Source organism: Typha latifolia, chromosome 6, assembly GCF_019914945.1.
Source record: "Typha latifolia isolate L0001 chromosome 6, TyphaL0001v2, whole genome shotgun sequence".
NCBI lineage: Eukaryota > Viridiplantae > Streptophyta > Magnoliopsida > Poales > Typhaceae > Typha > Typha latifolia.
In genome coordinates, this window is record NC_133091.1 from 5,256,815 (window position 1) to 5,396,004 (window position 139,190).

General features: G+C 38.9%; 7 protein-coding genes and 1 pseudogene across 11 annotated transcripts; 3 read left to right on the plus strand and 5 right to left on the minus strand.

Moving 5' to 3' along the window:
* The first annotated feature begins 21,088 nt into the window (after positions 1 to 21,088).
* Positions 21,089 to 22,108, plus strand: LOC140791095 (peroxidase 2-like). Its single transcript, XM_073141489.1, has 2 exons — positions 21,089 to 21,250; positions 21,371 to 22,108. Exons 1-2 carry the CDS (start codon positions 21,089 to 21,091, stop codon positions 22,106 to 22,108), a joined length of 900 nt encoding a protein of 299 aa, XP_072997590.1.
* Positions 22,109 to 27,764: 5,656 nt separating this feature from the next.
* On the minus strand, positions 27,765 to 28,652 carry LOC140790549 (uncharacterized). Its single transcript, XM_073140673.1, has one exon. It carries the CDS (start codon positions 28,650 to 28,652, stop codon positions 27,765 to 27,767), a length of 888 nt encoding a protein of 295 aa, XP_072996774.1.
* Positions 28,653 to 49,286: 20,634 nt separating this feature from the next.
* Positions 49,287 to 50,239, minus strand: LOC140790551 (peroxidase 2-like; annotated as a pseudogene).
* Positions 50,240 to 63,654: 13,415 nt separating this feature from the next.
* Positions 63,655 to 64,700, plus strand: LOC140791081 (peroxidase 2-like). The gene is made up of 2 exons (XM_073141468.1): positions 63,655 to 63,825; positions 63,963 to 64,700. The coding sequence occupies exons 1-2, from the start codon at positions 63,664 to 63,666 to the stop codon at positions 64,698 to 64,700; spliced, it is 900 nt and encodes a 299-aa protein (XP_072997569.1). The 5' UTR covers positions 63,655 to 63,663.
* A 10,446-nt stretch (positions 64,701 to 75,146) lies between these two features.
* LOC140791082 (peroxidase 2-like) lies at positions 75,147 to 76,265 on the minus strand. Its single transcript, XM_073141469.1, has 2 exons — positions 76,104 to 76,265; positions 75,147 to 75,985 (listed from the first exon to the last, which is right to left on the minus strand). Exons 1-2 carry the CDS (start codon positions 76,263 to 76,265, stop codon positions 75,248 to 75,250), a joined length of 900 nt encoding a protein of 299 aa, XP_072997570.1. The 3' UTR covers positions 75,147 to 75,247.
* An 8,580-nt stretch (positions 76,266 to 84,845) lies between these two features.
* On the plus strand, positions 84,846 to 91,127 carry LOC140791126 (putative RNA polymerase II subunit B1 CTD phosphatase RPAP2 homolog). 4 transcript variants are annotated; one of them, XR_012109524.1, is made up of 7 exons: positions 84,846 to 85,515; positions 85,802 to 86,548; positions 86,669 to 86,862; positions 86,944 to 87,207; positions 87,815 to 87,973; positions 90,793 to 90,985; positions 91,070 to 91,127. XR_012109524.1 is itself a non-coding variant. In XM_073141531.1 (6 exons), the coding sequence occupies exons 1-6, from the start codon at positions 84,951 to 84,953 to the stop codon at positions 90,895 to 90,897; spliced, it is 2,034 nt and encodes a 677-aa protein (XP_072997632.1). In that variant the 5' UTR covers positions 84,846 to 84,950; the 3' UTR covers positions 90,898 to 91,127. The 4 variants fall into 4 exon arrangements, 1 of the variants encoding a protein (XP_072997632.1); XR_012109526.1 differs by having other exon boundaries at positions 87,849 to 87,973; XR_012109525.1 differs by having other exon boundaries at positions 87,849 to 87,973; positions 90,793 to 91,127.
* A 936-nt stretch (positions 91,128 to 92,063) lies between these two features.
* LOC140790425 (probable protein phosphatase 2C 2) lies at positions 92,064 to 95,331 on the minus strand. The gene is made up of 4 exons (XM_073140512.1): positions 94,721 to 95,331; positions 93,422 to 93,610; positions 93,087 to 93,322; positions 92,064 to 92,887 (listed from the first exon to the last, which is right to left on the minus strand). Exons 1-4 carry the CDS (start codon positions 94,916 to 94,918, stop codon positions 92,323 to 92,325), a joined length of 1,188 nt encoding a protein of 395 aa, XP_072996613.1. The 5' UTR covers positions 94,919 to 95,331; the 3' UTR covers positions 92,064 to 92,322.
* Positions 95,332 to 100,273: 4,942 nt separating this feature from the next.
* On the minus strand, positions 100,274 to 104,599 carry LOC140791224 (uncharacterized). Of its 2 annotated transcripts, none has more exons than XM_073141653.1 (6): positions 104,294 to 104,599; positions 102,869 to 103,215; positions 101,769 to 101,873; positions 101,621 to 101,668; positions 100,658 to 100,912; positions 100,274 to 100,567 (listed from the first exon to the last, which is right to left on the minus strand). In XM_073141653.1, the coding sequence occupies exons 2-5, from the start codon at positions 103,133 to 103,135 to the stop codon at positions 100,673 to 100,675; spliced, it is 660 nt and encodes a 219-aa protein (XP_072997754.1). In that variant the 5' UTR covers positions 103,136 to 103,215; positions 104,294 to 104,599; the 3' UTR covers positions 100,274 to 100,567; positions 100,658 to 100,672. The 2 variants fall into 2 exon arrangements, with proteins under 2 accessions (XP_072997754.1, XP_072997755.1); XM_073141654.1 differs by lacking the exon at positions 104,294 to 104,599 and adding an exon at positions 103,741 to 103,889.
* Positions 104,600 to 139,190: the final 34,591 nt, after the last annotated feature.

The following is a 139,190-nucleotide window of genomic DNA, read 5'->3' on the forward strand; positions in this document are numbered from 1 at the left end:
AAATCTAAGCAATTATTGACTTATGAGAGAGAGAGATGTTAGCAATTCTGCATGTAGTGACAAAGTGGAGGCCTTATTTAATTGGTAGGCGATTCATCATTCGAACTGATCAAAGGAGTTTTTCGTACTTTATGAGACAGAGTATACACATTCTAGCACAGCAGAAATAGGTCACAAAATTGCTGGGGTATGATTATGAAATCCAATACAAGAAGGGAATAGAAAATAGAGCGACGGATGCACTATCGCGCCAACCCAATACCGCTGAGCTTGCAGCCTATTCTTCTCCTACCTTTTCCTTCCTTGACGAGCTGAGGTATGCATGTACATCTGACCAAGATGTTTTGAGATTGTTGTAGGAGGTGTTGGATGATCCAAAGCGCCATCCAGAGTTAGAGAATCGAGGCGGTTTGTTGCTGGACCGTGGATGCATTAGAGTGCTCGCAAATGATGGATTGCAGCAGAAATTATTGGAGCACTTTCACCAAACTCCAGAGGCTGGTCATGAGGGTGTCTTGAGGATTTATAAGAGGATATCTCAGAGTTGCGCATGGCCAGGATTGAGGCGGGATGTGAGGAGTTTTGTCCATGCTTATAAAGTCTATCAAAGGGCTAAACAACCACATTGAAACCGACCGGATTACTACAGCCTTTGCCTATACTGGACCATGTTTGAGAAGATATTTCTATGGATTTCATAGAGGTTCTTCCGTTGGTACGTGGTTATTCTGTTATTTTTATGGTAGTTGACAGATTGAGCAAGTATCCGCACTTTTTTGCATTATCACATCTATTTTCAGATTTTTTGCATTATAACAAATTTTTGTTAGAGATGTTGCTTGGTTATATAGCATGCCACGCATGATTGTCTCTGATCGTGATAATGTATATGAGCGACTTTTGGACTGAATTTTTTAGATTGCAGGGGATTCGATTGAAATTCAGTTCGGCCTACCATCCATAAATGGACGGCCAAAACGAGGTGGTCAATCGAGGCATTGAGCAGTACTTGAGGTACTTTGTTGGAGAGATGTCGAGACGATGGTTGGAGTTCTTACCATGGGCGGAGTGGTCCTACAACATTGCCTACCATAGCAGTATTGACATAACTTCATTTGAGGTGGCGTATGGACGCACGGCTCCGACATTACGTGCTTATGCTTTAGTGGCATCTATAGATCGTATGAAGGTGGATTTAGCTTTGATGGATAGAGACGCCACATTGAGGAGGTTGCGTGCTCATCTTAAACTTGCTCAAAATCGCACAAAGCAAGTTTATGATCATAGCCATCAGGAGCAGGAGTTCGACATCAGCAGTTGGGTGTTCGTGAGAGTACAGCCGTATCGACAGGTGACCTTGCATCCGATGCGTAACCAAAAGTTAGCACATCGCTACTTTGGTCTGTTTCGGGTGTTAGAGCGTATTAGTCTAGTTGCATACCGTTTGGATCTGCCATAGGGGTCGAGAGTGCATCATGTTTTTTATGTTTCATTACTGAGGGAGCGGATTGGTGATCATGAGGTCGTTGGATTAGTTCTACCGGAGCCATTGGAGGAGACAGAGATCGTAGAGCCAGTTTGTGTACTTGCTAGGCGTCGACGATGACATGATACTAGATTAGAGATGAAGATTCTAGTCGAGTGGCTTGCCAAGCCATCTGATAAGGCGACATGGGAGTTGGAGACTGATATCTTGGAGCGTTTCCCCGACTTTTCACTTTAAGGGCAAGGTGGAGGAAGCATGGTGGGCTGATACATTTAGTTAGGATCTTTTCTTACTGAATTAGTTGTTTATTTTTATTAAAATAAAATTTCTGTAGGTCACATTCGAACGCCCTTGCGAACGCTTGCATCAGGTTCGCAAATATAGAGAACGCCTAATACGCATTTGAACAACTGTTAGGTGAGTTTGAACGCCGCGTTCGAACACCTAGATCGCATTTGGAAATACAGAGTATACTTTTTGTGCAATCGAACACGATCGGGCGCGTTCGAACGCGATCCACGAGAATCCTCTAGAATTAGTGTTATTTATTGTTTTAGGATTTGTTAGCTAGCATTTATAAATATGTGGATGGCAGTCAAATTCATTATGCTATTGGAATATTGATTTCTTGCCTCTCTATCATCTATCTACCCTAATCTCCCTCATCTCTCTTCACTATCTTCTACCGTTTGCAATGTCTCTCTTAACTTCTAATCTCGCTCGACTGTCGATTCCCTCCTTTTCTTTGGGATCTCGATCACTTCTTCCCCTTCGTCTATATCCACACATCCACCCTCCACCTTCATCTCTATACTCATCCATATCCCTAACATCCACTCCACCCGTCACTACCACCATCACCCGCGTTCTTTCGTGTGTTTGTCCTATTTGCAGTTCGAATCTACGAAGGGCTAATAAAATAATTATAGATCAGGGAGTTATGGATCTAATCCACTTAGTTTCGTAATTTCCTAACTATAAGAGAATATTTGACGAATATTTTTCCACGATTGCGCGAACTGATTCCAGTAATAAATTCAGATCTTGAAAGAATCGTTTCGTAGCCTATTTTTTGGTACAAGAACCCATCAGAGTCAAAGCTCACCAGAAGAATCGATAGAACTAACAATGAAGTTGTTACACAGTGGAAGTGAGGAGATTATGGGTGAGGCCTTTGTCCTACTACACTTTCTCTCGGCAAGAAAGGCCATGTTTGATCTTGTGCTGTGGAGGAAGTTTTTGAGATTTTGAATTGTCGAGGATTGTCCGCATCCTCCACAATTCTAGGCTAAGGTTTTCATTGTTGGCCGAGCGGCGATTCTGACCGCGTCGCTCGGGGTTGACGATCATCATCCTTGCTTCCTTGTGTGGTAGTCTGGGTGAGAATAGTTCGCTTGGCCTGTGGGGAGAGGGAGGTGGAGGCTTTCCGCTTTCCGGGGGAGAGTAGCGAAGTGGCTGCGTCCTCTCTATTGCCTGCCGCAGATTTCTGTTTCACGTACTTCCCTTCCTTTCTTTCTTTGCATGCATGGGGAGGGGAGGTGGGACCGACGTCTTTAATGTTGCCTTCCTTACTAACATTGGCCTCTCCTTTTTCAAGACCTCTTCCAGCTAGAACAGTCACCTTTGGTTAACTAGTGACAGTGATTCCCACATATGAGAGAATAAGAGCTGCTTTGGTGGGGTCAGATCAGCTTGCCTATCTTGTCAATGTCTCCATTAGCTTCACTAATACTGAAACCAGGGTTTTGATCTCCTACATTGTAATCTTGGGGAGTCTGATGACAAGCTTTCTTCCTCTCTGTAGTAGCCTTCCCAGTTGTTAAGTCGCCCACCTGTAATTTGCCGACACTAGTGCTGGGGCATGCAATTTCATTTAATGCACTTTGCGCAGCTTTGGTGGGAAACGACACATTTGCCTATTTTGATATGACTGCGATTTGCACCTTTCGAGTCTTCTAGAGGAGTGAGCGGCCTGATGAGTAACAAGTCCTTCGCCGAAGGGAGGCACCGGTGCCCTGTTCTAAACCTCCCCTCACTGTCGGTTCCGGTGGTATCCGGTGACCTTTGGCTTGCACCCAGGTTGGCAAATTGAGGCTTCAGAAGGTCCATGAGCTTAGCTTGCATGTGTTCTGGGTATTCCATTTTTATCTTTGTTTCTAGAGAGCCGTGTTGTGGATATTCCGCTTGGTCATGCCCTATGCACCCACAAAATGGACAGTATCGAGGAAGTCTCTCGTACCTGATCTTTACTTCAAGAGCGGTTCCATTCAGCAGGGAGACTGTGAGCATTCCAACCAAAGACTTCATAATATCCTGCTTGACACGCGAGCGAATAAATCTGCTCTACCGTGCTGAGTCAAGGGCTTCAGAGTTTGCCGATGTGCCTATTCTTTCCGCTAGCTACCTTGCAGTGTTTTTCGGAAAGATACTCCCTTGCTAAACCATGGAACTGGACCCAGAACTCGCTGTAGGTGAAGTTCCAACTCTCCACCGGTGTGTTGGGCTTGAAGTGACCGAGGTCGAACAGGTCCTTGTTGAAAGACCAAGGCGATCCAAGCCGAACTCGCCACTTGTCGCTTTCCTTCTCGAACACCAGAAGGAAGACATTCTTGCCGACTTCAAAGAACTCAAGGGACCCTAATGGGTTCCAAGCTTTTGAGAGGGCGCTTTTAAGCCCTAAGACACTAAATTGCCTATCAGTTACTAGTTTGCCAATGAGGCATATGTCGGGATTGCGAGTAGGAACTGTTGTCTTCTAGCAGGGGAATGGATCTCTTCCATATTTCCATTTGAGAGGAGAGCTGAGAACTGCTTTAGCAGCTCATCGTCAGCCGACATGGCGTGAGGGAGGTATTAACCTTGGAAAGTAGACGGGAGAGGGAGGAGGGAGGAAGGGAGGTACTAACCTTGGGAAGAAGAAAGGAAGGTGAGGATAAGGGGAGAAGGTGGATAACTTCGGTCGCACACAAACTCTCGGGTGAGAGGGGTAGGCTAGAGAGGGGAGCTCTCCAGGGAAAAAAACTATGTTTTCTCTCTTTCTAGACTAAGATTCCTATCTCCCTAAAAATTCAGCTATGTTTACATCTAATTGCTCAAAATGTAATCCACCAAAGCCACTAAACTCAAAACAGATGGATTTGCAGTCATTTAACAACTGGTAAAATATTTCAGTGTAATCAATACATGTCCTCTACTAAAATCTGGTTACCACCGATGTGACCTTATACCTTTGGTGCAATTATATTCCTTTATCAGCCTATGGACTCACTTATTGTGAGTAGCTTTCTTCCTTGTAGGTAGGTGTACTAGACCTCATATTTGATTCAAACCTCAAGTAATAGTCCATCTCTTTATCTATAGCTCTTCACCAATGAGTGGTACTATCAACCAGAAAAAGTTTCTTCAAAATTTTCAGGCTCACCACTATAAGTCAACAACAAATAATACAGAGAAAGAGAATGACAAGTAAGAGATTCGATAGTTCTGGTATATCCCCTAGTAGGAGCAGCAAGGTTCAAATTCTAGTTCTCGTTCTACTAATTCTAGCTCTAGCATATTTCTAGAATCATAAGGGCGTTTCTTTTGGCTATCTCCTCAAACTTAGCATATTCTTTATTGTCCTATTCTTTTTCAGATATGTTTTTGTATATTACATTTTTATTGAATAATATATCTTTACTTTTAAAAACTTCTTATTTTCTCGTCTCAGAAATGGTACCCAAGGTTATTTCCTTCAAATAGGTATCAAAATAGTAGATCGTTTTATCCATAACCTAGTGAAAATGTATATCTTAGACTTATTATGGTAAGTTTGACAATCTTAACAATGACGAATGATTTAATACCTGCCTATAATATTTTTTTCTATTCACTCAACTGTTTAAATTGTGCGATACTCCATAAAATTGTTCAAACTTATCTGTAACTACGACTTCTGACTTATGAAATTTTCTTATTCTGGTGCATAGGTATATCTCTAAGTTGATGGATATAGTCTTGTTCGTGATGTTGTGTAGTTGAAAGATCTCTATTCCCTACTCTCGTTCTAAAAAGGAGAAAATGAATTCTCGTCAATTTATAGTAAAATTTAAAGAGATGAGTAAATATTTATTATTTTGCCAATTAATTACAATACTAGTTAATAGTTGAATTGGCAAACTAGAATAAAGAGAAGATAAAAGCTATACTGTTATGAAGGGTTGCATGCACAAAATATAAGAAAGAAGAATGGTTATCGCTCAAGTAAAAATGACATCTTAGTATTACTGAGTGGAGATAGCGTCAAATTCATAAAGGCAAATAAAAGCTGGATGGCTGCTGACAAGATAATTCTTTTCTTCAAGAGATATACAACTCTTTTAAATAGGAGATAGCTTAGGGGCAAATAAAGGCTTAAAAGAATGGGCCATAAATGTTGAATTAATGGATGGATTCAATTAATTAAAGATTGTTTCATGATGTTAAGGGGTAATTTAAATTTTCAATCAGAATATTAAATAGCACGGAGCCCATTGACTAAGAAAAGTATAATAACATAACTATTATCTTATACTTGCAGACTTTCTTATTATTAATAATAAAATATTATGGTGAGATATATTCAGTAGTTCAATAAGTCTATGTATCAAAAAAAAATTCAACAGAGGTATATGAAAAAGCGCAATAGTTCATAAAGTCTAACTGTAATTAACTCTTATAATAATATTAATAATAATAATTTGAAGTCAGAATTTTTCTTTCTTGATCGATAAAATTAAGCACCAGTTCACTTCTGGAATATGAATAACCTTCTTATACAACAACCCTTATTATTTTTGTATAGTAACTAACAATAACTCAAGTTCTTTTAGTATACGAATTCATTATTTTTTCTCCTCTTATGTCATAATAGTAATTCAGCATTAACCACCGGTTGCGAGTAGAAAAGTTCTCAAAAGAAAGTAACATCAATAGAAAAGCTACCACATAAGAATTCTAAGGCTTTGTTTAGTTCGTGTGTAAAATTGTTTAAGGATAATTTTATGCCCACCTATAACTTTACTTATATTTTATTATTTATCTGTAAAATATAATTATTATTTTGAACAAATTTACATAAGAATTTGTGTTTAGTTACTAATTATAAATAAGTATATTAATTGTATTATAAATCTTGCTTGTGAAACGTGCATAATTTTATCACACCCTCTATCTGTGAAAAGATTTTGCGTATAACTTATCACGTGTTTTACCTCATACAAAATTTAACTAAAATATACCTAAATGAATGTCTGGTTGTAAAATATATTTAAAAGAGTTCTAATTTATGAATAAGTACTCCTTATGTGTGAACCAAACACCACCTAAATAAATTAGGGTTCTCAAATATTCCTAAAGTATCTAAAAGTTATTGGAACAAATTTGGCTAAGTTGAATCTGATTTAATCTCCACTTCATCATAGTAAGGGACTTTCATCCATTTATTTAAGTGCAGAATGATCTCTCCCGGCTTTTTATTTTCTTGTAGCAGTTCCCAATCTACTTTACTAAAGATTAACATCGCTTTTACACAATTTCCATTAAAAACATTTAAAAATATAATAATTTTCACTATATAATAAAAAAAATATCATTTGTTAAGAAGGGATTATTTTGTTGAATATTTACTTTATCTACAGAGAGCTACTATACGAAGATCTTGGAGGTTTTATAATTGTTCATCTGCATTAGCAATTCAATGGAATGCTGAGATGTGGGCTTTTCACCTCAGTTTCTAATGGAGTTGGTGATCTAGTGCATGTGGAGTAATTTATTAGGGGTTTAGTGAGCAAGAACAACTTCAATCATTAGACATAGGTGTCAGAATGTGCCAGGGCCTCCCTAACAATAGATGCCAAGCATCTATAGAGTACTATTTCACACAACACTTCGTCTTTGTACTTTGTACTGATGAAGAAAGGAATTAGGCAACATCTAGAGATTAAACTGTCGTTGCCCTTCTTGATCCGTAATAGCTTGTAGGGTTTTGGGATGTTACTCATTTGCTAACTCCAATTTCTAACAACCTCCCATACTACGGCCTAGCGTCGCCGCAACCACCGCCAACCCCCACCGCCTCTCTATCTTTTTCTTCTCCTCTCTCTCTCTCTCTCTCCCACTGTCGACCCGCCGCCGCTGTCGTCGTGCTACCGCAGGTGAGCCTCCTCCTTCTTCCTCTTCCTTCTTCTCTCTCTTTATCACTATCTCTCTCTCTCTCTTTCTCTATTTCTTGCCTCGGGCTCGGGCTCGCCGGAGCCGAGCCATCGATGAGAGGCTGGCCGCTGGATGGCCACCAGCAGCCAGTGCCCTCCCCGCCAGCCCAGGTCTGCAAACCCCCTCCCTCACCTTCTCTCTTTTATCTCTTCCTCTTCTCTTCTTCTTCTTCTTTCTTCTTTCTTCTTATTTCTTATTTCTTATCTATTCTTCCTTTCTCCTTTCTTTTCCCTCAGCTCCCCTCCTCTCTTCATTTTCTTCTCCTTCTTCTTCTTCTTCTTCTTCTTCTTCTTCTTCTTCTTCTCCTTGTTTCTTTCTTTTTTCTTCTTCTTCCTCAGCTTCTTCTCCTTATTTTTCTACACAGTGCTGGGCCGAGCCCAGCACTGATGGTAGTGCTTTAATTAATTAATTAATTAATTATTTATTTATTTTATTGACGTTATTTAGTTAGGTTTTCCTTCTTAATTAATGCAAATAGATTATTTATACATTAATTATTTTAATAATAATATATATTCTTCAATATGATTAGTATTAATTATAATTTGTATAATCAATGATTAATTAGGTATAAATATAGGTAATACTCATATTTATTTATTTATATCTCTATTAGATTAATATATATATTTGTAAATTATAATTATCAAATTTATATACTAATATTTTTATGAGATACATTTTAAATAATTCTAATAATTTATTATACATTATTATTTTGTAACAAATATATTTATTATTTTATAAAGTAATGACTACATAGTCCCTAATTAATCAAGGTATAATTTAATTTTAGTTAAGTTTTTATCTATATTTATATTTTTTATTTATAATTAAAAATCTAGTTAGTTATAAAAATAAGTAGAAATTCTAATCTAATAAATCATCATATTTTACTCGAACGTTATAATGGGATAAACAACTAACTTTATGTTACTTAAACATTTTCAGATCTCGAACCCCTTATTTGAGACCCCGTGGACCTTGCTAGCGATGAGTGTCACTCGGTTGGTTGGCGGATGTAAGGGATACGTGGTTTGCGTCTTTGAATCAGAGTGAGTAGTCTTATCCCCTAGACACCTTTCTCAAATTAGGTTATATTATATATTATGTATATGCATGTTTTAGCCTCCAGCATGATAATATGATTTTATCTAGAGATGATTACAGTCGAGCATATTTTATCATGCATTTAATTAGGTTGATCTAGGATATGAGTGCATTGGTGATATATAGTGTTAAGTTTTTATTTGTTGGCAATTGTGTATAAAATATTCTAAGTGTATTTTTTTATGTATATGAGCTTTACACAAGTCTAGAATATCTCTGGTTTGAAGAATTGTAAGATTATTGGAGAAAAGTCGTTGAGTTTACACCACGTTCACAAACGCGTTCGAACGCGGAATCTGCGTTCACATAGACAGAGAGCTGCGTTCACAAACGCGTTCGAACGGGGGTACTGCGTTCACACAAACAGAGAGTTGCGTTCACAAACGCGTTCAAACGCGGGTACTACATTTACATAGACCAAGAGCTGCGTTCACAAACGCATTCAAACGCAACCTAAAGAATTAAAGTTGTCGCGTTCGAATGCACTCGGGCCCGTTCGAACGCACCTGAGATCAAGTCATGCCGTTCGAACGCACCCGGCTGCGTTCGAACGCACCAATGAAGTTTGATAAAATTAGACTTTCGTGAGTATGGATAAGACTTGGATTTGGCTCTATCTTGGATATCATATATAAGGATTGTGATGCCCTATCTCTAGGGAGGTTGAAGAAGCATTATTGAAGGAGACTTCTTAAGGCTGCATCGGTTCTTCAACTAACAAGGTTCCACTCATCATTAAAAAGTTAATCTTTCATTTTAAGGATTATCTAGACGAAAGATCAATCTCGAGGGTTACCGAGGTTGGACTTCAATCACGAGAAGTAGTGAATCGTGGGTTCTAGCGAGCAAGATTGAGAAGAACAAAGTCGTTTGGATCGACGGGTTGTTTTGTGAGTCAATCTTATAATTGCTACTATTCTAGTGATTGATTTTGGTCCAAGTTTGGATTCGTGGTTTTTTCCCGTTTGGGTTTTTCCACGTTAAAATCTTGGCGTTCCTAATATTTCTATGAACTTTTACTTAAGCGAACGAGTGATATCATTGCCTAGTATTTAGATACATACTTGTGTCTAGGGATTTTTCATATAGAGATGATGAAAGATGATTATATTGTTATAATGTTATATCCAATTGATCTGTAGCATGAGTATGCATATGTTGACTATATGGTTGAAGACTACATTGCATCATTTTTCTCTTGATTTCTGTTCCACTTAAATTCTTAGTATGCATTGACTTGTTATCGTACTGGATATATACATATGATCTGTCATTTAGAATGAAAGCATGAAATGTGATTGATAGGATAGTTGATAAAAAGCGTGAGGATACCCGAGTGGGCGCGAGGGTTAGAACGCGTTTGGTGGATGATTGATCACTCGACATAGTCGCGATCCTGTTAGTCTTATGTCCGAGGTCGTTAGTTTATGTGCGTAGTAGACGTTCGCTAGGGCATATGTGGCGAGTTATCCTCACGAGATTTCTATCAGCTAGAAGGGTGCCCGGTCTGAATGGATGTTAATACCCTTAGCGAATGATAGGGTATGATTATATTTGAGATACTTTTTGCGGATGACAGATTATGCTTTGAGCCTTCGGGCATGATGTTGAGATTGGGTACCGAGTGTTGACTATGCACAGTGGTCTGGTATGATGATGACATATAGAGCTGACATTGATGAGTGAGATGTTGAGAAATGCATATGATTTCATTATCATTTGATTACCTGATTATAGGGGTGAAAACGGATCGGATTTTATTCGATCCGACCCGCTAACCGACCCGAGTCGGATCGGATATGGGTCCAAATATTTTACCCGGTCCGGATTCGAATACGGATACGGATAGCAATTTATTAAAATATCTGAATCCGGATCCGGATACGGGTATATCATATATGTTCGGATACGGATTCGGATATCGGATATCCGAATACCCGTATACTATATAATACTAACAAATATCCTACCCTTAAAAACTAACCCGACCCGTTAATATAAAACCCACATCCAACCCACTAACTTACCCTAACTCCTCAACAATCAACCCTCATCTCTTCACCACATCGCCCGCCGCACTCTCACCATCTCTTCACCACATCAACCCCATCCCCATCTCTCCCTCACTCTCAACATCGACTCCCGCCGTTCCGCAGCCCCGTCTCGGTCTCTCTGACCGACAACAGCGGTGTCGTCGCCAAGTACCTTCGCCTCCAATCATCACCATCATCGCCGGGTACCTTCGCCTCCGATCATCACCATCGCGGGTACCTTCGCCTCCGATTATGTAAGTTTTCTTTGCCCATTGTAGAACGATAATAAGTTTTGGCATGAAAGTCTAGAAAATTGCTTGTGTGTGCATAGCTCTATAAACATGGATCATCACCATCGTTCCCGAATTTAATGCTATTCTCTGTGTGCATAGCTCTCTAAATCTTTAGCCCGAATGTGTAGAATTGGAGCCCCTATACTCTTATTTGTTTTGAGTTTTTGACCTTATAAATTTGGAGCCCTATAAATTTTTGACCTTATTTGTTTTGAGTTAGGATGTCTTCGGAACCAATTCAGAGACCTTTAACATGATTAAGAGATTCTTAATATAGTTCAGTAATTAAATATTTTTTAAAATTTAATTAAGTTTATTTTAAAATTTTAAAAATGAGATCAACTAATTAGATAGTTTTATTCTTTCGTAAGTTTTATAGTATCCTCTAAAGATATACAACATTTGTCTTGGACCATAGAAAGCTTAAATGTGAAGATTAAAATAATAAGAGTGTAAGAGAGTACTAAAATTGACTCAAATTGTCGTTATATATTTATATATATAAAAGATGGAATAAACACATGACTGAAATTGGTGGACGAATGGACTTTAGGGAAGTGCAGAGGGACAGCTAAAGACAGTAGAAAGTATTCGAGAGTCTAGATGTCGGCTTATTGGTGGCGTATTTGGATTGAGAGAAATACTGAACTTTTTCATAAGCTATCTCCTGAACAACTTGTTGATCTATTCCAATTCAGTTGAAACTTTGACATCCAAATTGTTGAAATTGTTGAAATTGTTGAAACTTTCTGCATTTTTTAAAGATTCTAAAACTTTTAGCATTTTTAATTAGTAACGGCACATAAATGCTACATTGTCTGTTTTCTCTTCCATGTGGGGAGTGAGAAATTTAGATTTTTAAATACTTTGAAAGCATCGTTAATTTTTTATTTTAAATGAAAAATGTTAGGTATATTACATCCAAATGAGTGTTATATCCCAATTATGGGGTCCGCTACATCGATCCTTTGTCTTCATTCTGCTCTTATCTTGGGTACTCTCATTTTCTAATGGAATGATCAACATATCATTGTGTATTATTAATATTGTCCAAGCCTTTGTTGTTCCTATCATTGTGTATAGTGAGCAAAAGTAGCAGAATAAATTATTACATTATGATTTTCTACAATATTTGGAACATGTTTTGTGAAATTTATTTCTAAGATAATGTAGTTCACAATTTTTTTAATGACATCTGTAATTTTTTAATGTAGTAGAGAAAATTGCAATGACATCTACAAGTGCGTCAGTTCAAGATGACACCAGTAATAGTGTTACTCAAGATGATAGAACAAAGAGAAAAAAATTGACATCAGATGTCTGGGATAACTTTGATAAAGCTGAAGTGATGGAAGTAATTAATGGGCAAATAGTGAGCAAGTGTAAAGCAGTATGCAAATTTTGTCATAAGCAATTTAATGGGGAAAGTTCTATGGGAACGACACACTTGAGGAACCATTACAAAAATAAGCATGGTAGAGAAAGAGGACAATTGTTACTTAATCTTACAAGAGTCGGAGAAGATGGAATTTTAGAGTCATACAAATATGAAGAGGAAGTAAGTGCAAAAAAACTTCTAACAGCAATAGTTATGCATGAATACCCTTTCTCTATTGTAGAACATGAGTATTTTCTTGAATTTATAAAATCTCTACAACCTGCTTTTCCAACAAAGTCACGGATTACTATTAGAAAAGAGATCTTAGAGTTATATGTTGAGCAAAAAAGGAACGTATATGATATGTTTGGTTCGCTTTCATGTCGTATGAGTGCTACTATGGATCTCTGGACTTCTAGACAGAATAAGGGTTATTTGTGTGTTACAGTGCATTTCATTGATGATGATTGGAGAATTCAAAAAAGAATTGTAAATTTCATGCATTTAGAAGGGAGACATACAGGATTAAATCTGTGTCAAGCATTTCTAAAGAATATGATTGAATGGAATATTGATGGAAAGCTATTTTCCTTAACTCTGGATAATGATCATGCTAATGATGTTTGTGTTAGAGATGTGGTTAGTCGGCTCAGTGATCAACAATCTCTTGTTTGTAGTGGCATATTTTTTCATGTCAGATGTGCCACGCATATTATCAATTTAGTTGTGCAAGATGGTTTGAAAAAAATAAAGGATGCAGTGGAAAATATTCGTCATATCATCTTAATTCTCAGAAATTCACCCTTGCAGTGGGAGGATTTTCAAAAGAGAGCAAAGGAATGTAATTTAGCTACAAATAAAGCTCTTTCTATTGATGTACCTACAAGATGGAATTCTATTTTTTTGATGCTTAGAGATGCTATATATTATATGAATGCATTCAAGAGGCTTCAGTGTGCTGATCCAATTAAATTTGCTGCATGTCCAACAAATGAGCAATGGGATAATGCTAGAATGTTATGCAAATGTTTAAAAACCTTCCATACAATAACTGAATTGCTTTCAGGAACTTCATATCCAACTGCTAACTTATTTTTCAAAGAATTTTGTGATATTCAATTGCAAATTAGAGAATGGTGCAGAAGTTTGGATGGATTCGTTCTTTCTATGGCAACATCAATGAAAGAGAAATTTGACAAATATTGGCAGCAATGCAATCTTATATTAGCTGTGGCTTCATTTCTAGATCCTCGATATAAAATGAGTATTATGGAATTTTACTTTCCTCAAATTTATTCTCTTGGTGGTGTTAAGGAACTTGAGGAAGTTCGTGAAATCATAAAGAAGTTGCATGATGAATATGCATCTAAATTTTCACGTCCTTTTGATCGTGATGTGAATGTAAGCACAAGTGAAGTTATCCAAAGTAGTGGAACTGTTTTTGATGAGTTTGACGAGGATAGAAATAGAAGATTTGAACAATTTTTAATTGAAAAATCTCAACATCAATCTCCTAAGACAGATTTGGATTTATATATTGAGGAGGGCTCACTTCTATGGCAGCGTAATAATACTAAATTTGATATACTATCTTGGTGGAAAACAGAAGGTGCAAAGTATCCTATATTATCACGAATTGCTCGTGATGTGTTGGCAATTCCAGTTGCCACAGTTGCTTCTGAATCTGCATTTAGCACAGGTGGTCGAGTAGTAGATGCTTATCGCAGCAGGTTGGATCCTGAAGCCGTGGAAGCTCTAGTATGCACTCAGGATTGGATAAGATCTACAAGAAAAGGTACTGATTGTTTTATTTTCTTAATTTTTATAAATTAGTATTGAATACTAATTTCAATATATTTTTTTTCTTATTAGGAGAAGTAGCATCAATTGTTAAGGATGTTGAAGAATCTGAAGTATCTGAAGTATCTGGGCACGTTTCAGTTTCTGACATACAATCAATGGCATGTTCACTAGATTAAATGTAATGCAATCTTTTATGCTTAAATTAAATTTGAATTGCATATGAAATTGTATGAACAATTAATGGTATTACTTGATATGTTTCAATTCATAGATTTTTAGTTCAACAATTAAACTAATGTCATTCATTTATTTTTGCAGATCCTCTTTAAAGTGTATCACTACTCGGTTGGCTTGATTGAAGATTAGAAAAATGTGAAATGTCACAAAATTATAGTGGAATTGGTGGTCACTTTGGAATATTGGCCTTTTTATTGTACTTGCATTATTTTTTAAGTTTTGGTGTAGTATGGTTATTATTACTATGTGAACAAGTTGGTCATCTTTTTGTTATCCTCTTTTCATTATATCTAAGCATATATGTTATGAAATATTGTGAAATTATAGTAGAATTGATGGTCTCATGTTATAGTGAATTGTAGTCGAATTGATGGTCTCATGTTCTAGTGAATTGTAGTGTTATTATTTTTTTTATAGTGAATTATAGTAGAATTGGTGGTCTCATGTTCTAAGCATGAACAGAGTAATCTTATGTTTTTGCACTAGATGTTAGTTTGTTATGTTTTTAGAATTGATGCTTTTATGTTGTAGTGAATTATAGTGTTATCATCTTTTTCTAATAAATTGTAGTGTTATATCTAAGCATGAACAGGGGTAATCTTATATTTTTGCACTAGATGCTAATTTGTCATGTTTTTAAAATTTGTGGTCTTATGTTATAGTGAATTATAGTGTTATCATCTTTTGTAGTGAATTGTAGTGTTATCCCTCTTTTTATAGTGAATTATAGTGTTATCTTCTTTTGTAGTGAATTTTAGTGTTATCCCCTTTTTGTTATATCTAAGCATAAACATAGTGAGATTCATTTTGTATTCATATCCAATTATAATTCAAATTTGTTTATCTAGTTTGTGTTCGTATTTGATTAAGATTCGATTCGTAGCCAATTAATATTCTATTCGTATCCGATTAAGATTCGATTCGTATCCAATTCGTATTCGTATCCGTTTAATATCCGACCCATATCCGAAAAATATCCGTATCCGTTTAATATCTGATCCATATTCGAAAAATATCCGTATCCGTTTAATATCCGATCCATATCCGAAAAATATCCGTATCCGTTTAATATCCGATCCATATCCGAAAAATATCCGTATCCGTTTAGTTAGGATATGGTTTTGCATTTTGCTATCCGTCCAGTATCCGTATCCGTATCCGTATCCGGAGTCAAAATATGGATCCGGATGTGGTTTGAGCACTATCCGATCCGTATCCGAACCGTTTTCACCCCTACCTGATTATCAAGTAGTCAATATACATTATAATACATCATATATGGTTGCATTTGATATTATAGCATTGTCATGGTCGGCATGCATCATGTGTCATATTTGAGAGAGAGTTATGATGATAGTATAACATGGAGATTTGTTTATTTATTATCGAGGATTATACAATTTATTAGTTATGACATGTTATCTACTTTATATTTATGTATTATTGAGGATACATTCATATATTCATTCATGACATGATGCTATTTTTGATTCATATTATCTAGTACATGATTTACTATTTGTTTGGCATCACTGATTTAGGGTAAGATCTATTAACTAAGTATTTTGCTCATGACTCTCTCTTTATTTTCTTTTCTAATCCCCTCAGATATGTGGTATGTGATAGCGACTTGAGACATCTTGAAAAGATATTTTAGAGCGATGATGAGGTAGGTGAGCTATAGATGCGAGATGGTATAGATGATAGTTTATATAGAAATTGAGTTGTACGAGTATTTAATATTTGTACTCTTTTGTATTAGACGATGATTTGTATAATACATGTCGAATCATAGTGTACTCTTATATTAGTTGTTGCGGTGATGGTTATGTGTTAGAGGTTGAATTAGGGTTTTTAACTTAGATATACTCTTAGGAAAATAAACGACTATAATTAACTTACTTCGACTCCCATATTATCTTATTCTTACTCCTAAGATAAACTCAAAATTAAAATAATTTCTCAATGCTTGAATGCTTGGATTTATAAATAAAGAAGTATAGTCCCTCTATATATAGAGGTCAGGTACAATGAGTCATGCTCGGGCTTTACCCTAAATGCTTATACGACTCGAACTAGGACTTGCCTTAAAGGCTTACATTTCTTAATTCAACTTATTTTAGTAACTTAATTAAATATTGTTCTAGTGGCTTACATGACTTAAAAAGACTTGCTTTAAGGGCTTACATAAAAGATAAATATAAATTAATTAAAAGATAAATATGTCCAATCCGTTGAGCCTAATGTCCTCATGATATAATCTGATCTAAACCGATTCACATTAGTGAATAGTAATGAGGAATAGCCTACCCTTCCGTACCTTAAACCTCGTGGCCATGATGACCTAGTTTGCATTAGATTTAGACAGATCTAGACGTAAAAAAATTATAAAAATTTAGATGGTGGTAGCCTTAGAGTTCTAATAATTTTAGTTTCACATAAATCGAAGATCGAGATGAAAAATTATAAATAAAATAATAGGGGAAGATCAGAACGAGACAGACTGATAAATATCTGATCTACAAGCGGGTGTATGGGGAGGGAGTTACAATAAATATATAAATTTCCAACAAATTTTGATACGGACTTCCCTATAAGTTTGTATAGGTATTAATGCTACCACCATCAAGTTAGTGTCGTAGTTCTCAGTTATTTATAAAGCCTAGCCGACTTGCAAAACCCTTCCTCATAAGCTATTAGAGAACAGATTTTTATGACATTATGAGTATCTAATTCTACAATTTCTCTATTTCTACTTTGTTAGTACCATCTACATCCTACTACTATATTGCTTTTGGTGTTTGAAATTTGTGCAGTGTGGCATAATCTTACTGAGCTCCATCTTCAATATCTAAGAACAAATTAGGATTGTTTTTTTTTTTGTTGCATATATCCCTTCAAAATTTTCTTATTCACTTATATGCCGGTCTAAACTTGATATTTATATATGTACCATGCATCTCAAAACACACAACTTTTAGATGTATACCCTTTAAAACACTTATTTTTTATTTTCATATATACCTTTTGGAGTTAACTAACAGTTAAACTTTAAATAATTTACTTTAGATTTCATATATTTCCCTTAGTTAAAAGTATGTATTTCTATTTTTTTATATTAAACGTCCTGATACTGCCACAACTTTGTGAACTGGAGAAGAGGTACAGATAAGTAATCTTATCAAGGCAAATAACATAATACATATTGAATGGTATACAGAGACTCACATGCAAATAAGATATTTTAAAAGAATATATACGAAAAACAAAACCCAACTAATTAGTCTCAGTTGCATATAGTTTTGTAGAATATGACATAATAATGATATTCATTTTTTATTAGTTAAAAAAATGAAATTAATGCAAGCTAGCTTTTAGGTAGTAGTAGCAATTTCCAGCTTGACATCATTGACCGGCTCCAAATTAAAATATGACCCTTGAAATTAGAAAGGCACAGTCTGGAAGTTGAATTATTGAGGATATTTAATCATCGCTTATTCTTTTTAAATATACTTATGAACATTAATAGATATAAGATCCTAGTCGGTTGCCGCTAATCTTAAAATTATAGAGCAGCTATTCTCACTTCTTATTTTTTAAATCATGTCTCTAATCTAGAGTATAAAAATATAGTATTTAATTGTAAGTTGAAATAGTGGTGTAATAATTATATTTGATGTAGCAGGGATTATTTTTAATTTGATACATAGATTTAAATTAAAGTGTAATTATTTCTTGTAGGTATGCAATGTTCACGTTCGTATAAGATGATTAGTAGGAGAGAAGAGATAGAAGTGTAAGATGATTAGTAGGAGAGGAGATAGAAGAGAAAATTGAGTATAAAGTTTTAATTTGAGCAGAAAACTAGACTAGTTAAATTTTTTATAACTTTTTTAAATTCTAATTATTAAAATAATTTTAGTCAAATTAGGGGTAAAATCTATTATGTTTATGTGCATAATAAGATTCAAATAACAGGCATAATATTTCTAATATAGAGTAAGAATAATTTTATATTTGGTTGTAAATCTAGAAAAATATTCTGTAATTTAGCATAGAGAAATCTCTAACCAGAAACATCACCATAGTTAGGAGAATGAGCAAAGATAATATTAGTTTGGTCGTCCTTCTGGGATTTATATAAAAAAGACAACCTAAACTATCACATTACGTGTGGATTCGTCGTAAATATAAAATTGGGAAGTTTGAGCACATAACGTCGAATTTGGTTTAAGTATTCGATTTATTAATTTTGTTGAGAAAATTATAAATAATATCCTCTATTTTGAGTATATTACAGAAAAGCTATCCCGTTTTATTATTTATAAGTGGAGCCTTCTACCGAACGACACTCTTATTTGAATTAATTTAATTATTTGACAAAATTAAGCAACTAAAATAACTAGGAGTGATGCTAATCAGGTCAAATTAGATCCCATTAAGGAGAGATTAGGATCAATAAATTGAGTTTAGTTATCTTATCTAACTATTTGCTTTAATTAGTGTCTTATTAGGTTAGAATTTATTAGTTAACTAATTCAGCTCTGCACAATTTTAGAACAATATTCGAAAGATATTCCACATACATCTGAATAATATTAGACTAGTTGGAGAATATTGGTGACTTCCTCATCTATAACCTTCTTATTCAAGGTTTCTCCATATTCGCATTCTATCTGTGGCAGAACGAAGAAACATTCCGAGAAGAAAAAGAAGACTGATTTAGCTAAATTATGTTTATCTTTAGGTCATGTTTATCTTTTATGTAAGTACTTAAAACAAGTCTAGTTAAGTCATGTAAGCCACTAAGGCAAGTTCAATTAAGTTATGTAAGCCTCTAAGGCAAGTCTTAATTCGTGTTGCATAAGTCTTTATGGTTAGTCTAAGACAAGTCATAATTTGAGTCATATAAATCTTTAAGGCTAGTCCGAGTAAGACACACCACCTTTATATATAAATGGGCAGGGCCTTTTTGTTAATCATCTAATAATCTAGGCATCCAAGCATTGAGAATTAATTGAGTTTAGTTATTTTCTTATTATTGCATTTATCGTTTTATCGTAGTCATTAGATCATCTTTAAGAGTAAATCATAGGCGTAGAACCTCTAAAGCTTCTAAACCCTAGCTACCACCTTACTCTAGTACTCACCCTACTATATTGCCATTCTCCATTGCCCTTGGCCGTTCGCCACTCTCCGATGATCGCTGCAACATCGAATATTTATCGTTCTGCCTTATTCTGACCTATCTCCACTGTTTTATTTTTAATTTTTTATCCCGAACTTTAATATAGGTGAAACTAGAGCAATTAAAACCTTAACTAATGAGGCTACCACTACCTAAATATTTTAATTTTCTTACGTCCGGATCAATCTAGATCTGATTTGTAACATGGAGATAAACCAAAATACTAATTTCTAACAAAATATATTCGATTTAATCCAGCCTCTAAAAGATTAAAATCACATCAACATCTAAGCACTAAATTCCACAAGATCAACGGATTCGAAACTAATATTTAATCTCAAATATCATATACAGTGAGATAAGTATAATTCAGAAAATTTAAAATATTATTTGAAATAGACACAATGTTTTACGTTTTATTTCATTTCATCGTATAGTTAGGTGTTGGTCGTTTTTTTTTTTTGCCAAATAAAAGGCCCTATTTATAAATTAAAAGATAGTGTTTTACTTATAATATAGTTAAACTGCTGGGTATTATTGTTAATTTTCTCATTCTTTTATAGGTAAAAAAGGAAATATGTCGGTTTTATAAATTCTTTTGCACATTACCCATAAAAATCTCTTATGTTTTTATATGCCTTTCTAAAATTAATATTTACATGTATATCTATGAAAACACATGATTTTTGTATATATATTATTTATATGAATACCTTTTGAGTTACCTAAGCATTAAATTCAAATAATTTAGAAACAAAAAGATAAAAATATACGTACTGTAGTTTTTATTAATTTTCTTAGTCAAAGATATTTTTGTGTTTTTTCTATTAATTATTCAAATTTAATTTGAAAAATAATCAGTTGGATATCTATGCAAATAGTATATGTTTTGAATGGTAAACATGCAAATATAAGGGCATAAAAGCAAATGAAGGATTTCTTAAGGATATACATGCAAACGAGAAAAAACGATATAAAAATTGTAACCTCAACAAACCAATGCTCTGCAAGCTCATTCATGAGAACTTAAAAGTCAAAATTCCAGCTTGTGCTGCCCACGTTCTAGCTTTACTCCACCTAATATGGCATAAAAAAGAGGAGAAGACTCTTTCATCTTATCATTGGTTAATTTATTTACTCAAATCCATCCCTTCTCAACTATAAATAGCTATCAGCATCAGCAGCTCTTCATCATCAGCTAGCTGCTCTTTCTCCGCTGCTCTCTTTCTCTCTCTCAGAGCATACATATATATAGTAAAGATGAGCAGAGGTAGAGGTCAGCTTCCTCTCTTGGCCTCATGTCTTCTCTTTGCATTGGCCATCCAAGCCATGCTTCCCACCTCTTCTGCTTCCCTACAAGTTGGATTCTACGGTTGCAAGTGCCCAAAGGCTGAGGAGATCGTGAGAAAGGTGGTGCACAAGGCTGTAGCCAAGACTCCTGGCCTTGGCGCCGCCCTTATTAGGATGTTCTTCCACGATTGCTTTGTTAGGGTAAGGAAGTTATACATTACAAATATATATATATATATATATATATATATATATATATATATATATAACTAAATTATGAATAGACTAGTTGCCATTGATTTTTCTTTTTTTTTGCACCAGGGCTGTGATGCTTCTGTACTCCTTGACCCAACACCGGCCAACCCCAACACTGAGAAAACTTCCCCTCCAAACAACCCTAGCTTGCATGGCTTCGATGTTATTGATGAAGCCAAGGCTGCTCTCGAGCACCACTGCCCAGGCATCGTCTCTTGTGCAGACATTATCGCGTTTGCTGCTCGCGATGCGGCTAAATTTCTCGGTGGTATCAAGTACGCCATCCCCTCTGGAAGGCGAGACGGAAGAGTCTCCATCGCAGCTGAGGCACTCCAAAATTTGCCCCCTCCTTTCTTCAATCTACCCCAGCTTATCGCTAGCTTTGCATCCAAAGGGTTATCCGTCGGCGATCTGGTCACCCTCTCCGGAGCACACTCCATCGGTGACTCCCACTGCTCATCGCTCTCGCTCCAGGATCCATCGATCGAACCATCCTTTATCACATTCTTGAGGAGCAAATGCCCACCAACAGCGAGCCCTACTACGGTTGTGGATCAAGATATTGTGACACCAAATAGATTGGATAATCAATACTACAAGAACGTGATAGCTCACAAAGTATTGTTCTCTTCCGACGTTGCCTTGCTAGGTAGTCCCCAGACGGCGGCCTTGGTGGAGGCCTTTGCGAGGCACCAGGGAGCTTGGAAGGCAAAGTTTGGGGCTGCCATGGTGAAGATGGGCCACATCGGGGTGCTTACTGGAAATCAAGGTGAGGTTAGAAAAATGTGCAAGGTTGTGAATTAACTAGCTAGCTAGTTTCAGTACGACTTGCCATGCATATGCGATGGCTTGCTTAGGATCTTTTATTTGTTTTCTGACGTGTATTGTTTCGTCGACGTCGTGCTCTATGACTCGTTGAGTCTGTTGATGTTGTTTATCTTGTTTTATTTCATTCTTTTGTTCTCATTTTATAATAGTGTTTGTCATCAGTATAATGCACAATAAATTACTTTGAGGTAAATCTTTGCTCTGCTTTTGAGTTCTTACAAACATGATTTGTAGTGACATGGTAAGTGATGGAGTATGTATTTGTATAGAAATTCATGATGCTTCAAGATCATCATCGGCTCACCCTTAAGGCTGAATTTAAGGGTCCTTGGATGACATTATTGAACTGGCCAAGATTATCAAAAGCAAGAAGAATGGAGAAGTATATACCAAGAGTGAATGTCTCTAACTCCGAACTTGCGAATCATGGGAATGAAAGTTTCTTTTCCAAGAGCTTTGGTAGAAACATCTACCAATTGGATTATAGAGCTCATGAATCTAATAACGGGGAACCATCAAGTATCTTGTCCCTTACATAATGACAATCCATTTCAATATGCCGAGTGTGCTCATGGAAGACCGAATTAGCTGCTATGTGTAGTGTCGCTTTATTGTCACAATAAAGTAGGGCCGGTTAGAAATGTAGCAATCCCAAATCCCAAATTTTTAAGAAGATACCGAAGCCAAGAAAGTTCACAACAAGTTTCAGTTGTGGCCCGATATTCAGCTTTAGTTGATGATAGAGAAATAGTTTTCTAGCGCTTCGACTTCCATAAAATTAATGAAGGACCAAGGAAAATATAATAGCCAGAAGTGAATCTTCTAGTAACCGGACAACCTCGCTAATCAGAATCACAAAAAGCTCCTAATTTGAGATCACTTTTACAGAAAAAGAATAACCCTTGATCGGGAATATTTTTAATATACCGAACTATACGTAAGCCAGCTTGTGACATTCTAGGTTGATGCATAAAATATATGAACTACACAAGTGATGTCTGGTCTGGAAATAGTGAGATAAATTAACTTTTCAACGAATCTTCTATAGCCGGCTGCATCTTTCAACACGTCACTTTTATCTGAGAGTTTAAGACTTTTTTCCATTAGAATATTAGTGGGAGCAGCACCAAGTAATCCTGCTTCCTTAACAATATCTAGGGCGTACATGCATTGGCAGATAAAGATACCATTGCTAGAAGTGGACACTTCAATTCCCAAAAAATATTTCAAATCTCCCAAGTCCTTAATATGAAAATGAGAATGAAGAAATTCCTAAAGTATAGCAATATTCACCGAATCATTTCCAGTAATTAGTATGTCATCAACATAGATCAACAGGGCAGTGAAAGAATTGCTATATTCTAGGTAAATAAAGAATAATCAACTTTGGATTGTACATACCCGGCTGATTGAATAGCTTCTGAAAATCTTGCAAACCACTACCGAGATGCTTATTTAGACCATATAGTGATTTGTGTAGCTTGCACACCATGTTGTCTATCCCCTAGCCACGAAACCCAGGCGGAGGAGACATATAAATCTCTTCTTCAAGCATACCATGGAGAAAGGCCTTGTTGACATCAAGTTGTTAAAGGGTCCAATCTCTTGCTGCTGTTAAAGCTAGAAGACATCTAATAGAGACTATCTTGGTAGTGGGAGAAAAGTTTCTTGATAGTTCACACCTTCTTGTTGTGTGAAGCCTTTTGCAACTAGTCATGCTTTGTATCGGTCGATTGAGCCATCAGCCTTGTGCTTGATTTTTTAGACCCAATGACAATCAATAGGTTTTTTGTCAGCTAGTAGTGGAGTCATAGTCCATGCGCCATTTTCTTCAAGAGCCCGCAATTCTTTTTGCATTGCTTCCTGCTATTCAGGTGAAGTTGCAGCCTCGGTGTAGGATTGAGGCTATATAGTGGCACTAATTTGAGCAATAAAAGCTTGATGCTGTGGTAAGTATCTGTGGTAGGAAAGATGGTTTGAAAGAGGATATCTAGTGCCTTTGGTCGGACCTGGATAAAGAAAGGATGATGGTTGGGATGGAGAGAGCAAAATCTGATTGCATTGGCAGCCTTGTAGTCGAAGTGGTAGGGCCCAAACACAAGACGAGCGGCGGAGAGTAGTGAGGTTAGTATTGATCTATGGCGGCGCCTACAGTGGGGTTGGTACTGGTCTATGGTGGCGCCTGTAGTGGAGACGACGGTGTCACGGCAGGATCGACGAAGGAGGAATCAAAGTTTGGTGGCGAGGAATTAGGGTTGGGCGATGAAAATGCAATAAGGGTTTCGGTTGAGGGTGGAGAAGAAGGGTTAGAGGAGATGGGGCTCAGGTTTGGATTGTTGGTTAATGGGTTAGGTTTGGGTTGTTTGATGATAATGGGCTCTAGCTTGGATCTGAGATTAGTAATGGAATTTAATGAGTAGAATGACCAAGAGGGTAACCAATGGAAACACATTTAATGGCGCGAGGAGAGAATTTATGTATGATACGAGGATTCATAGCATATGCCAAACAACTAATAGTCCGAAGATGGGAGAAAAAAGGAGGTTTATTATAAAGACGTTCAAATGGAGTTTGAAAGGAAAGAATGGAGATGGAAGACGATTAATGATATGAACAGCAGATAACACGCATTCGCCCAAAAAATGAGTAGGAAGATTAGCATGATAAAATAAGACGCCTGCAACTTGTAAAATATGACGGCATTTCCGTTCCACAACCCTATTTTGTTGGGGCGTGTAAAGACATGAATGTTGAAAAACAACACAATTTTTTTAAAAAAAGGTTGAAGAGAAGGAAACTCGCACCATTGTCACTATGAAATGCTTTGATGTGAGAGGAAAATTATGTGACGACAAAATTAAAAATTATTTTAAAAGTGATTGAGTTTCACCTTTTTGCCTCATTAGATAAACTCAAGTAAAATGTGTGTAGTCGTCAACAATTGTAAGAAAATAGAAAGCGCCAAAAATTGAAGAATGTTTATGAGGACCCCATATGTCACAATGAATAAGCTCAAAAGCAAATTTTGTTGAAAGTGAACTAATACCTAAAGGTAGACGGCTTTGTTTTGCCAAAAGACATATTTGACAATCTTTACTCAAATAAATGGAAATATTTAAGAAATTTTTAGCAATGAGGGCAAGACGAGATGGTGAACTATAACCAAATCTATTATGCCAAAGGTTAGTGGTAGAAGAGATGCAATTGCAGGTTACATGGTTGTCAGAGGTGGAAGTGGACTTGATTAATGGTTTCTTCATTGCTAATGCCACCAAATAGTACAGACCGTTGTGCTCCTTACCCAAACCAATCATCCTCTTTGTGTCCAGATATTGCAAAACACACCAGTAAGGAAAAAAGTCATAAAACAGTTTAATCCTCTTGTTAATCAACTAACAAACATCAAATCGACCTTGAACTTGGGCACATGAAGTACATCATGTAAATAAAAGTTAGAATTTAAAGGTCGAATATCAACCTTCTCTCCACTGGGCAATAATACAGGAGGCATTGAACAATTTTTAGCTTCATGTAATGTCAACTATGGAGATGATATTATGTGGTATGATGCACCACCGTCAATAATCCATCGAGTAAAAAAAAGTTTAGACAAAACTGGTGGTGGTCTTTTCTTTAGTGGTTGTTGTATTAACATGAGTGTGATTATCCCCATTTTGGATACTCAAAGTTGACATGATTTGTTGAAGTTGGGCTTCGGAAACTATGCTTGATAATGTAGATAGCATATTCTCCTTAGATATAGCCTCAGAGACCATGTTAGCTGTAGAGTTTTGATTGGGCTTCATATTCCTCTTGGATCAAAATTGTTTTGGGTGCCCAAGTGGATACCCTATTAATTCAAAACAGGTTTGGGCCCAATGGCCCATCTCTCCACAATGAGTGCACTCGGGCCTATTTCTCCAAGAGCCCAAACGATGCTGCCCTTGGTCATTTTGGGGAAAGGGGCGATCGGTCTGCCAACCATGATCACTTTGAGAGAGAGGTCGATTGGTTTTCCAGCCCCGACGATTGTCGTGATTATTTTGCGGAGAGGATCGATCGCCAGTCTGCCAGTTGTTGCGAGAGGAGTGATCGTGGTGCCAATATGGTTTCCCTTTGCCAGCAAATTGATTTGGTCTTCCCCATTTCTCACAGCCATAGTAGTAGAGGAGCTTGATTCTGAGATGCCGTGTGAAGTACTGAGAAGTCGCTGCTTCTCCTCTTAGCCAATGACCACATAGGCTTGGCGAATGGTAGGAAGTGGATTCATCAGCAATATTTGCCCACAGATGGCATTGTAAGTGTCGTTCAATCCCATCAAGAATTGCATTAATTTTTGTTGATCTGCTTGTGCTCCTTGGATTAAGTTAGAATAGATAGCTAACTCATCCCATAGACTTTTCAATTTCGAGTAATATGCTGAGACGGAGAGCTATTCTTGTCGAAGATTGCCTATGTCTCGTTGTATCTCAAAGATGCGGGGTGCATTGCTTTGAGAGAATCACTCACAATGGTCCTCCCATACCGCGTGAGTAGTAGAATAATAGATGACGCTATCTGTGATCTAGATTGAAGGTGTTGGCAAGCTAGGAATGGGGTCATGTCGTTGCTACGCGACCAAGTTGCATATCCTTCAAGGTCAGCTTCTTTTGAAGGAGATTTGATTGATCTGTCGACGAATCCAAGTTTGTTCTTGGAGTTCAAAGCTAGTCATAGCCCTCTTCTAACTGGAGTAGTTATCTTCGTTCAAGGACTTAAAGACCAGAACTATTCCCCAATGATCTAAATGATGGGTGAAATAGGGATTCGAGATATTAGATCTTGAAGGATCTGCCCAACTAGAAATGGTAGATGATTTGTTGACATTAGCAGGTGGTGGATTTTCTTGGTTGCTAGCCATGGAGATTGAATGACTAGGAAGATGTTACATGAGATATGAGAGCTTAGAGTGTAGCAATAGGTTGGATTTAACCTTGCTCTGATACCATGAAAAGTAAGAAGGAGAAAGGAGAAGTATATGCCAAGAGGCCAGCATTAAGTATTGGCATTGCCACTATTTATACATGTAGGAATTTCTTCTATAAGGAAAGTCTACCTATAATACATCTATTAATTATGTTATACATGGTGAAATAAATTCTGATGATTAGCATCTTCCCAATATAGCTGATAGACATTCTATCCATGGAGGATTTGTTCTCCTAGATCAATGTTCATTCCAATTGTAGAGTATTTCTTTCCTAACAGATTATACCTTCTTTTCGATGAAAATGTTTTTTTTTTTTTTTTTTTTTGAAAGCCAAAGAGCTGTGACCAGCTATATATTAATAGACGGTCGAGACGTTGCCGCGTCGATAGTTAGAAGATTACAAAGCTCAGATGGAACTTGGCTTAGCCGCTCTGCGTAGCAGTAGCCAGAGGCCACCCTCGCCTTCGCTGCTGCCCAGTCTGCCACTGCGTTGGCTTCCCTCCCTACGTGGGCAAGCCTAACTTCCAAAAATTCTTTTGCTATCTCCGCGCACTCCTGCGCCAGATTGCGGACTCGCCATGGACAGTGGTCCACCTGCTGCATGCATCTGATGGCCTCCGAGCAGTCCGTTTCTATCACCAACCTCCTTTCTTTGCTCGCCATCTACAGGGCCATTCTGATGGCCCAGAGCTCGGTTTGCAACGCCGAGTTGCCCGGGCACGGCTCCCATGCCGCCTGGACTAGCTCCCCTTCAGCATTTCGGAGAATTGTCGCTGCACCTCCTTGGTGTGCGCCGGGCTTGAACGATCCGTCGGTGTTGGCTTTAGTCCAGCCCGGGTCCGGTGGTTCCCATCTCTTCCTCCTCCTCCTTGTCTTCACAGTCTTCTCTTTTGTCTTGAGCCCATACTCCTCCGCCATCGCGACGGCAGATCGGACCACTGCTAGCTCCGCCATCCTCTTCCCTCCAAACACCACTTCGTTTCTACATTTCCATAAAGCCCACAACGTGCAGGCAATCTTCCCTTTGATCCGGCGATCATTCTCTTTGGTTGTACACCACTCTCTCGTGATCCAGTCTTGGTCTATCAACGCTGTCTCCACCCCTTCACTGGAACGCAGTATCTCCCACACCTCTCGACTGTATCTACACGTAAACATGAGATGGTCGATCGTTTCAGGAAACAACCCGCACATTGCGTAGCGTTCCTCGGCACCCACATGGATATAGTGGAGGTAAGCACTCGTTGGGAGCCTACCCCACAGAAGTTTCCAGCAGAAGACTCTGATCCGCGGGGCGACCGGGAGCCGCCAAAGGTTTCTCCACCCTTCCCAGTGGTGGTCACTCTGAGGAAGAAGAGAGTAGTATATGGCTTTAACCGTTGGGGTTCCCCTTGGGTGCGGCCACCAGATCCATCTGTCCTCACTAGTGGCGGCACCCATGGGGAACGTTGCTATTTTGTAAGCCAGCTCAACTCCGGCCTCCCTAGTTAGTCTCGCCGTAGTCCATTGCCTGCGTTTGGTGATATCTACCACGCGCAGATTTTCTTCCATGACTGCATTCGCCCATTCCCTCGGCTATCTGCACCACGGGATCTCGTGCAGCCAGGGGTCGTAAGCGGCGCTCGTGTTTCGACCGTTCCCTATCAGCACTCTACAGCCCATTCTGAGCTGCTTGGCGGTTTTTGTTAGCGCCCTCCACATCCATGATGGATTTTTGCTCTTCGTGATCACCCACGGGTGCAGCATCCCATACTTAGCCTGCATGATTCTGATCCAAGGCGCCGGCTCCCTGTTCAACATTTTGAAAACCAGCTTGCCCAGATGCACGGTTCGAGCCTCTTTTAGGCGCTGGACACCCAGTCCACCCTGCCGCTTCACCATAGTCACTTGTTCCCAGTTCATCAGGTGAAGGCCGTGGCCATCATTATTCTTCCACAGAAAGTTTCGGGCTTTTTTGGTTATCTCCTCCAGAACCCCGTCCGGCACCCACGTGCTTCCCAGCCAGTAAGCGGGGATCGCTAGCAGCGCGGCGTTGATCAGGGTTAGCTTGCCAGCTTGAGAAAGGAGCGACCCTTTCCAGCTAACTAGCCGTTTGCCGATTCGCTCCACCAGCTCCTGCTGCTCCTTCACCTTCACCTTTCGGCCCGAGATAAGCACCCCTAGGTATTTGAATGGCATGCCTGCCACCTGCAAGCCTAGTTGGACGCTAAGCTGTCTGCCTTCATCTGCCCCGATCCTGCTTGGCAGGTACAGCTCCGATTTGCTGTAGTTAACCCTCTGATTGGTGATGAGTTCATACCGGCTCAGGCTATCTAGAATGCTGCTGGCATTAGTCGCAGAAGCTTCCGCCATGAGCAGCAGGTCATCTGCATAGAGCAGGTGGGACAGGTGCACATCTCTGACCCGATAGCCGCTCAGCAGGCCTCGATCTACCTTCTCGTTAATGATCCTCGATAGAACTTGCGTGACGATGATGAAGAGGTAGGAAGATAGCGGATCTCCTTGTCTCAGGCCGCTACAGGGCATGATCCATTTAGTCGGACACACGTTGATCAGCAAGGCGAACCTTGGGGAAGCAATACACGCCTGCACCCAGTTGCACCACCGAGGGGGGAAACCTATCCGCTGAAGCACGTCGGTCACCGCCTGCCAGCTAACCTGATCATACGCCTTCTCCATATCCATTTTGATCATCATAATAGGGTTTCCTCCCTTGTCAGTCACCATTGAGTGAGCCACCTCCTGAGCTGCCAGCGTATTATCCTCGATACTTCGGCCCGCCACAAAAGCCGCTTGCTCCTGGCCGATGATGTTGGCCAGCATCTTCTTTAGGCGGCTTACCATGATCTTAGCTATTACTTTGTAGATGACATTGCACAGTGCAATGGGTCTGAAGTCCGCCACCTTCATCGGGAGCTCCTTCTTCGGGATCAGGGTTATGAAGGTGTCACCCCAAGCTTGCGGCATTCTTGCACTGCTGAAGAAATGACCTACTGCCTGGCAGAGACCACCGCCCATGGTGTCCCAGTACTGAGTATAGACTTCCGCTTGCATCCCGTCCGGGCCCGGGGCCTTTCCTCTCGGCAGGCTCCAGACCGCTTCCTTGATCTCCTCCGCCGTCACTGGCAGCTCTAGGGCCACCGCTTCCTCGCTCGAAATTTCGGGTAGGAAGGGCCATTCAGCTCTCCTACCGTCAGGCACATCAACTTCCGCCCATAGGCTTTGGTAGAATGCCGTAAAGATTTGGTTCACTTCCTCCGGTGCCTGCACCCATCTATCCTCGCCGTCTAGGATGCCAGAGATCTTGTTACGCTTTCTTCTGATTGTTGCCGAGATATGGAAGAATTTTGTGTTGCGATCCCCGTCCTCCGTCCACCTAAGCCGAGATCTTTGCAACCATTTGATATTAAGTTGTCTGTTAAGGGCTATTTTGTAGTTGTATAGGCTTCTCAGCCTCTGCATGCCCTCCTCCGGCAGCTGGCCGTTGGCATCTAGCTCTTCTAGGTCTGCCAGTTTGGTGTTTGTGTCCGAAAGCCGCCTTTCCACACTTCCGACCGCCTCACGATTCCAGGTGCTCAAGGTTTTTCTCAAAACACTCAGCCGGTGGGAGAACGCATGCATTGGATTGCCCACGGCATGCCTTGCCCAGGTTTCCTTTACAATGTTCTGGCACTCCTCATACTCCATCCAGATGCGTCGTGATCCTTGCTGGTTGTTGCACCAGGTGAAAGGGATGCCTTCAAACCCTAAGTCGCACAGCCCCGTCTCGTCCACAAACTTCGCAAAGGCCTTTGCCTTCGGCCCTAGCGTGACTTCAGCACTGCTCCGCTTCTCCTGGCGGGACAGGAAGGCGTTGAAGTCACCAATGATCGCCCACGGCTTGTTTAGACAGGCTATGTTCTTCAGCTCCTCCCAGAGTTCTTTCTGGCCTTCAAGAAGGGTGCTGGCATAAACGATGGTCCAAATCCAGGATTGTCCCGACATTAGGGTTATGGTCAGGTGAGCTGCATATCTTGATACGGTAGCCACGTCCACCCAGCCTAGCTCCTTCTTCCACAGGATCAGGATGCCGCCCGACCTGCCTTGCGAACCACGCCCATCCTCTTCCAATCTTCTTCGCCACCTGCTCCGCCTCCAACCAGCTGGTATGCGTTTCGAGCAAGGCTAGCATTTCCAGGTTATGGTCCCGGATCATGACTCTACAACGGTCTAGTGCCTCTTTCTTGCGGGCACCTCTGCAGTTCCACACTAAGGTTTTTAACATTGTTAAACCTTAAGTGATGGCTGGCCGGCAGCCTGTCAGTGCAACCGGCCTCTCTTAGAGGTGGGTATGTCATGTCCGCCTCCGTTGGTATTCTCCTCTTCTAGCTCCGTCTCCATTTCCACATCCCCGGGAGTTTCATTAACTTTGTTTGCCACCAGGGCAAGCTGCAGGTATCTGGCATCTCCTTCCTTACTGTCCGCCTCCCGGTCTTCCAATAATAGACACCTTTTAACTCTGGCCACCGTTTCACCGTGATTCCCCGGTGGTTTAGTTTGTTTCACTGCGGTCGGGGTGAAGCCCGCTGCGACCAGTCCATCTTGGACGAATTGAGCCGGATAGTCGCTGGTGTTCCACCGCTCACCTCTAGCACTTTTCGTTGTTTTGACGTAGGCAGACCGTTGTGCCCGCTGGACTCCTGAGCCCAACAAGACAGTTATCCCTTGGACCATTGCAGTTCTTCCTCTCGCCTCCCCTACACCTGTCGGGTTGTGTTCTCTGCCGTCCGGTACCCTCACGTCTGGCATTAATTGTTCACCATCGGTGTCGCCTTCTGGCTCGTCCACCCGTACTTCCTTCTGCTTCTCATCACTGGCTTTCTTACTTGACGTGGGCCCCGCCGATTGATCTTTTATTTCTACTCCACCTGACGTGCATGGCCTCTGGTACGAGGCACCCTTCCTTGCTCTTCCTTCTCCTTGCCGCGCCTCTGCCCCCGTCTTCATCTTCACTGCGTACGCATGGTCTGTATGGTACTCTTGCGGTCGACGGGGACGTCTTCCAGTGCCTAGACCAGCTTCCGGTTTTCTTCTGTTTTTGGCCTGCTGATGGACATCTCCTTGCTGGCCTGCCCTTCTTTCCTTGCCGTGGCCCATGGAACCCTGTGGGAATTGATACGGATCTCCTGGCTTTTTCTCCCCTTCTTTCTTCTTACCCATGGATTCCTGATCTTTCCCATCCCCTACCGTGGTACGGTATGCGTAACTGGGTTGTTTTCCTCTCTGGGTAGCCTGCCATCTCGGCTTCCTTTGGACGGTGCACCAAGGTCCATAATAACCGCTGTCCTCCTCCTTGCCGTCCTTTTTCCGGTTTGGGTTATTACGTCGCTGTTCACCTCCTCCCTCGCCGTCTTTAGTCACCGGCGACTCCTTCCCTTGCGCTGTAGCCGTGAAGCCGCACGCTTCAGCCTTATGCCCGATCCTCCCGCACGCGAAGCAGAATTTAGGGAGACTTTCATACTGCACTCTTTGATCAACCCTTTCTTCCTTTTGTCCGAGCCATACCGCTGTTTTCAGAGGTTTGCTGAGGTCTACCTCGATGCACACCCGAGCGAAACGGCTTCTGGAGTGGTCTAGAGTTGTTTCATCCACTCGTAATGGTCTGCCAAAGAATGCTGCTACTGGAATGAGTGCCTCCAGTTCCCAGTATTCCTGCGGTAGATTGTGCAGCTGTATCCAAACTGGAGCTGTCGTGAAAGCCTCCGGGGACGGCCGGAAGTTATTTCTCCATGGGATGAGGTTAAGAACTTGTCCTTGGACTGTCCATGGTCCATTTATCAGCACATGATCCAAGTCCTCAGCTTTCTCGAATCTGAATACATAATATCCCTCCTCCATGTCTGAGACTGAGAAACCTTCTATCCCTGTCCAAAGCTTTGCTAGCATAGATTTCATCCAAGCCAGCGGTAGGCCCTTGCCTAGGAATCTACCGAAGAGTGCTAGTTTCCATCTGTTCCGGCATTTCTCCAGCACCTCAGGGTCGATCACCACACTGTCCTCCAGCTGGTCGCGTAGTTTTGCCAGGATCTCTGCCGGTATTGCTCCCGGTTTCCCGCGGGCTGACCTGCTCCCCGCCGCTACTGAAGCCCAGGTTCTGGTGGCCTCCCTAGGGTTTCTTTGGCCCGCTGCGGACTGATTTACTTCCTCCGGCTCCGACAACTTCGACGATGATGCCCTCCGCTGATGCACATCTTCTCCTCCCGTTGTTGCTGGTGGCGCCTCCATCGGAAGGCAGCGATGCCGTGTCGTTCTCAAAACTTCCTTTTTGGATGAAAATGTTGTTCTGAGCAAAATTTGATAACATTGAGCCCTATGATCTTTTAGCCAAATTTCCTGGTTTAGGACTCCAAAATTGAACATTTTCTAAGATTTTGTTAGCATAAATAATTTTTCATAGACATGTCAGAAGTGAATGAATTTCTTAGATTTTGGATCTCTATAATTAGATTTTTTCTGGCAAAATTACTAATTTTGCCCTTATATGTTATTGAAAGGTTGTAATATGGGGAGATCATTGGAGATTGGATAAAGCCATTAGAGTTTCATTTTCCATTGTTTTTAATATTCTCTCTTGAATCAACAAGACTTTGATGCTCACTTCTTAGTATTTCATTAAAAAATAAAAAAATTGAAATAAATGGCCTATGAGATGGGATCTATCACATGATATAAATAATAAATTGCGGAAAAATAAAGCGTGAAAAAACAATCGCAAACATAACCTTTTACATGAAAAATCGTAAATTGGATAAAAAAATTACGAATCCAAACTCGGATCGAAACCAATTACTAAAACCTATAGCAGTTAATACGAAGCTTATAGATCACCGGCCAATTCCCACGACTCAATCTATATCAACCTTGCTCGCTACGCCCTAGGACACACTACTTCCCGTGATAGGTTTTAATACCTCAATGCTGCTCGAGGTTGATCCTTTCGTCTTAGTGACCGTCGAGATGTAGTACTTCTAGATCTGATGTAGATGCGTTGGATTGAGAATGCTCCTCACGTGGGTTCTACTCACGTGATTAACACGTGACCTGCTGGTCAATGTTTCAACATAATATATAAATGAAAGCTCACATTTTCACAAATAGAACATACAAAAAGCCCATAACACCAAGGTCACAACAAGCCCAAAATACATATCCATAATAAAAGTAAGACAAAGCCCACACAGGAGCTACAAGCTATTTAGCTTAATTTACATGAATGAATAAATAAGGGAAAATAATGATATTTCCTCGTCAGCTCTACCACAAACTCTAACTCATCTACTAATCTGAAAATATTTCCACCAGATAGTGGTGAGCATAAAGCTCAGCAAGTTTCTATTTTCACAGCCTAAAAGTAGTGCGATGAATGCTGCAACAATAAAAAAATATGAATATGTGCATCATGATTAAATCAATGCATCAGTAATCAATAACCTACAACGCAATGAATCCGGACTATCAAGCCTTTAAACTCGAGCACATACTGAGCTCCGCCCATAGGTCATGTCAACACCACACCACATAATATGCATCATCTCAGATTACCAAGTCTGCAATATAGGCTCATGCAGACCACACATGTACCCTAAGGGAGGGTAGACCCTAGCAGTAGAATCGCCAGCCCATCACCCGGCGAATACCATGACCAATTGTTTGCCACCGTAGACTAAGAGCCTCAGTCGTAAGCCCATCACAAAGGTTAGTATCGCACATCGATACTACCATCCAAACCCTCGCCTCCACATCATTGCACCATCGTATGGAAATCATGAGCCGTCGCTCATGGACGCCCTCACCTTGCGCCATCGGGTACCGCTAGGTCTACGTCATCATACCCTTCTCTCTCTCTCTCTCTCTATCTATCTTAAATACCCTAAAGGGTATAACTCTCGTCAATCGATAGTAAATCGCCGAGCGCCCGGCGAAACGGCTGCTTGATTATCTAGGATCAACAGACTAATACCTCAAGCATGGGCCCTATTATATATAAGTATAAGAATATTCCCCGCCCCTAACCCTAGCTGGGGAGGTGTTGGGTACTGTCAAGATGTAGCAGTCATCGCCTTTATGGTCGTGCACGTGTGCAAGTGGCATGATATTATCCAACATAGCAACCATAATGTGACACCCATCATTGTCATATTTTGCATGCTAAGCACATGATCATACCCGATAAGTATATGAAGACAGCATAACATGTCAAATCTTACCGAATTGCAAAATATAATTACCATGCATTACGTATAATAATAACGGTAAGAAAAACATATGCACATGCATGATATGAATGTGATGATTTCATAAAGTACGATATTTTATTCTCTACACTATTCCTAGATAATAAAAGTTTCACTTGCCTAAACCGCTTTTCTGACACTAGCTGCAACTACGACACGAGATCATCCCCATAGGGTATAGAGTCCACCTCGATAAGAATAGTAAATAAAAAGTATGAGCACAATATTCCTACCACTAATTAGTTAAATAATCTTATGGACGTTCACTACTACCTTAGGTAGATCCATCTCGTAATCCCTATCCCTATTAATCGGGTAGAGCCGACACAGCTATACCAATGTCTGATGCGTTATTCAGCATAATAAAAATATTCTCCTCAAACTATCACCTAAATCACTATTATCAAATTTATGGGAGATAGCTTAGATCATATTTAATTAATAACCCTCGTCAAAAGAAATGCAACTTGCTTAATATCATTTTCCTACATTTATCTGTATTAATTCTCTGATAGGAACAATAAATTCAAATACACCCGGACCACCGACTCTTTTGATGAATTTGAATTAGCCCAAAATTATAATCAGCAATAGTTTATATCCAATTAGAGTTAGTTCCTGATATGTGTTATTTGTAACGACACTCTCACACCATGGTCTAGCTCATTAAGATTTATTTATAAAACAATTAATGTAGTGAATAATACCATTGGCTAAAAAAAATATTGATTAATTAAGGCTTACGATTGCTAGCATTAAAAATAATTAAATAATGACTTAACAATTTAAAGAGATAAATCAGTGGGTAAACACTCTATTTAGCCGGCACAAAGCCAAAATAAACACACCAAGAATTGACCCAAAGCCTTCCATAAACTAGAAAAACACATGGGTTGGGCTGCCTGCAGCCCCACCCACCACAAATATGGATTGGGCTGCATGCAGCCCAACAATACACTAGAGCCTCGGTTGGATCGCAACCAGCCCATCCCGACACGCGGGCCTCCAGCTGGGCCGCGCCCAGCCTAGCCCGACCCGCGGCCCAACCCGGCACGCGTCACACCTAGCTCGACCCGATACTTGGGCCTAGGCTGGGTCGCACCCAACTCGACACACGAGCCCCCGGGCTGGGGCCGCACCCAGCCCGAGCTCGAGGCACCACTACCCACTCCCTCCCTCCTCACCTAGACCAAAAGAAGGGAAGATGGGAGGATGGCTGCCGGTGGTCATCGCCATCGGCTGCCGAGGCCAATGGGCCAGCTGACGCTCCCGCCAGTGGAGAAAGGCACCTACGGCGCCTACCCCGTCGGTGGGGAAGACAGGCACCACCCACCGATGGCAAGGACCCAATCGGTGGGTGGGGGGGCTACTAGTGAACTTGACCGTTGACCAACTCAGCTGACCCCACCTACACACTCTCCTCGGCAAATCGAGGCTAGCCAAAGGGAAGCCCAACCGCCAGCGGCAGCCGATGGCGAGAAACCACCTTGCCTTGGCTGCCGGCCAAGGTGAGGGGCTGCTCGACAGCTCCGGCCCCGAAAGCCTCGAAAGAAACCACTAGGGGCATCCTCGTGGAGAGTGGGAGCTCACCGAGCCGGTGTGGCAAGGCACGAAGCCGCCCGGATCACGGCGAGGCCAAGAGGGAAATTTTTTTTTTATTGTTACAAGTATGTTATGTCTAAAGCTGAGAATTGATCTCTAATGGCCTTTAAAAGATGATCTCAAAATATAATATTCAACGGCTTCTCTAAAGATAATTTTCAATTTAATACTTGACGATTCTCCATCCTAGGGTTTGATTAAAACTCTTTTTATACTTTTTAGAGATAATGAAAAACCCCTAGACACAAGTATGTATCTAAATACTAGGCAATGATATCACTCGTTCGCTTAAGTAAAAGCCCAAAGAAATATTAAAAACGAAAGCAGAGATGAACGCCAAGATTTTAACGTAGAAAAATCCAAACGGGAAAAAACCACAGATCCAAAGTCGGATCAAAACCAATCACTAGAATAGTAGCAGTTACAAGACTGACTCACAAAATAACCCGTCGATCCAAACGACTTTGTTTCTCTTAGTCTTGCTCACCAGAACCCACGATTCACTACTTCTCGTGATTGAAGTCCAACTTCAGTAGCCCTCGAGATTGATCTTTCGTCTAGATAGCTCTTAAGATGAAATATTAACTTTTGTATACGAGTAGAACCTTGTTAGTTGTAGAACCAATGTAGCCTCAAGAAATTTCCTTCAATAATGCTTATTCAACCCCCTAGAGATAGGGCATCACAATTCTTATATATGATCTCCAAAATAGAACCAAATCCAAGTCTTATCCGTACTCACAAAAGTCCAAGATTTTCAAACTTCGATGGTGCGTTCGAATGGCCTGACTTGATCTCAGGTGCGTTCGAACGCAACAGCTTGAATTCTTCAGGTTGCGTTCGAACGCATTTAAGAACGCAGCTCTCGGTCTGTGTGAACGTAGTACCCGCGTTCGAACGCGGTGTGAATTCAACAGCTTTCCTCCAATGATCTTGACTAGAGATTTTCTAGACTTGTATAAAGCTCATATACATGTAAAAATACACTTAGAATATTTTGTACACAATTGCCAATAATTAAAAACCTAACAATCTTCCCCTTTGTCAATTTGTGACAAAACATCTAGAATTCAAAATGAGCATTCAACAAATCTAGTACATTTAGCACATCAATCCCTGCAAATAAAAATATACCAATCCAAGATCAAGTAAAAATAACTAGAAACGAATAACAATCCAAACACAAGTTATCAAGCAAGCATAAGTTCACAAGTACTCAAGCAAAGTTATTAGCTAGTAAACTCCCCCTACGCTAGTACTCCCCCTACACGAGTAAACTCCTAAACTCACACACACTCTCCCCATTTTTGACACAAATGCCAAAGACTAGGAACTCGGAGGGAACTGACGATGAAGAATCGACAACACGGAGTCGAGTACGGTCCCCTGACGAGCTTGCTCAGCTCGTAAATCATTCACAACCGAATGGAGGTCCTACACCTGAGTGCTAAGTTGATCAAAACGGTCAAAGAACTGTGGTAACTCCCCCTCAGTATGAGATGAATCATCATCAGAACTGTCATCAGAAATGTCGAGGTGTGATGAACGTCCAGCGACAGAAGAGGAGGACGACTTGAGAGGAGACGACTGATCATGAGCTTGACTTCGCTTAAGAGTTATCCGATCCAACGGTTTTTGCGAAGTAAGCGAAGCTTCCGAGGCATCCACTTGCACCCCACTCTGAGTGCACAAATTGGTAATAAAAATGCCAAACGGTAACCCTTCACGAGGCACTTCTTTCTGTGCAGCTGTCAAAATGGAATTGTATATCACCGCAGCCAAATCAATAGAAACTCCCGATAGCATCGCATGAAGGAGGAAGGCACGATCCGGACTAATACTAGAATGTCGAGTCTTGGGGGTGACTTTGTACAGACAAAGCAGGTGAAGCATGCGAAGCACTGATGTTAGTTTCGCATGAGGCATCATGTTTCCTTTCCAACGTTCCTCTTTGATTCACACAGTATCAGCATAGTCTTTGACATCAGGAAGTGGAGCAGACGATGGATACTAGAACTCGCCATCAGAAAGTTGGAGTTCAGCACGAATTACATCGGAGTCCAAGTATATCGAAACCCGACGGACAGTAGAATGTATACAGCGTTCCAAAATCGTGGCATTACTGAAAAATTTCTTGACAATTTCCACATATGTAGTCCCGCTCATCCGACACACGGATAACCATCCTCGCTCAGTAAAGATCTGTTCGATCCCTAAGGCAGAAAAATCAGAAATGACCACTGGTCGTTCATAGATAACAGGTCGAGTGCCAAAATTATGTTCATATCGCACTGCAGCCGTAGATGTAGAAAACTTGGGAGCCGAAGTAGGTGACGAAGGCGGCCTTGGTTTCTTGGAAACTGTAGCTTTTCTAGGCATTCTTGAGAAAGGAAAAAGTTGCAAGATTCAATACATGCCCAAAGCAAATAAAAAGATAACAAGAAATCCAAAAAATTCTAGAAACCATGAAGGCCCTAAATGAAATCCATCTTCCACTTGAAAACGCTAAGATATCACGTTCAATCGCACAAGAAACATCAAGATATTAACTTTAACGTGATCAAAACTTGAAAATGCACGAAATCAATCAAGATCAAGAGACTCAATTGAATAAAAAAAATAAGAAAATTGATAGATGATCATACCTCGCAAAACTGAAGAAAAACTAAAAGATTCAGCCGAAAGACGCTAGATCCGGAGGAGAACTACCCTCTAAAAGGGTTTGAAGTGAAAAATTTGATAAAAAGGACCAAGATCTTGAAGATTTGAGAGGGAGAAAATGAAGGGTTTTTAGGGTTCGGAAAATGGAAGATGAAAGCCCTTGGGTTCGAACGCACTAGTTTGCGCGTTCAAACGCGCTAGTCACCGCGTTCGAACTGAAAAATTTGCGTTCGAACGCCTTTTTTTTTAAGTAAAAAGTCTAAAAATAAAAAATAAAAAATCTTTTTGGAGATGCATTACTAGAAATTCAAAATAGATTCAAAACATAGAATATGACAATCGAATGAAATAAGTCATAGAGAGATCAATCAAATCATCAAAAGCATATTATAATCAATTCTAATGCATAACTTAAAATTAAATTAATCTTGATTGATCATAACAATATGCATATGCAAGTTGAGCATAGATAATATGAAACATTCTTCTTAATAAACTTTACTATTTAAACAATGATACAATACAGTAGTCAAACCGACTTAGTATTAAATTTGCACTTTTCGACTTATTCTCCATAATAGAACAGGAATTTTTCCTGTAATTTTTTTTATATTTAAACCATATAGGTGCAATAATGGCTTTCACACATGAGTAGGTAGCCCTTTTCTTGTAGTACATATCAATCAATTTTTTTATATTTAATTTGCAAGAAATGTACCGAGTCAAACTAGACTCTAAACAAGATGGGTTTTACACTAACTCATTGTATCCCTTTGCATTGATCTTTTATGAACACATTTGTGATGACTAAGCATGAGGTCAAACTGTGCAAATCAAAGTTAATAGTGAGCTATTTAAAAAGAAATTTTATGATGTCATGGTCACTCAAGAATATACACACGTTATGAGTGCATTAAATTTAGTTTAATTATCATAGAAATTGAGAGAGTGAATAAATCGAAATGAAAAAAATATACTACAAGATGACAAAATTGACTATAATAACTCATAATCAAGAAAAAAATCATATTTATATGTCAAGAGTATATTATTGAATTTAGGAGTGCATCAATTTTTTTATGACAAAAACTCTCGACAAATTTGAAACTAAAACCAAAGCAAGTTCAGAGTAAAGAAAACCTAAAAATAAACGAAAAAAAATAAAAAAAACACGCAAACCAAAATAAAAAAATTAATCCAAAGCACAAATCTTTAAAGAAGTACGAAGATATTCAAATCTCTATAAATCCAGAGGTTTTGTAAACAGATCACCCAACTGTTTCTCCGTCTCAACATGTTCCAATGCTATTATTTTGTCTTCAACTAACTCGTGTATAAAATAATGTCGGATATCAATATGTTTTGTACGCGAGTGTTGAACAATATTTTTTGATATATTAATAGCACTCATGTTGTCACAATAAAGCACCATAGTATCTTGCTCAATGTCGTAATCTTTGACCATCTGTTTCATCCATAGTAACTAAGAATAACAACTTCGGCCTCCGCAGTAGATAAAGTTATCGAGTTTTGTTTCTTACTATGCCAAGCAACCAAATTGTTTCTAATATAAAAACATCCACCTGAGGTACTTTTTCTATCATCACATGAACCTGCCCAATCATAATCCATGTACCCAGATATGATAGCTCCCGAGTCATAAGTAAACTAGATACCTAAATTAATTGTGCCACCGACATATTTTATGATACGTTTCACAGCAAACAAATGTGTCTCCTTAGGTTCAGACTGAAACCTAGCACACACACCGACGCTAAATGCAATGTCTGGTCTACTAGCAGTTAAGTACAAAAGACTACCAATCATGCTCCTATATAGTGTCTGATCAACACTTTTTCATGAAATATCCTTACCTAGTTTGGTAGTTGTACTCATAGGAGTTCTAGCATTTTTGCATTTTCTAAACCAAATTTAGTCACAACATCCTTAGCATACTTGGTTTTAGCGATAAATATCTCTCTTTCCAATTGAGTAATTTGAATCCCAAAAAGAACTTCAACTCACCCATCATGCTCATCTCAAAATGACTGTGCATGAGATGTGCAAACTCCTTAGCTAAAGATTGACTCGTTGCCCCGAAGACAATGCCATCCACATATATTTGTGCCACAACTAAACTCTTGTTCAACCGTCTAATGAACAATGTCTTGTCCACTCCCCCTCGAGTGAACCCCGCATCCACTAAAAAAGTAATCAACTTCTCATACCAAGCTCTTGGAGCTTGTTTTAGCCCATAGAGGGCATTTTTCAATTTAAACACATGAGAAGGAAATTTTTGATCTTCGAACCCTTTCAGTTGTTCCACATAAACATCTTCATTCAGAGTTCTATTTAAGAAATCACTTTTAACATCCATTTGAAACAATTTAAATTTTAAATGATAAGCAATAGCAAGTAGTATACGAATAGACTCTAATCTAGCAATAGGAGCAAATGTCTCATCAAAATTTATACCCTCAACCTGAGTATATTCCTATGCTACTAGTCTAGCTTTATTTCAGACTATATTGCCATGTTCATCACTTTTATTCTTGTAAATTTATTTTGTTTCAATGACGTTCACATTCTTAGGTCTATGAACTAAATATCAAACATCATTCCTAAAAAATTACTCTAATTCCTCATGCATAGCATTAACCCAAGAATCGTCTAACAATGCTTCTTTCACATTTTTAGGTTCAAAAGATGTATAACAAGTAAATGATACCTCACTTTGGATTTGTCGTCTTGTCTTAATTGGTTCATTCACGTCTTCTATCACTTGTGACAGTGGATGATTTGATTTCACTCTGGCAGATGGTTCCGGTACGTTGCAGTCATCTTTGTTCATTTCAACTTTGTCATCGTCCTGATTCTCAATTTCTAGATCAAGCTCCTTTCCTATTTCTTCGTCATATGTATCTGCAGAAACAAAAATAGGAGTAGCTTCAGTTATATCAGTCATGGATTCATCTATAATAACATTAGCAAATTCCATAACAGTAGAAGTGTCAAGATTAAATACTCTATAGGCTCTGCTATTATTAGAATACCCTAAGAAGATGCATTCGCTACTTCTAGTGTCAAATTTAGTCAAATATTCTCAATCACGCAAGATATAGCATTTACTACCAAAAACTTGAAAATATTTAACATTAGGTTTCTTACCTTTCTAGATTTCATATGTAGTCATTTTTGTACCTAGTCTTAAATAAACATGATTTATCACATGTACCGCCGTATTGACCGCCTCTGCCCAAAACCTTTGAGTAACCTTTTTAGCGTGAAGCATAACCCTAGCCATTTCCTGCACAACTCGGTTCTTTCTTACCACAATCCCGTTCTATTGTGGAGTTGTAAGAGCTAAAAATTCATGTTGAATACCAAGAGAATCGCAAAATATGGAAAAATTTTCATTTTTAAATTCTCTACCATGATCAGAATGAATCCTAACTAGGGTAGTAGATTTTTCATTCTGCAATTCTAAGCATAGTGATTTAAAAACTTCAAAGATTTTATACTTCTCACGTAGAAAGGCAACCCAAGTATATTTAGAGTAATCATCAATCATTAAGAATATATAACGTTTACCTCCAAGACTTTCTATTTTTGTTGGACCCATCAAGTCCATGTGAACTAATTGAAGCACACGGTCGGTGGTAGCTGCATTTACCTTCTTGTGTGAGATCCGAATTTATTTTTCAATTTGACATGAATCGCACACTCTTTTTGACATTTCTTTCATTTTAGGTATTCCTCTTACCACTTCTTGTTTGGACAGAGTAAATAATTCTTTGTAATTCACATATCTAAGACGTTAATGCCAAAGATATACATGTCGAAAGATGCACTATTATATTTTAATTTATGTGAAGTTCTAACAACATAGCAATTATTAGATGTTCTAGATCCATAACATATAACATTAGCATCATGATCTAGAATAGTACAATCAATTTTGGAGAATTTTACCTTATAATCTTCATCACAAAATTGACTGATGCTCAGTAGATTTGTTTTCAAGCCCTTAACATAAAGAATATTTTCTAGAATAGGAACCTTCAGTGAACTTACCTTTCCTTTACCTATTACCTTAGATGAATTACTATCTCTGAATGTCACAACTCCCCCTTCATGTTTTTTGATATTAGAAAATAAGGACTTGTCACCCAACATATGTCTTGAACAGCCACTGTTTAAATACCACAAATCAAAATTTAAAGCTTTCAAGGCTGTATGCACAACATAGCATTTCAAATCACTTTTCTTGACCCATATGGCCTTTGTTTTTATCCCATAAATAAAAGCACTTCTAGGTTTTTGTAAAAATTAGCAATGAGGTCGAATATGCCATAGAATGCCGCAATGATAGCATGTCGGAACAAATAAAAAGAATAGCAGCGGCGTGGATGACAACGTCCTATCTCAATTGAGGAAGATCTTGGCTCTTTTTTTTTACTATCTAAGTACGAGGCGTTGATGCTGTCACCTCCACTCCGCACTGCTCTCATAGACGCGTTAGTTGATCCAGCAAAGTCTCAAACTAACTTTGCCAAGAGTCATGGGTCTTACTAATTGTAGTGGCCATGCTGCATAATCGTGTATCTTTAAATCTGGATTTTTGTATATAAAATATTCCTTAGTATTTCTTTTTCTACTCACCTTTTGTCGAGGAGTGTGACTAAAGTTTACCTTTGGTGCCGTTGAAGATTCACGAGTTTGTAGATTCAACTTTAGTTTAAAAGCATTCATCCAGGATTGCTTTGTAAATGCGGTTGATGACTTCAGATATTCTTCCTTTTGTATACTTGCAGAAATGAAGACAGTTTTATTATTATTTGAATTACTAGTGTATCCAACACCATACTTGTCTTTTCTAGAGATCTGAGCCTTTAGAATCTCGTCAAGTTTGTTCTTCCTTTTTAGAAATGTCAGTTCCTTATGCAATCGCCCTAGTTCAATTTCATCAGCCTTCATTTTATTTTTTGCATTGTCAAGTTGTTCAGAAAGGTCTTTGACACGTTCAAGTTCCAATTTGTACTTCTCAAATTGAATTCTTTCTGGTTCGATTACCTTGAGTCGTTAAAGTAATCTAAGATTGCTTTTTTTGAGTTTAAACGACTCCAGGTACAGGTCATTATATGTCTTTTGAATTTCAGATTCATCTTCCTTAGCTGGTAACATATCCTGATTATCTGTACTATCAGTATTAACAATAGAATCAATATTAAGTAGAGAATAGGCAAAAGCTACAAAATTTTCTTTGTCCTTTTTAGAATCATCATCAGATTCATCTGAGTCATCCCAAGTAACTTTCATAGCTTTGCCCTTCCTCTTAAGACGATTAGGGCATTCTTGTGCGATGTGTCCAAAACCAAAACATTCAAAATACCAAACTTTATTCTCAGAATTCTTATTTTTCTGTTTGACATTGTTGTTGCATACCCCTTTATTCGAACTCACAGTATTGTTCTTTTTCACAAAAGCTTTGTTCTTCTCAAGTTTCTCAACATTCAACTTGTTTGACTTCCGAAAGAATTTATTAAACTTTTTGACGAATATAGCCAACATCTCAACATCTAGTCCATGTGAACTAATTGGAGCACACGGTCGGTGGTAGTTGTATTTACCTTCTTGTGTGAAATCCTAGTTTGTTTTCCAATTTGACACGAACCGCACACTCTTTTTGACATTTCTTTTATTTTAGGTATTCCTCTTACCACTTCTTATTTGGACAGAGTAAATAATTCCTTGTGATTCACATGTCCAAGACGTTGATGCCAAAGATCTGCAATGTCAAAAGAGGCATTGTTACATTTCAGTTTATGTGACGTTCCATCAACATAGCAATTATCAGATGTTCTAGATCCATGATCTAGAATAGTACAATCATTTTTGGAGAATTTTACCTCATAATCTTCATCACAAAATTGATTGATACTCAGAAGATTTGCTTTAAAGCTCTTAACATAAAGAACATTTTCAAGAATAGGAACCCCTGGAGAATTTACCTTTCCTTTACCTATTACCTTGGATGAATTACCATCTCCGAATGTCACAACCCTCCCTTCATGTTTTTCAAGATTAGAAAATAACGACTTATCACCCGACATATGTCTTGAAGAGCTACTGTCTAAATACCACAAATCAGAATTTAAAGCTTTCAAAGCTGTATGCACAACATATGGCCTTTGTTTTTATCCCATCAATAAAAGCGGTTCTAGGTTTTTGCAAAAATTTGCAATGAGGTCGAATATGCCCTAGAATGCCACAATGACAGCATGTCGGAACAAACCATTTTCTACTCACCTTTTGTCGAGGAGTGTGACTAAAGTTTACCTTTGGTGCCGTTGACGATTCACCAGTTTGTAGATTTACCTTCAGTTTAGAAGCATTCATCTAGGATTGCTTTGTAAATGCAGTTGATGACTTCAGATATTCTTCTTCCTTTTGTATACCTGCAGAAACGAAGACAGTTTTATTATTATTTGAATTACTAGTGTATCTAACACCATACCTGTCTTTTCCAGAGATCTGAGCCTTTAAGATCTCGTCAAGTTTGTTCTTCCATTTTAGAAATGTCACTTCCTTATTCAGTCGCTCTAGTTCAATTTCATCAGCCTTCATTTTATTTTTTGCATTGTCAAGTTGTTGAGAAAGGTCTTTGACACGTTCAAGTTCCAATTTGTACTTCTCCTTAAATTGAATTCTTTCAAGTTCAATTACCTTGAGTCGTTGATGTAGTATAAGATTACTTTTCTTGAGTTTAAACGACTCCAGGTACAGGTCATTATATGCCTTTTGTATTTCAAATTCATCTTCTTCAGCTGGTAACATATCCTAATCATCTGTACTATCAGTATCAACAACGGAATCAATATTGAGTAGAGAAGAGGCAAAAGCAACAAAATTTTCTTCGTCTTTTCCAGAATCATTATCAGATTCATCTGAGTCATCCCAAGTTAGCTTTACCCTTCTTCTTAAGGCGATTAGGGTATTCTTGTGCTATGTGTCGAAAACTAGAACATTCAAAAAATCGAACTTTATTCTCAGAATTCTTATTTTTATATTTGACACCGTTGTTGCTCACACCTGTGTTCGAACTCATAGTATTCTTCTTTTTCACAAATGCTTTGCTTTTCTCAAGTTTTTCAGCATTCAACTTGTTTGGCTTCCGAAAGAATTTATTGAACTTTTTCACGAACATGGCCAACATCTCAACATCTAAATCACCTTCATCATCAGACTCCTCTAAATTTTGTTTAACTGTGGATAGGGCCATCCCTTTGGATTTCCTCGATTTTGAAAAACTGGACTCAAATGTTTGTAGATTTCCTACCAATTGTTCAACTTTCATAGAATCGATGTCCTTACTTTCCTCAATAGATGTAATTTTTGTCTGAAACATTTCTAGAAGAGACCTAAGGATCTTACGGACAATTCTGTTTTCAAGAATTTTCTCTCCTAGGTTGAAATTGGAGTTGACTATATCACTCAGCTTTGCATAGAACTCATCAAATGTCTATTCTCCTCCATACGTAAAGTTTCAAAACTAGTAGTCAACCTCTGAAGTTTCAAAAGTTTTACGGCCATAGTTCCTTCGCGAGTAGTTTCTAAGATCGTCCAAGCTTCTTTTGTTATCTCACAAGTAGAAATTCTTCTAAATTTTTCAGAGGAAACACAACTAAAAATTGCATTTATTGCTTTGCTATTCTAGCCGACCTTTTCATAGTCTATCATATCCCATGACTCAATCGGTTTCTCAATAAGTTTTTCATTCACCATATACATTGGTGGACTCCAACCGTTCACAATGGCAAACCATACTCGTTCATCTATAGACTTTAAGTAAGCTCTCATCCTAGCTTTCCAATATCCATAATTTGATCCATCTAGGATAGGAGGTCTAATAGATGATGGTCCATCTCTATGAAAATCCATATCTATCTGATCTCTCTCAAATGGTGAGAGAACCCGCTCTAATACCAATTGAAAAACCCCTAGACACAAGTATGTATCTAAATACTAGGCAATGATATCACTCGTTCGCTTAAGTAAAAGCCCAAAGAAATATTAAAAACAAAAGTAGAGATGAATGCCAAGATTTTAAGGTGGAAAAACCCAAACGGAAAAAACTACGGATCCAAACTCGGATCAAAACCAATCACTAGAATAGTAGCAGTTACAAGACTGACTCACAAAATAACTCACCAATCCAAACGACTTTGTTCCTCTCTGTCTTGCTCGCTAGAACCCATGATTCACTACTTCTCGTGATTGAAGTCCAACCTCAGTAGCCCTCGAGATTGATCTTTCGTCTAGATAGCCCTTAAGACGAAATATTAACTTTTGTAGATGAGTAGACCCTTGTTAGTTGAAGAACCGATGTAGCCTCAAGAAGTCTTTTTCAATAATGCTTATTCAACCCCCCTAGAGATAGGGTATCACAATTCTTATATATGATCTCCAAAATAGAACCAAATCCAAGTCTTATCCGTACTCATGAAAGTCCAAAATTTTCAAACTTCGTTGATGCGTTCAAACGCGGCCCGGGTGCGTTCGAACGGCCTGACTTGATCTCAAGTGCATTTGAATTGGTATAAGTGCGTTCGAATACGATAGCTTAAATTCTTTAGGTTGCGTTCGAACGCGTTTGTGAACGTAGCTCTTGGTCTATGTGAACGCAGTACCCGCGTTCGAACGCGTTTGTGAACGTGGTGTGAACTCAACAACTTTCCTCCAATGATCTTGACCAGAGATTTTCTAGACTTGTATAAAGCTTATATACATGTAAAAATACACTTAGAATATTTTGTACACAATTGCCAATAATTAAAAACCTAAAAGAAAAGATAAATATATTTAGAGATAAGATAAGTATCTCGTCAAAGATTCTTGTCACAAATTTTCTTAGAGATAAGATAAATAGAAATGGACCCAAATCTAAGTCAAAACAGCTAAGGTTGTTCGAACACCTATTATTTACTTTTGTCTTAGGAAAATAAGTTAGAATGCATCTAGGGCATTTGAATGCTTGTTAAAGCCCACTACTCTCTGACTTTTGCTTTTGAACGCCTTCAAAGTCCGTTCGAACGCCAATTAAGTGCTACTCTCGGGTTTTTCTTTCGAATGCCAATTAAGTGCTACTCTCAGGTTTTTTCGTTCAAACAACTTATGCTCCCTCTGGGGCAGGAGTGTTTGGACATCTTTTACGCCAATAATACTTTTGCTCTCTCTCTTGGGCAGGAGCGTTTCAATGCCTCCGAAGGCCATGTGAACACCAAAACATCAAAATGCAGAAACGTTGGTAAAACAGACTTTAAATTTTTATTACATCGTTTGAGCACTTAAAACAATCTTTTTTTTTTAATAGTCTTCATCAAATATCTCATAACTTGTGCATATGCTTATACATAAAATCTAAACATAATACACTAATATAAATTATATTTTAAAATATAATTTGTCAATTATATAAGTATCAATAAAGTATCTGCTACAAGGGATGTAGTCAACTTGGATATCGGATGGTTGAGTGTTGAAAAGAGGGCCATGTTGGCAAAGGTTTGTTTGTAGACAAAGAAGAACTTGCGAAAAGTGATATCCATGATTTATAGAAAGATGTTATTTATAATAATGCAGATGACAATCAATGCCCAAAAGAGCTCGTGAAGTACTGGTTGTCCAATTTGTTTGGCGTCACAATATCCTGATCAACATGGGCACTAGAGCTTGCGGTCGACGGGCATTTTGTCCTCAAGAACGCTGCGAAGGATGAGTTCATCGACGGATCCTGGGAGAGGCGACTGGAGAAGGACACGAGCAGTAGGGGTCGTTGATGGAGTGCGCTCCGGAGAGCGTGACAAGATCATCCACGGATAATCCTTCGGATGCGAAATTTGCCACGAAGGAGATGATGTCACGCCGCCGTGGACACCCTTCTGTCACGCCTACCGGAGGGGATGGCGTAGCTGATGTTCCCAAGGAATTTAGCTGAGTCGCGTGTGGCGAAGGAGATGATGTCAGCACAAGAGACGACGCCGGGGCTGTGGTGGTCGACCGCGGCCTTGGCTTCGTCGATCAAGTCGAATCCTTCCAGGCTATTATTTGGAGGGAACGTTTTCTCTGTCGTCGGATTGCTGGGGGTCGGGTCGAGGAGGACCGATGCATCACAGCCCTGCAGGTGCAACCATACCAACTGTCACTGTTAGATTCAAAGGTGATACAAAACCATAAGGATCCACTATATATATACATATATATATATAAGCAATGATATGTACCAGATCTCATAATATGATTTATATAAATTAAAACGATGGACCAAATTATGATGACAAGGATTTGTAAACGTACCCTAACAAAGCAATCTTGGAAGAACAGCCTAATAAGGCCATCGCCCTCGTGAGGATTCTCGGCCACAGCCTTATACACCACTGTTAGTTTAAGCTAATTGTGTAGTAGAAAACGCCAATTAAAAAGAGAAAAACTAGAAAATGGTGTAGCAATTTTCATCACCACAAATCCTCTCTCTTTTACTATGTTTCCTGGTGTGATTCTGACAACCACGTTTCTCACAAACTCCTCAGCCTTTGGACACATGCAACCATAAAATCCAACTTGTAGGGAAGCGGAGGACGTGGGAAGCATTGGATGGCCAATGCAAAGAGAAAGCATGAGGCCAAGAGAGGAAGCTGACCTCTACTACTGCTCATCTTTACTATATATATATGTGTGTGTGTATGCTCTTAGAGAGAGAGAGATATGAAGAAAGAGAGCAGTGAGGAAGAGCAGCTAGCTGATGATGAAGAGCTGCTCATAGATGAGAAGGGATGGGTTTGACCAAGTAAACCAATGATATAAGATAGAGAATTCTCCACTTTCTTATGCCAAATTATGTGAAGTAGAGCTAGAACGTGACAGCACGAGATGAAAGTTGACTCTTACTTCTCACGAGTTGTGGTCGATCGGTAGCAGGCGTTGGCTTGTTGTAGTACATTTTTCTCTTTTCTTTTCACTCCTTTAAAACAATTAACAAATCGAATACCTTAATCCTTAATCCCCATTCCACATTGTGTGCTCAAATTAACTTCCCAATTTTGAATTTGCGACCAATTCGCAGAAAATCCTTGAGGCCACGTTCATGATAACTGGGAAGCCACTTTTTGGAAGTGATATAATAAAATTGGTTTATCTCCACTTATTTCTTAAGTTGTACCAAGCATGCTAACCTTCTCATTAGTAGATTGGTGCAAACCGAATTTTGAGAATGTTAAAACGTATTCTATTCCATTTTTAGGCTTGTCGAATAAAAAAAAATTAATTAAAAACTATTTTTACTTGTTAGTAGTAATAAAAAATTATGTCACATATTTGCAAGAAATACAATATTTTTGCTTACATGCATTTGTTTGCTTTGATAATCATATGTTATAAATATTCTACAAAGACAAATAATTCTATTTTAACTTTTAAAATAACTTCGAGTGCTTTTGCTTTAATGTTCCAGCAATGAGAAATTGTTATTGAGTCCTGAATCTCGAGCCATTCACATAGTCCTATTTCTCCTCTGGAATCTTTACATTTAAATCTTAGGATTATTGAAAACTCTCTCACTATCCTAAAATAGGTTTTTTTCAAAGTTTATTTGTTGGCGTGTATAATAAATGTCAGTATAAATTAGTATTTACTGACGCTTCCAATTACACACCGATACAAATGTTTAACTTATGATACCCATCACTTTTTATAATTTAACAAATATTTTTCTATTCTTGTATTTATGCGCCGGCTAAGCAACATATGCTGATGTTTATATATGTCGACATATATGTCTTCTATGGCATATAAACACAATGTGCAAAGTACTTTTATCGGCGCTTACTAAATGTCGGACCACAATATTTGCTAGCGTATCTAAATATAGAAATATAAATATTTAGCAACATATAAATCTATCGACTAAAATTATATTTTCAGCGTTTCGTAAATGCTGCTACATCTATTTTGCCCGGCATGTATCTAAATGATGACACATAATTTTCATAGCGTTTATAAATGTTGGTCATCCAACTTCAACTGATTTAATTGATAATAAATATATTAGCCGGTGTTTATTGTAGCACTTCAATTGCTAGAGCATTAGTTACCGTCGGCGTATAAATGGCATAATCTTTACCAACTAGGGTATAAATGGCATTTGCATATACAATGCTAAAACGTTTACCCGGTGTTTAAACAATTTGTTGTGGCATCTAAAAATGCCAACATAAGCCTTTTTTGGCGTTTTCTAGAACCGTAATCACCTATGTCGGCTTGAGGTTAGTCTTTGCTAAGGTGCAGGCTGCCATCTTGGATTTGAAAAGTAGGGAAAGGGTCACTCCTCTTTGTGAGACTAAAAGTCTTTCCCTTGCTCTCTTTAATCAGCATTGTGTCACCCTCCTCAGGCAAATTAGCCTTAAACAATAAAATAATGTTAAGTGAGTTAGGTTAAGGATGGAGACACCAGTACTAAATTTTTCCTACTGTTTGCTAAAAAAATAAAAGAACTTTATAAAAGGGTTGGATTTATCAGTAGAAGAGTTTACGACTAATTCAAAATGCATTTCTAAGGAATTTGTTGGTTACTACTCATCTCTTTGGCTTTTCGATTCTTTGGTGGATGATACAAATTGGCTTGACCAGATTCAAATCAAATTTTAGACAAAAATTTATAGGAATCTTTTAAGAGAGTTTTCGACCAATCTGGTTATTGGATCGACATGAAATTTAGAAATGTTGTATCCCTAGAAACTATATTTTTAATAAATCTAACTTTCCATAGATTGAATGGCTAGATTAGAAGATATTTTCTGAAAAGTGGATGAAGGTCGGAGGGTGCGCTCTGATACCAAAGTTACAGACCATATCTGGAATGATCCGAGTGTAAGAAAATTATGAATGATAATAGTAGCGTTACGATATGGGATCCTAATTGCTCTAGTTTCATACCAATCGGATGTCTGGATAAAAAGATATAATTAATATAGTATTGCAATATCAAAATGGGGCAGAACAGTAAATATCTCAGTCGTCGGAGGGTGGCGGACAACCAAGGATGGTTATAAACAATCATAAGGTCGGTTGGCTTATGAAAGTGATGGTGGAAATTTGTTGGAGGTAAGATTAGGGTTTCTAACTTAGATCTACTCCTAGAAAAATAAACGACTATGATTAACTTACTTCTCCAAAATTATTTTACTCTTACTAGTAAGATAAACTCAAATCTAAAATAATTTTTCAATGTTTGGATGTTCGGATTCATAAACAAAGAAGTCCAGCCCTTCTTTATATAGATGTCGGGTATAATGAGTCATACTCAGACTTAGCCCTAAAGGCTTATACACCTCAAACTATGACTTATCTTAGAGGCCTATATGAGTTAATTGAACTTGCCTTAGTGGCTTATGTAACTTAATTATACTTGTCTTAGTAGCTTACATAAAGTAAGAAGACTTGCCTTAAGGGCTTTCATAAGAGATAAATATAAATTAATTAAAAGATAAATAGGCTAAATTTATTGAGCCCAATATCCTCATGATACGATCCCATCTGACACGATTTACATCATTTCACCACACTTCCGACCACCTTGCGGTTTGGCTAGCACTTTGCCTCCATCACAATTTGGACTTTCATATCGTAAGGAGGTTGGTTTTAGTGTGGTCGATAGCACTAGCGATGCAAAGGGGTGGCGCTGGGTAAGGAGGGCTATTATCAAGGCTTTAATAGTTTTTTTCCATCCTCCTAGTGCTCTTCACGTAGGATCTAGCAACCTTCTTAGAAAATTCCTTAAAAAATACCTTAAAAAATACCTTTACCCACGCAGGTGGCTCGTCACTAGTAGTTGATATAAGACCTAGTTAGGATGGAGATGGGTTCTTGGTCCTCTATAGTTGCTCTTTTGGGTTAGCTTTGGATCACATATTCACCTTCATCTGAGGAACGTCGGCTCTGATATTAATTTGATACGAACCAGCTTTACTCGATTCGAATCAGTTTTCGAACAAAAATTTGTATGGATCTTTCAAGAGAGTTTATGATAGACCTAGTTATTAGATCGATATGAAATTTAGACAGGTTGTAGCCCTAGAAACTATCTTTCTAATAAAAAGTGGATGAAGGTCGAAGAGTCAGCTCCAATACTAATATTACAAACCAGATCTAGGCTGATCCAAATATAATAAAATTATGAAAATTTAGGTAATGGTAACCTCACGAAAAAGGGTTCTAATGGCTTTAGTTTCACATCAATCAAATGTCTAGATGAAAAGACATAATTTAAATAGTATAGCAACGTCAGAATGAGACAAAATGGAAAATATGCAACGTTGCAGCGGTCGTTAGAGCTATGCGTTGAGCCAAGCATAGTGGTGGACGGCCGTAAGGTAGGGTGGCTTAAGGAGGTAATAGTGGCTATGCATTGGAAATAGAATTAGGGTTCTAACTTAGATATACTCGTAGGAAAATTAACGGCTATGATTAACTTACTTCGACTCGTAGATTATCTTACTCTTACTCCTAAGATAAACTCAAAACTAAAATAATTTCTCAATGCTTGGATGCTTGAATTCATCAATAAAGAAGCCTAGTCCTTTTATATATAGAGGTCAGGTACAATAAGTCTTGCTCGAACTTAGCTCTAAAGACTTATATGACTCGAATTAGGACTTGCTTAAGAGGCTTACATGACTTAATTGAACTTGACTTAGACTTAGTGGCTTATGTGAATTAATTAAACTTATCTTAGTAGCTTATATGACTTAAAAAGACTTACCTTAATAGCTTAAATAAGAGATAAATATAAATTAATTAAAAGATACATAGGACTCAATACATCGAGCCCAATGTCCTTGTGATACTATCTGATTTGGATAGTAATGAGGAATGGCCTACCTCTTCATACTTTAAACCTCATACCAATGATAACCCGGTTCGCATAATGTAACACCCCAAAAAAAAAAAAATCCCGACGCACGCGCCGAGCGCGTGCGTCACGGAAGCCTGCGCACCCCGTCCTCCCTTCTCCTTCTTCTTCCCTCTCCCTTGCCGTGCACGCCACCTTCCCCATCTCCCGCAGCCCCCTTCATTCTCTTCTCCATCTCACTACCCCTCTTCCTCTTCTCTCTCTCGGGTTGCCGACGCCGGTGCCGACGGAGCCCGGACCGAGAGCCTTCAAGCTTGCCCTCCTCCTCTGGTAAGCCCTCCTCCCCTCCTTCCTTTCTCGCCTTTTTCTTCCCCTCCTCGGCCTCGTGCTGCGCCGCCGCCGGCCCCGTGCCGTGCTGCCGGCACCGTCGGCCTCGTGTTGCGCCGCCAGCATCGCAGCCCCTCAGGCTTTCCGCCTCCCTTCTGTCTCCCTCCCCCGAAAGAAATGGGGGTGGGAGATGGGTGTTGGTGGGCTGTAGGCCGCAGCCCACCTGGAGTGGTTTCGGGTGGGCTGCAGACCACAGCCCACCAGCTCGGTCTGGATGGGCTGCAGGCCGCAGCCCACCTAGACTCGAGTGGGCTGCAGGCTGCAGCCCATTAGCCCAATGTTGGGTGGGCTGCAGTCTGCAGCCCACTATCCCAACCTTGGTGGGCTGTGGCTGGGCACCCAGCCCACCAAGGCCCTTCTGCATTTTGGGTTGGGTTTGAGCCTACCCATTGCCTCTAGCCTAGCCTATTTGGGACCACTTGGACCCTATAATCCTGTTTATCTTTTTCACCTGATTTAATTAGCCTGATCCCTCGTAATGATAATTTAGTATCATGTGAATTTTAGGATAACATAAGACTCGCCCTAGGAGACCCTTGACTCATGTAATTGCCAACCATAAATACGCTAATAAGATAATTAATTCTATTAGTTCGCTAATCTTACGTATGGCTTATACAAATCTAGAATAACATAATTATAGTCATTATACCTGTCATGACACTGTAGGAAATGTCAGTATTAATGCATGCAGTTAGTACACCATGCTATATCCTTGCTTATTGATAACTTGCTCATCATAACATTATGAGAATGTTAATGTAGCATAAATATTAGTGCGATAATGCTTTACATGTGTCCTGTATGGTATACTATTGCATAGATGTATGATTGCTGTGAATATAGAATGTAATGATCATGATGACTATAACATATTTTATACACTCATAGACACTGCACCACTTCCACCTATTATTAGTAGTCGAATTCTGACTATGCAGTACCCTTACTCACTCAGCCTAGGGTTAAGGGTAGAGTGTATCTTATATAACTATACTATTAGCGGCCTACACCTGAGGTCGGGAAGCCTGTGTGGCATTCAGGTAGTTATACTGCATAGTTAGGACTAGATTATGATGATAGAAGAATATGATTGTGAGGCGGGGGATATAACTCTAGCGGTACCCGACGACGCAGGGTTAGGGCGTCTATGGATGAGCCAAGGGCTCCTGATTCTCCCGCTGAGAGCGGTGATGATTTAGAGAGAGTGAGATACGGGCTTACGACTAGGGTCCTTAGTCTGATGGCCACAGACAACCGGTCACATGTAGTGTCGCCATACACGTGTAGGTGACATTACCGCTAGATGTGTATATATCCCCCCTCGAAGGATGATTATATGATGGATGATTGTTTCTTGAAAGTATTTACCCTGTGTGGTGAATAGCTCAGTGAGTGATGATAAGTATGATTAATGCTTTGGTAGGCCTGAGATGACTAAACTGCTATTTTATTGCTATGCATAACATGTAAAACCTATGATTGAGATGTGTACGAATAAGAAATTGTATCAAGCTATATGTCTGTGTGAACTTATCATGATACGTTTAGGAACTAGCATGTTCCAGGATAGTGACTGGTAATCTTTATTGATTGCATTGATTCAGTAAATTGTGGTAAGTCTTTTCAGTAAGCATGTCGTTATCGTTAGCAAGTATAGGCATACATTGGATATACACATGTGTTTTCATTATTTTTTTAGATTGTATGGATTCTACTCGCTGGGCTGTAAGCTCACCACCTCGTGGTGGTATTATTTTCAGAGCTAGGGGACGCAGGTACGGGTAGCGAGGAGTAGCTGCGTTTCCTTTCCAGTAGGTTTGTTGGTTGTGTTAAGCCCCTGCGAGGGCATGATGACGATGTTGTATTTTGGACTTTAGCATTGTATTTTGGATGTATATTTGGAAGGCTTGTTGTGGCCTGTGGACTTGTATCCGGACTCTTATAATTGAGTTTATTTATGGTGAAATTGTGCTGTTGCGTGCCTTGTGAAATCCTTGTACTGACAGGTCATGTGATACACCGGATGGGGGGATTTACCCACGCGGTTTACACGTGTATTTGGAGGTTTGGATGTTTCAACTTGGTATCAGAGCCTAGGTTCACCATAAATTCGGCAAGTTTTCCTAGATATCATTCAAATACATAGGAAATGAATAATAATAATAAATAACTAGGAGTAATGAATAATAGAGTCACTCACGACTTGTGATATACTTGTGAATTAAGAACTAAATTACTTTTCCTTTCCAGAATGCCGCCTAGACGTGCTCGGTCTGTTCGTGCGACTGGTCGTGGACAGGCTCCGGCCCCCGTCGACGAACCAGCAGCCGGTGCTTCAGCTAGCATTGAGGCCCTGGGACAGCTCGTCAGACAGCAAGAGAGGCTCATCGAGGAGTTAGTGCGGGAGCGCACGGCAGCCATGTCTGGTATGCACATACCGAGGGAGCCGTCAGGGCATTTTACCCCAGCCGAGCAGACTGGAGGCGGGTCCGCCTGGTCGCTGAACCGGTTCATGCAGCTTAACCCCCCTTTGTTCAGCGGCACGACAGACCCCATGGAGGCTAATAGGTGGATGGTGGATGTACGGAAAATCCTGACCACTTTTGAGTGCTCGGAGAGTCGTCAGGTGACCTTTGCCACCTTCCTTCTCCGTGGGGAGGCGGAAGAGTGGTGGAGAGCCACTGAGCGCCTGATGCCGGATCGCCTGGCTGGGGAGTACATCACTTGGAGGGCATTTTCAGACTCCTTCGACCAGAAATATTTCCCTGCATCCCTGCGTTTCGAGCTGACGAGGGAGTTTACCTAGTTGAAGCAGGGGGATATGACAGTGGCTCAGTACGAGGACAGATTCAATGCCTTGTCCCGCTTCTGCCCTAGAGTTATATCGGACGATACTGCTAGGGCTGACCAGTTCAAGATGGGCCTCCGAATCGAGATCCGCAAGCAGGTGAACATGGTGAAGAACCTGACATATGCAGAGCTGGTAGAGAGTGCAGGGATAGCGGAGAGGGATTTACTTGAGGAGCGCTCACAGCATCAGGAGCGGGCAGCGGGTCGTACCGGCCGCTTTGATGGGCGTCCGCGTGGAGGCCATTCTGGTGGGACCTTCCTACGACCGAGGTGTCACCCCTATGCGGGTGGCGCAGGATCTAGTGCTACCCCGAGTAGACACAGCCCTCAGGGTTCAGGCGGGCCGAGTATGGCTCGACCTTCTATTGGTGGCGGGAGGTCAGCAACAGTCTCGAGCAGTGCGGGCAGTGGTGGTTTTGCACGGCCATCGACCCCTGAGGGTCGATTTGTTTTGCTTGCGGCAAGAGGGGTCACATATCTCGTGATTGCCTCGGTGCTCGCATTACCTATTTTCAGTGTGGAGAGTCCGGGCAGATCCGCACGCAGTGTCCCCTGTTGGGCAGAGCGCCAGCCACTCCTACCACGCCTGCTATATCTAGAGCATCGGGAGCCAGTACTGCCGCGAGTAAGGGTCGTGGGGGCGCACGATCAGGACCTCCTAACAGGGGGCGGGGCGGACGTACCGGCCGGGTTTTTGCTATGACCCTACGGGATGCTGAAGCATCCAATGACGTGGCCACAGGTAACCGAGTAAATTAATCATGTTTTAAGTTTTACGTATGTCCTGTTCATACATAATATTAGATCCTCCTTCCTAACCTTGTGCAAATTTACATATTGTGGGAAATGTGTTTCCTTTTTTTTTTTTAGTTAAGGCTTATATACATAATGACAAGTACTATGACTTTATTTGCACACACCGCTAGGATTCTATTTGACCCTGGGGCCACCCATTCCTTTATTTCTACATCCTTCCTGGAAAATGCGGATGTGGCGCCGGGACCTCTTGTGGAGCCCTTAGTCATAGCCACTCCACTTGGAGACTTCCTGGAAGTCTGCCATGTTTATCATTCTTGCACCTTGACTTTTGGCGAGTGGGACTTTAAGGCGGACCTCCTACCCCTCGAGATGAAGGATTTTGACCTAATCCTGGGGATGGATTGGTTAGCCGCCTACCATGCCAGTATTAACTGCTACAGCAAGGAGGTCATCTTATAGCTTAATGATGGCATTGAGTGTCGATTGTGTAAGGATCGACAGGTGGACCGATCACAGTTGGTGGCAATCATGTCTATTGAGTCAGCTGGGACCCAAACCCTGACTGACTTACTAGTGGTGCAAGAGTTTCCAGATGTTTTTCCTAAGGGCATTCTAGGGCTTCCCCCAGACAGAGGAGTTGAGTTCATCATTGACCTGATCCCGGGGGCGGGACCAGTCTCCAAGGCACCCTACCGTATGGCTCCGAAGGAGATGGAAGAACTGAGAGAGCAGATTGATGACCTACTATGTAGGGGACTTATCTGGCCTAGCTCATCTCCTTGGGGCGCTCCAGTCTTGTTTGTGAAGAAGAAGGATGGTACCCTCCGCCTTTGCATTGATTATCGGCAACTGAACCAGCTGACTGTGAAGAACAAGTATCCATTGCCTCGCATTGAGGACTTGTTTGATCAATTGCGTGGAGCACGCGTCTTCTCGAAGATTGATCTGAGATCTGGGTATCATCAATTGAGGATTAGGGAAGCGGATGTCCCAAAAACTGCTTTCCGTACCCGGTACGGGTTGTATGAGTTTTTGGTTATGCCCTTCGGCTTGACCAATGCACCAGCTATCTTTATGGACTTGATGAACCGAGTCTTCCGCCCTTTCTTGGATCGGTTCGTGGTGGTATTCATTGATGATATCTTGATTTACTCTGCCTCAGAACATGAGCATGAAGAGCACCTTTGGTTGGTACTGCAGATGCTAAGGAAAGAAAAGTTATTTGCTAAGTTCTCCAAGTGTGAATTTTGGCTAGAGGAAGTGGTATTTCTTGGGCATGTGGTCTCAGGAGAGGGAATCCGGGTTGATCAATCCAAGATCACCGCTGTTCTCAACTAGAGGCAACCGAGTACCGTCTCGGAGGTCCGTAGTTTCTTGGGTTTGGCCGGGTATTACCGGCGTTTTGTGGGAGGATTTTCAAAAATTGCCAGTCCACTCACTAAGCTAACCCGGAAGGATCAGTGTTTTGAATGGACAGCTGATTGTGAGGAGAGCTTCCAAGAGCTGAAGAGGAGACTTACATCTGCACCCGTCCTTGTAGTTCCTCGCAGTGGAGGAGGCTACCAGGTCTACTGTGATGCTTCATACTCGGGCTTGGGCTGTGTGCTCATGCAGGAGGGCGGAGTTGTCGCTTATGCATCCAAGCAGCTCAAGAACCATGAGCGGAACTACCCTACCCACGAGTTGAAGCTAGCAGCGGTAGTGTTCGCCTTGAAGATTTAGAGGCATTATCTTTACGGGGAGAAGTGCGAGATCTTCACTAACCACAAGAGTTTGAAGTACCTGTTCACCCAGAGGGAGTTGAACATGAGACAGCGCAGGTGGCTTGAGCTGGTGAATGATTATGACTGCACCATTAACTACCATCCTGGGAAGGCAAATGTGGTGGCGGATGCCTTGAGCAGGAAGTCGATGGGGAACTTGGCTAGTTTGATTACTCAGCAGCAGGACATCCTGCGAGATCTGTAGAAGATGGACGTGCACATTATAGCTAAAGATGTGGGTATTGGACTGCTAGCCCAGTTAACTATGAGGCCGACCCTAGCGGAGAGGATCAGAGTTGTGCAGGCAGAAGACACCTATTTACTACAAGTCCTCCAGCAAGTTCGAGACTCAGGTAAAAAGGGTTTTTGCCTTGATGGATTGGGAACCCTGAAGTTTGGAGATAGATTCTGTGTACCAGACGTGGGCGGACTCCGTCGGGAAATTTTAGAGGAAGCCCACCAGACATCTTACAGTGTGCATCCTGGGGAGACGAAGATATGACATGATGTTCGTAGATACTTTTGGTGGCCAGGATTGAAGAAGAGCATTGCAGAGTTTGTAGCTCGATGTTTGATTTGTCAGCAGGTCAAAATTGAACATCAGAGGCCGGCTGGGACACTCAGGCCATTACCTAAATTTGTGCAGTGGGGCATAATCTTACTAAGTTCCATCTTCAATATCTAAGAACAAATTTTTGCATATATCCCTTCAAAATTTTCGTATTCACTTGTATTCCGGTCTAAATTTGATATTTATATATGTACCATCTAAAAACACACAACTTTTAGATATATACCCTTTAAAATTCTTAATTTTTCTTTCATATATACCTTATGGAGTTAACTAACAGTTAAAATCTAAATATTTTTAATATAAAAAAGATAAGAGTATTTACTTTAGGTTCCATATATTTCTCTTAGTTAAAAGTATGTATTTCTATTTTTTTATACTAAAAGTATCAATGCAAATAATATAATACATATCGAATGGTATACATGCAAATATTAACATTAGAGAGACTCACATGCAAATAAGATATTTTAAAAGAATATACGAAGAAAAACCCAACTAATTAGTTCCAGTTGTATATATATATATATAGTGGCTTGTAGAATATGACATAATAATTATATTCATTTTTTATTAGTTAGAAAAAATGAAATTAATGCAAGCTAGCTTTTAGGTAGTAGTGGCAATTTCCAGCTTGACATCATTGACCGGCTCCAAATTAAAAGATGACCCTTGAAGTTAGAAAGGCAAAGTCTGGAAGTTGAATTATTGAGGGAATTTAATAGTTTCTTATTTTTTTAAATATACTTATGAACATTGATAAATATAAGATCCTAGTCGGTTGCCGCTAATCTTAAAATTATAGAGCAGCTATTCTCTCTTCTTATTCTTTAAATCATGTCTCTAATCTAGAGTATGAAAATATAGTATTTAATTGTAAGTTGATATGGTGGTATAATAATTATATTTGATGTAGCAGAAATTACTTTTAATTTGATACATAAATTTAAATTAAAGTGTAATTATTTTTTGTAGATATGTCGTGTTAACGCTCGAGTAAGATGATTTGTAAAAGAGAAGAGATAGAAGAGAAAATTGAGTATAAAGTTTTAATTTGAGCAGAAAACTAGGCTAGTTAGATTTTTGACAACTTTTTTAAATTCTAATTATTAACATAATTTTAGTCCAATTATGGGTAACATTTATTGTGTTCATGTGCATAATAAGATTGAAATAACATGCATAATATTTCTAATATAGAGTAAGAATAATTTAATATCTGGTAGTAAATCTAGAACAACATTCTGTAATTTAGAATAGAGAAATCTCTAACAGAAACCTAACCATAGTCAGGAGAATGAGCAAAGATAGTAATAGTTTCATCGTCCTTCTGTGATTTATTTATAAAAGACAACCTAAACTATCACATTACGTGTGGATTAGTCGTAAATATAAAATTGGGAAGTTTGAGCACGTAACGTCGAATTTGGTTTCAATCGATTTATTAATTTTGTAGAGAAAATTATAAATAATATCATATATTTTGAGTATATTACAGAAAAGTTATCTCGTTTTATTATTTATAAGTGGAGCCTTCTTCCGAACGACACTCTTGTTTGATTGATTGATATAATTTAAATAAATCATCGTGTTAATTTAATTTTTTGACAAAATTAAGCCTCTAAAATAATTTGGAGATAAACCAAAATACTAATTTCTAACAAAATATATTCGATTTAATCGAGCCTCTCAAAGAGTAAAATCACATCAACATCTAAGCACTAAATTCCTCAAGATCAACGGATTCGAAACTAATTTCAAACATCATATACAGTGAGATAAGTATAATTCAGAAATTTTAAAATATTATTTGAAATGGACGCAATGTTTTACGTTTTATTTCATTTCATCGTATAGTTAGGTGTTGCTCGGTTTTTTTTTTTTTTTTTTTTTTTGCCAAATAAAAGGCTCTATTTATAAATTAAGAGATAGTATTTTACTTATAATATAGTCAAACTTCTGGGTATTATTGTTAATTTTCTCATTCTTTTATTGATAAAATTGGAAATATGTCGGTTTTACAAATTTTTTGCAGATAACCCATAAAAAATCTCTTACTTTTTTATATGCCCCTCTAAAATTAATATTTACATGTATATCTATTAAAACACATGATACGTGTACATATATTATTTATATGAATGCCTTTTGAGTTACCTAAGAATTAAATTTAAATAATTTAGATACAAAAAGATAAAAATATAATTATGGTAGTTTTTATTAATTTTCTTAGTCAAAGATATTTTTGTGTTTTCCTACTAATTATTCAAATTTAATTTGAAAATTAAGCAGTTGGATATCTATGCAAATAGTATTTGTTTTGAAGGGCAAACATGCAAATATAAGGGCATAAAAGCAAATGAAGGATTTCTTAAGGATATACATGCAAACTAAAAAGAACGATATAAAAATTGTAACCTCAACAAACCAATGCCTTTCAAGCACATTCGTGAGAACTTAAAAGTCAGAATTCCAGCTTGTGCTGCCCACGTTCTAGCTTTACTCCTCCACCTAATATGGCATAAAAAAGAGGAGAAGACTCTTTCATCGTATCATTGGTTAATTTACTTGCTCAAACCCATCCCTTCTCATCTATAAATAGCTATCAGCATGAGCAGCTCTTCATCATCAGCTAGCTGCTCTTCCTCCACTGCTCTCTTTCTCTCTCTCAGAGTTGAGAGCATACATATATATATATATATATATATATATAGTAAAGATGAGCAGAGGTAGAGGTCAGCTTCCTCTCTTGGCCTCATGCCTTCTCTTTGCATTGGCCATCCAAGCCATGCTTCCCACCTCCTCTGCTTCCCTACAAGTTGGATTCTACGGTTGCAAGTGCCCAAAGGCTGAGGAGATCGTGAGAAAGGTGGTGCACAAGGCTGTGGCCAAGACTCCAGGCCTTGGCGCTGCCCTTATTAGGATGTTCTTCCACGATTGCTTTGTTAGGGTAAGTAAGTTATACTTTACAAATATATATATATTTTATAACTAAATTCTTATTCTTTATAGAATTCACATGTATATATGAATAGACTAATTGTATTGACGTTTTTTCTTTTTTTCTTTTTTCTTTTTTTGCACCAGGGCTGTGATGCTTCTGTACTACTCGACCCAACACCGGCCAACCCCAACACTGAGAAAACTTCCCCTCCAAACAACCCTAGCTTGCATGGCTTCGATGTGATTGATGAAGCCAAAGCTGCTCTCGAGCACCACTGCCCAGGCATCGTCTCTTGCGCGGACATTATCGCCTTTGCTGCTCGCGATGCGGCTAAATTCCTCGGTGGTATCAAGTACGCCATCCCCTCTGGAAGGCGAGACGGAAGAGTCTCCATCGCAGCTGAGGCGCTCCAAAATCTGCCCCCTCCTTTCTTCAATCTATCGCAGCTCATCGCTAGCTTTGCATCCAAAGGGTTATCCGTCGGCGATCTGGTCACCCTCTCCGGAGCACACTCCATCGGTGACTCCCACTGCTCATCGCTCTCGCTCCAGGATCCATCGATCGAGCCATCCTTTATCACATTCTTGAGGAGCAAATGCCCACCAACGGCGAGCCCTACTACAGTTGTCGATCAAGATATTGTAACGCCAAATAGATTGGATAACCAATACTACAAGAACGTGATAGCTCACAAAGTATTGTTCTCTTCGGACGTTGCCTTGCTAGGTAGCCCCCAGACGGCGGCCTTGGTGCAGGCCTTTGCAAGGCACCAGGGAGCTTGGAAGGCAAAGTTTGGGGCTGCCATGGTGAAGATGGGCCACATCGGGGTGCTTACTGGAAATCAAGGTGAGGTTAGAAAAATGTGCAAGGTTGTGAACTAGCTAGCTAGCCAGTTTTAGTACGACTTGCTATGCATATGCGGTGGCTTACTTAGGATATATGACTTGGTATTTATTTTCTGATATGTATTGTTTCGTTAAAGTCAGGCTCTATGACTCGTTGAGTCTGTTGATGTTGTTTGCCTTGTTTTATTTCATTCTTTTGTTCTCATTTTCTAATATTGCTTGCCATCAGTATAATGCACAATAAAATTACTTTGAGGTAAATCTTTGTGCTGCTTTTGAGTTCTTACGAACATGATTTGTAGTGATATGGTAAGTGATGTAGTAAGCATTTGTAGAGAAATTCATGATGCCTCAAGATCATTGGACGGATCACCGTTTCAGGCTGAATTTAACGGTTTTTGGACGATATTATTGAATTGGACAAGATTATGGTAGTAAGAAAGAGAATGGAGAAGTATGTACCAAGAAGCTTGCATTACATATTGTCATTGCCACTATTTATACATGCAGGAATTTCTTCTATAAGGAAAGTCTACCTATGAAACTGCTATCTATAATACAGTAATTGATTAGGTTATACATAGTGAAATAAATTTCAATGATTAGCATCTTCCCAATATAGCTGATAGATATTCTATCCATGGAGGATTTGATTTCCTAAATCAATATTCATTCTAATTGTAGAGTATTTCTTTCCTAACACTCCCCCTCAAGTTGGAGAGTGAATGTCTCTAACTCTGAACTTGCGAACTATGGGAATGAAAGTTTCTTTTCCAAGAGCTTTGGTAAAAACATCTGTCAATTGGTTTATAGAGCTCACAAATCTAGTGACAGGAAACCATCAAGTATCTTGTCCCTTACATAATAACAATCCATTTCAATATGCCGAGTGCGCTCATGGAAGACCTGATTAGCCGCTATGTGTAGTGCCGCTTTATTGTCACAATAAATTAGGGCAGGTTCTGAGCGTAGCAATCCCAAATCTTTAAGAAGATACCGAAGCCAAGAAAGTTCACAACAAATTCCAGTCATTGCTCGATATTCTGCGTCAACTAATGATAGAGAAATAGTTTTCTGGCGCTTCAACTTCCATGAAATTAATGAAGGACCGAGGAAAATACAATAACCAGAAGTTGATCTTCTAGTAACCGAACAACCTGCCCCAATCGAATCACAAAAAGCTCGTAATTTGAGATCAGTTTTAGAGGAAAAGAATAACCCTTGACCGGGAGCATTTTTAATATACCGAACTATATGTAAGGCTGCTTCCATATGTGACTTTCTTGGTTGATGCATAAACCTGCTCAATATATGAACTGCATAGGTGATGTCTGGTCTGAAAACAATGAGATAAATTAACTTTTCAATTAATCTTCTATAGTGGGCTACATCTTTCAACACGTCACTTTTTATCTGAGAGTTTAAGACCTTTTTCCATTGGAATATTAGTGGGAGCAACACCAAGTAATCTTGCTTCCTTAACAATCTCTAGGGCATACGTGCATTGGCAGATAAAGATACCATTGCTAGAAGTAGACACTTCAATTCCCAAAAATATTTCAAATTTCTTAAGTGTAGCAATATTCACAAGATCATTTCCGATAATTAGTATGTCATCAACATAGATCAACAGGGCAGTGAAAGAATTGCCATATTCTTGGTAAATAAAGAATAATTAGCTTTGGATTGTACATACCAGGCTGATTGAATAGCTTTTGAAAATCTTGCAAACCACTGTCGAGATGATTGTATAGTGATTTTTGTAGCTTACACATCATGTTGTCCTCCCCCTGTCTATGAAACCCAAGCGGAGGAGACATATAAATCTCTTTTTCATGCATACCATGGAGAAATGTATTGTTGACAACAAGTTGGTGAAGGGACCAACCTCTTGTTGCTACTAAAGCTAGAAGATATCTGATAGAGACTATCTTGGCAATGGGAGAAAAAGTTTCTTGATAGTCAACACTTTGTTGTGTGAAGTCTTTCGCAACTAGTCGTGCTTTGTATCGATCAATTAAGCCATTAGCCTTGTGTTTGATTTTGTAGACCCAACGACAATCAATAGGTTTTTTGTCAGCCGGTAGTGGAGTCATAGTCCATGTGCCATTTTCTTCAAGAGCCCGCAATTCTTTTTGCATTACTTCCTGCCATTTAGGTAAAGTCGCAGCCTCGACGTAGGATCGAAGCTCTATAGTGGCACTAATTTGAGCAATGAAAGCTTGACGCCGCGATAAGTATCTGTGGTAGGAAAGATGGTTTGAAAGAGGATACTTGGTGCCTTTGGTCGGACTTGGATGAAGAAAGGATGATGTTTAGTATGGAGAGAGCAAGATTTGATTGCATTGGTAGTCTTGCAACCGAAGCGATGGGGCCCGAACACGGGATGAGCGATGGAGAGCAGTGGGATTAGTATCGGTCTGTAGCAGCGCCTGTAGTGGAGATGATGGTGTTGGGGTAGGCTCGACGAAGGAGAAATCAGAGTTTGGTGGTGAGGAGTTAGGATTGGGCAATGAAGATGCAATAGGGGTTTTGGCTGAGGTGGAGAAGAAGGGTTAGAAGAGATAAGGCCCAGGTTTGGATTGTTGATTAACGGGTTCAAGTTTGGGTTGTTTGATGATAATGAGCTCTGGCTTGGATCTAAGATTGGTAATGGAATTGAGCCGGAATTGTGGTCCAGGAGAGGAATGTAATGAGTAGAATTGTTAGAAGCGTATGGAAAAATGTTTTCATGAAAAACATCTCTACTAGTAAAAACTCGTTGATTTGTAAGATCGAATAATTTACAGGCCTTTTGACCAAGAGGGTAACCAATGAAAACACATTTAATAGCACGAGGAGAGAATTTATGTATGATTCAAGGATTCGTAGCGTATGCCAAACAACCAATAATTCGAAGATGGGAGAAAGAAGGAGGTTTATTATAAAGACGTTCAAATGGAGTTTGGAACGAAAGAATGGAGATGGAAGACGATTAATGATATGAATAGCAGATAACACGCCTTGGCCCTTAAAATGAGTAGGAAGATTAGCATGAAACACTAAGACGCGTGCAACTTGTAAAATATGACGGCATTTTCGTTCCACAACCCCATTTTGTTGGGGCATATAAACACATGAATGTTGAAAAACAATACATTTTTCTTTAAAAACAAGGTTGAAGAGAAAGAAACTCGGCAAGAATCATAACTTATAACTTAACCTTAAAGCATACACAAAATTGCATCATAATAACTATAATTTACATACAAAAAATATCGCATTCATAGTGCTTTCGCACCGCATTCGTACTGCATTCAAAAGTGACCTCTATGTGTTCAAATGCCTGGGGCGCATTCACATCTACCCTTTGGCATAATAGGCTCCAATACTACTTGTTGGGATCAAACACTTGCACCCCAGGAAAGAAGAAATAATTCCCCATCTAAACCTAAGGACCGATCTATGCTAAAGTATACTTAAATCATAAATTACTTGAGTGTGAAACTTTACTAAAATCTATGGAAATTCTCATAGATCAATTCAACCTTTTGAGAAATCACCAACCGTCCTCGTGAGCATAGGACTCATCTTTAATGGTAGAAGGCTTTTCTTATCAAACTACAAGAATAGATCTTCCAAGGCTTCAAGATTTTGCTCTTGAGAAATCCTCTTCAAATTTTCTTATGGATCTCTCTTCTCTCTCTCTTAGATGGTGTCAAATTTAGAGAGTTGAGGAGAGTGCTTTTCTCCTGAGGTCAAAATGCTTGCTGAAATGGATAGATGATTTATCCATGTTGAGCTACTGCCCAGAAACAAAACAATATTGGTTAAGGATATTGGTGATCATGGATACATTTTCCTTAGAAGCTTTCTCAAATATAACAAGATCATTCACAAATAGGAGATGGGAGTGAGTGGGAGCAGATCTCATTATTTTGATTCCTTTCAAGATATTTCCATCAACTGCATTCTTGAAGAAAAAGGAGAGGATGTTCATGCCTAATATGAAGAGATAGGGAAATAATGGGCACCATTGCCTTAAGCCTCTAGAAAGTTTGAAATAGCTGCTAACTTGGCTATTAACCTCAATAGACAAAGAAGAGGTTGTGATGCATTGAGAGATGAGGTTAGTGAAATCCTTAGGAAATCTATAGAGACTGAGGCATTCCTTTATGAAACCCCAGTCCATTCTATCAAAAGCCTTAGATAAGTCGACTTTGAGCATGAAGAAGCCTCCCTTATTCTTTGAAGAGTTGAGGAAATGCACCATTTCTTGCATTATAAAGCTTTTTGGGAATCAAAGATTAGGTCTGAAAGTAAAGGCTTCATCCTTGATGCTAAGAGCTAGGGGATAATCTTGTAGATAGTATTGCAAAGTCCTATTGGCCTGAAATCCTTTACTAAAGCTGCAGAATCCTTCTTCTTAATGAGAATGAGTCATCTTATTGATGCCTTCATCTAGACTGCAGGTTTTAGATCAGCAAAGAAGAGCTGGTAGAATCTAGCTATTAAACTGTCTAGCTCCGACGCTTTGTCAAGGCTTAAGCTTTTCACTATGGAATAGATCTCCTCATTAGAAGAGGACTTACCAAGGTTGCCAATAGAACTTTGTTGGGATTTTAGGGAGAGAGCTCGAGTTGACGTGATTCATATTCCTGAGAGACATAAGGTTAGTAGCTTTGAACAAACTTTTCTCTAATGAGATTCTGCTCATAAATAACACTGTCCTCTTTCACCAATAAGTGTAGGATCTCCTTCTTCCTTATGTGATATGCAGTTGAGCAAAAAAACCTAGTATTGTGATCACCATGCTGAAGCCATTGAATTCATGATCGTTGATGCCATAATATCTCACTTTGGAGAAGAAGGGTTTCGTGCTTGGAGCGCAGGTTGTTTTTCTTTAGCCTAATTGGGGAATCTACAGGCCTGCAACTCAAGAACATCATTTTCCACCTAAGCAATTTCCTTTTGAAGGTTGTGAATGTTACTATAGGCCCAGTCCTTGATACTACAAGTGAGAGAGAATATTTTTTTGAGATAGGGTCACTAGGGGCATAAGAGGAAGCCTAGCTCTGTTGGCAAAAAGGAATGAAGGAGTGGAGTTGAGTCCACCAGTGCTCAAAGTAGAACCAACGAGGGAACCATGTTGCTTTTGGGTGCAGCATTAGAAGGAGGGGGTTGTGGTCACTATTGATGACCGGAAGATGGTATACACGCACAGTGGAGTAGTTTGTGCACTAGGAAACTAAAGCCAGGTTCTATCTAGTCTTTTGCGAACCAAGAATCTACTTGCATGCTAATTGGACCACGTGAAAGCTGGACCGACAAACCCCAAGTCCAAGAGACTTGCACTGCTGATTTAGTTACTGAAGGCAGCTCGACAGGGGACAGAAGGAATCATACCACCAACCTTTTTATTGACTACAGCAATCGCATTGAAATCACCCATGCAACAAAAAGGTAGAGGGCAAAGAGCATAATGATTGATTCAATCCTAGAGATGGTTTTGATTCAATGCCAAGGATGGTCATTATGACCATGGTAGGGATCGCCATAGATCCCACTGAAAACACACTCATAATTGGTAGTAGGATTATTGACAATAGCAAAAATAGAGTGACATGAAGCCTCAAGAACTTGCACCTTAATAGTGCTTTCCCAGAGTAACCAAAGCCCTCCCATGTGGTCTTGAGAGCTTACTACAAAGCTTTGATTAAGATTAAGAGAGGAGATGATTGAGCTTGATTTCTCACTGCTGCATTTGGTTTCAGACTAGAAAGTCAACAAGGAGGAGGTGCTGTGGAGGAACATTTTCATGCTACGAACTATCGCGAGGCCTCCACACCCCTGATAGTTCCAAGCTAATATCTTCATTGATTCGCCCGTGGCAAAGCATCACTCCCCACTATGGCATCTTGGATAGGAGATTCGGTGGTCTGGCTATGGGTAGCTGAGGTAGAGTGTTTCTTTGAAGGCATACTTTTCTTTGTTGAGATTGCCTTCCTTTTGCTTGGCGACATGCTCCTAGGGACATGCTCATAGGGGTGGGACCTAAAATGTTGCACACCAAATCTAGACCAATTCGAACGTAAAAAAATTATGAAAGTTAGATAGTATAGCCTCACGGGATAGGGTTCTAATGGATCTGATTTCACTTAAATTAGAAGTATGGATGAAAAGATATAAATTAAAATAGTAGAGCAAAGTCTAAATATGATAAAACGGTAAATATTCGACGTTGCGGCGGTCATCAGAGGGTGGCGGACGGCCAAGAATGATATTGGATGGTCATAAGATAGGATGGTTGTTGGTGGAGGAATATGGCTAGGTTTGGAAGATCAGAATACTTCTATGGCTATGATATAATCCTAGAAAGATAAAAGTGATCTCATGACTATGGTAAAATAAATACGAAAAGAATAATTTGGCTAAACTCAAATTCATTCAATGATAATTATCAACACATATCCACTCTTATTTATAGGACTAAAAATCATAACAGATTAAATCCACATATAAACTATCTAATTTATTTGAAATTTAAAATAATAAAATAAATCTAACTAACTCAAGTTGACTCGACTCAACTAACCTAACCCATGTGGTCGGATCGTAACAAGAAATGAGGTGATTGGTAATGGTTCTGGGATAGTATGGAGGCTGCTAGTTCCATCTTGGTGGAGTTCATTTGGAGCTTTGCTGGAGTTGCCTTGATGTCCAGAGTAAGGGGTAACAATATGTTGGTTAGAGAGGAGATGAATTTGTTTAAGTTTTGGATTGTATTTGTTTTGGTTACTAGAGTTAGGGAGGTGTGAATGGGTACGTGAATGGTGGGGACACCTTTCGAATTGGGGACACTAGAGGATATGGGTGTGTGAGTAGAATAGTTTTGCATGTAGAAAAGTTGTTGTGTGTTATGGGTTTGGTTCATGCAGTGGAAACTTGACAGCCCCGCACGGATAGAAGGAGGTGAGTTTTAATAGGTTAAGGTGACGAGGACATGGTATAGAGGATGAGAAGAGTCAATTAGCATGCGTGTTTTGGCGGTAGAATTGACTGACTAGTTGTTTTGGTGTATTGGGTGGTCGACAGATAGAGAGGGTGAGTTAACGAGGGTGATGGGACGTGTATGGGGTGTGAGGTTAGAGGCGACAGATCAATACCTCTGTAGAGAGCAACGTCAGCTGTAACAATAGCCGTCACTTCTCATGGTTGGGAGAACAGGCCACTGCAACTAAGATCGCCGGCAAAGAGGGGCCATGCAGATGACGATCCTTTGTCAGAGACTTTTCTTTACTTGGATTTTTGTTGGTCCAGTTGAGATACCATGGCTCTGGCGACGAATGGGTTGCATTCAGATGGAGGAACTTGGGCTTAAGCATCTTGAATAATTTTTTGTGTATGTGTGGAGGGAAGTCGTCGATGATTTTGGTTTCAAGTTCCCCTATTCTGGAAAACTCCGACAGCTCATGGTTGAGGCAGGCGCAGGACGAGCAGTGCCGCAAATGGCACTTGTATTTGACAAAAATCTCTTGAGAGGTGCCATTTAGGAGGGTAACCATGAGAGTCGAGGCAAGTGGTTTTGTGATGTCTACCCTAACGTAAGTTCTGCTAAACCTCGACCACTACGCCTCTTCAAGCGTATTTGAGGGACAGGACAACCTACTCTTTCGGCTAGGACACGAGCTATGTTGGTTGAAAGATATTCCAACGGAAGGCCGTGAAACTAAACTCAGAATTCAGCATGGGAAAACGTCCAAGATTGCACTGGCCTATTTGATTGGAAGTAGACGAGAGCAGAGAGGTCGTGATTGAATGACCATGATGAGCCGTACCAGGCCTTCCATCTGTCAATCTCAAGTTCAAACACCATTAAGTAAACGTTCTTTCTAGCTTCGATGAAGTCTAGTTTTCCTTCAGGAACCTAGGCTTTGACGAAAGCTACCTTCGACCTGTTGGGCCTGTGAGATCTGGATGTGATGACTTTGCCCACAATGCAAGGTGAGGCTTTCTTGAGGAGATAACGTTCTCCTTCTCCAAAGTGATGGTCGCTATCGTGGTATCGCTCATGAGGAAGGCAGAGACTTTTTTAAGTTGATTATCCTCCGGAGTGGTCATGACCGGGTGTATGAACTGAAGCTTTTTTACTTAAGTGAGGTGGGTAGAGAATAGGAGAAGTAGATAGTGGAGGCCAAAGCTTGAGAGGGAGGAGCAGGCAGTGATAGAGGGAGAGATGAGGAGGGATGAGGATGGAGGGTTGGTGAGAGGTTAAAACGATGAAAAAATTAGAGAAGATATCTCAAATAAGAGATAGAGGAAGCTCTGATGAAAAGAGGAAAAAAAATCGAATTACCTATCCAAATCTCCAATGTCAAGAACTTAACACATTTCAAGAAGCTACCTAAAGGTAAAAGACCTGTAGGATTCAAGTGGATTTATAAAGTCAAACATTTGAGTGATGGCACAATAGAAAGATATAGAGCTAGGTTTGTTGCAAAACCTTTTACTCAAACTTAGATTATAAAAGAAATGTTTGCACTTAGAGCAAAATTGAACACATTTAGAGTACTTATGTCACTAGTTGTAAATTTTGACCGGCTTTTATTTCAAATGGATATAGAAAATACTTTCTTGCATGTAGATTTAGAAGAGGAAGTATATGTGAATTTACCACCTAGACATTCTAAAGAATTCGATAAGAGCTTAGCCTACAAATTAAAAAAGGCTCTTGATAGACTTGAACAATCTCCTTGAGCTTGGTATGGAAAACTTAGCTCACCGTTGATAGCAGGCGGGCTCCAAAGAAGTGCAGCTGATTCCTAGTTGTTCGTCAAAAGATGCAATTTTGTTATTACTGTTGTTCTTATTTATATCATTACTAGAAATGATAGTCGAGAAATCGGTGAACTTAAGGTGATGCTTCATAAAATGTTTAATATCAAAGTTTTGAATTTTAAAAACATTTGCTTGGTATAGAAGTTGCTCGTTGAAAAAGAGCTGATTTAAAATTCAAAGAGAGTACACAGTTCATCTACATCTATTGAATGAAACTAGAAAGCTAGGGGCCAAATCTACTAGAACTCTAACTGATGTCCTACGGAAAACAAGCAAAGAAGGTGAGCGTTTTGGTTGATATTGGTCGATACCAAAGGCTTGTTGGAAAGTTAATTTATTTAGCTATTACAAGACTCGATATCACATATCTAGTTAGTCTAGTTAGCCAATTTATGCATGCTAGAATAGGGTCTACAGATGAAAAGAATAGTCACACAAGAATCATAGGTTTTTCTGATGCAAATTTAGATGAAAATTTAGTTGATAGAAGGTCAATCACGCGCTATTGCATATTTGTTAGAGGTAACTTAGTCACTTGAACGAGCAAAAACAAAATGTAGTGGCAGATTTGAGCCTCAAAGCTGAATATAGAACTATAGCTTTCAGCACAAGCGAATTAATTTAGCTTAATATACTTGTTCATGATTTGTTTTGTGATAATCAAGCAACTATACACATTGCTTCTAACTATGTTTTTCATTAAATGACCAAACACATTGAGATGGATAGTCACTTTGTTCGAGAGAAACCATGCTTCCATAGTAAAGATGTATGAATAAGAAGACTTGCTCTCTTTCTATGGATGAAGGCATATAGCTGAACCAGGTTAAATCTTGTCTTTTGTGTTTCTTATTAAATTCTACACCAAGGAACAATATTTTAGCAACAAATATTATTCATCTGGTTACATTTCATGACAACAATTCAAACCAATTAAATTATTGGTAGCATAACGTACAAGTAATTCGATTTAAAAAACGAGTACGATAAATCACTGCATGTGCATGCTTGGCAATTCGCACTGAATTTAGTTCAGAAACCTGCACGTCTTCCTGACTCACCCTGGTTTCCAGTAAGCACTTCGATGTCGGCCATCTTAACCATGGCAGACCCAAACTTCGCCTTCCAGGCTCTCAAGTTGGCAGCGTGGTTTATTCTTGTAAAAAAGAAATAAAAAATCTAATCATAGAGATCCAAAATCTAAAAATTTCATCCGCTTCCGATATCTCTATGAAAAGTTATTTAAGCTAATAAAATCTTTCTAAAATAGCAATTTTTCAATTTTTCAGGCTTAAATCATGAAATTTGGCAAAAAGATCATAGGGCTCAATGTTATCAAATTTCGCTCAAAACGACATTTCCATCCAAAATAATATATAATCTTGCCCAATTCAATAATGTCGTCCAAAAACCCTTAAATTCAGCCTGAAATGGTGATCCTTCTGATGATCTTGAAGCATCATGAATTTCTCTACAAATGCTTACTCCATCACTTACCATGTCACTACAAATCATGTTTGTAAAAACTCAAAAGCAGCACAAAGATTTACCTCAAAGTAATTTTATTGTGCATTATACAGATGATAAGCAATTTTAGAAAATGAGAACAAAAGAATGAAATAAAACAAGGCAAACAACATCAACAGACTCAACAAGTCATAGAGCGTGACGTCGACGAAACAATACACATCAGAATATAAATACCAAGTCATCCTAAGCAAGCCACCGCATATGCATGGCAAGTCATACTGAAACTAGCTAGCTAGCTAGTTCACAACCTTGCACATTTTTCTAACCTCGCCCTGATTTCCAGTAAGCACCCCGATGTGGCCCATCTTCACCATGGCAGCCCCAAACTTTGTCTTCCAAGCTCCCTGGTGCCTCGCAAATGCCTGCACCAAGGCCGCCGTCTGGGGGCTACCTAGCAAGGCAACGTCGGAAGAGAACAATACTTTGTGAGCTATCACATTCTTGTAGTATTGGTTATCCAACCTATTTGGCGTCACAATATCTTGATCCACAACCGTAGTAGGGCTCGCCGTCGGTGGGCATTTGCTCCTTAAGAATGTGATAAAGGATGGCTCGATTGATGGATCCTGGAGCGAGAGGGATGAGCAGTGGGAGTCACCGATGGAGTGTGCTCCGGAGAGGGTGACCAGATCATCGACGGATAACCCTTTGGATGCAAAGCTAGCGATGAGCTGGGTTAGATTGAAGAAAGGAGGGGGTAAATTTTGGAGCGCCTCAGCTGCAATGGAGAGTCTTCCGTCTCGCCTTCCAGAGGGGATGGCGTACTTGATACCACCGAGAAATTTAGCCGCATCGCGAGCAGCAAAGGCGATAATGTCCGCACAAGAGACGATGCCTGGGCAGTGGTGCTCGAGGGCAGCCTTGGCTTCATCAATCACGTCGAAGCCATGCAAGCTAGGGTTGTTTGGAGGAGAAGTTTTCTCAGTGTTGGGGTTGGCTGGTGTTGGGTCGAGGAGTACGGAAGCATCACAGCCCTGGCGCAAAAAAAAAATTAATGGTAATTAGTCTCGTTCATATATACATATGAATTCTATAAAGAATAAGAATTTAGTTATAAAATATATATATATTTGTAAAGTATAACTTACTTACCCTAACAAAGCAATCGTGGAAGAACATCCTAATAAGGGCAGCGCCAAGGCCTGGAGTCTTGGCCACAGCCTTGTGCACCACCTTTCTCACGATCTCCTCAGCCTTTGGGCACTTGCAACCGTAGAATCCAACTTGTAGGGAAGCAGAGGAGGTGGGAAGCATGGCTTGGATGGCCAATGCAAAGAGAAGGCATGAGGCCAAGAGAGGAAGCTGACCTCTACCTCTGCTCATCTTTACTATATGTATATGTATGCTAGATCTTAGAGAGAGCAGTGAGGAAGAGCAGCTAGCTGATGATGAAGAGCTGCTCATGCTGATAGCTATTTATAGATGAGAAGGGATGGGTTTGAGCAAGTAAATTAACCAATGATAAGATGAAAGAGTCTTCTCCTCTTTTTTATGCCATATTAGGTGGAGGAGTAAAGCTAGAACGTGGGCAGCACAAGCTGGAATTTTGACTTCCTAGTTCTCACGAGTCTGTAATGAGCTCCAAGGGGCGTCGCATTTAAAAATTTATTTTTAATGTAACAGAAGACTGGTACAACCGACAGATTAACCATTATTTTTTCTATAACAATATTTCACAAACCAAATATTTAAGAGGGGGAATAGTTCCTAAAAAAATTACATGTTTACAATTTCGTCCCTAGAAACTTAGCTAGTGTCAAGACAAGTCCTTTGTAAGTACGTAGTGAGATTATACACAATTAAACATGCTTTTGACCAATGTAGGTACCAACACTAATCTTATTTCATAATAACAACTAATTATTATAATAACTCTATTTTAAAATATAAATATTATTCACTAAAATTATATCTTATATCACACACTAATCTAATAACTAATTAATTTACTTTTAATATATATCCCATCAACTTACTTTATATTAAATTAAAGAATATTTATGATAATTTTATAAAAAATAAAACATATTTTCCGCATATTTTCTTTCACTTTATATCATATTAAAATTAATTATTACACCCTTATTGTATAATACAAGTGAATATAAAAATAATTATTTTTAAAATAAAGAGTTCATTTTAGTATACGACATTCATATGGATTAAAACTAAACTAGTGGGTTAAAAAAGTTTGTAACTCACCTTCCTGGAATATAATTATTGGTTGGTGTAGAAACCAAACAATAATTAGAGTAGTCGAAAACTCTAATTAAACAGTTTCAAAATCTAAATATGATATAGGACGAGTAGGGCGTATATGCTATACCAGAGGCCAAAATCAACAAACCGCTGGTATATATAATAAATTGTCTACGACTGTAATGACGTCTTTGCGGCTTTCTATACACGTAGTAAAGAGATTGGAATTATATATTTACTTTTCTTATAGAATCTAAAGATAGATTAGAGATCGGTAATCAGTAGCAACTTTCACAGTTCACACCAATCACGGAGATGGCATGAACGTGATGCATCCAATAGGCTTAAGAGTACATGTTAATTAGGATCGATAATTAAGATCTTAATAATAGAGATGAAGAGGTGGTTACTATAATTAATTATTTTTTTATGCAAAACATGGCCTTATTTTTTATTCCTTATAATCTAATGCATGTGAGCTTACCCTAATAGATGATAGTTATATGGTTATAGGTTGGCTTGAAAATAAAATCACAACAATAGTAACAAATAACAATAGTTAGTCATTGTATATTAAATAAGCAAGATTTTCACTTTTTACGCGGAGAGCTTTCATCGTGTGTGTGTTTGGGTGTTTGAATGTATAACATATCAGACGTAGAGATAATTTATTCATGTCGTAGTTAACTACGATGAACTTTTCATATCTTTTTAAACCTAGTTGGACAAGAATTTTTAACTTCGTTGAAAATTCACCTATGTATACATCTAAAACATCGCAAAATTGCAATATGCTGATTCTACTCTTAGGGTTGTTCGACAAAAAAAGTCTTCTTCTTCTTCTTTTTTATTTTTTATTTTTTTGGTTTCTTGACTTGATCTACTCATTCACCTTTGAGCTATTACTGCACATATTCCATCTATGATATTTATCTTATCTAATTTCAATTCTACTGAATTTAGTTTGTGCTGTGATGTTTGGTCACTGGTCAGTAAATAGCTACGATGTGTTTATTCTGGTGATAATTAAGGTCTATTGCTTGGAATTTCTGTGAACATGGATGGATGTAGATATAAACGACAGACTACTTTTAGTCCAAGCTTGGATCTCCCCACTTAGTGGATGTATTAATCTAAAGTTTGAAGAAAGGGTTGGATAATGACTTGGTTTCAGGATTATACATATATATTGTTGTTCATGAATTAAGAGGCCCCTGTCAACTTTTGATTTTCTTTTCCAATAACTTTGAGTCATATCAAGAGAAATGGGAGACAAATTATTGACAAAAAAATATCTATAGAAGCATAATTATTACTAGCATATGTTTCTCTGTATCTCCTTAGAAATAAACATCTAGAGATAATTATTACTAGCATACTTGCTTTATGTTTTTTTATTTATTTGTAAGATCAATCTACTTATTTTTATATTAATAGGTAATTTTATTTTACTTTTTAATGACTTCCAAGACATATCATCTACATGCAATTAAAATTGTGTTGTTTTTATAAATGTCATAAATGTTTGGTATACTTCATTCATCTCAATAGTTTGCAACCTCTATGATTTAACATGATAAAATCTAAGGACCGATAAAGTGGAGATAGAAGAAGTGCAAATAAAAAATGAAGTAGAAAAAAGAGAGAAAATGAAGTCTGTGGTATGGGATACTTTTGACAAAGTTGAGATATTGGAAAAAAAAAATTTCTAAATATAAGTGTAAAAACGGTCAAAAGTGATATTTTGAAGGGATCAATCTTAAAAACACACTTGAATGAATGCAATTATATCAATAAAAGAAAAAAATATATACGCTCAATTTCTCTGCGTGTGAAGCTATGGATTTAGAGATTCTTGTAATTTTTAGTTCAATTTCATCATTTTCTGATCATACAAAAAAAATTATCACAAAGATGATAATTATTCATGAATATCCTTTTAGAATAGTTGAATATATTTGATTGAATGTGTTGATAAAAACATTAAATCATTGTTATAAAGGGCTTTTAAAAATATTATAAGGAATGAATGTCTAAAAGTCCTATGAATTAGAAAATGAGAAGCTAAAGAAAAGTCTCCAAAAAGTTGATAAAATCTCATTAACATGCATGAACTTCTAATTAAATAATTGGCTATATGTGCTTGACAGCACATTATATTAATCTTGATTGACAATTACAAGCACAAATTATTAGTTTCATTGATTTGGAGAAACCTTATACTAGCCCTCAAGCCTTATTTGGACTCGGTTTATTTCTTATGTAACTAATATTCTTAATTTGATAGTATAATATTTTCATTGATTTGGAGCCACCTTATACTAGTACATCATGAAAATATTGAGCTCGATTGTAACACCCGTAAAAAAAAAAAAAAAAAAATTAAGCGCACGCGCCATGCGCGTGCGCTGACTCCTTCTTCCCTCTCCCCCACCTCTCGCAGTTAGTTGCGAGAGGTGGGAGAGAAGGGCGCCGGAGTGGAGTTAACTCCATACGTTGCCCTCTCCACCCTTTTCCCTATTTAACCTCCACCCAATTTCCCCTCGAGTTCTTTCTTTTGCAAAATCTTCTCTTCTTCGCTTTTCCCCTACTCTCTCTTTCTCTCCCGAGCCGCCGAAGTTTCATCACAGGCAGCGAGTCACCGGAGCGCCGACAGCCAACCAAAACCCCTCACCTCGATCGTCAGGTTAGCCTTCATCCCCTCTTTATTTTAATTTGAAAATAGCCTAGTTAAGCATGCGTAATTAGGATTTTGTCTTCGTCTGCTTTCATCGGAGAAATACGCCGACCGGTGGACCTCGGTCGACCACCCACCGGTTCGGGAAGTTTCCCTGTTTTTCCCCCTTGCTGTAGGTACCCAAATTGGGTACCCACGGGGTGCGAGGGAGGCGATGCCATGTCGCCTCCCACCGTCGAGTTTCTTTGGCACCTGCGGCCACCACCGGCGGTGGTGGCCTCACTCGTCAACCTCGGCCAACCCACCTCTTCACTTGAAAGAGGTGGGTACCCGAGAAGAGGGCTTCGAGCCCACCTAGCTCTGAGTTGAAAACTCCATGGCCACCGGCCATGGAGTTCCTCAACTCTTTCCCCTCCGGCTGCACTAGCCGGAGGTTCTATCCACTCCTGCGCCCAAGTCGAACTAGTCAACTTGGGGAGTTGTTGCTGGAGCCGGGGGGGCTGCCGATGACGAGGATCACCGGCAGCAACCCCCCTCTCCTTTGTTTCTCCTTCTCTGTCAAGGAGACGAGGAGAGGGTGGAGATTGGGCCCCCCACCGCTCTCTCTCTGTGGGCGTGGAGTGGGGCTGCGTTGCAGCCCAAGTCCACAGTCCCCTCCTTTTTAAAAGGTCTCGGTGGACTGGGCTCTAGAGCCCAGTCCACCCCTTGGTTTTTGGTGGCCTGCGGGAGGCCCCGCAGCCCACCTCCTTATCTGTTGTCTGACTAGGCTCTTGAGCCCAGTCCATTATCTCTGGTCCAGTGGGCTGCAGGTAGGTCTGCAGCCCACTCTCTCTCTCTCACTCTCACTTAATTTGCTGGGCCTTGAACTCAGCCTAATCTTTAACATTTTAACCCTAGTCTAATTAATTTTGAGTCTGTTATTTTTCTTAAATTCTGTTAGCTACTTAAATTGTAATTATTATAATTTTTCTCAACCATGTTATTAATAAAAAAAAATTAGGGACTATACAAAATTAAAATAGTATTTGAATCTTTTAGTCTTCTCAATTATCTTCACATTTACAATGTGAACGGCTCTAATGACCATTATAATTTTAATTAGGACAAATAATACCTCAGATCTAGAGAATCAAACATAAATATACACAACAAGATGGTTAGTTTATAAGTCCATTAATTTTATGTCTATTTTATTTATAAATTATTAGATTCAGCATTGTGCGGGAAAGATCTTGAAATTCAAGAAGAGCCGACTGAATAGGAGAGTAAGACGGATTCCAGAAATACCCCAGGCGAGTAGAATTTTATAATAATCTTTAAAAATGCATGCTTATGTCATATTTTACCTGTGATAGTTAAATGTCGTTTTCTTATAAATCTTATATGACATTTCATATTTGTATTTAATTACATGTCAGTTCTTACTTGTATTATTTATCACTTAATGCACATGTATGATAGACTATATGTTTATTTATAATATCTGTTATTGTGATGATTATGTTAATTAAATAATAGAAGTCATGGCACCACGTGCACGTATCACTATTAGTCAAGTTCCAGTTAGGCAGTGCCCTTTTACCTACTCAACCCGGGGTTCGGGGTAGAGTGTATATTATATAGTATCATATTAGCGGCCTACACCTGAGGTCGGTAGCAGGTGGAGCATTCAGGTGATTACACTGCCATAGTTGGAGACTTGACTAGTATGATATTAGAAAGATGATTGAGAGGAAAGGATTGTAGTTCTAGCGGTACCCGAGGATGCAGGGTCAGGGCGTCTATTGAGCTGTGTGCTCTTACCACCCGTATGTAATGATTTCACCCTATGCGATAATTACTAGAACGGTGTTGATGGGCCTACGACTGGGGTCCTTAGTCTGTTGGCCACAGACAACCGGTCATATGCAGCGTCGCCAGGCATGTATGGGCGATAATACCGCTAGTTGACTAGTCCCCCTCGATTTTTATGATGCTATGTGAGATATGTTATTGCGACTCGACTCCTGTGTGGATTTCTATGTAAAATAAGCTATAATGATGAAAACTATTAAAAGTCATAATGTACATTTTTCCCTGACATGTTATGAGTTGCATTTTTACTTATCATGTAATATTCTTAGATTATTATTAGATTTTACTTGCTGTGCCCCGTGCTCACCGCCATTTTTGGTAGAAATATTTCAGAGATGATTATAGAGGATGCGGACATCGAGGAGTAGCAGATTCATTCCTTATTTTTAGCATTTGTTTATTCTATCATTTCAGTTGGACTTAGCCCCTACAAGGGTATTTATGTTTTAGCAAATTTGTGGTGGACTTGTATTCCTAGAGGCTTGTTGAGGCTTGTGATTTTATAATTCAGGATTATTGTTGGATTATTATGGTATTTCTTGACTTATTCAGATACTTGGTGAGATTATTTCACTGACCAATCATGTGGGAATCACGTGGACATGCTCCACGTGAAGAACACGTGAATTTTTGGAAGTGGGTGTTTCATTGATGGATCAAATCTATTTATCTTTTAATTAATTTATACTTATTTCTTATGTAAGCCCTTAATGCATGTATAGTTAAATCATGTAAGCATCAAAAAGCAAGCCAATTAAGTTATATAAGTCTTTAAGACAAGTTTAATTAAATCATGTAAGTTTCTAAGACAAATCTAATTAAGTTATGTAAGCTTATAAGATAAGTCTTAGTTTGAGTCGTGTTAGCCTTTAGGGCTAATCCTAGTATGACTCATTATACCCTGATCTTTTTATATAGAAGGGTTAGGCTCTTTTATTTAAGCATCCAAGCATTGAGAAATTATTTTAGCATTGAGTTTATCTTAGCAGTAATAGTAAAATAATTTAGGAGTAGCAGTAAATTAATTATAGCTATTTATTTTCTTATGAGTATATCTAACTTAAAACTCTAATTCTAGCTCCATACTATAGCCACCATCACCTTCATGAGCCACCCTATCTTACTGTCGTTCACTACCACCCTTGGTCATGCAACAACCTCCGACGACTGCCACAATGTCAGATAATTACTAATATGTTTAATTATGATATTTCTCCATTATTGTAATTTTATATTTTCACTCCAACCTCGAAATTACATGAAACTAAAACCATTAAATCTGTGATTTTTGAGGCTTCATTTTATAAAAATATCATAATTTTGTTATGTTCAAATCATTCCAGATTTGGTTCGTAATAAATAGATTAAAAGAAATTGAGAGAGTGATTAATAATATTAGAAAGATGGTGAATTACCTGAAGAAGCCTTTTAATCATGTACTTAAATTTGGTGAAATTGCTAAACTACTTAGCTTAACTACATAAGAGGATTATATAGTGATTTACCTACCGAGTGGAACTCTATATTTGATATACTAGATTCTACCTTCACAGCCAAATTTAGCCTTTATGTAAATAGAGATATTAATTATAGGTGACTTCCTACTGAGTAAGAGTGGTGCAAATTTAAACAAATTCATAAGATATTAATAGTCATAAATGGTACAACTAATGTGTTTTCTAGAGTTACATTTCCTACATCTAATTAATATCTTCTAGAAATTTGCAATATTTTAAGAATATTAATAGAGAAGTCGAATACTTGTAATGAATACATTAGGGCATTTGTGATAGTAATGAGAAGTAAATTTGATAAATATTAGGGTGAGTTCAATATATTGTTGGCAATTGCATCTATTCTCATTTTGAGATATAAAATGAAGGTTGTTGAGTTCTTTCTTCCCAAAATATATTATATAAGTATAAGTGAAGTTCTTAATGTTATTGCTTTAATTCAAGTTAGATTGGAGGATTTTTACTCTATATATGCAAAAGATTACTCACTTTTCTAATAACATAGTTAAAATATATCAAATATCACATCAAATATTCAAACATATCGAGGCTTCAATATTCAGGTAATAAGAGACTTATTATAAGGATCATTTTAAAATTTGATGACTTCCTAAGATCTGCTAGTACCACAAAATGTCTTAAATTAGAGTTAGGAGATATATTTGCATGAGCTAAATGAAACATTTAATCCTAACATTTTGAATATATTAAATTGGTGAAAAGTGATCATACTAAAGTTCTTTATTATGTCTAAGAGGCTCGTGATATTCTTTTTATACTAATCATTACAGTAGCAATATAATTTATTTTTAGTGCTGGCGGTTGGATATTAGATGATTATTGAAGTTTTTTTTAACTCCAAGGGTAGTGGAAGCTCTAGTTTGCCTTAGAAATTAAATTAGAATTACTCAAAAGATAAATAGAATGTCCATATAAAAGTTTTCTAAATTAATACCTCAATTTTTTTATTTTTAATGTTATAACTAAAATTTAACCTTTTTTTATTTTAAAAAAACATGCTGAAAAAGATGGTCTCCATATTAACTTGCTAGATTATTCATCACATATTTAGTATTACTGTTAGTATATCTTCTTATTTTAACTTTTAAGTGATTTATACTTTTATAAAATATATTTCATATTACTAATGTGAAAGATAATTTTATATTCATTTGAAGGGTATTTTTCTAAGTTGATGATTCTATATTTGTTTCTTATATATACTTGTTGGATGATCCTATACTTATTAGACAAGATTATATTTTTCTGTATTATTTAACTATAAGTATTTCATTATTAAACTCTAAACACTATGTTTAATCTGTGTCAGTTGCATCATTCGACTTAACATCAAAACTATACTTCTTTATGTTCTCCTCTAGTCCTCTTCATGTAATTTAAATATTAGTTGCATCATTCAACCAGATTACTACAAGTTCCAATTCCGAGCCTTATGAAGTTGGAGCCGAGCCGAGCCAAGCTAAGTTTTTTCAGCTCGAATCGAGCTCAAGTCTCAAGCCGAGCCATGCTCGCTCAACCGCAGCTTAGTTACCGTCTTCCTATATATTATATAAAAACTATGTCATATAAATGACAAATTGTTTCAAGAGCGGGATTTATTCTAAGTCGGTCCAGTAGCAGCTCTTAGCAACTCGGCGGCTCAACCCTAACTCTCTATCTCTCAATTGCGCGACGATGAAACCCGCGCGATCACCCGCCGCCGCAGTCCACCGCATCCAGCTCGCCCTACTCGAAGGCGCCGCCCTATCCGACCGCCAGCTCCTCGCCGCCGGCGCCGTCCTTTCCGGCCCGGACTACGATGACGTCGTCGCGGAGCGCAACATCGCCAATCTCTGCGGCTATCCTCTCTGCCCCTACCCTCTTCCCTCCTCCTCCTCCCGGCCACGCAAGGGCCGCTTCCGCATCGCCCTCCGCGAGCACCGCGTCTACGACCTCGAGGAGACCTACAAGTACTGCTCCCCCTCTTGCCTCGTCGAGAGCAAGGCCTTTGCGGCGAGTTTGCCTACTGAGCGGTGCGCGGACTTGAGTGTTTCCAAGGTTGAGAAGGTAATAAGGTTGTTTGAGGATGGGGCAGGAGAGGAGGAGGAGGAGGCATTAGGAAAGTATGGAGATTTGAGGTTTTCTAAGTTGATGATTCAGGAGAGGGATGAGATAGGGAGGGGAGAAGTATCGCTGGAGGAGTGGATTGGCCCTTCTGATGCTATTGAGGGTTACGTTCCTCAGTTTGATCGCGATAAAGGTAAATTACTCGTTCAGGAACTAGGACTTCCTCCGTTGATTAGTACAATAACTTCTTTAGGGATAAATATGGGGGAAACATCATTTTGTCAGTTTCTGGACTGTGGTTTCGTTCTGTGAATAAAGGACTGAGTTTGCATTCTTTGCTGCAAGACTGGAAACCTAAAGAAAAAGAAATAAGCGGAGAAATTTCTCATTTTTATGTGAAATAACTATAGTTTTGTATTAGCTTTTTGGTTGTGGTTTGCTCTGTGAATGCAGGAGTGAGCATGCATTCTTTGTTTCAGGGTTGAAGCCTACAGAAAAAGGGAAGTCAACAAGGACAAGTGTGGATGCTGGATGTAGTGAAGCGGATTTTAAGAATACTACTTTTGTTGGTGATGAGGTTAATGGGGTTTCTTCCTCAATCCATACACAAGATATCTCTGACGAAATAGCTAAGAAATTGGAAAGTGTGGTTCTGCAACAGAGCAAGAAGAAATCAGCTAAGCCTAAATCCAATTCCTCCAAGGGTAATTCATTAAGAAAGGGTAGGACAGATAAGAAGCATGAAGTGGATCTTGCAAGTACTTCTATTGTTGGAAACCAGGCACAAGAAAAGACTCTTGCTTCAAATCACTATAATTCAGAGCACATGGATTTCACAAGTACTATACTAGCTGGGAACCTGACTTCTGTAATTTCACCAAATGGAGCCTTTCTTAAAACAGAAAATCATCTGGTACAGCCTCAAAAGGAAAATGCACAGAGAGACAATGCTTCCAAGGAGAAAATGAAAGAACCTCCCTTGAAATCTTCATTGAAGAGCACAACATCCAAGAATAAAAGTTGCTCTGTCAAATGGGCCGATGAGAATATAACCTCAACAGGATTTGAAGGAAAGGATGTAAAGGAAACCAGCAAAAACATTGAAATTTTGCAACAGGAAGATGTAGATAGTTCCTTGAGGTTTGCATCAGCTGAGGCATGCGCAGCTGCACTAATTCAAGCAGCTGAAAATGTGTCTTCAGGCAAATCTGATGCAGAGGATGCAGGTAAAACTTTAACCCTTGCAAATTGAGTATTGGTGAAATTATTAATCTAGTTGGCTCCATGTCAGCATATCTGTGAAGGAAAGATATAATCGGTTGATAAGTTTCATTTTGTTGTTGCAGTTTTGGAAGCTGGAATTGTAATATTGCCGCAACCACAGGATACCGATATTGGGGATGCTGAGGAAAATGAGGATACATTTGAATTTGATAGGGGAGCTGTGAAGTGGCCTAACAAGACTATACTTCTGGACACAGACATGTTTGAGGTTGAGGACTCTTGGCATGACACGCCACCGGAGGGTTTCTCTTTAAGTGTATGTTTGCCCCCCTTACTAATAGTTTGATTTTCATTTTGTTGTGCAAACTGATGCATAATCTTGTATTTCTTTGTTCAGTTATCATCTTTTGCAACAATGTATATGACAATTTTTGGATGGGTAACATGTGCTTCTTTGGCTTACATATATGGACACAATGAAAGTTCCGAGGATGAATTTTTGTTGGTTAATGGGACAGAATATCCCCGTAAGAAGATTTTGCCAGATGGTAAATCATCTGAAATAAGACAAGCTTTGGATGGATTTGTATGCCGTGCCCTGCCGGGACTACTTTTGGATCTTAGGCTGTCAACGCCAGTTTCAATTTTGGAGAAAACACTGGTATAGCGTTTACCTGCTTTTATATTAGTCAAATCTAGGTAGCTTGGAGTTTCTCTTGTAAAATACTAAAACATTATACATGTTCTGGAGTACTTTAATATAAAGCTAGTTTTTAATTTGGTTATTACTGTTATCATAAGTTTATATGGCAAAGAGCTTCCTCCTTTAGACTTAAAAAGTTATAGGTGTTGTTCTTATAATTATCTGTCAAAATGTGGACTTGTTTATTATGTGGTTGACTGGACAGAGCAGCAATGAAGCAGAGGTGAGAGGATCACATTTTAGGTTCTGAAAAAAATCTGTAATCTTGTTAATTGTTATAGTCCCTATCTGTTCAGGATATGTGGACTGATGGACAAAGTGGCAAACCATGCAGGGGGTGGGTAGGATGTTTGATTGGAATATTGTTTCTTTTGGTTATTATAAATGGAGCAGATCCAATCTTTGGAATATAAAAATCTAGGCTATTCTTTCTTCCTAATCCATTTTATTTTTAGGATCAAATCTATGGAATATCTACTTCATTGCTATCTCTCTCTACATGTATTTTCTTTTTTCTTGTCTTTTTCTTCTGATACTTTTGTAATGAGGGTACATCTGTATCCAGGACCGTTTGCTTGATACAATGTCATTTTTTGAAGCATTACCCTCCTTGCGAGTAAAGCAATGGCAAGTGATTGTTCTTCTGTTCCTTGATGCACTTTCTGTGCATAGACTTCCTGCTCTTGCTCCGCATATGACAAACAGGAATATGCTATTACACAAGGTAAATCACTTTCTTCCCTCTGCTGTTTACATAATTGAGATTGGTAATTGGTTATCTTATTGTTTTATTTTCTGCATGGCGACACTATTAACCGGTGTGTAGTTCTTTACTTCTTTTAATTCTAAACCACAATATCAAAGTATTTGTTGGTATAATTTGCATTTTCCTAGACGCACTCTATTGTGCAACTTTGAGTTGGATTGTAAAAAAAAAAGATTGTTTCATTGTGATATTCTGCAATTCTTATTTTCTTTGGATTGATCAGTTATAGAACAAGAAACATCAGGACCTGAATCTAGAAACAAAATCTTGTATTTTTATGCCAAATTTTGTCTGAGGTAGTTCCTTTTTGTTTCATGGAATTTATCTAGTGTGGAGTATCAGATAGGACAGCTTTATGGAAATTTGAGAACTTTGTGGCTGACTGGTTTTGCATGTTTCAGAAAACCTTGTTTTTGTGAACTTGGTTTGGAGTAACTTAAAATACCTGTTTTTTTTTTAAAAAAAAGAAGGTAAAACACTACTCATGTAAACATGATCTCGAAAGTTGGAAACACATTTTTCTTTAGGGAAAAACAGGTATGTTGTTTTCATGGAAGTGTGTTTAGGAAAAAATAGGATTATCAATCAAACAACTAACCTAAATTTGTGCTTTATGGAACAAAGTTATAGAACTCTCTTTAAAAGAACTGAAAGTGAAGCTTGTTTTAGAAACACAGTTTTGAAACTTGGTATCCAAATGGTGATAAATGGGTAATTCTCAACTAATCTCAGATAAATTTCCACTTCCCTACTTTGAAAAGGATCAATTTTAGACCTTTCTGGTCCACACACTAACTTCATCAAATTGATAGCTCTTTTGCATCCAATTGATAGCTAGGTGAACTACTTTCCACCTTGAACTTAAGGTTAAGAACTTAACATATTTCTGTTTCTCCTTTTCTCGAAGCAATCATTTCAGTGGTATTTTCTCTTCACATCTTAATTGAGCTCCTGATTTCCTAGACTTTCTCTTGTAGGACCTACCCAAAGAATTGAGCACCAAAAATCCAGAAATTAATTACCAAACACTTCACGTGAACGGTGACTTCCTAATACTTTCATTTCCTAGGAACAAAACATGGATCTATAGGATATTGTGACAAGATATTAGGCATGACCTATGTAAATGCAAGGAAGCAGCACCACTATTTTCTAATTTTCCAGGCAAAGATTGTTAGAAATTATTTAGGTTGCTAAATTATGAATGTTGACATGGGTCGGTATAACAAAATTTGTTATACTGGAACCTATGGGAGCCAATATGACTAGATGGCAGATCTGAAACATACGAGTATATAAATATGTCCATGGAGATGTTTAGTGGGTTTCAAACAAGGTTTGAAAAATTGGGATTGGCCTTTTGAAAAAATAGTACGTATTGGCTGGATTGGCCGTACCAGTCGCATTGGTCGCCTGGATCTCATCGGACTTTTTAATTACATAAAATTTTAAATATTATTAAAAAATTATAGGAAAACTTTTAAAAATTTAGAATTTTTTTACCAAAAATAAGAAAATAAAGAAAGAAAAACTATGGTGCAATAAAAATTGAAAAGAAGAGATTAGAAAGAGAGTGAGTGGAAGAAAATCAAATAAAAAAAAACTATGATGCAGTGAAGAAGTAGAAGAAAATGAGAAAAAAGGGAGAGAATAGAGAATAGAAGAAATAAAAAATTGAGAGAGAAATAAAAAAATAAATTTAAAAATTATATAATAGAGTTCGTCGGAGTTTGCCGGAGTTAGATCTGCGTTACCAGAGAGAAAAAGAGAGTTCTGATCGGGCTTGGATTGAGATTGGGTTCAGCTGATCTGGCAAACCATGGTTTCAAAAACTCAATTCCTTGATTTTAAGTTGAAGGATGCAACAAGATAGAAAGGCTTAGGCATTTTATGTGGTAATTCTGAGAAAGTATTGGCAACTTAGGCTAACAATGGTACATAGGCCGCAACATCAGTGGACAGTAAGGCATGTCCATGCTGGTTTGAGTCACAGAAACATTATTTCCAGGAATGAGAGTAACGGTCAGTATGTCTTGCCCTTTCTAGACTGTACATTGACAGGAGCTTCATACACTAAGTAAGAACCTAGTGCCCTTGAAATACACAATGATCCATCTTTGTCATCTCACATTATTGGTACTAAGCTCGATCGGTCATGTTCGGGGGGCTGTCTTCTGATGCATTATTTCTATTTCTTGTTGCAACTTGCAAATATGTGCTTGAAAGTTTATTTTGATGTTTGATATGCACAAGAGTAGTTGCTCTTCTGAAAATAATTTGGAGGTGGGAAAATAGATCTGTACCAGAAGCTGAGATGACCAGGGTCACCTGCATGACAGCAGGATAAACATGGAAATTACAAGTAAAGTTAAAAGTAATGAAGGCATTATCTATGGAGATCTAAAGCATTTAAGTGGGGACTTTTTGTAGTCATCTGAAGAAGCAAAACCAACTTCAATTTGCATTTTCATGTGCCGATACCATATCTACTGTACCTAGTTCTGGTATACTGCTAGTGTGTACGTACATGCTTGCATCATTGAGGGAAACACCTGCCTGTGGAGAATACTCTGTAGTAGTAGATGATTATCAGTGACTACTTGAGAGATTAATTTTGTCCCTCCACTCATACTATAAGCACATAGAAAAAGCCTTTTACCATTACGCCAAGTGACACACCCTTCTGCTTTGTTATGATTCATAATTATCTTCGGGAAGGATTTCTTTTTAGCATCTAGGTTTTGATTCACTTAGCTCACATTTTTATCTTGAAGCAGATACTTAATTCTGCGGGAATAACTGGAGAGGAGTACGATTCCATCAGAGATCTCTTCATACCCTTGGGAAGGTTTCCTAATTTTTCAACGCAGTGCGGCAAATAATGTTGGAATCATCATGGAGTGGAGGAACCGGAAACTGATTCTAAGTAGTTCATTTTATGTTAGGCACGGAGGCGATCCAAAGAACCGTGTAAATGTTGTAATTTGTTGTTGCTGCTGTATATAAACCTATAATTCATGTACCAATTATATCTTTTCTCTGGACAATGTGCAGGAATGGAAAGGATTACACAACAACAGAATGAAACCCATGTTGATATTCCTCAAGTTAATTTTCTGTCCCATTTCCTCGTATTGACTTGTCTCTTGGTGTTAGATTTCTAATGGAAGAAACGAATGTCTCATGCGGGTCATGCGGGTCACATGCGCATTAGAACGCGAACTTAGTTAAATGGTGAGGAGTACATGAGTAAATATCCCTTTACTGATATCAACTATTTTCATATAAGAATTTTTTGTTTTTTGTCTTTGTTCGAGCAAAGGAATCTCGAATATTTTTACTATTTTAAGTTTGCTCTTAATTTTTCTGTTTCACGTATCTAGTATATTTTAAAACTTAAATATGAGATTAGTGATTTTTAAATATAAATTGTTGCTTTAGTTAGGAAAAAAAAATGAAATCGCCGAGTCAAAAAACTATTTACATTTTGATGGTTTTAAGATTTTCTTATAAGTCGTGACACAGAATTCGCTGTTAAAAAAGTTGGGATGGCTTGTTTGATAAAAAACTATTGGAATCTCATCAACTTCATATAGTATCTTGAATTATATTCGTGGTTTGTAGCATTGCCGGTGGATACACACGTCAACGCATCAAAGCAGGATAATGCATTACCTCCCAATGTTATCAATACTTTTAAATGCTGACTCCTACCTCGGGCAAACTAGGTCAAACTTGGCCGATTTGGCCGACAAATTGATTCTTCTATAAGGAGGCTTTGAAGTCATCGTTCTAAATATCAAAGCGATTAAGATATTCCACCTACTATTGGTGTCCAGTCAATATAAGCGACTCTTCCGATATGAAAAAGGAGGGAAACATGCACTACTCTGAACGCGTATGATAATCTAAAAAAGTAATTATCCTAGAAACATACGGCCAATACCGGGTTCTAAGGGTCATGGTTCCGGTTCTCTGCAAGATTGACCTAAGCTTGCCAATTGAGAACAGTTAAAAGATCATAAAAGGTACAACTATATTGAGCAACTTATCAAAAAGAACACGAATACGTATCAAGATTTTATTAAATCAGCTCTGCCAGAACATAACAAAGTACTGGACAACGTATGTATGTACAACGAACAAGAAAAACATACCCAGATAAGGAAGCACAAAGAAAAGGCCCCTACAAAACTCTGAGCAGCTTTATGAAAAGAACATAATTAAAGCTATGAATTTCATCATCTCTACTCATATATATACACACAATCTTCCTCAACTCTTCAACCTCAATTGCCACCATCAGTTCACATCCAGCTCCTAAGGGTACAAAGGGCCTCGGCTGATAGGCACTTGCTGTACCTTATCCTGGACTGCTGCTCTGGTTCTTCTCTAGGAGGCGAGCTGTGGATTTCTGAAGTGAAGCAAACGACAATAACTGTGAGGTTGTCGAAGGTGCTGAGCCTCAACGCTTCCATCACGAGCTCTCCTGCGCATTGCTCGGGGTCATCATGCCGTCGGAGGCCCCTGCGGACGATGTTCACAGCATCCTGACTGGACATCACATCCCATATACCATCACAGCCAATGATTAGAAACTCATCATCCTCAGTCAGCACGGCCTGCCTGAACTCTGGCTCAGCAATGAGGGGTGAGGGAGAGCCTTGAGGCATCTTCATGTCCCAATCTCCCAAAGCTCGGCTGACAGATAGGACACCATTGAGGTAACCATCGTCAACAAAGCCCCCAGATTCCAAGACCCTTTGATGCTCCGCTGTATAGATGGGTCTGTGGTCTTGCGACATCTCCACTGCTATCCCCTTCCTGCATAAGACTGCTCGACAGTCACCAGCATTGGCCACCAATAAAGACCTGCATAGTGTAGAAAAACAAATGATGAGAAGAGAATAGAAAGGACTCAAACAAATAACAATGGATAAAGGCAAAAAAGACTTCCCACCATAAATTAGAAAAAAAATTACAATTGAGGCTAATGTAGCACAACTACTATATGTAGTACCCAACAGAATGATTGGAGGTTAAAATAGAAACTGCTCGTATCCTCATATACCTTCCAAAGACCAATGCTGTGATTGCTGTCGTTCCAGAAGAAGAGCTAACAGTGCTATCATCAGCCAAAGCAAGATCAGCCATAAGGAAAGCTCTTCGAACAGAATCCTCAACTGATTCCAGGAATATGTTATCAGCTTGCGATGCCTGAGGGAAGTTGGCATCTTCAAAAAAGAACCTCATTGCATGCCTTTTGACATAGGCTGCCGCATCTGGACCACCATGACCATCAAACACCTGAATTATTCATGAGGACCGGAATCACAGATCAACTATACACTCAACTAAATATTAGAAGCAAAGGTATGAAACTAAAAAGAAGGAAAGTTAACTTACCCCATAAAAGGCGCTTGGTGTAGGGCACCTCAAAAAGCCCAAGTAAGCTGCAAGATCATCGATACGGATGTGCTCATCTTCCATGTATCTCCTTGGACCGATGTTGGCAAAGCTACCAGATCGAATATTAGGAACAAACTGCAACGGTTCCACTGACACATTTAAAGTGGCATCTGAAGATCTCAAATCCTATATCAAGAATGCACCCAGTCAGTACCTTTTTATTACAAAAAAGCGTGACAACTGAAGACCATCTAAACAAGATGAAATTTGAAATACCTATCCATATGGGAACATCACAAAAATGAATGGATAAATTTACTTCTAACTATAAATCAAGGGATCACATAAGCAACTCGCTTAGTAAGAAGGCATCAGATCAGCAACTTTCACTAACCTAATCCAAATTATTAGCTTAAATGAGGAAACAATGATCCTAGACAAACAGATACAACATTCCAATAATAACACTATACTTCATTTGCACGAAAAATTACAGACTTTTCAAGGGCAAACTTTAAGCATGAATAGACTAGCAGTAACATCATCCTACCTAATGGCGTCTAAACAGAGAGATTCAAGAAAAGTTTAATAGCATGATACTAAAGATAACCTACAGATTTTTTTTCTATTTATATTCTATCGATTTCGCAGAATATAATAACTTTACCTCCTTTTTGACATTATTGAGAAAGATTCAATAAAAAGCATTCCCCTATATTGAAGGAAAGAGTCACTTTTACAATAGAAAACTAAGCAAAATACAAATTGAGCCACAAAAAACTGAAAAAAATAAGTTGACGCTCACTGCTTTAAAACTTGTCAAATCATTTAACTCAGAAAGATCCCACGCGGAGTCAAGAATTTAACACTCTCATCCAATCTAATCATTGTTCGTTAAAATTTCCAAACCTTTCTGCAAAAGCACATCTTTTAAATAAAGAAAATTAATCACGAGACCCAATAATTGACTCCCCAAAAGTTGGCAAATATATTACACAATTATGATCAACAGAGGAAGCTAATCAATAGGTCGAAATAATTGATTCCCCAAACAATGATATATCTACATGAACTACGAACATTAAGATCTACCAATTAAGGATCGGACTTACTCCGATCCTAATTCTACCTAAATTTGGCTATTACTTTGGGAATAAAAAGAAACAAACCCATATCAATATTTCTTGAAGCAACTAATTCCCCAAAATTCACAAAAGATCTGGGATCTAAGTCATTAAATCAACGCAACAGAGAGAACCAGCATCAGAAACTCCAAGAAAACAACCAAAAACTCACCAATTCGTTCGCCGCCTCATCAGCCAGTACATCCCCCGATCCCCTAGAGAACACCGGAGACGAGGGCGGCGCAGCAACCGCCGCCGCCGCTGATACGGCGGAGATGTCGACAACATCCTCGAATCCCTTGGCGACGCACCGGAACTGGACTTCCAATACCGGGATACCCTGGTGAATCACCTCCGCTCCGGCCACCATATTCTCCACCGATTCCTTCGTTGCCTAACACCAATCGAAACGTCTCGAGCCGACGAGATCAAATATCCCAAAAGGATCTCTTCCTGATGCGATCCTATCCAAAGAAAGCTGCGTACAAATTATTCTTTCCTTTTCTTTTCCTTTTTCTTTTCTTTTCTTTTCTTTTCTTTTCTAGAGTTTCTCTCCTCTCTCTCTCTCTCTCTCAGATGGCTAACTGGAATCGTCTCTCGGCAAAGTGGGCGACTTAAAACAAAGACTTCTTCTTTCCAAATCGGCTTCTTATATGGCGCTGACCGGCGGCGACAGGTGGGCTGGCACTCGTGACCGACACTTGTCGGTTAAGTGACATCTCGCGTACCCGCAAGATGAGGCGGTGGAAAGGACACGTTGTGGTCGGCGAGACCGATCGCCGCGTTAAGCCATGGTAGGGGCGCGTGGTGGGTAAGATAACTTCTTAAATGACGAAAATGCCCTTCGACGGCGTTCGGAAGTCAATGCTCTAATCCCTTGGCACAGTAGTCAGATCCTACGACTCCAAACTAGATTGTATGAAGGATGATAAGGATATGTTTGGTATATTATATTTGAATGAGGTTATAATTCGAAAATAGGTTTGATCACGAGGAGAGTAGTATCTAGGTCGGGGCATTGCATGTTCACACCTGCTGGCGTCACAGAAGAGGAAGCCACCATCAATATTGAGAAGATTCATTCCCCCCTCATTTGACGAAAATGCCCTTAAACATATTCCAAATTACATGCAAATGGGATTTTCCTAGATATACGTCGAGCTAATTAAATAATAATAATAATAATAATAATGATAATAATAATTCTCGAATATTAAAAACAGAGTACTATTAATTAATATTCAGCAGCAATTTATTTAATAGGTTGCAAAGTTTCTCTTCTCGTCTTGCTTCGTTTCATGATTTTAATATTTTTTTATTAAAAAAAATAGCTTTCTTATGTTGTTGCTAAGAGTCAGAAACATATAATTATAATTTGGCCCAATCTCTTTGCTTGCAAGTTGGGGAAGTCGCAAATGGGGTCTTTCCAAACCCCATAATTTATTGGTTTGAGAGGTTTCAAATCAAAACCTATGAAGCAAATTATTTGATCTTTATTTTTATTTATTTTACTTTTTTTATTTGCTTTACATCGTTTCAATTTATGACTTGCAAAGAATAACAACCAAGTAAATTGTATTACCTAAACAAACCCAATAAAGATATTCTTGGTTTATTTATTTGCACTGAGAAAGTCTAATATCTCTTTATAGAGGTAATTTATTATTTACGGAAAATTATTTTATTAGTAAATATTTTTCTTGTTTTGTGAAAATTATCTATTGTTAGTTTAGTATTGATATGTTAACTCACAAATTATTCTAAAAATACTAAATTTTAGTTCAACATTTATCTAGCATGGAAACAAACTACGGAGCTCGATATTAGGGTACAAAAATTTTAGAATCAAAAGATATAGAAAATTTCTGCAAGTTTTCCAATCCATATGCACGACATATTAACATTATCGTCTTATTCACGAATTTAATTTAGAATTACTAATTGAAATAATAAACTATTCTTGTGATTATATCTACCCTTTAAACTTTTATTTGTATCATAAAACTATTATAATTCTCATTAGAACCCTAAAAGATATTAAAAAAATTCAAAAAAAAATTCTTGGAGGGATTTTTTTTTTTTCGTCTTTCTCCTTCCACTAAAATTTACTCGCCCGATTTCGTTCTTTAAATTTACGACAAAATGCATTTTCTTCCTCTTATATACCATCTTCCTATAGCTATATACATTCATTTAAATAGATAATCATTGAATAAAATATCTGAATTATCTTTAAAATATGAATAGAAAAATCACAGAGGTATTATGGTAATTTGATGACTCCATTAACAGCAATTTTAATTTTGCCCATTAGTTGAGATCACAGAAGAGAAAAATCACAGTTTTTAATTTTAGGCACAATCACTAAAAGTAATTTATAGTTTACCTAGTATATTTAACTTCAATTTCTTGTTGAAATGCTTAACCCTTTGACTTTGTTGTTTGACATGGCCTAAGAATGTTTATATATTAGCAATCTAAAACTATCCAAAACAACCATGCATTAGATAGTTTAAAAGAATATATTATCCTTTTTATTTTTGTTTTGCTTATTCTGGAAGCAACTCTATTTGAATGTTTTTTTGAAAGAGAAGTAGCAACTCTATTTGAATTTCTAACTACTTCTTAGACATAAGGATATAGTAATCAACTACAAAGTATGAAACAAATAATATATTAATATTGGTAGTTGAAGGTAAGGCAAACAGTTAATTAATTGTGCACCTTTTCTTGTTGTGACGAGATCCACGAGGAGCATCAAAATAAATTAACAAACAATGCCGTAAAAGATTATTAGAATCAAGCAGATTTTAATTCTCGGTATATTATATAAATATATATTGAGATTAATATTTAATACATTTTCATTAGAATTTATCAAACCTGGGAGGGAGCTTATTATCTATTAAGAAAAAGAAAAAGGAAAAAGATGATTAGTATTTCAAAGCAATCAAAACCCATAAGGAGGCATTAAAAGGAGTTGACCAAATTGTTTGATACTTTCTGGCCATTAATCCAAGCATTCTTCCTTTGATGCTTTCTTTTGTGCTTTTACAAATCAAAGACCAACAGATGTCTAGTTCTCTGAATGCATGGGAATGCATTCCTTTGTGCTTTTACTAGTGGTTGGTAGTTCCTTCTCCTTTCTTGCAATTGCCACTAACTGAGAGAAGAATGCATTGCCAATTGCCATGCCTCTTTTTCTTTCTTTTAAACGCCAAATGCCCAACTATTTAAAGACTCATCTCTTCTCTTATCTTGACCTAACCATGCACTTTATATAGTAGGCAGAGGATTAGTTGGATAGAGATGTGGAGTTGTACCAGAAATGACAATATTATGCTTCTTTTTTTTTCCCACTAATTGGAGGAAGAGATGAGAATTATTGATAGAAGGAGCTTGGCCTAGTTTTATGTTTGATAGTTTTTTCTTTCCCTAATTTAAATCACTAAAAAAAGCTTTGATCAACAAGAGGAATTCTTTTCGAGCTACATTTGAAATTAATTTCGAGCCTAAATTTAAAATTATGATACGCTGCTGCAGAATCACGCATTAATGTTTTAACGAATAAAAATAATTTGCTTGTCCTAATAAGGCAATCAAACTATTTTTTAGTTCTAGATTAATAATGTTAGTATGGTACCAAACCAATTTTTAAGTATGTTTAAATGTTTTCTGTTGGGATGACAGAATTACTTAAAAAAATGCTCAAAAGATGATCATAACCTTAAGCAACCGTCTTTAAATAACACCTTATGTTTTAATAATTCTGTGATTAACACCCAATATTTGAGCAATTAGTAATCCTATCCTTCCATCTTGCGTATAATTATTATATCACGTTTTATTATTATTTTACTAACTGTCCCTAATCATAGACAATAATTAATGTAACTCCATAAATAAAATCATAAAAATAACTCTAAGACACTTTCTAACCTTGTTCCTCACTAACTAAATTTACTGAAATACCCTTCAGAAAATGTCAATAGTCTGGAATTTGTAATGGTCTTTTAGGCAAGGAATTTTTAGAAGTTAGAAGAGGGGAAAAAGGAAGACAAAGTGTATATTTGTTGATATTTTAGAAGGTAAACTTGGCATCCCTAACTGAAATATTTCAAATCAGATACCATTTTGTAAGAGATTGGTTAGTTTAAGTTAACAAAGAAATTAGTAAAATGATTCTTGTAGCCACTTTTCTACTATTCTTTTTAGCACCTTTGGTAGTTTTAGACTAAGCTATGGTTTTAAAGGGGAAGAGAATATTGGATTTTATCAGAGGTTGGACTGATGAACCCTAATTGGTGGCATTTACAATAGCTAGTTCATAGTTTTTATCTTTTTATAAGTTACATGGGCTAAATATAACAAGATGTAAGGCTTAAATTATATCGTTTGTGATGATAGACCTAACTATCAAACTATTTTACAAGATTCCAGCTTATGGAATACTATTTAATTTAGAAATTCGTGACCAATGTACTCATGTTCTCATGCAAGAGAAATAAAATTTTGCCAGGTTCTTTAGATTTTGTGTCATGAACTATCACTCTTTCCTAGCTATCAACAATTTCAGGAAATGAAAAAGAAAACAAGAACATCTTATGATCTGAAAATTTCTAGATATAAAAAATTTTAGCATCAGCAATTTGCATGACACCAGCAAAAACAATATTGTCTAAAGTAAAATGAAAATCCATGGCCTTCTCAATACCCTATCTATCTGTCTTTAACTGTATCTATCTCAATCTTCAAAAATGTGAAATGAATCGAAAAATTCCTCGGCAAGAGAATAGATCTTTCTTGACACAGTGGATCAAATACTCTCATTGCACTTGATGATTCAAAGTTGTCATGGTTATTTTTTTGGACTATCATGATATTCCAGTTGAACCATCCTTTCAGATGCTAAAGATGTTCTGTTTTCCTTATATGACAACATACAAACCTAAATCAGGCCCAAATAGAAGATTTACGAACTAAATAAATAACTTATTTCTAATGAACTTAACTTAATTATGGCACCAAAGACTAGTTGATGACTCTCTAATGTAAATATGCTCTTCAGTCTTTTTTCTCCTGCAACATAACATCTGACATGTTGTTTCTGAACTGAGGTTTTACATTCCATCTTCTACGAAGATAGAAAAACATTGACAGGAAATGAACACAAAAACTATTGTCTTCAAAATTGTGGCCTTTATCTTGGAGAAAGATGCCATGGCATCATCAGAAGTACAGAAAATCTACTTAACAATTATGCAAGCAGTATATTTATGTTCATACATTCTTAAGTTTCCTAAACTATTTATCGGTACAAATATATCAAATCTGGGGCAGGCAATTTGGTCACATTCTACGGTTTTTAGCGACTGCGGCAAAAGAACATTGCCATGGTACTCAAAATACAAGAATCTACTGACTGCTTCATTGAGGTGAGGGTGGGCCACTAAAATATACAATGGTTTAATTTAATAATAGGACCAGAATTTAGATGAATGACTGTCCATATTACAGAAGAAAATTTCCGAATGCAAAGACAAAATAGAAAAGCTACCAAGAAACAAGGAGAAAAAGAAGAAGAAGAAAACCGACCAGTTTAAGGTTGAGTTAATGAGTTGAAATGGATATTAACAAAATAAATATTATTCCCACAAAACAATGGAATAGTTATTAAGGCATAAATCATGAAGCAATCTAGAGATAACAAGTAAAAGAAGAACTATTCAGATAAATGGCAGGGACTTCTTCAAACTTTATTGAAGGAAGTTTTTTAAACAAGCTTATTAGATACATGACATATATGTCACATCTAACCACAAGAAATTAGAAACAAGCATTTTTATACACCCCCCCAAACATACAAGAATGTCATTAATGGTCCTCCTTCACATACATGTACTGAACAATTAAGACATATTTGTGGTCTCACAATAGGTTCCGTTATGTACTTTTATTTGCCAGTCTGTGAAACCATATATCATTTATACCTTCAATGCTTCAAGACATAGCAATTGCACTACAAATAAGTAGGCGAAACTTGTCAGTGCACTTCAGCACTTAAATTGATGAACTACACAGAACTGAAGAACTGTTCCAGGGGGCATACCTTCAGATTTTGGTACTAGTGCAAGGAGCCAAGTACCTCCAGAAGGGAAGCAGAAAAATGCATCTGGATCTCCTCATCAATTGTCAAGAAGAGAGGGACATGTACAAAGAGAGACTTGATCCCATGTTGCTCCGCAAACCGGAGAGAGTGATAGTAGACATAATTGCATACAAATCGACCAGCATCATCGGAAGACATCACATCATAACCCATCTTTCTCAAAGCCTTGGTGATTTCATTGACAGGAAGTGTCGTCTAAATGCAAGTAAAAGAAGTTTTTTGGGGTGGAACAAATAAATAGAGTTAGAAGAACCAACTACTGCCTTTTGCTAGATTTCTATACAACATGAAAAAAGGCAACAAGAAAAATTGTTTGAAGACTGATACAATCATTTCCAGCTGCAGAGATAAATACGAGATAATTCATAGAAAAATCTGTCATTTTCCAAATTCCTGCTATCTTCCTAATCCCTCTCGATTATCATATTACAAATCCCTCTGATTGATATCCCGAAGGAAATCTAGGACTTAAGAAAAGATCTTATCGTCACATTACAAATATCTCTCGATTATCTTTTATTTATTACATATTTCATTCAACAATCTTTATCCCTGTCTATGGAAAGAAAGAAACAAAGATTACCAAAGGTGACGAGGATAAGGAGATACAGAAGAAAGTTGGACACATGCCGATACTTTTGACTAATTCTAAAGTCTCTCAGCAATATGAAGACCGGAGGACAAATTACAGCACATGGCAACATTCAATAGACTGTGATGAGAACACAGACAGGAATAAAGTGCACATATATAACACAAGAACTATCTTAAGAAGATGCTCAATGTAGCAATTATCATAATGATAACTTCCACTTGATAACAAATGACCTAGGAGTAGATTAACCACTATTTCTAAAAGTGATGCACACAGAAAATGAAAAATTGTTAAAAGAACAAGTGTACCTCTCTTGCTCGTGAGATGTTTCCATCAGATGGTATAATAGGGACTTTCTACAAGACAAATGATGATAAAATAACTGGATATCAAACTAGTTTAACTAGATGTCAAATTTAAGAATGACCAGAGTGAGATAACGAGAAAGTATGTAACCTGAGGCTTCCATCCTAACTCATCTGGACAACGGAAAGTAGCTTCGTTGACAGCCTGATTCTCAATAGCAAACCTTGTTGCACCACTATTGACTCCAAAGTGGAGCTGAAGTTACATCATGTAAAATAGAAACAACATATCTTAGTTTGAAATAACATCAAATTACAACAAGCAACTGTGGTATGTGCACACGAAATAGTATTTCTTTTGGCACAGAAAGTTCAACTTATGCTTCATGGATATATGAGCATTGCAATTCTCACTTACAGATATCTGAGTTTCCAGTTTTCACAACAATTTTGTCAATAAGAAAAAGCATTAATTTCTCCTAATTGGTTTGTATCTATTTTCCTAATTAACTATCCTGATTATAGTTCTAGTCATGATTTACACTGTAGCAACACACAAAATTGAACACTTTAAACAGGTTCTATTCGTAGAAGAGTTTGAAGCCTTGCTTTCCATCAGCCATCTTTTCAATGTCTTCTGACAATCAGAATAGAATGACTTTTATCTACTTTAAGATGTGCCTTTACCATACTCTATTGGTTACAGATTTCAGCTCAAAGCAATTCATGGGTTAAGGATGACAAACAGTATCTGTTCAGCAACAGCATCATGATTTGAGAAATATTAACAATATCAGCCTAAATGGCCACAGTCAGACATACTTCAGATAAACCTAGATGATACTTTATATCATCTTGCAAAACTTCAATATAAATCCATCAGAACATCATGAGTGGAATATTGTTACAGTATCAGCAAGGCAATATATTCATAGTTTTCCTGATGGACTATCCAACATGCCCTTTGATTTGAATTCTTAAGAGAAATGCATGGATGTCAAGCATTCTGATATCTGAATTAGTGAAAGCAGCAGAAAGAGCCTTTTTGGAAGCACAATCTGATGATGGAATGAACAATGTTTAGCCAGAGAAGTAGACGACACTGAGAAAGAAACGAAAATTCATAAAGTCACTTTCAATACTTTCTTTCCATGCTTATGAGATTGTAAACTGCACACAGATGCTTAAATATATTCTTGAAAAGCCGTTAAACTACATATAGTTTGATGGTAAGACAAGCTAAGAACTGACCCAAATGACTTGTTCCGAGTTTGACGACCCATCGTTTCTTCCAACAACAGCAGATTCCAATACTCTATAAAGTGGACCAAGTGCCCCTTGGCCAGCAGTCTCAAGAACATTGCAGCTACCAAGAACAAGACCTTTTGGTAATCCATTCTTCTCCATGAATGCTTTCAGATTACTTACAATTGTCTCTGTTGGGTTCTCGGAGACCCCATGAAATTTCTTAAATCCAGTAACATGGACTCTTACCACTGAAGGCCCTTCTGACCCCATCTATGGTATCTTAGGTATGATTAATTGGTAATATTCCTTTCTTCAATTATACGAACAGTAGATGATGTTTAGCAGCGTGCCTTGAGATGAACAAACAGTAAGCACATTATCCACAATAACAATGAAGAAACTGCATGAGACAATCACTTAAAAGGAAGGGCAAATAAACCATATACTACATAAATGAATTACAATGATGCAGAAACTAAATACGGGTACTGATCTTATGGCAGTAGTTCCATTTGTCTTTTACTGTATCATTCATGCTGAGACTATGCAAAAGATTTTTTAAAAAAAATGTTTCACATACATTGTATTAAGATGAACATCATAACAAACACAATTATGAAGAAAAATAAATCAAGAACAAAGGGTCAGTCCAAGTTAACAAAGAGTAGCACTTCATAAAAAACGGAAAAGATTCATGGATACTATCATTATCTTTGTGGAATTATTGAGGAAGAACTAGATCATGAAGTAGAAACTAAACAGCTATAAAGTCAGAAATTCACGTAGAAAACAAAGAAAGGAAGTCACAATACACATATTATGGCGATCAATTTAGAAATCTCTTAAGAAGAAATTCTGGAAGGAAAACCAATTACAAAATGGCTCTTCCAAAGCAATTGGCCATCAAGAACCAGTCTGATCACAGAAACCACAACCCAATATTAGATTGCACGAGAAGACTCGAAACCAAATCATGATCACTGAAAATAAGCACATCTCGGCCACAAATTTCCAGCTGATCAATGACAAGTAGATTGGTAGACAGTTGCAATATAAAGTTCTCATGCAAGTCACATCAGGGAGAATTTAACAAGTGATAAAGACTCGTAAAAGTAGAAAAGGAATCTCAAAAAAATATAATGCCTTGCAATCAACACCAAACCAACAATCAATCATCAAAGTCATCACTTTTTCACCTCCCTTCTTCACAATTTCCAGAAATTGTCATGATCTTGAGCAAACTCACACAAAAATTCATCGGGATCCCAAAGAAACAAAGCAGAATTACCGGGAAACAACGAACGAGCACAAGAGGAAATGGGACAGAATTAAGCTGACAATCAGCTACAGATCACCAAGCATCAAACCCAGAAAGCAGAAAAGGTACAGTATGCACGAATTCACCCACCAAGCTTATAAAAATCTCACCTTTAGCCCCTTGAGCACGAATTAAGGGAAATGAGTCCTAAAAAGCTGAGGTATTTTTTTTTTTTTTTTTTTGTGGTCTTTCTGTCCTTATATAGAACGGATTGGGCTTCAGGAAGGGGTGAGAAGAGAAAGGCGTATCAATGGAAGGGAGAGGAAGAAATAAGAGGAAAGAGGCGGATAGAAGACGGCGATGTGTCTCTCTTCTCTCAAGGCATGAGATTAGATAGAGATGGGGGAGGAGGAGAAAGACTACAAACATGCCCACGCAGTCAAACGTCCGTTCTGGATTATACCTTCCGTGCTTTCTCTTTCCACCTTAACTTTTGGCTTTTTATTATATATTTTATTCTTTCTAAGGACTAAAAAAGTTTTTTTTCTTTTAATAAAAAAAAAGATTAATTACGCTGACACCCCCTGACTATACTCAGTTTTTACCGAGATCCCTTAACTTTTTTAGGTTATAATGTCACCCCTTAATTATGCGGTCGGCGTCGGACGACCCCTGGTTCCAATCCTCCACCAACCTCACCACCTCCCACTCCGTTGTGATTCGCAACTCCAACTTCCAAAACAACTACTCCCTTCTCCGCACTGGCGAAAACCTTGTCCCCTTGTCATTCCCTTCTAATTCTTCTCCTATTCATCCTCTTCCTGCGACGTCATCAACTGCTCTGATCCTCGCGTCTTGGCCGCCATCAAGGAGTTCAACCCGTGTCCTGGCCGCAACCGAAAGGAGAAGTCTTGGCGGTAGCTTCGATCCTCTCATCCTAGTCACGATCAAGGAGTTCAACCCGTGTACTGCCCACAACCGAAAGGAGAAATCTTGGTAGTGAAGGAGAAGTCTTGGCCACCGCTGTTATTGAAATGGATCACCGCTAGTGAATAGAGCGCCACCCCGTGGCATCGGACGTTGCTCCATTGTGTCATCGCCTCCACGCTGCCATCGTCCTGCTCATACGGCACCGTCATCGTGGGTGGTAGCATCGTCGAAAAGGAGGGAGGGAGAGACCCGATCGCTGCTCCATCGGGTAGTCGATTTCTGCTCATGCGCCGCCGTCATCCTCCTACGCCACCGTCATCGTGGGCGATAGCGTCGTCGAGAAAGAGAGAGGGAGGGAAGAAGGGAGGGAAGGAAAGAGTGAGATAACGAGGAGATGGAGAGAGAAGATGAAGATGAGGGAGGGTATATTCGTCCATTATTATTGGACCAAACTAAAAATTAAGTTCTTTCCCACCAATGTGGGTATCTAGGTCATTTCGCAGCTGATGTATTTTGATATGACTGCCACATAAGCTGATTCGCCCAATGTCTGATATGATTCGGACCCACCGAGTTGTCTCGAGCATGGATACACCCTATGGGAGTTTACTCTTATTATTGTTTTAGTTGTTTCCTTCAGAAAATAAGGATTATGTATGTCGCGTTCGAATGCAAGAGGGTAGCATTTGAACACCCCTTGCGAACACCTGCAAGCGGTTGCATCGATAGAAAACATAATTTGTGCGTTCGAACTCACTTGACCTTGTTTGAATGCCCGCGTGCAAACGTCTACATACGTTCACATCGGTAGAGAATGAGAATTCCGTGTTTGAACACATTCGATCCTGTTCGAACGCGATCGACGAGAATTCATTATTTCTAGGGTTATTATTTATTATTTTTGGCTTGTTTGTGTAACAACCCAACCTTAAAAAAATTTATTGCATGGCACGACGTGGCTGGCCACAGCATGGGGCCTCCCTCCCCACCGCCTCTCTCTCTATTTTTTTCTCCTCCCCACTCTCGCTCTATTTTTTTCTCCTCCCCACTCTCTCTTTCGGTCTTTCTCTCTCTCTCCTCCTTCCCTCAAACTCTCTCTCTCTCCCATTGCCGACCCGTCGCCATTGTCGCCGTGGTACCGTAGGTGAGCCTCCTCCTTCTTCCTCTTCCTTCTTCTCTCTCTCTTCTTCTCTCTCTCTTTCTCTCTCTCTCTCTATCTCTTTCTCTCTCTCTCTCTCTCTCTCTCTCTCGGGTTCGTCGGAACAGAGCCGCCGGCGAGAGGCCGACCGCTGGCTAGCCAGCAGCGGCTAAGCCCGTCCCCGCCACCCGATCCCCTCCTCTCTTTCTTCTCTTCTTCTCTTCTCTTCTTCTTCTTTCGTTTTTCTTCTTCCTTTCTTCTTCTTCTTCCTTAGCTGCTTCTTCTCTTCTTATTTTTCTACAAGCCCAGCACTGTAGCAGGCCAGCGCTGGACTAAGCCCAACACTAGTACTAGTAATCCTTATTTTTATTTTATTATTTATTTATTTAGGTATTTCTGTCTTAATTAATACAAATAGATTTAGACATTGTTTATTTTAATAATAATATATATTCATCAATATGATTATTGTTAATTATAATTAATTAATGATTAATTAGGTTATAAACTATTACACATAAATATAGGTAATACTTATATTTATTTATTTACTTATATGTATATTAGATTAATAGATAGATTTGTAAATTATAATTATTAGATTTATATTCTAATATTCTTATGATATACATTTTAAGTAATTCTATTAATTTATTATATATTATTATTCTACAACTAATAAAATACTAGGCTTATTTAGTTATTTATTTATTATCTTATCGAGTAAAGACTGCATAGTCCCTAATTAATCAAGATAGAATATGAATTATAAAATTAATTATAATTAGACCGTGTCTATACTTATAGTTATTTAGCCTTTTATTTTATTTTATTTTATAATTATATATTTAGAAATATTCTTACATAAAAAGAAACAGACTTGTTCTCCTTATATTATAACTAGCATTTTATGATAATAATATAATTATAGTATTTGAATCGTATCTATAATATAGACCTAGTTATGTAATCACAAATAAAGGAGAAGTGATTCTAAACTTAATAAACAGTTATATTTTACTTGAATTAATTCTAATTAGATAAACGATTAACTTCGTGGTACTTAAATATTTTCAAACTCCAAACCCCCTTATGTGAGGCCCCATGGACCCTGTTAGGATGAGTTGTCGCTCGGTTACCGAATGTGAGGGATATGTAAGTTGTGTCTTCTGATCAAATGTGTAACATCTATAACCCTAAACACGTGCATGGCACGAGCCCACATAGCACGTGCGTGACACTTGACCATTTGCTTAGTTACTAACAATTAAATAAACTTGTATTAACATCATAAATTATTCACAACATCTAAACTAAGAATAAAACAAGTTTAACTGTCAACAACACACGGATAACTCTACTTGGGCCCCACATATGCCATAACACATCAGCAAGAGCTTTTCACCACAACATATACAACGATGGTATATACATCATTATACAAGTACAAAGTCACCTGCTAGAATATAAGATAACTCATCTAACGCAAAACACTAACCACACACTACTCTTCACCCACTAACAAGGTCTCTAACGGAGTATCATGCTCCACTCACTCACCTGAGTTTTTGGAAAAGAAAAGACAAAGAGAGTCATGAGCTAAAGGCTCAGTGATTAGACAAAGAGAGTCATGAGCTAAAGGCTAAGTAAATCATGTACTGAATAATATGAATCAGAAAGCAGCATTATGCCATGTATGAGCATGTATATATGTATCCTCAATGATATATATATGAATAAAATCAATTCTCATGAATGAGCATATTATATCCCCAACTAAAAATATATCACATGATGAAATTACCATATAACATCACCGAATATAATAACATATCATGTATAATAATTATGATCCAATGATACTAGTCACATCAATGATGATGCATGATGCATGCTAACCACTAGATAATCGTATATGTCAGAGGCAAATATAATCAACATATCTCTCACTATCACAATCATCTATCTCAACTCTAATTATCATCCACCATGCTGGAGTACAGTACTCGGCCCCAAACTCGATACACATCATATCACAAGCTCAGAGCATACCCTGTTATACGCTAAGAGTATTTCTATAGATAAATCATACCCTGTCATACGCTAAGGGTATCTCTGTGGATAAATCATACCTTGCCATACGCTAAGGGTATCTCAGAAGAAAGTAATCATACCCTGTCATACGCTAAGGGTATATCAACGATAGTTGTACCTTGTCATACGGTAAGAGTACAACAATCAGCCATCACCATACTCTGCCATACGCTAAGAGTATGTCCAGTACTAGTTTGGACAAGATACCATTCCAGCCATCACATCATATAACATCACATCACATGCACATGTACTTTTATAATTTCCTATACATGATAAATTATATGCATATATTCAGTACTGTAACAGATCATGCAACTCAGGAATTTAGGTGGTAAAGAAGCCAAGAGAAAAATGATGCAATGCCGACTCTAACCATGTATCTAACACATATATACTTTTGCTAATCTATCACATGCATACTCATGATAGAGATCATCCCGACATAAAACCATAACAGTATAATCATCTCTATATATCACCAATGTGCTCATATCTCAGATCAGCCTAATCAAATGTATGATAAAATATACTTAATTGAAATCATCTTTGGATAAAATTATATAATAATGTTGGAGGCCAAAACATACATGTACATAAGATATAATATATCCTAATTTGAAAAAGGCGTCTAGAGGATAAGACTACTCACCACTACTGTAAATATCAAACAACCACTCACTCACTTTGCTATGACAACGATCAAGCCTCAATAGCTAGGTCCATAGGGTCTTGAACAAGGGGGTCGGAATCTGAAATTATTTATAACAAATAATGTCAGTCATTCTATTCATTAAAATTAACTCGGCAAAAGATAGTTTCTTGTTGTAATTATGTACTCTTCATTTCTATATTTGTTTTGTTATTTATTAATCATAATTATATTATTTAATAGTGTATTTAAAATATAATTTATCTATCTATTATTCTCGTTGATAATTAAGAAAATAAGAATTAAGTTACTGCAAATAATTACGTAAGAATATACGTACATAACCCTAATAATTACTATTACCTACCTAGGATTAAAATAGTAATTTATATTGTAGGTATTTTGCTAAACATGATATAATTAAAATTATATACTAACTATGATATAATTATATTTAATTTGTATAAACTAAATACATTAAATTAACTAAGCTAAACTAATTGTGCATATATATATATATATATTTTTATTTTTTATTTTTTATTTTTTATTTTATATATAACTATATATAGTGCTAGGCTCGGCCCAGTGCCCTTGCAGCGTTTGGCACTCAGTGAAGGGAAGAAGAAGGAGGAGGAGAGGAAGAAGAAAGAGAAGAAGAAGAAGAAGAAGAAAGAGAATAAGAAGAAGAAGAAGAAAGAAGAAGGAAGAAGAGGGTTGGGCCATGGGGGAGGGGTGTGGCCGCTGGTGGCCGCTCAGCGGCCGGCCTCTCGCCGATGGCTCAATCCTCCGACGCTAGTGGAGGTGGCGGTGACAGCGGGTAGAGAGAGAGAGAAAGAGAGAAAGGTGAGAAAGAGCCCCGAAAGAGAAAAAGAGAGAAAGAGAGGAAGAAAAGGGAGAGAGGTGGTGGGGAGGGAGGCTGCGGTGGCGGCGGGGGTCCACCGCGTCAGCTGGCTTGACCAAGTTGGCCGGGCCAGTGCTTGGGGCGTGTGGTGCCCATCCCAGCTGCCACTGCATGGCACGAGCTGTCGTGCCATGTAATGAAGGATTTTTTTTTTGTTGTTACAAAAGGTGAGTAGTCTTATCTCTTAGATGCCTTTCTTAAATTAGGATTTATTATATATTATGTACATGAATGTTTTAGCCTCGAGCATGATTATATGACTTTATCTAGAGATGATTTTAATCGAACATATTTTATCATGCATTTGATTAGGCTGATCTGGGATATGAGTACATTGGTGATATATAGAGATGATTGAAGATGACTATACTGTTATAGTTTTATATCGAGATAATTTCTATCATAAGTATGCATGTGATAAACTAGCAGGAGTATGCATGTGTTATATATATGGTTGGAGACTGCATTGTATTATTTTCCTCTTGACTTCCTTTCCATCTAAATTCTTGATATGCATGATTTGTTATAGTATTGGATATATATACACGTGATCTATTATATAGAAGAAAATGCATAAATCTCATTGATAGGAAAGTTGATAGAAAAAACATGAGGGTACCAGAGTAGGCGCCAAGGTTAGGGATGCCTGGAGTGATGATTATGGTCGCTGATATGCTATATCTCATGACCCATGTCCGAGGTCAGTTGAGTCTGTGCGCACAAACAATCGAACACCTGCTGTTCGCTAGGGCATGTGTGGCACGAGTTACTCTCATGTGATTTCTATTAATTGGTGGGGGTACCCGATCTAGATGGATTTTGATATACCCATAGCGTATGGTAGGGTATAATTATGACTGAGATACCCTTAGCGTATGGCAGGGTATGCTTTGAGCCTACGGGCAAGATGTTGAGATCGGGTACCGGGTGTTGACTGTGCACAATGGTCTAGTATGATAATATTATATTGAGATGTCGGTGATGATCGTGATGTTATGAAATACATATGATTTCATTATCATTTAACATACCTGATTATCGAGTGGTCAATATGTATTATATGTGGTTGCATTTGATATCATAGCATGATCATGATCGGCATGCATCATATGTGTTATATTCGAGAGAGAGTTATGATGATGGTATGACATGGAGATTTATTTATACATTGTCGATGATTATATATATCTTATCAGTTATGACATGACATGTTATCTATTTTTTATTTATGTATTATTGATGAACATTCATATATTCATTCATAACATGATGCTCTTTCTGATTCATATTATCCAGTACATGATTTACTCTCTATTTGACATCACTAATTCGGGGTAAGGTCTATTTACTAAATCTTTTGCTCATGACTCTTTTATTTCTTTTCTAACCCTCTCAGATATGTGGTACGTGATAGCGACATGAGATACCTTGAGGAGATATTTTAGAGCGAGGATGAGGTGAGCTATAGACGTGAGATAGTATAGAAGATAGTTTAACTAGATATTGAATTGTACCATTATTTAATATTTATACTTTATTATATCAGACGGTGATTTGTATAATACATTTTAGATTATAGTGTATTCGTGTATCAGTTGTTTAATTGTTCTTGATGGTTTGTTATGGCCTGTGTGTGTTCTGCCAGATTATATTGTGGTCTAGTGTATATTATTGTGGACTTGGATATTCATATGTTAACATGTTTATTTGGTTGATAGTATGATTTATTTGGTGTTGGATCATATGAGTATGGATATGTTAGTAAGTAGTATTTGATGACGTCATGATTATATGTACACAAGAGTGTATCTGTCCGTGACGGGCCCCGCCCATCCTGTCGCGTGTGCTAGGCATGCTGTGTGGGCGCGTGGGCGTGCACGTGCCCGTGCCCATACCGGGCGGGAGCGTTATAGTTTGGTTAGCCTCTTAAGGTGTGGATGGCAACCAAAAGGGTTATTACGAATGAATATTGATTTCTATCACTTTTCTTTCTCTCTACCCTAATTTCCTTCCTCTTTGTTCAAGCCCTAGCCGTGTGCCATCTCGACGCTGGTGATCCTCTAATACCCGTTGTCTATCAAGTTCTCCCTCCTCTTTGGGATCTCGACCACTTCTCCCCCCTCATCCTTCTCCCCTTAACACCACAATCCACCCATCCTTTCACCATTATCATCCCTCACCTCATCATCACCATCACCCGTTATCCTACCATCATTCCACTTTTATGTATTTTCGTCCTAGTTGTAGTCAGAATCTGCAAGGGGCATAAATACCAAAAATATAGATCAAGAATTTATGGATCGACCACCCCTAGTTTCATAATTTTTTGTCTTTGGTAGTATATTTGGTGATTATTTTCTTCCGACTGCACTGGCAGCTTTTCTACATTCGATCTAGACTGGGAAGCGGACATTCGGTCCATAACAATTGGTATCAGAGCCACCACCGAGGGAGAGGCCACGAAGATTATTAGATCGGAGGCTAACCCTAACTTACCGATAGAAACATCTCCAACAACCTCTACGGTCAACTTAGATCTGATCAAGATGTTTGCATATATGATGGAGACACAACGAGCCATGCAAGCATTAATGGAAGCCATGACTCAAGTCCTCTTAGGCACACCAAGGGGTACGACGGCGATCGAGTTCCTTACTCGAGCCTGGGCTGCACCACCAATGGAACCACATTTTCGCCAAGGGACACCGCCTCCACCATTCTGTACTAGGCAGGAGGAAGATCATGAAGACCCTATGGGTGGTCACGCCAGAGGCCCTTGCTGCCCATGTAGGCCCAAAGATGCAATGTACCACCGCCGGTCTTTCACCACGACGTACCACTGCCGGTCTTTCACCGTGACGTACTATTGCCGGTTATTCACCATGATCGAGCGCCAGATCCACCACTCCACGATGACGATGACGAGTGGGTAGATTACAAAGAACCAACGACCCTACGACACCATCCTAGGGATGCTAGATTCAACCCAAGGGAAAGAAGACCCAACCGATATGAAGAAGAAGAACGAGGCATCCGTGTAGGGACTATTCGCCTCAACTTCCTACTCTTCAAAGGAGGAGACCCACTCGATTGGGTTAATCGAGCGGAGCAATTCTTCGAGTACCAAAGAATACCTAATGCACAAAAGGTGTTGTTGGCATCTTTCCATCTCAAAGACATCACCATCCGATGGTATCAGCCACGAATCAAGCTTAGCCCTATCGAACATGGGAGGAGTTCGCGGATGTGATTTGCGTCCGATTTGGACCCTCCAGTTATGAAGATTTCCAGGTTGCTCTTACCAAGTTAACCTAAAGGACTATGGTGAGAGCGTATCAAGAGGAGTTCGAGCGTGTTAGCAATCGAGTACAAGGCTAAGGCGGGACATTCAAGCCGAAGTGAAAGCTGCTCGACCAACAACATTGCTGGAGGCTTTTGTAACAGCTTAGTTGATGGAAGAGAAGCTTCGAGAGCTTCGGATAGCGGCAAAAAGGGGCTGGAACACCATGAAATTTAGAGGAGTGCCACAGTAAACCGCAACCACACATCATGCGTCAACACCTCTATCGAGGACAATAGGTGCAAGATTGCCTCCACGACCACAACCAGATGTGAGGGGACCTCCCCGAACTACCATGAGGAGACTTACCCCAGCCCAAGTTGAAGAAAGAAGAGCTAAGGGGTTGTGTTTTTATTATGATGAGTGATTCACCCCTGGGCGCAAATGTGCCCGACAAGCGACGACAATGATGGCGTTGGACGAAGCAAAGGATGTGGAGGAAGAGGAAATGGTGGAAGAGGAACTAGAGGATTTGGTGGAAGACCCAAAAGTATTGGAGAGTAGCGAGGAGGTCCATGCTGAGATAACAATGCATGCCTACGCAGGCACTAATGCACCTAGGACGTTGTGGATCGATGGTACCGTGAAGAATCAAACAGTGAGGATCTTCATCGATACCGAGAGCACCCACAACTTCATGGATGAACATGTGGTCAACAAGATAGGGATGGCTACAGATGCTACTTTGGGATTCGATATAGCTTTGGGAGATGGCACGACGCTCCGGGCGAACGGCGTATGCTGAGGGGTTCTTTTGAAGATTCAGGATAATTCCTTCACCTTGGATCTTCACCCATTGGCCTTACGAGGGGTTGACATTATATTGGGGACTCAATGGATGCAAAGTTTGGGTGCGATGACCTTTGACTTCTTAGAAATGTGGATGGACTTCAAACAAAGTGGCAAGCGAATGCGGTTAGATAGAATTTGACTACGGATTGGAGCCCAACTTTAATTGATGGTGAGACTGCCAAAGGTTGGATGCCATGGGCTTTTATTGCAATTAATCCAGAGTCAAATAGACCATGTAAAGAAAGAAGAAGTACCCACTGATTTGTTCGCCATACTGAAGGAATTCAGCGAGGTGTTTGAAGATCCACGCGGCATGCCGCTGGGTCGACCCCAAGACCACCACATTGAGATTACTCCCAGAGCAGAACCGGCTAATGTGCGGGCCCTATCAATACCTATTTGTGCAAAAGGAGGAGATCACAAGACTTGTCAAGGAGATACTGGACAACAGAATCATCCAACCGAGCCGAAGCTCATACTTATCACCGGTGCTCCTAGTGCGGAAGAAGGACAAGACATGACGATTTTGCATGGATTACCGTGCACTCAATGCCATCATGGTGAACGATAGGTATCCCATACTTGTCATTGAAGAACTCTTGGATGAGCTCTTGGGGGCCTCTTACTTTAGCAAGTTAGACTTGTGAGCTGGCTACCACCAAATCTGCGTGAGGCCGGAGGATGTGCACAAGACCGCATTTCGCACACATGACGGGCATTATGAGTTCAAGGTCATGCCTTTTGGACTCACTAACGCCCCCTCCACCTTCCAAGGGTTGATGAAAGACGCCTTTAGGGCGTTATTGAGGCGATTTGTGCTTGTCTTCTTCGACGACATCCTTGTATATAGTTGCTCATAGAGGGAGCATCTTGTTCACCTTAGCGAAGTATTGCAGATTTTGAAGGACAATAAGTTGAAGGTAAAGGAATCCAAATATTTATAGGGCTAGCCGAGAGTGGAGCATCTCAGCCACATTATTTCAACGGCAGGAGTGTAAGTCGATCCCGCCAATGTGCAAAACATGGTGCAATGGCAGATCCCAAAGACACCAAAAGAATTGCGGGGCTTACTTGGATTGAAGGGCTACTACCGTCGATTTGTTGCCAATTACAGCAAGATCGCCGCTCCCTTGGCATCACTGCTGAAGAAGGGAGAGTTTCATTGGACCGAGGCAGCAACGAAGGCCTTTGAAGAGTTGAAAAAGGCAATGACCACCGCTCCAATTTTGGCGTGACTCGATTTCACCAAACTCTTTGTGGTGGAATGTGATACGTTAGGAACTGGAATTGGAGCTGTCCTCATGCAAGAAGGGAGGTTGGTGGCATACATGAGCAAAGTGTTGTCAATGAAGAACTAGATTGTGTCTACGTATGAGCGAGAGATGCTAGCCATTATCCACGCTGTCACGAAATGGAGACCATACCTCATCGGTCGGCGATTTGTGGTGTGTACCGACCAACGAAGTCTTCCTTACTTCCTTTAGCAACGGATTCACACTTTGGCATAGCAGCGGTGGGTGACAAAGTTGTTGGGCTACGACTACAAATTGGTGTACAAGAAGGGAGCTGAAAATCAGGTCACCGATGCACTATCAAGGCAACCTGAACCGTCCGACCTAGCCATGATTTCTATCCTAGTCTTTCCCTTCCTTTCAAAGATTAGTGCTGCATGTGTGGAAGATCTAGAGATGAGGGAGCTCATGAAGAAGGTAGAGGAAGAACCATCTAGCTATCTCGGCCAAGCCCGAGGACGAGTACGAGTACCGGCCAAGCCCGAAGACGAGTACGAGTACCGGCCAAGCCCGAACTACGAGTGACTTTGATTCGCCACTTCCACGAACTCCTATGGTGGGGCATGAGGGAACCTTTAGAACCTATAAGAAGTTGACACAAAATTTTGTATGGGAAGGGGTGAGAAAAGAAGTGCTGTCTTCGAGCATGTGAAATCTGTCAACGCGCCAAGGCGGACTCGACAAAATTGACGGGGCTACTGCAACCCCTACCCATTCAGGAGAAAATTTGGGAAGATGTGATGATGGACTTCATTGAAAGACTGCCATAGGTCAGAGGACATACGGTGATAATGGTGGTGGTTGACCGGTTGATGAAGAGTGCGCACTTTTCAGCTCTAGTGCATCCGTACACTGCAAAGAAGGTAGCAAATTTGTGAAGGAAATAACCCAGTTTCATGGAATGCCAAGGTTAATGGTTTCAGACCGTGATCCAATCTTCATGAGTCACTTTTGGCAAGAGTATTTCAAACAGCAAGGTACTGAATTAAAAATGTTCTCGACATATCATCCGCAAACAGACGGGCAATCCGAAGTCGTTAATCACTGCCTTGAGCAATATTTGCGATCCTTCACCAGGGAGCAACCGAAGAGATGGCTAGCTTACCGAGTGCACCTGACCGTACCGACATAGATGAGGTACTAATGGAACGGGATGAAGTACTCAAGCGGCTCAAGCTTCATCTAGCAGCGACACAGAACTAAATGAAGTAAGTGTATGATTGCAAACATCAGGAAAGAAGCTATGAAATTGGCAATTGGGTCTATGTTTGACTCCAACCGTACTGTGAAATTTCGGTACAAACTATTTAGAACCAAAAGCTGGCACATCACTTCTTTGGTCCATTCCAGATCCTAGAGAAGGTGGGAGCGATTGCATATAAGCTGGACCTATCCGAGTCATCCCGAGTTCACTCGGTTTTCCATGTATCCAACTTGAGAGCCCAAGTTGGTCCAGTTGAGCAAGTTGCAGCATAACTACCCGAGTCCGAATCAGAGGCAGTTGAGCCCGCTCTAGAGAAGCTCCTAGAATGAAGGAGGGTCAGACGTGATAGATGAATAGTAACAAAGGTGCTGGTAAGCTGGATCGGACAGACACAGGAGCAAGCCACATGGGAACCCGAGGGAACCTTGATGGAGTGATATCCTGAATTTGCACTTTGAGGACAAAGTGAGTGGAAGCTTGGTGGAATAATGTGATTCGGACCCACCGAGTCATCTCGAGCATGGATACACCCTATGGGAGTCTACTCTTATTATTGTTTTAGTTGTTTCCTTTAGAAAATAAGGATTCTGTATGTTGCGTTCTTATGCAGGAGGGTCGCGTTCGAATGCCTACAAGCATTCACATTGACAGAGAACGCAATTTGTGCATTCAAACGCCGCATGAAAATACTTGCATATGTTCGCATTGGTAGAGAATGAGAATTCCACGTTTGAATCTGTTCGACCCCATTCGAACACAATTAGCGAGAATTCATTACTTATAGGGTTATTATTTGTCATTTTTGGCTTATTTGGTTAGCCTCTTAAGGTGTGGATGGCAAACAAAAGAGTTATTATGAATGAATATTGATTTCTATCCCTTTCCTTCCTCTCTACCCTAATCGTCCTTCCCCTTCGTTCAAACCCTAGTCGTGCGCCATCTCGACGCTGGTGATCCTCTAATCCCCCTTGTCTATCAAGTCCTCCCTCCTCTTTGAGATCTCGACCACTTCTCCCCTATCATCCTTATCCCCTTAACACCATGATCCATCCATCCCATCACCATTATCATCCCTTACCTCATCATCACCATCACTCGTCACTCCCACCATCACCCCACTTTTATGTATTTTAGTTCTAGTTGCAAATAGAATCTGCAAGGGGCGTAAATACCAAAATGTAGATCAGGAATTATGGATCGAGCACCCCTTGTTTCGTAATTTTCTATCTACGGTAGAATATTTGGTGATTATTTTCCTCCAACTACGCGGGCTGCTTTTCTGCATTTGATCTAGATTAGGAAGCAGACGCTCGGTCCATAACAATTTCCTTGACGTTAAACTAAAGGAAGGGTGACATTAATTTTTTTTCAAAGTTTAGGAGGGAAATTGTAACCTAAAAAACTTTAGGGGGTCTCCATGAAAATTAGGTATAGTTCAAGTTGTGTTAGTGTAATTAACCCAAAAGTGTGTATTAGGCTCTAATACCAATTGTTAAGCTCTGATACCACTTGATAAGATTTGGAACCAAAGATAAGCTATGCAACTATTCCTTGAAGATTTGAATGTATTATAGGAATTAGTCCGCATAATTGTGGGAAAATATTTGTCACATATTCTCCTATAGTCAGAAAATTACGAAACAAATTGTGTTAGACCCATAACATCCTGATCTATAACTTTCATATTTACATCCTTCGCAGATTTGAACTGTATAAGGGATTAAAATATGGAATAACGTGGGTGATGGTGGTGGTGACGGGTGGAATGGATATTAGGGTTATGGATGGATATGAAAGTGAAGGTGGATGGTGGATGTGATTAAGGGAAGTAGACGAAGGAAACGAAGTGGTCGAGATCCCAAAGAAGAGGGGTGGCTCAATAGTCGAGGGAGATTAGAAGTTAGGAGAAATCTTGCCAACGGTAGAGGTGGAAGGATGGTGAAGAGAGAGGAGGGAGATTAAAGTAGATAGATGATAGAGAGGCAAGAAATCAATATTCCAATAGCATAATGAAGTTGGCTGCCATCCACATATTTATAGAAGCTAGCCAACAATTCCTAAAATAATATGAAACCCTAATCCTAGAGAATTCCCGTCAATCGCATTCGAACGCGCCCGATCGCATTCGAACGCACCAAAAGACATTCTTTGTATGTGCGAACATGATGCAGGCGTTCGAATACAGACATTCGAACTTGCCCGACCACATTCAAACGCACAATATGCGTTCTTTGTATTTGCAAACTTGATGTAGGCGTTCACAAGGGCATTCGAACGCGACCCCACCTGCGTTCGAACGCGACTTATAGGAATTTTATTTTAATAAAAATAAACATCTAATGCAGTAAGCAAAGATCCTAACTAAATGTATCAGTGTGAAAGCCTCCTAGATACAATCAAGAAATCAGAAGGTAAAAAGAAAATTTCTCCAAAAAAGAGAGACTGCCCTAACCTGCCTTGTCGAGCAACCTAGCTTGCAACTCGATTGCATTCACGAAAAGAATGCACAAAAAATATGCCCGAAAGAGGGCTAAAATTGAAGATAATTCATGAATGATTGAGCGAATAGTCTTGATCATGAAAACTTGAGATCACTAGCTTTAGATTGTCTTCAAAGATGATGTTGGGAAGCCAGTGTTGAGCAGCAAGGAGCAGGCCTTCTGTTAGAGCAAGAGCCTCAACTTCAAGCGGGGAGTAGGTGTTGTTTGGTTTTGTATAGGCACCAAGCAAATTGTAATCATGGTCCTTAATAACAATCCTAATCCCCGTTGATCTAGAAGAAGGGTCGAACGAGCCATTGAAGTTAACCTTGACAAAACCATTCGCAGGAGGAGTCTATTTCACAAGGTTATTAGTCGAGTTAGAGTCTAGAGGCGTCTTCTGATCAAAATACTCCCCAGCTATACATAGAGCTAGCGACGCTATGCTATATGCACTCATGTTAAGGTTTTCAAAATACAACTTATTTCTAGCTTTCTAGATAAGCCAAATGGCAGTAGCAATAATGGTCTTGAATTCTTTAGACTGGGCACCAATATGAGACCAGTCATAGCAAATTCAGTTGCAATGTAGATTAAAGGATACGTCAAGATGCTGGTCTATCAACTCCTAGACTTCACAAGTGAACCGACAACCATAGAAAAGGTAATCCACAATTTCGTCCCAAAAACTACACATGGGGCAAGGATTATTGAGGCCAATGTGCAAGCCCTAAAGTAAGACCCAAGTTGGAATCCTGCCTTTCATCACTTTACGGATAAATTTTTTAACCTGGGGATTAATCCTGAGCTTCCATAATTCTTTACATTCTGGGCCTTCAAACTAGTTTTGGGCCTAAGAAAATCATAAATAACCTTAGCACTAGGTTTACTCGTCGTGCTAAGCTTCCAAATCCATCTATCCTCCAAATGTTACGAACTAGATTTGGACTGATGCGGCCATAAGAAAATTATAAAAAATTAGGTAGTGGTACTTTCGTGAATTAGGGTTTTAATGGCTCTAGTTTCACCTAAATCGGATGTCTGGATGAAAATACATAAATAAAAGAGTGAAGCAAGATCAAAACGGGATAAAAAGGTAAATATTCGACGTTGTGGTGGTCGTCAAAGGGTGATGGATGGCCGTGGGATGGTGGTGGTCGATCGTATGAGTGGGTAGCTCATAGAGGTAGATGGTGGCTAGGATTTGAAAGTAAAGATAGGGTTTCTAACTTAGATCTACTTCTAGAAAAAATAGATGACTATGATTGAAAGCAATGCAAGGGAAGTAAACTTAGCTTAACTCAATATTCATTACATGCATAAGGAAAAAGAAAGGGTATTTTGGTAATCATAAAAACTTATTTAAATTGTCACTACATATAAGGGTAATGGTACTTTAGTTGTCACATGATCAACACATGATAATTTATGGAGTGAAATAGGTAACAGAACCCTGACGAAGGGGATCAAGTGGGGTATTTATGATAATTCAGGGGTTAGTGTACCAAAAACTAGTTAAGGGATCATTATGAAAATAGGTGAAAGTTCAGGGAGTGAAAATAGAATTATCCCATTAATTTATTGAATGCGTTAAATGCATCTTACATTCAATTAGACTTTGTATTCTATAATGTGAATTGGTATTTGAAGAGCAAATTTTACTATATACGGGTCAACTTGAATCTTTTTTATAATGACTCTTTTACCCTTTCGATAACTCATCCGAGAAGAGAAACAACTTGGCACACAAGCCATGCTCAAGGGTAAAAGAGGCAACATGTAAATAAAATGTAAACTGCTCTATAATTAATAAAAAAACTGCCCTATGAATTTCTCTTGTACTTTCTTCCGGAAGGAACGATCGATTGGGGGCATCCAAGTAGTATATCTTAGTTAAGAACTTTTCCTCCTCCAGCCAAACAGAAAAAATACAGTTATTACATTTAAAAATATTACTCTTATAGTTTGCAATTATTATCCTTTGTAGTTATTACTCTTATAGTTCATTAGGAGATACTACTCTAATAAGCGTTTCTAAGTGCCGAATTTATTTTAGAGATTTTACATTTTGTACTATTTTAATTGGTAGTTAATTTATAGATTTTGTAGTTTGAACATTTCTATGGGTGACTTAATTAATAAATTTCATGATAATTAATTCGGCAATTCATGATTACTGAACATAATTTCTAGTGGGGTGGGGCTTATTGGACTTAGCTAATAGGCTAGATATAGTGGTGACTTTGTATTCCTTCGTTCGTATATCATCTAAAAAATCACTTTCTTTAAATTGTTCTTTTTTATAGGACCATTAACCAAAATTCATTAGAAAATGGGGTACAGTTAGAAGTACAAGGTGGCTTAAACTATTTCTTAGAGACCCTCTAACGAATGGCTAGTCTAGCTAAACAATGGGTCTTAGTGTTGTTACACCTGCTCATAAAGCAAATCTTAATAGTGGGATTACAAGTAGTCTTCCTATAACATTCCAAAACAATAGACTTAATCGTCAATGAGACCTATCACAGTTTGCAAGTCAAAGAAAATCCAACTATTCCCCGACGACCCGAGCGATTGCACCGCCTCCAAGCCTCGAAGGAGTGCAAGCGCCTCACCGTATAAGGCAGAAACAAATCATGCACCTTAATAAACACGGGTGCGGGGGCGGGGATTAAGTAAAATAGACCACGACATTCCCATCTCTCATCTGTGCTCTCTCACAAACCTATCTCGGGTTAGGAACTTCACCCCTGAAGAAGACATCATTTTTGAGTTTTCATATGCCCAAGAGAAAATTGAAAACATAATGTTCAGCATTTCAGGAGAGCTTCCGAAAGAGAATCTAGGCATCCAAGTTAGTCGTTGAACCTTCAAGCTTCAGGCCTAGCCTTGAGTGGAACCAAGAAACTCTCGCAAACGGGCACTATAGAAACAAGTGTTCAGCTGTTTTAGCTTCACATTTACAAAGGATGCAAAGAGGATCCCAACTAGGGATACACTTGTGGATCATCACTTTTGTAGGAAAAGCAGGAATTAAGTGCCCTCCACGGAAAGTTTTAACACAAGCAGGGTAATCTTGCATTTTCAGACTAGTTTCCACAAGGGGTTTTGGTTCGATGAGAAGGAACTATGCTAGTTACCTTTAGAGAGCCACTTGTAAACCAACTTGCATGTGAAAGTCCTTGATGAGGCGAGCAACTAGATTAGTTTATCTAGCATGCAAAAAGTTGTCACGCGATATATTTATTGAGGATTCGCCTTGCAACATTGGAGGGTAAATATTTTTGATGAGGTCTAAATTCCACTAGGAGCCTCTTAACAGATCTTTGACCATACAAATGTGGCCTAGGAGGGAGATGTCAGGATAACTCTATAAGGGGAGTCAAGTGTCCTTCAAAATAACAACACTAGAACTATCCCCTATGGACAAGGAGATATTTTCCTTTAAAATATCCCTTAGCTTCAAGATTGCCCTCCATGTCCAAGATGATCGTTGACCACCCTTTGCTTCCTAGAAAAAGGTTTTACGAAAGTACCTAGCTTTGATAAGAAGAGCCCAGGGAATTGCAGGGTTGCACACCAATCTCCAAGCTAACTTGAGCACTAGACTTTTGTTGATAAGCTCAGAGGAGCAAACGCCGAGACCTCCATTAATAGTAGGACGATAAATTAGGTCCCAACTTCTGAGATATAAGTGAGAGCTGCCCGGTTGGAACCCCCACCAAAAATTCTGCATTAACCCCTTGATCTTGCTGAGGAGGGTCTTCAAGAAGATAGTGGTTCCCATAAAAAAGGTTGGAATCGAGCCGAGGACGGATTTGATCAAGATTGACCAACTTGCATGGGATAGGAGCTTCGCCTTCAAACCCAATGAATCTTCTCGATAACAAACGTAAAAGCATTAGACTTGGATTTTGATAGCAGAAGAGGGCAACCCAATTATTTCGCCCCCACTTTTACTCTCTTGGCCTAGAGAATAGACTCAATTTGCAAGCATTGCACTGGGTCAGTGTGTTTGCTGAAGTGGATCGCTATCTTTTCCATGTTAATGGCTTGACGAGAGACCCTGTAGTAAAGACTCATTATATTGTTTAGGTTGTGGGCTTCCTTGGTAGTAGCTTTGCAAAAGAGGAGATTTTGTCTGCGAACATCAAATAAGTGACAGCGGAGACACCCTTGGTGGGGCTAATACTATTAATTTTGCCCAGATAGCTTCATTTTTCAACATAATGGAGAGAATATTGGACCTTAGAATAAAGAGATATGGTGACAGCAGGCAACCTTGGCGCAAACCTCTGGTAGGGATAATTCTTCCACTAGCTTCCCCATTTATCAAGACAGCAGAAGAGGAGGACGTGATACAACTAATGATATAGCTAGTAAAAGCATCAAGAAAGCAATAGAGCTTAAACAGTCTTGCAAGAAGGCCCACTCCATTCTATTTCGATAGGTCGGCCTTAAGAACGAAGTTTCCAACTTTACTCTTTGAAGTCCTGATAAAAGCAAGTATCTCTTGTGCAATTACATGGTTGTCAGATATTTGTCTTTTGGCCACAAAAGCATTTTGCTCCATGGAGATCATATTCTCAAGAAAAGATTTCAATCTCAAGGCTAGCAATTTAGAGATAACCTTGTACATGGTGTTGTAGAAACTAATCGATCTATAGTTGCTAGTGGAGGAGGTATCTTCCTTCTTATGGATAAGGATAATATGCGTCATTGGTAGGAGTTTCATTTAGCTTGCAATCTCACTTGCTGGGATACAGGTGATGGAGCTTACAATATCCGGCCACATATTTGTCAAGGAAAGAGGGTTTACTGAGGTAAAGAGCTTCTTAAAGTGGGCTTGGAACGTCCTTTTGATAACCTTTGAGTGAATGAATAGGATTTCTCCTTTTCCTTGCAGTCGCAAAAGCATGGAAGAATTTGCTATTGCGATCACCAGCTTTAAGCTAATTGACTCTAAATCTTTGTTTCCAATAGACTTCAAGCTTGAGGTACATATCTTCAAGGCAACTTCTAATGGACTTCTCCGCTAGCTAGTTCTTGCCCAAATGAGGGCTGCCTTGAAGTTGGGAGAGATCACCCTCCAACTTCCTAATACTCTTGGGCAGACAGCTAGCATGGGTATGTGCCCACTTCTTAACCTTCTTTGTAAGGGAGTTTAGATTGGCCGAGAGAGACCTAAGAGGAGAGTAAGTGCTGCTCCACAAGGTTTTGTAGGTTTCGGTGTAGCCCTCAATACCAAACCACCAATTTTCTACCCTAGAGCACCGAGACTACTTCCTACTGACCAAGGTAGAGTCTAAGAGAAGGGGGTTATGATCCAAGGATATAGCTGGCATGTGGAGAACTCGTGGTATGGATTACCATAAATGATGCTAAGGATCTAGTTAAGTTCTAGAGATGGACCTTGGACCGGCGTGAAGATGTAACTGTAGGAGGCTCCTAGAATTTTGACGCAGGCCAAGTCATCCCAAATGAGCCAAAGGCCCCCAGGACAATCTAGGGAACGGACAACATGATTGTTATTGAGAGGAAAAGAGTTGATGATTTTGTGAGCTTTCTCAAAACTATATTTGGTTTTCGAAAGGAAGGCGATGGAGGACCAAGAGCATTTTAGGAGGCTAGAGAGATTATAGATTGTCAAGGTGCCTCCACAACCTTGACAATTCCACACCATAATTTTCATTACTGGCCTCGCGGCAAGCTACTCTTCGCCGTGTTGAAAAGAGAAAGTTGAAGCTATTGGGCCCAAGACGCCTGAATTGGTATTCGGGGAGTCACCATGGAGAGGAGTGGAGTGACATTTGGGGAGGGGAGGGGAAGCAGAGAAGCTTTTTGTTTGATAGGGGAAGTAGGGGTGGAAGTGGGGGAGGCTATAGTTAGAGGTGGAGTGTTTCTGACTTGGGGGGACAGCCTGAAGGTCAGTTGTATGTGTTTGCATGGGGAAGTGACATGAGTGGGTGTAAGAGTGGGGGGAGAACTGCATGGGGCAATTGACCAAAACTTCTGTATTTTGGGGTCCACCTTTAATGGAAGAACAAATGATCTGATGCCACTATCTCTACTTTGGGATTTTTGCCTTGCTAACAGCTATCTTTTCTGCATCCACCAAGATCGCGTCGATTTTGATAGGAACGGAGAGGATTTCAGAGTTGTTCCATCTGTTGCTTGATGGATGAGAGGAGCCGTCATCCTTGTACTAGCCCCTCACCGAGCTTAGGGGCGCCTTATGTATCGAGGGATTGACAAGTGGAGGCATGATGAGACCTTCATTATATACATTTGACGAGAAGGACTGCGAGCCCGATGCATCTCTCCATGGTGACGCATTGGGGGATCCAAATATTGACACATCACCCTAGTGAGGTGAGGGTGGAGAAAACAACCCTAGAGGGACCATGCACGGTGGAGGGCTGGTGGTGAGCCGCTAGATTGGAGTTTTGCTGCTATCTCTACCTCGACTAGAGCCTTCTGGCAATGCCACTACTGCGCTGAGGTTAGGGAATCACTGCTTCAAGAACTCCATCTTAGCTGAGCTCACATATGAGGCGAAAACTCATTTTTTGCCTTCCCTTCCAATGCATCACGGTGCGTGTAGTCGAAAAATCCATGGCCTATGTTATCACAGAACACATAGTGTTGTGGCAGCCGCTCATACTTTATTTGAACATCCTAGGTGGTACTATTGAGGAGGGATACTGACAGCACCGCTGCTAATGGCTTTATGATGTCCACAAAGATGCGGCTTCTAATGAACATCGTCCATTTTGTAACTTCCTCCACGTTAGAGAAGACCGAGTCGCCAATCTGTTCAGGTAGAGCAAGAGCAGTCTTCTAGGACATATACTGTACAAGCAAGCCGTGGAACTGCACCAAGAACTCGGCATGGGTGAAGTTCCATTGGTCTGAGGGCCTATTAGAATGTAGAGGACCAAGGGCGAATAAGTCTACTGAAGGACAAGGAGGAGCCTAGCCAGACTTTCTATTTGTAAATTTTGAGTTCAAACACGAGAAGGAACACATTCTTGCTGGCCTCAGAGAACTCTAGCATCCCTTCTAGGTTCTTGTCGATAATTAGCTTCCCCACCAGGCATAGATTTGGCTTGCGGTTAGGGATGGTGCAGTCTTCAGTCAAATTGATAACTTCTTTTATTTTATCATCAGAGAGGAGCTCCGAAGGAGTTTTGCTAGAGGGGTGGAGAAGGAGTTTTGTTGGTAACGCCGAGGGAAAAGGAGAAATTTGTTTTAAGAGAAAGCTAAAAATAAGAAAATGATACTTTATTAGTTCTTTCCTAAATGATACTGCAAACTTTACTTCATTGCATTATTACTATCGAACTGTTTTGTCACTGAATAGCTTACATGAATTATTATTATTATTATTATTATTTATAAAAAAATATCCTACGTTTTGCTTTGGTTATTATTATTATTCGATCCCTGCATTATCAATTTAATTATTAAAAGCACACTGGGTTAAATTTAAAAAAGTAAAATTTAAATACCTAAATTACTCGCTTATCAAAAACAAGTTAACAACCTAAGTCATGCCCCAGATTAAGTTTGGTTAAAAAAAACTAATGTTACGTATTTCTTATGATTAAAGTTATAATACAGGGTCTATTTCTTATGATTAAAGTTATAATACAGGGTCTATTTCTTATGATTAAAGTTATAATACAGGGTCTATTTCTTATGATTAAAGTTATAACACAGGGTCTAAGTGATGAATATCCAGAAGGTAGGATATAAATAACAATAAAAATAAAATACAGAGGGTTTTTGATCAATTTTTCTTTTTATTATTAAGTGCACTAAAGTAATCACTTAATTGCCACCGAGTGATTTGCTTCACATAATATCAATCATTATGAGCAGATTCTCTACTCTCACATTAGCATGACTTATCATACATCATCCGCATAGCATATCCGGCGTTGGTGAGAGAATTTGGTGCATTAATTATCTATACATTAGAAAGCAGTAAAATCATACCGGTGTTAAGATCAAAATGCGAATAGGATAGTTCATAGATAGCTTATAGTTCCCAAAATCTCTCCCGGCAATCAAACTCTTTAATAGAATATGTGCCATCAAAAGGTTACTGTCACATGAAACACTCCGTTAGCTCAATTCTTTTATGTATAGTTTGGTACTTAACACTTGGACAGCATTGAGAATGGCAGGGCGCAAAATATATCATTACACCCTTGATTTTATATTACAGAAGAGCTCAATAATTATATTATGAAGGTAGGCAGAAGATGCTTCTCCCTTTAACATCTAGTTCATATATTTTAGTTGTAAAATAAACACTTATGTTGGTTTATTCTTTCTTACTTTTATATCTGATCTTATCCGAGCAAACAAATGGTAGGTGCTGGTAGCTAATCCACCAACAAATTCTAGTAATAATACTTATTTATTTTCTTCTTTTAAGAAAAGAGATATTTTATAAACTAACTTTTACGAGTACAAAAAGCTCCTTTTGCATCAGAGCTCAAAAACTGGAGAAGCACAGTAGGATACCTCATATCTTAGGTACATCCATACTCTAAAGATCTATCTTAATTTGTAAACCAATTGACAGCGTGATTAACTTCTCTAAATATCTGATTAACTTTATAATATTTGAAATTGTGAGTTAGGTTAATGATATCATTAGCCAAGGACTCCATTGTCTAAGATGGGTGAGATCGTCTGTTCAACACGTGCACCAGCGGGAAGACCAAGAGGTTCATAATCCCTTTGTTAAGGAGACAAAGCAAGGGTTCCCTGATCACAATGGCTTCCATGTCCAACGCAGAGCTATAGGAGACACATCTTAACCCTACTAGAATAGGAGTACAATTAAGGTGTTGAGCCATGAAGCCTGCCCTTCCTAATTTCGATAATTTCGATTAGCCCTTAAAGGAACTATTGATGTTAACTTACACCAACTTGGTTGTGGTGGTTCTCACCGAATCAGAATGCCAAAGGAGGTGGATCTCATGTGACCGGCGACAGTGTTATCAACATAATCATCAGTTAGGATTAGAGCTCGAGTCCACACCTCTTCTAAGTCCTCCCACAAATCATTATAAGTAACATTATATTGATACTTCCAAAGCTACCAAAGAAGGAAAGCAATCAGAGCTAGAAGCTAGGCGTTAGGCTTCTCAAGCAAACCCTCCCCTTCAAACAGCCAGGCACCTCGATTCCAACTTTCCCAAAAGCAAAATGATACCAAGAGTCAAGCTTTAACAAATGCCAATAAGTTATTGACAACCCAATAGTGAAGGAACAAATGAGGAATGCTCTCATCTATGAGCGAGCATATCGGGTAATATATTGTCCCAGGAAATAACAATGTCATAGAGGTAGTTTTTGTTTGGCAACTTTCCCCAATACAACTTCCAAATAAAATTTTTAATTTTAGACGGGACACTAAGGGACCAGATGTCTTCCCAATCCTTCCAAAAGTAGCTAAGATCTCTCGGGCTATGGAGGCAGTTATAGATTGACTAGAAGGATGTTGTCTCCATATCCAAAGATCCTGTCTGTCATTGAAGAGTTGCCAAAGCAGTATTGAAGAGTTGCCAATTCCAAGAGCAACCAGAGATGTGGTAGGTCATATTTGGCTTTGATCATTTTAGCCCATAGACTCCCCGAATCATTTAAAAGCCTTGGTAACATTTTTAGCAATCAAAGATACTCGAGTTAGATGTAAGTTTTTTTTATCCCAAGGCCTCCATCAGCCTTAAGCTGGGTGGCATGGTCCCAACTAAACATATGTAGCTGTTATGAACCAGATTTGGTCCAATCTAAATATACCAAAATTATGAAAAATTTAAGTGATGGTAGCTTTGTGAGTTAGGATTCTAATAGCTCTAGTTTAACTTAAATCGGAGGTTAGGATGAAAAAAAGAGTGGAGCAAGGCCAGAATAGGATAAAACGGTAAATATCTAATGTTGTGGCGATTGTTGGAGGGTGGCGGATAGCTAAGGGTGATGGTTGATGGTGCTCGAGGTGATGGTGGCTATGAGTTGAAAGTAGAATTAGGATTCTAAATTAGACCTACTCCTTAGAAAATAAATGACTATGATAAATTTACTTTTACTCTTTGATTATCTTACTTCTAAAATACTCTAAGGCTAAAACATAATTCTTAATTCTACATTGGATGCTCGAATGAATAAATAAAGAAGCCCAGCCTCCTCTATATATAGAGGTCGGGTACAATGAGTCTTACTTGGACATAGTCCCAAAGACTATACAACTCGAACTAGGACTTAGTATAAAGGCTTATATGACTTAATTGAACTTATCTTAGTGGCTTACATGACTTAATTGAACTTATTTTAATGACTTACATGAATTAACTAGATTTGCCTTAATGACTTACCTGACATAACTAGACTTGCCTTAAGGGCTTACATAAGAGATAAATATGAATTAAATAAAAAATAAGACTCGATCTATTAAGCCCAACATTCTCATGATGTGATCTGACATGATCTATATCGCATCAATCCCTTTTTTTATTAGCCCAAATTTTGGCTATGAAATCACTACCACAAGAGGAATCCAGGTAGAAGACATCAAGTACACATACATAGTATTCAGAACAGAGTTAATAAACGTAACCTTGCTGGCTTGGATAAGGGTGGCCCTCTTTCAGCCTGCGATTTTACACTCAACTCATGAGAGAAACTCTTTGTGATCCCTAATTAAAAGCTTACTAGGAGAATTTTTGAACAAGGGTATTTAAAAGGAAATACCTCAGCATGCATATTTAAAATTCTAGAGATGTTGTTGCCAAGGGAAACAAGAATATTATCAGGGAAAACACTTTAGATTTGGATCTATTTACCCTGATATTAGTAATTTCATAGCTAGCAAAAATAGGCATCAAATTCAAGCTACAAGTTGGACAAGCCTTAATGACCAAAAGGAGATCATCTACGTACATAAGATGGCTAATGTTAACCTCATTGGTAAGAGAAAGAGGGATAATATCCCCAGAATTGATAGCTTTTTAAAAATAGAGGATCACCTTGCCAAATCCCCTGTTCCCCTCTAAACTAGGTAGAATCACAGTCATTGATTAACCTAGAAAAAATACGAGAGGAAACACAAGCCATTATCCATCTCACAAATCTATTTGAGAAGTACCATGAATATCATAGATTTAAAAATAGCCTCCTAATTTAACCAATCATAGGATTTTTTTCATATCAATTTTAATCATAAGATAATTATCATCACAGGAAGAAGAATCAATAAAGTTAGCTATTTCATGAACTAAAGCAATATTTTCATAGATATATTCACCAACCACAAAGGCTGATTGCTTAGAATTGATGATCTTAGGCAAACAAATTAATCCTATCGACTAAAAGCTTAGCCAAGATAAGGTAGTTCATATAGAAAAGGGAAATAGGCTTGTAGTCCACGACTAAGTCTAGATTTTTCAGATTTAGGAATAAAAGCCAAGCAAATTTTCACTAGATCAGAACTAATAATGTCCCAATAATTATGATAAAGATCAGCATGAAAACCATCCAGCAACGGCGCCTTACTAAACGGCTTGGACCACAAGGATTTCTTCACCACAAACATCATCATTACCAATAATAGAATTGATGAAGTTCTTTTGTCTACAAATTCTAGTAGATAAATAAAAAGTTTGTATTATCATCACCATTAGTAATCCATTTTACACGAGATTTGGTACTCCATTTAATATTAAACTATCTAAGAAGGGTCAAAAACTTGTGATGCAAAATAGATAACATCGAGTTGTCAGTATTGAGGTCTGACCCCTCTAGGGTGGCTATGCCATGCTTAACTTTCTCTAAATTGACCTCCAGGTAGCCTAGTGAAGTTCGGTTCCACCTAGTGACTGACTTCAAGTCAAGCTTGTTATAAAAACCATAGAGAGGAGAGAGCGGTTGACCGATAGGATGCCCCTAAATACCAAAAATAATATAATAACCTCATCATATTCAAACAGAACGGTTCAAATCTAAAGGGAGATTTCTTAAGTTTTTTATAAGTGCCAAGAGTGACAAATAAAGGGTATGGTCAGAAGCCATGCAAGTTAAATGTTCCACAGGATGTCGAGGGTAATGAGTCATAAGAATAGGAAAAATAAAAATCTGATTTAATCTCATTAAAATTCAAGCCTTGCCATGCCGATTGTTACACCAAGTCTAAGATAAGCTCGAGAATCCAATATCAATTTATTTGGCTTTGCGGATAAAATCCCTAAAGACTGAAATTGAAAAAGTTAGGGAGAAAGGGGATCCGCTAGTTTTATTATGAGGAAAAAGCATGCAATTAAAATCCCCACATAAAATCTAAGGCAAATCTGAGGGCATATAGTTTAACTCATGCTAAAGCCAGTTCCTATTTATAGTTATGATACTTGTATAAACTATAGATAAGATATAGGACTTACCTTCCATAGTAGCAAAATAGTGAAGAATTTGTTTCAAAGAACCAAGAATTGTCACCCTGATCAACTTTGAGCGCCAACATAGCATGTTAACATTAGCCACCCCTATCCCCAAAACAAAGGAGCCAGCCCAAGGACCTAATATGCGAATGAATTATCAAAGACTAATCTATTGGTATGAGTTTCTATTAAAGTGAAGAAATCAGGAGAATGAGTAGTTAAAAGTTTGAAAAGATGTATATGTCCTTCCCTTTTGGAAAGGCCCCTTATGTTCCAACAAATCAGATGCATTAATCAACTATTTGAAAGGAACCTTTTTGCTCGCCAATAGTCGAGATCTCTAATAATAGGTTAGAAATTTTGAGAACTTTTGCTATGATCTTACACTGAGTACTCCTTTGAATCTTGAGGAGGGCTGCGATTTTGACCCATACAAACTTGTTTTTCACCTTCCTTTGCTTGAGTGACTTTGGCTAAGGTGAAGACCTTAAAATTAGGATTTAGAGGCTCCTTAGGGGTATTTGGTTCCATCTCCACAACCCTAGATTGAGCCAATTCCAAGGCAGAGTTGGCTAAAGCAATTATTTCCTCATACTTGACCCCCCATTAGGATCCGAAGGTATATGCGTAACATCCCATACCAGTTTAAAAAAAAATCTTGTGTACGTGCGGGGCACGTGCCCCACTCCCCTACGTCATCCTCCTCATCCCTCTCTTCTTTTCGTTTCCTCTCTTTTCTCTCTTATAACCACCACCATAACCTCCTCCCTCTCTCGCCACGTCGAAGATCCATCAAAAAATTTGGCCAACCAATGGCCTCGTGCATTCAGCCACCAGTCCCAAATGTTTCCCTTCACCGCCCCCTTGCTAGTGATACCCTTTAAGGGTCATCCTGTTCCCCGATGGAGGCTACATATGGTAGTCTCCCCTCATTAACATTTGAGCCAATTTTCGACCATCATTGCCAGCATCTCCTCCCCTTGGCCATTTAGGAAGCTTCCCCTCCACAAGGAGAAGCTGACGGCACCTTGTTGCGGGGCTCTCATAGCCCAGGCAACGTTGTGGGCTAACTCTGTGGTCATCGGCTATGGAGGAGCCATCCCCACCCTGACCCGCTACCCATCGGCTATGCACACTCCCCCGACCTGACAAAAGAGAGGATGAGCATGTGTTGGTCGGCTTCTAGTGGTGGTGTTCACCAGCAGCCACTCTCCTCCTGCTTGGCTTACTTTGGGAGATGAAAGAGGTGTTGTATGGTTGGGCTGGACTGAGTGGCCTAACCCAGCATGGGGTTGGATGGGTTGGGATGCAGTCCAACCTAATTCTATAGTTGGGTTAGGCTGCAAGCAACCCGCCCACCCCACGTCATGGGTTGGGCTTCCACCCAGCCCAATTCTTTGGTGGGTTGGGCTGTGGCCCAGACCAATTCCTTGATGGGTTGGGTTGTGGCCTAGCCCATATCTGTTATGGGTTGGGATGCAGCATAGCCCAAGTGGCAATTTTAGCTAGTTTAGGCTTCAGGTCCAAACTTTGGGTTAGTTACAACCTAACCCATTGCTTTAGGTCTTAGACTAGCCAAATAGATTAGTTGATCTTTAATTTATTTTAATATAATTTACTCCTTTTATTTAATTATCTTTGTCAATTTGAGTCTCATTTATTAATCATTACTTTAGAGAGTAGTTTTGATTAGTTATAATAATTGTTATAAATTAATATTAATAAATGATAATCATATTAAACATGCTTTAATATTTAATAAATAATTTAATTAAATGATGTCTAATTTTAATTTACTTTCAATCGATAATTATTAGGAGAATAGTGATCAAGATGATAATTGTATTTAATAACCCTTAATAGTGCATCATACTGTCAAAATTAATATGCCAACTCTACTGATTAATAAATGTAAAGATTATTAGGTGGACATATCCCAAACCCATAATAGCTATCCGTATATTAATTAATTAATTATAGTAGCCTTGTGCTTATGTATATTATTATCATTATCGAGAGAGATTCATTATCATGTGAGGATGATTCGTGATGTAGTTAAAGTTGATTAACTTGGAAGTGATGATAGGCAAGTGAATTCTCTATAGTCTGTAAATAGTGTAATATTGAAGTAATATTTTATTCTATAAGTTTATCGCATTTATATCATACATAGGTAGATGTTTATTCACCATTCAACATATTTATATCTAATTTACCACTTCATAGTTATTCATGGATTATTAGAGCATTTCTGATTATGATATTTTCGATGTGCATGTTTTATGATTGATGATGTTAATCACTGCACCACTTACACGTATCACCCTATAGTTAAGTTATTACAGTCCCTTTTGGTGAAAATGATTTTCTATTCGATTTGATAATTTTAATAGAACTCAGTATAGAATTTGAGAAGGCAATTGGGATTGATCCAACCATTGGAATGATATGAGATTCAAATATATTGTTCCTATATAAGTTAGGAATCCAACGCAATCAAAATCTCATCGATCGGGTTAGTAGATCGAGAGTTATGTAAGAAACAATAAATGAAGGTCAAGAGGTGGAGGGATGGCCATGGGTTATTTGGTCAGGGTTATGGGAGATGATGATGGGTATGGTGAAAGGTTTAGTGCTTTGAACAAGATGAGATGCGAGAAGAGAGCTTCTGTTGGAGGGAGGAGGGAGAAACGACGGAGGATTAACCTCGACAATAGATGAGAACTCGGGTTGGATTCTGAGGGAGAGGAAGGGGAAGGGAGAAGTTGGCTCAAGCCTAGATGAAAAATAAGTTCCAATAATCAATAATCCAAAGAGGCTACTTTTCCACATATTTGGAGACTAGTCAATCTTCTAGAAACCCTAGACAAATTTTATTACGACTCAACTTACCCGTCGCGCGTTCGAACACACCCTGATCATATTCGAATGCCCTAAATTAGATCTCTAGATGAGCGAATTCGAAATCAAGTGTTCAAACGGCCAAAACCCATTCTTTGTATCTGCGAATGTGAAATTAAATGTTCGAACGGCCAAAACCCGTTCTTTGTATGCGCGAACGTAAATAAGGTGTTCGAACACCATCCATTTGCGTTCGAACGCACCTGCCAAAAACTATATTATTTTTCTAAAATATAAACAAAAATTGATACAATTTGAAGTGATTTAATCATGTCCACTATGTACCTAAATCAAGAACTACAACATAAGTTTCGTCTTGGCAGTGCCTATTTACCTGCTCAGTCTAGGGTTAGGGGGTAGAGTGTATATTTATTACCTTTTTTTATATCAGCCAATACTTGAGATCGTGAAGTCAAGAGGGGACTATCAAGCACCATGTGTGTTGGTTCGAGCAGGCATAACACTACCGAGTATGGAGACTAGACACTAGGTGATCTAAAATTATGATTGAGAGGTAAGAGTCATAAACCTAACGGTACCTAATGACATAGGGTTAGGGCGTCAATGAGCAGTGTGCTCTTGTTTTTGCTGTGAGCGATGATTTCACTATATGCGGTGATTTTATTATGCGTGATGATATAGGTCTATGATTGAGATCCTTATTATAGTGGCCACAGACAACCAATAACATGCAGCGTCCCCAAGCCTGCACGTGCAGCATTACTGCTAGTTATTTATCCCTCCTCGATGTTTGAGATGATGTCTGAGCCTATGTTTATCATGTAATGGATAGCTTTTTAAGTATGTTATGATAATTATGGCTATAGCTCAGTGTGAGCTTGATATAAATAATTTGATAGTTTAAATAATACATATTATGTGTTCTTTTATTAATACATGTGAGCTATTTATATGAATATGTTGCATGGACATATTACTATGATCATGTTGGCATACATATGTACCATGTGGCATCCTTCGTTATCCTATTTTTAGGTTATAAAGATATATACTTGCTGGGCTTTATGTTCACCATATTTTGATGGAAATATTTTTTCAGATTAGTAGATGACCTTGAGTCTATAGAGGAGCTAGTAAAGATCTGATTATATTTTCTTATTTATGGATATGTATTTTGGGGCTTGTTGCGTCCTGTGGTAATTTAAACTCCATTTGGCTTATTTTATTTCTAAAAATATTAGATTTTATCTTGTATATTATGTACAAATATTGACTAATAGGTCACATAAAAACTACGAGGGTTCTACCCACATGAGGGGCACGTATATTTGGAAGTGGGTATTTCAATATGAGGAAGGATCGAGAACTAAGAAGGGAACATAACCCCATACCCATCCTCTCTCCCCTTAAGATATTCGAAACAAGCTCAGGTTTAACAGGGAGAAAAGAAGTTGAAACCAGGGTAGAAGAAACAATAGGAATATTGGAGTTAGCCATAATTCCATTTTAGATTTAGCACATATTTGGATCTAATTTCAATGAAGTTCTATCAGTGGTGTTGCCTTCTCAGATTTAGAACATATCTCATTCTAATCTCAATGAAGTTCTATTACTGGGAAGATGATTTTGAGTTAGAGGGCTAAAAGTGGACTTGCATGTTTGTAATGGAGGGTGGACATGGGAAAGATAGTTAGAGTTGATTTGGAATGAAGAGTAAGGTTTAGGAAGATGGTGGTTTGGGGGGTGGTAATGACAGGGATAAGATTTAGACTCTGATGATACCATTATAATGATAGAAAGGGTTTTTATGCATTGATAGATGTTGCAAGTCTCTAATGATGTCCACTATATGGTAGAGCTGTGGTTAATGGTTCTGAGGGTAGAAAAGAGGGTCTAGGATGAGAGAGGGGAGGTAGAAGAGGGTGGTGAGACTAGGAAAGAAAATGATGGGCATGTGGCTTGATGGATATGATGGTGGTAATGGCCAAAACATGGATAACTCCCAGGTAATGGTTGAATGTATAAAGGAGAGGAGAAAGAGGAGGGAAAAGATGGTCAATTCCAAAGGAGGAGGGGAGGTCCGATAGAGAAAGAGAGGGAGGAGCCGGTGGCCAATAATGGCTTGCAGCTAGGGTTTAACCATCTCTAGATCTTCAGATAGGCTTCCTTCAACTCTGGAAAAGAAAGAAAAATTAGATTTGAAAGAGAAGTCAAGTCAGGTTGATGCATAGTTGACTTGGGCCACCATAATGTTGTGCCAATTGTAGCCTCGGGTGGATGGTTGGTGTCCCATGCCTCCAATTCTACCCTGGTTTCTTGAGGAATGGTTAGGGCTCTCTAGAATGGTTGTTGAGGTGCTGGTTCAACTAGCGGCCCATGGATCCTCCTCATTAAAATGATGTGCCACCGGCGCACTAAATCATGTGGTGGCAAATGGCACACTAGCTCATCCAAGGGTTGGTGTGGGTAGGCTCGGCTTTATATGCGAGGATCTAGGAACTTCTCCATGTCTTCCTTGAGTTTCATAGGTTGGAGTGGTGGAGGAGCCATTATTCTCATAGGAACAGCCATGGATGCACCATACAGCTGTCCCGAGCCCATATCGCTCACTTAGTCGACGTTGGTCACTAGTGGTGACGTCCTCCCTTGGGTACCAGTTATGGCTCATCTTTTGTGTGAAATGCCCTTCATCCTCTGCAGCTCTCTACGGCGACTCTACGAGAAAGACATTGAGGCATTGGTTGTTCAAGCTCTACCATTCATCATCCTCCTCAAAGCGAGGAGGAATCGGCGCTCAATTGCGATGAAACGCTAGGGTTGGTTCAGTCCTCCTCACGTTTAGGGTGGGCAGTAGTGGGCTTCTTGTTCAAGCGCCCACATATCCACCATTATGATCTTCATATTCTACACATGGTGGTGGTGGAGGACCCACTAAACAGACTAGGACAGTAGCACCTTCATAGTAGAATCGATCAGAGAATACAATTTACACAGTCGGGGAAGAATATTTGCCAAATATTTATCAAATTTTGGAAAAACTACAAAACTAGATGAGTTTGTTCCATAACCTCCTGATCTTTGATTTTAATATTCATAAACTTCTCAGATTCAAAACATATCTAGGTGTAATCTCGACGAAGTTCTGTTGTTGGTGTTAGAGGCTGGGGAAGATGATTTTGGGTTAGAGGGCTAGAAGTGGACTTGAAAGTCTGTATTGGAGAGTGGACGTGTGAAGGATGTTTAGGGTTGATGTGGAGTAAAGGAGAAAGGTTTAGGGATTGGGGGCGGTGAGGACAACAATAAGGTTTAGACTCCAATGACACTATTATAAGAGAGAGAGGTGGATTTCTAGGTCAGTTGATGTTGTAGGTCTCTAATAGGGTCTAGGATGTGGTGTAGGTGTGGTTAATGGATCTAAGGGTAGGGAAGAGGGTCTAGGTAAGAGAGGGGAGGTGGAAGAGGGTAGTGAGTCCAGGGAAGAAGATGGTGGCTGAGTTGGTGGCATATGGCTTGATGGAGATGATGGTGATAATTGCTAGAATGTGGATAAGCCTAGGTAATTATTGAACATGATAAGGAGATGGGGAAGAAGGAGAAGATGGTTGGTGGTTGGTGCCAAAGTAGGAGAGGAGGTTCGACGGAGGAAAGAAGAGAGGAACTGGTGGCCAATAATGCATTGTGGCTAGGGTTGAAGGAGGTGAGGGATGGAGGCTAGGTTGAAGATGAGAGGAGAGATTAGGGAATGATCAATTCTCAATTTATGCCTATTTCGTGTTGCACTCCACAGTATTTATTGGAGGCTAACTAGTTAACCCAAATCACATAATTAATCAAGTCCACATTAAGTCCAATATTTAACCAAACAAACTAACAGAAGCTGAAATTAAACTAAACTAAATGTTGAATTAAATAAGCTCAAGTCATGAGCCTAGTATCCACGAGGTGGTCCAATTTGTTTCATCACCGAGGATCCATTCTAACTAGCCTCAATTTGGCAAGCATCGATGCGAGGGGAATCTCTTTGAAAGATTTCATGGAAGTCCATATTACTAAGCAGATTGCATGTCACCTCGAAAAGGGGAGCAAGCACAGCAGTCATTGGAATCCTAGCCCAATTTGACGAGGAACATTAAAGATAGTATGCTGCATTTGAGGCAACATGTTCAGCAGTCGAGGAAAAAAGGAGAAAAGAAATGACAACATGAGTGGACACGATGACATGATAGGATAGAGCCCTTAATGGAGCCATCTCTTCCCAGATCAGAATGCGCAGCTTGAGAAGAGTCGCTTCCTCTTTTTCTTCCACGTTGCAAGCGAGCCAAAAGTTTGATGACGTAACAAGTTCGGGGTCCACGAGTTTGTGAGGTAACAGGAAGGATTCTATTGTGGTTGGTACCATTACCTACCATTGGCAGCACTTTTCGGTGCCACCTAGAATGACTTCTCAAGCAATCCTTTTCCTAAACACATATCCAAGGGTCAAAAATCACAAGCTCCTCTTGATTCTATCCATTCCCTGTCTAATCCACGATCACTATAACACCATCTTTTCCTGACTTCTCCTCAAAGGCTATAGGGGTGGCCGCCACGAGAATATCAGGACAGGTGCTTATATGATGACCTATTCTTCCCTAATAGAAGCAAACATACGAGAGGTTTTCATATGCCACTATTTGGTGTGTTCTCCAAGAGGCCAATGATTATAGTTTGCTTTAGAGGATTGGTAAGGTCAATCTCGGTAGGGGTATCAAAATAAACAAGCGGCTCAAGCAGGCTCAGGCTTGACTCAGCTCGGCTAAAGTTAAGCCGAGCCTGAGCTTATTTTTTTAGCTTGATAGGCTCGATTATACCTCTATTGTAGCCATGTGGTTTAATTTGGGCTTCGATGAATGAAAGAGGTGTCTTGTCAATCAAAAAAATTAAAGATGTGTTA

What these genes read in the sequence shown, in the direction of transcription:
- LOC140791095 (XM_073141489.1), top strand. Translation starts at nt 21,089, where the DNA reads ATGCTTCCCACCTCTTCTGCTTCCCTACAAGTTGGATTCTACGGTTGC. An exon ending in TCCACGATTGCTTTGTTAGG is followed by an intron (nt 21,251 to 21,370) that starts GTAAGGAAGTTA and finishes TTTTTGCACCAG; the next exon opens with GGCTGTGATGCTTCTGTACT.
- LOC140790549 (XM_073140673.1), bottom strand. Translation starts at nt 28,652, where the DNA reads ATGGAAGAAAATCTGCGCGTGGTAGATATCACCAAACGCAGGCAATGG.
- LOC140791081 (XM_073141468.1), top strand. Translation starts at nt 63,664, where the DNA reads ATGCTTCCCACCTCCTCTGCTTCCCTACAAGTTGGATTCTACGGTTGC. An exon ending in TCCACGATTGCTTTGTTAGG is followed by an intron (nt 63,826 to 63,962) that starts GTAAGTAAGTTA and finishes TTTTTGCACCAG; the next exon opens with GGCTGTGATGCTTCTGTACT.
- LOC140791082 (XM_073141469.1), bottom strand. Translation starts at nt 76,265, where the DNA reads ATGCTTCCCACCTCCTCTGCTTCCCTACAAGTTGGATTCTACGGTTGC. An exon ending in TCCACGATTGCTTTGTTAGG is followed by an intron (nt 75,986 to 76,103) that starts GTAAGTAAGTTA and finishes TTTTTGCGCCAG; the next exon opens with GGCTGTGATGCTTCCGTACT.
- LOC140791126 (XM_073141531.1), top strand. Translation starts at nt 84,951, where the DNA reads ATGAAACCCGCGCGATCACCCGCCGCCGCAGTCCACCGCATCCAGCTC. An exon ending in ATCTGATGCAGAGGATGCAG is followed by an intron (nt 86,549 to 86,668) that starts GTAAAACTTTAA and finishes TTGTTGTTGCAG; the next exon opens with TTTTGGAAGCTGGAATTGTA. An exon ending in GGAATATGCTATTACACAAG is followed by an intron (nt 87,974 to 90,792) that starts GTAAATCACTTT and finishes ATCTTGAAGCAG; the next exon opens with ATACTTAATTCTGCGGGAAT.
- LOC140790425 (XM_073140512.1), bottom strand. Translation starts at nt 94,918, where the DNA reads ATGGTGGCCGGAGCGGAGGTGATTCACCAGGGTATCCCGGTATTGGAA. An exon ending in ATGAGGCGGCGAACGAATTG is followed by an intron (nt 93,611 to 94,720) that starts GTGAGTTTTTGG and finishes TTCTTGATATAG; the next exon opens with GATTTGAGATCTTCAGATGC. An exon ending in ACAGCATTGGTCTTTGGAAG is followed by an intron (nt 92,888 to 93,086) that starts GTATATGAGGAT and finishes TACACTATGCAG; the next exon opens with GTCTTTATTGGTGGCCAATG.
- LOC140791224 (XM_073141653.1), bottom strand. Translation starts at nt 103,135, where the DNA reads ATGGGGTCAGAAGGGCCTTCAGTGGTAAGAGTCCATGTTACTGGATTT. An exon ending in ACTCGGAACAAGTCATTTGG is followed by an intron (nt 101,874 to 102,868) that starts GTCAGTTCTTAG and finishes ATGTAACTTCAG; the next exon opens with CTCCACTTTGGAGTCAATAG. An exon ending in ACATCTCACGAGCAAGAGAG is followed by an intron (nt 100,913 to 101,620) that starts GTACACTTGTTC and finishes ACTTGCATTTAG; the next exon opens with ACGACACTTCCTGTCAATGA.